At 41.2% G+C, this 143,733-nt stretch overlaps 7 protein-coding genes across 20 annotated transcripts in view; 5 read left to right on the top strand and 2 right to left on the bottom strand.

Annotated features, from left to right (window-relative positions):
• Positions 1–9,633, top strand: part of LOC114546866 (nardilysin) — a 22,993-nt gene extending 13,360 nt beyond the window's left edge. For both annotated transcript variants that reach the window (XM_028565986.1, XM_028565987.1), the window contains exons 14-32: positions 108–166; positions 688–742; positions 843–947; positions 1,450–1,573; positions 1,878–1,964; positions 3,017–3,136; positions 3,268–3,319; positions 3,810–3,960; positions 4,770–4,897; positions 5,112–5,274; positions 5,472–5,503; positions 5,757–5,895; positions 6,014–6,061; positions 6,145–6,197; positions 6,539–6,622; positions 6,862–6,952; positions 7,284–7,400; positions 8,503–8,592; positions 8,722–9,633. In XM_028565986.1, the coding sequence (XP_028421787.1) occupies positions 108–166; positions 688–742; positions 843–947; positions 1,450–1,573; positions 1,878–1,964; positions 3,017–3,136; positions 3,268–3,319; positions 3,810–3,960; positions 4,770–4,897; positions 5,112–5,274; positions 5,472–5,503; positions 5,757–5,895; positions 6,014–6,061; positions 6,145–6,197; positions 6,539–6,622; positions 6,862–6,952; positions 7,284–7,400; positions 8,503–8,592; positions 8,722–8,940 (1,917 nt within the window). In that variant the 3' untranslated portion in view covers positions 8,941–9,633. The remainder of the gene's footprint in view (positions 1–107; positions 167–687; positions 743–842; positions 948–1,449; positions 1,574–1,877; positions 1,965–3,016; positions 3,137–3,267; positions 3,320–3,809; positions 3,961–4,769; positions 4,898–5,111; positions 5,275–5,471; positions 5,504–5,756; positions 5,896–6,013; positions 6,062–6,144; positions 6,198–6,538; positions 6,623–6,861; positions 6,953–7,283; positions 7,401–8,502; positions 8,593–8,721) is intronic.
• A 22,274-nt stretch (positions 9,634–31,907) lies between these two features.
• On the top strand, positions 31,908–39,953 carry LOC114546975 (rab GTPase-activating protein 1-like). Of its 4 annotated transcripts, none has more exons than XM_028566178.1 (10): positions 31,908–31,968; positions 32,060–32,572; positions 36,280–36,422; positions 37,139–37,216; positions 37,334–37,444; positions 37,935–38,039; positions 38,123–38,206; positions 38,382–38,453; positions 38,664–38,930; positions 39,464–39,953. In XM_028566178.1, the coding sequence occupies exons 3-10, from the start codon at positions 36,312–36,314 to the stop codon at positions 39,686–39,688; spliced, it is 1,053 nt and encodes a 350-aa protein (XP_028421979.1). In that variant the 5' UTR covers positions 31,908–31,968; positions 32,060–32,572; positions 36,280–36,311; the 3' UTR covers positions 39,689–39,953. The 4 variants fall into 4 exon arrangements, with proteins under 4 accessions (XP_028421979.1, XP_028421981.1, XP_028421978.1 ...); XM_028566180.1 differs by having other exon boundaries at positions 31,909–31,968; positions 32,403–32,572; XM_028566177.1 differs by lacking the exon at positions 31,908–31,968 and having other exon boundaries at positions 32,033–32,572.
• A 264-nt stretch (positions 39,954–40,217) lies between these two features.
• On the top strand, positions 40,218–44,968 carry ebi3 (Epstein-Barr virus induced 3). Its single transcript, XM_028566669.1, has 7 exons — positions 40,218–40,551; positions 41,006–41,120; positions 41,244–41,343; positions 42,319–42,436; positions 42,587–42,750; positions 43,854–44,065; positions 44,531–44,968. Exons 1-6 carry the CDS (start codon positions 40,449–40,451, stop codon positions 44,007–44,009), a joined length of 756 nt encoding a protein of 251 aa, XP_028422470.1. The 5' UTR covers positions 40,218–40,448; the 3' UTR covers positions 44,010–44,065; positions 44,531–44,968.
• A 19-nt stretch (positions 44,969–44,987) lies between these two features.
• On the bottom strand, positions 44,988–47,747 carry odf3l2a (outer dense fiber of sperm tails 3-like 2a). The gene is made up of 5 exons (XM_028566371.1): positions 47,699–47,747; positions 47,228–47,338; positions 46,645–46,770; positions 45,763–45,904; positions 44,988–45,333 (listed from the first exon to the last, which is right to left on the bottom strand). Exons 1-5 carry the CDS (start codon positions 47,745–47,747, stop codon positions 44,988–44,990), a joined length of 774 nt encoding a protein of 257 aa, XP_028422172.1.
• A 3,127-nt stretch (positions 47,748–50,874) lies between these two features.
• Positions 50,875–67,704, bottom strand: crlf1a (cytokine receptor-like factor 1a). Of its 4 annotated transcripts, none has more exons than XR_003691111.1 (10): positions 67,133–67,704; positions 62,774–63,052; positions 61,293–61,422; positions 60,354–60,523; positions 54,495–54,652; positions 53,265–53,339; positions 53,071–53,164; positions 51,829–52,017; positions 51,613–51,679; positions 50,875–51,406 (listed from the first exon to the last, which is right to left on the bottom strand). XR_003691111.1 is itself a non-coding variant. In XM_028566342.1 (10 exons), exons 1-9 carry the CDS (start codon positions 67,203–67,205, stop codon positions 51,656–51,658), a joined length of 1,188 nt encoding a protein of 395 aa, XP_028422143.1. In that variant the 5' UTR covers positions 67,206–67,704; the 3' UTR covers positions 50,875–51,406; positions 51,613–51,655. The 4 variants fall into 4 exon arrangements, 3 of the variants coding, with proteins under 3 accessions (XP_028422143.1, XP_028422144.1, XP_028422142.1); XM_028566342.1 differs by having other exon boundaries at positions 51,833–52,017; XM_028566343.1 differs by having other exon boundaries at positions 50,875–51,679.
• A 14,138-nt stretch (positions 67,705–81,842) lies between these two features.
• Positions 81,843–103,392, top strand: keap1a (kelch-like ECH-associated protein 1a). 6 transcript variants are annotated; one of them, XM_028565999.1, is made up of 12 exons: positions 81,843–82,307; positions 89,445–90,313; positions 90,905–91,104; positions 91,307–91,463; positions 95,151–95,243; positions 95,793–95,939; positions 96,068–96,174; positions 96,990–97,119; positions 97,798–97,994; positions 100,039–100,244; positions 100,533–100,709; positions 102,440–103,392. In XM_028565999.1, exons 2-12 carry the CDS (start codon positions 90,101–90,103, stop codon positions 102,616–102,618), a joined length of 1,806 nt encoding a protein of 601 aa, XP_028421800.1. In that variant the 5' UTR covers positions 81,843–82,307; positions 89,445–90,100; the 3' UTR covers positions 102,619–103,392. The 6 variants fall into 6 exon arrangements, with proteins under 6 accessions (XP_028421800.1, XP_028421802.1, XP_028421806.1 ...); XM_028566001.1 differs by lacking the exon at positions 81,843–82,307 and adding an exon at positions 85,057–85,192; XM_028566005.1 differs by lacking the exon at positions 81,843–82,307 and adding an exon at positions 87,431–87,451.
• A 22,977-nt stretch (positions 103,393–126,369) lies between these two features.
• The window catches only part of zgc:110158 (single-stranded DNA-binding protein 3), a 45,346-nt gene continuing 27,982 nt past the window's right edge, over positions 126,370–143,733 (top strand). For both annotated transcript variants that reach the window (XM_028566121.1, XM_028566120.1), the window contains exons 1-4: positions 126,370–126,578; positions 136,032–136,104; positions 136,789–136,850; positions 139,899–139,983. In XM_028566121.1, the coding sequence (XP_028421922.1) occupies positions 126,523–126,578; positions 136,032–136,104; positions 136,789–136,850; positions 139,899–139,983 (276 nt within the window). In that variant the 5' untranslated portion in view covers positions 126,370–126,522. The remainder of the gene's footprint in view (positions 126,579–136,031; positions 136,105–136,788; positions 136,851–139,898; positions 139,984–143,733) is intronic.

Genomic DNA, 143,733 nt, shown 5'->3' with positions numbered 1-143,733 from the left:
AAGAGGAATTTCACCATAATTGTACCAACAAAATGAACATGGTGATGATTCGTTAAAGCTGAAGGACTTCTGACATCTAATTTCTGTGTGTCTGTGGTCTTTCACAGGTGACTCACCTGGTGTTCCAGTACCTGAAGATGCTGCAGACACTCGGACCACAGCAAAGGCACTGTGACTCACACACACAGTCTCAGACAGTCTCAGACAGTCTCACACAGTCTCACACAGTCTCAGACAGTCTCACACAGTCTCAGACAGTCTCAGACAGTCTCACACAGTCTCAGACAGTCTCAGACAGTCTCACACAGTCTCAGTCTCACACATTCTCACACAGTAAGTCTCACACATTCTCACATAGTCTCACACATTCTCACACAGTCTCACACAGTCTCTCACAGTCTCACACAGTCTCACAAAACAACACAACAGAGACATACTTGTACAGAACAGAACTTTGATATTCTGGCTTGTTAGTACATTGTATTGTAGTTAATATTGCATTATATCGGACAGGTTTATGTGCTGGGTGTGCTTGGTTGTTTGCTTGCTCATTTATACATTTATAGCTTTATTATTTTTGTTTTTTGTTATGTTCCTCACTTAGTCTGTGTTAAGGAAGATTGATGTTGTGACATGTGAGCTTCTGACTGGGATGCATAAAAGTAATAGGTCTGTTCATTCATTCAGAATATATGAAGAGATTCAGAAGATTGAAGCCAACGAGTTTCACTATCAGGAGCAGGTAAGAATCCAAATATTCATATGCTGCTGTATTTGATGCAATGATGTGTTGTTTTTTTTTGTCATTTTTGTACCAATGAGAACGATTTCATCTTTGTCAGATTGACCCTATAGAGTACGCCGAGGACATTTGTGAAAACATGCAGCTGTTCCCTAAAGAAGACTTCCTAACAGGAGATCAGTTGATGTTTGAGTTTGACCCAGAAGTAAGTAGTTCAGTAGTTTGGGGAGTAAACCACTTCAGGGTTTTATTCTAAAATCCTATATTTCCTTTGTGTAGATGAAGATGTTAATGAAGCAGGTCACTCAAACCTGGAAAAATATAGTGATTTTTTATGTCCGTTATGTTAATGATTTTATAGCTAATACATTAATAGGCCAGAAATACTGTATATAGTTGTTGGTGTTGTTTTTGTTTGGCGGGTATTATTTTGCATGATACGTTAGTCTAATTGTGGCTTCTGTAATAACAGTATAATTCAATGCTCTGCTTCATATTGTGATTGACAGCTAAATAGTTTTCACATAAACAAGTCATTTAAAACGAAGGGAAAAACCAACTTTACTCTCTTTGCTGAAAAGGTGTGTGTGTGTGTGTGTGTGTGTGTGTGTGTGTGTGTGTGTGTGTGTGTGTGTGTGTGTGTGTGTGTGTGTGTGTGTGTGTGTGTGTGTGTGTGTGTGTGTGTGTGTGTGTGTGTGTGTGTGTAGGTGATCAATGGAGCTTTGTCCCTCCTCACCCCTGAGAAAGCCAACCTGATGCTGTTGTCACCAGAACATGAGGGCCAGTGTCCCCTCAGGGAGAAGTGGTTTGGCACACAATACAGCGTGGAGGGTGTGTTTCTGTGTTTGTTTCTGTAACAGCTCCCTCCCACAATGTAGGCATTCAGTGGATACGTTGTCTTTTCCCCCTTGTGTGGTGATATTCAGGCTGATAAAATGCAGAAATGCCAGCATTTGTCTCTGTCTTTTAGATGGTGAGCAATAGTGTTGGAACAGCATTTAAATATTTGTTTCTTTTACAAAAACAAATATTACATTTTAGTTGGAATAACCTCTTTAGGTTACTCAATTCCAAACATGAATCTAAACTGCCAATGTCTTTCTTGTGTGCTAATAGATGTTTTCCCTTCACACAGACACCCAGCAGGAATGGATGGAGCGGTGGACCGGAAACTTGGAGCCCAACAGTGAGCTCACCCTTCCTGCTGAAAACAAGTTCATCGGTGGGTAATCTTTATAAACAGATATCTGCATATGAATGCAGAATCTGTAAGAAACGGGAAAGGATTTTGGTATTGTTTGTAATCTGAGTGGTATTGACCAATCACGTTTGAGCGGGCTTTGGTTGCATGCAAGGAAACCGTCTGTGTCGAGAGCAAAAGAGGCAGAACATATTGGCCGAAATGCAATCTCGCAACCCATTGGCTATTGTCTGACAGTGATTTAGATTTGTATTGGCTTTTTTATTCATTCATCCGCATTCATGCAGATATATGTTTATAGAGACGTCGTCTCTCAACTCCAACTCCATTCTCGTCTCGAAGTTGTTAGTCTTGGCCCGGAGATCGGCTGCCTACACTGGATACTGGAAATCCCTAAATATTGACCTTTGCCCTCAGAGGCAAAATCGTCAGCAGACTGATAGCCGGTGGGTTCCGAGATTGAATAAACTTTGTGCATTACAGGCAATATGGTGGGTTGTTGTGGCCCAAAACAGCTGCAAGTATCTGGAAAATGGCCAGTAAGATGATCATAAACAAGACTTGTTCTTTCAGTTTGTACTTCTGCTCTCCATTCATCAATTCAACAAATACAGTAATCACAGATATTGACCAAACTTGGAGGAACTTTGCATTTTGGTCAATGTATTCTGTCACTGTGACCTCGCTGGTCCTCCTGTAATTTATGTCCCGTCTGGAGAAACACTTTGCATTTTAATGGTCAAGATTTTAACTTAAACAGGCACCTCTGGTCTAATTTTGACCAAACCTTTGAGGGATTATGCATTTTGGCATTGTGCTGTGTTTATACATTTAGGAAGGCCACAGCAACATATTGACAATTCTGATAAAATGTGGAGAAATAATACGTCTTAACTTATTGGCCCAAGGGTAACTGAATCATTTATTGGGGGAATGGACATGTTTTACAGTTTTGACAATCGCTGCATGTTTATCTCAGACTGGACATATTGATTTGTTGAAACTCGCACATTATTTATGAGATTGCACCAAGGAGAATTATGATGTCTTATTGTTTATGTGCATTTGTTCAGCCACTGACTTCACCCTGAAGCCGTCTGACTGCCCAGACACTGAGTTTCCTGTCCGGATAGCCGAAAGCGACAGGGGCTGCCTGTGGTACAAGAAGGACAACAAATTCAAAATCCCTAAAGGTGAAATGTGTATGTGTGAGCGTGTGTGTGCCTGTACTGTGTGCCTCATTTAGCATGCAAGATGTTTCCACCAAGGCTCTTGCTGTCATTAAAAAGGTGTTGACACTCGTTTGTCCTTTTTCCTGCTGCAGCCTACATCAGATTCCACCTAATCTCTCCTGTAATCCAGCAATCTGCTAAGAAGTAAGTTCAGGCTCAAATATGGCCTCGTGAAAATAGTGTTTGGTTTGTTGCTGTCACACTAATTAACATCTCTTTTTTTTTTTTCTGCCATCCCCTGTTACTCTCTCTCTGCTCCTACAATTACATTCCCTTGCCCTTTTCATCACTTCAATCCTTTTGTTTTTACTTCCGTCTCCCCTCGGTCCTTCCCTGCTTATTTTTCTTCTATTACCTTGCTTTTATCCTTTCCCTTTCCTTCCTCCATCCCTACTCCTCACTCTTTTGTTGCCTGTCTCGATTCTTTCTCTTCATCCCGCCTCTTTCCCTGCATCTCACCCTTCTCACCTACTTTCCTCTACCTTCCTCTGCTTTATTTCGCTTTCATCCTTTCTTGTCTTTTCACCCTTCTCCTTATTCTCTCTCTCTCTCTCTCTCTCTCTCTCTCTCTCTCTCTCTCTCTCTCTCTCTCTCTCTCTCTCTCTATCCTTACCCCTGTCCTCCCTCCCTCCAGTGTGGTCTTGTTTGACCTGCTGGTCAACATCCTATGCCACAACCTTGCCGAGCCGGCCTACGAGGCTGAGGTGGCCCAGCTGGAGTATAAACTGGTGGCCGGTGAACACGGCCTGGTCATAAAGGTTAAAGGATTCAACCACAAGCTGCCTGTGAGTCAATGCATCTGGAGAAAGAGCGCGCACACACACAAACCGATATAGATACGATTACATGCATAAAACCTGGGAATAGTGTACGGCTTAGTTGTACATTATGCAATAAATATACTATTTCACAGTAGTACATATCTTTATTGTGCACTAGATAACTCCATATACTTTAAGATGAATCATTATTTTGTCATATGCTCCCTAGCCCATAAAATCTAGACTTTTCTTTCTGTGTAATTGTTGGCTGCATGTATATAACTTATTTTAGACTATAATGAATATTTGATACCACTTTCTAATAAAGCATTATTTACCTTAGTCTGTAAGTGGTAAATTACATCTTTATCAATGGTAATGAATCATTAATTTAAGCTTTACAGGTCAGCATAATGGACATAGACAATCATAATTTGCCTTTAATAAGAAAAGACTAGGCATTTTTGGGTGGAGGATTTTCTCCCTCTGATATTTGTCACATCTTGCCACCAAATACTTGGTCTTATTATTGGCTTTATAGTGATCAATAAACCATTAAAGAAATGGTTCCACATTTTTAGAAATACACTTGACTTTCTTGCTGAGAGTTATATTAGAAGATTGATACCACTCTCATTTCTGATCAATCTTCTCTTTTTAAATCTTGGCAAGAAAGCAAATAAGTGTATTTCCAAAAATGTCGGAACTATTCCTTGAAACCGCTTTTAAACACGGTCAGCATGCCCACACAGATGTGCTTGTGTGGTTTTCATCCATGTTAATCATAATCATCTTGCCTGCCTGTCTGTCTTTCTGTCCATATCTCTCTTCAGCTGCTGTTCCACCTGATCATTGACCACCTGGCTGATTTCTCTGCCTCCCCTGATGTCTTCAGCATGTTCGCAGAGCAGCTCAAGAAAACCTACTTCAACATCCTCATTAAACCTGAGAAACTCGGCAAGTGAGTTGTTTACCTCCTGTCTCCAGACATTTCCAGCTTACTTTCTGGTTTATCTTGAAGTCTATGATGCCTTCTAGTGGTGGAAATGTGTGACGGCCGTGAATAGAAAAACAACTCCTGCTCTTGTTGTCCTGTTTTTCTCTCTCTCTCTCTCTCTCTCTCTCTCTCTCTCTCCCCCTCTCTTTCTCTCTCTCCCCCTCTCTCTCTCTCTCAGGGATGTGCGTTTGCTGATCTTGGAGCACTCTCGCTGGTCCATGGTGGAGAAGTATCAGGCTCTGACAGCCGGTCTGACCAGCAATGAGCTGATGGACTTCAGCCGCAATTTAAAGGCCGAGCTGTACGCAGAGGGACTGGTGCAAGGCAACTTCAACAGCGCTGTGAGTAGATGGCAGAAAAGTACATTGATTAACAATAGGATTAGCTGATTAGCTAATGAATCAGTTAATGTTCATGCCTGCACTTACATCAATTGATTCTGAGTGTACTTGACATTTATCTCATGTTTTGCTGATTTCCTCTCCTCACTCTTTTATCTCTACCCATTCATTATCCTTTTATTGTCTGTTCTCCACAGGAGTCAGAGCAGTTCCTGCAGTATGTCACAGAGTAAGTCAGCTATTACACTGAATGCACTCCCTAATGAGAACACCAATACTATACAATCAAATGGATTTGTTTTCCGCCATACACAGTAATTTGCATTCGCTCCACTTGTTCACTCCATGATTCCCCTTTCACCTTCTCTTCTCACTTGTGCTTTTTCCATTCTTCTTTATTCCTCTTCTTCTCACCTCCTTACCTATGTTGTCCTCTCTGTCACCTTTCCTTCATCCTCCCTTCCTCTCGTTTTGTCTGGCAGAAAGTTGCAGTTTTCCAAGCTGCCAGCAGAGGTGCCGGTGATTTTCAGAGTGGTGGAGCTCCCTCTGAAGCACCACATCTGTAAGGTCAAATCACTCAATAAGGGAGACGCCAACTCTGAGGTCACTGTTTACTACCAGGTACAAGCACATCTGCGGTGTCAAATCGTTCATATCGTTCACATTTTGACTTAAACATATTCCAAGATAGCGTAGCTAATTTTATGCACTTTTTTATTTCTCTCTTTTTTTTATCTAGTCTGGCCTCAAGCTCTTGAGGGAACACACACTGATGGAACTGTTGGTGGTGCGTTTATTTCTTTTATTGCCCATTCATTGTGCCATTCCTCCATGCTTGACTGATTTGTAGCTGTTATTGTTGTCTTTCAGATGCACATGGAGGAACCCTGCTTTGATTTCCTCCGGACCAAAGAGACTCTTGGGTGAGTGTAGTTGTGTTTTCAATTAAATGTTTGCTTTAAAAAAAAAAAAAAAAAGGAAATGTATGACATTTTAGGAAAAATATAAAATGAATCAGTATTTAAGCTTGTACTTTTACATTTATCCGCAGTTCAAATTTTCTCTTCTGTTAGTTACTACATTTAAATTTCCAATTTCCTGCTTTCCAGACTTCTTGTTGTTATTATAGTGTGAAAAGTAGAGAAAGCCAGGACAAGTGGGACACGTAACGCACTTTCTCATCAAGTTATTTTGATCCGTCTCTGTTTATGTGCTTGTCAACTTCTCTCATCCTAGCTGTGCTCTTTCATGTCCCCCTCTGCAGGTACCATGTCTACCCCACCTGCAGAAACACCTCAGGCGTTCTGGGTTTCTCTGTCACCGTGGAAACACAGGCTACAAAGTTCAAGTGAGTCTGCAGCACAATCGTAACCTTTCATTTGCTCAAAAAGAGATACAATTTATCTTAACCGCTTTCCCCAAAACCAAGGTATAATTTATCTTACTGTTCACCCAAACCCAAGCTACACTTTATCTATTCGGCCCTGGAAAGAGAGAAGCGGGTGGAACTGATAAATGACTAAGGAATCAAATACACCCCATAGCCTGAAATATATGTCTTACCTCTCATGACCTTTTTTCTCACAGTACCGAGCTGGTGGAGTTAAAGATTGAAGAGTTTTTGGCTTCATTTGGGGAGATGCTCAATTCGCTGACTAAAGAGGCCTTTAATACTCAGGTCTGTGTGTGTATTACTTTGTGTATCTGTGAGTTTCCTGCATTGTTATACAGAAGCAGAAAAGTTAAAGCAAACGAAACAAAAAGTTTTACAAATGTCAACGGTTTCTTTTCAAGTTACTTTGGTGGATAACTAACACATTTCCTAACCATGTAAGACCCAGCTGCACAGTCAGATCTGCCGTTGCACTTCAAGTGTGTGTGTGTGTGTGTGTGTGTGTGTGTGTGTGTGTGTGTGTGTGTGTGTGTGTGTGTGTGTGTGTGTGTGTGTGTGTGTGTGTGTGTGTGTGTGTGTGTGTGTGTGTGTGTGTGTGTGTGTGTGTGTTTTACAGGTGACTGCTTTAGTGAAGCTGAAGGAGTGTGAGGACACACACCTCGGGGAGGAGGTGGATCGGAACTGGGCCGAGGTGCTTACACAGCAGTTTGTATTTGACAGGCTCAACAGAGAGGTGAGGACAACATACGCACATCTTCAGACAAATAAATGCAAATGCTTTTGGGGATCATGTATTAACTCTTAAATCATTTAATTACTTCCAATCCTAACCTTAATCTTTACCACTGACCCCAACCACATTGAAGTGAACAAAAACTGCATTCTCTGGCAACTGAATCCATTAGTAGTTGGTCATATCTGACTTGCTCTTTACAACTTGCCCCAAACTTTGTCATATCATTTTGTACTCTTGTGTCTTTTACGCGCCTGGCGAGATGTCCCTCCCCATTCCGCTATGTCCTCCATCTGTTCTGTAAGGTCCCAGTTGCTGCATTCTGGGCTTAGCGCTGCCCAGGATGGTTGTGATTGATTTAAAGAAATACTAACTAGCCAGGATGTTTTTTCCTCTATCCCAGAATAGATAAGCGGTATAGCCAGAACACACTCCAGTGCTGACACAGCGCTGTGGAGAGAAGTTTGGCAATGCGAGACTATATCATATCAACACACAAAACAAACCTGAATCACAGTTCCAAGTGCTGTAAAAATTGGTTGTACATACCACCTTCCTGACAACATTTTATGCCAAATCGTACTCCTAATATTGCCAGATTAAGTATGCTAACTCGCCATTAATTACATTTTTTCCACTAGGGGGCAAAAGAACACATACACAACATTAATATGTTTTCAATATGTACTGACAATGTGGTAGTTAACAACTGCTAATTTACACACATGCAGTAGACACAAAGCAGCGTTGCCATCCCACCTTATGAATGTAAATCCAATATTTACTCTCCCTCTAACTGTGGTTTGGTCTCGCCCAACTCACTGAGGGAAATATCTGGCTCTTTATCTGCTAGATGCTCGATTTTCTCCACCAGCTACAAATTCTGTCCATCGACCATTTGCTGCTGCACAGTGGGTTTATCTGAGATTTTTTTTTAGCTGAAAACTGCTGCCTGCTGCTGCAATCTGGTTTGATAAAAGTAGTGGGATTGAACCATCCACCAAATGAGCAATTAAACCAAACCAATCATCTAAAAGAACTGAAGGGCACGTGTCAGTCAGCCCTCCCAGTATTCTTACCATCTGTGCTTTTGTGTGTTTAGATCGAGGCTCTGAAGCAGATGACCAGGGCTGAGCTGGTCTCCTGGTTCAAAGAACATCGAGGACAGAACAGCCGCAAACTCAGCGTGCATGTAAGCAGGCCCTTTTATGTTCGTACGAGAGCATGTTTTACAGAGAAAGAGAAGTGTTTTTTTTTTTTTTTTTACCTTTACTTTCGTGTGCATGCAGCAACGCATTAAATGTATCCCTGTCTCTTAAAGGTGGTGGGATTTGGTCCTGAAGAGAATGATGAGGATGGTAAGAAACAAGAAGGAGAAGAGGGCAAAGCGGAGGATATAAGTGGCTCTACCTATGGCGAAGTGTCTAAGCTCACCTTCCTTTCTGCCTCACCCAAGATGGCGGGTGCCGTAGCCATAATGGACATCCCTGCTTTCACTGAAGGCCTGCCCCTCTTCCCTTACCACAAGATACTGGAATAAACTCAGACTGCGAGACAGACAGATGGCGGTGCTTTGCCTCTCACTGAGCCACGTTCAGGGACTCTGCCTCATTAGAGATGCAAGCACTTAATATGTGGAGGTGAAGGAAGGTTGAAACGCTTTGGCTCCTCTCTGGACCTGGATTCTGCCTTTTGGGCCCAGCTGTAGTTTTTACCCACACTGCATGCAAAGGCAAAAAGCCTGAAAGTGATGATAGAGTTCTTTTAACTAAGTGATAATCTATTCTGCTTTCTCGTACTCAATTATTTTATATCCTTAGACATCGGGAGTGTGGGAGCGCTCTATCTATTTCTCGATCCCACACTGACTGAAAATCTACTGAATCCAATTTTAATTTCTTTGCTTATCTGAGCTCTGCTGCTATTACAGCCCCAAACTAAGTTTAGTACCATTTTTTTTTTTAAAGTCAACTGTGAAAACTGCAGAAATGCTGAGTCAATTGAACTCCAGATGTGTGTATTTGAGTGATTGTGTGCTGGATTTCAACCTGTGCACTACTCTTATTAGCTGACCTGGATCATGCCATGGTATGAGACTGCAAAGAGAATAAATTAATGATTGACGAGTGTGCTGACTACAGAAAACACACTTGAAATCTATTCAGGAGAAAAAGTACACTCAAACGTGTGAAATGTTAACCATTTTTCTCATACTAAAGGTGGTAGAAATTTACACTGTTTTGGTGTTTTGTACATTTGTCTTCTCGAATCTTCTGCTCACAAGACACCTGCAATTTTCATACAAATACAATTCACATTAATCAACACAAAACCACAGATGAAGAGTCTATCTAGAATGGTGTGACAGACAGCAAGCCATGGAGCAAGCACATCATTCTAAAGTCAGAAGTGTTTGGGTGATGGTGACTCAGGCTGTTTAATTGACACAGGTTTAATCTACGTGTAAATCGTACACTACTCACATACTCTTGACCTTCTTATCCCTGAGGAAAAGGTTGTTGCAAGCGATATTGTGTTGGGCTTGTGGCTGGTGACACTGCTCTCTTGAATGTAATTAAAAACTAATCCGGAGCCCAGCACAGCAGAGCGTGTTAACAGAATTGACTAAAATACCCACAGGGAGCCTCATACTGTAACAAAGTCTTCACCTCACATATAATGATAACTGTGCTACCTGTACGACGGGTAGAAACCATTCATGTATCAGGCCTTTACAAATGACCTCACAAATTTGTGCACAGTGGGATTAAATCATGGATGTATTTTAAGAATTAGGATTAATTGAGGAAAAAAGAGGGCAACATTTTAATCACACTTGGCTAAAATATTGTCAGCAGCGTCAATATTTCCTTTAAACCTGCAACATTTTTTTCTTTTTTTTTGGGGGGGGGGGTGGGGCTTCTAGCCCTGCACCTGACTGTAGGGAATTATTTTAGGTTAATAATGCACAGTAAAATAAATAAAAAGAACTTGACTTTTAATGTGCTATTCGGCATTAAACAATACAAAATTAAGTGTTAAATGTGTTAGTTATCCACCAACATTTAAGGGAGCCTAGCTAAAAAGAAGTAAAGATCTACCTGTGGAATAGATGGTGTTTCTCCTTAATGATACAATGTGGAATTCACTTGACAAGTTCTGGGTATATGGTAGCAATGTGCAGTACTGTACAGTCCCACAGAGCTTTCTTGGTGATGGCAAACCGATTAAATGAGCTTTCAGTTTATGTGATGTGAGCTCTGCCTTCCTGGTCAATCAGCTGCCGTAATCTCCTCTGTGGAGAATAGTTGATATTAAGGATAGGACTCTCGGCCTATAGTACACCGAGCCATGATTAGGTAAAGATACTGCAGCTTTGATAGACAAAATGAATTCTGCGAATATGAAGGAATAAAGACCCATTTTAGCTTTAGGGAAAGCTTCGGTCCTCCTTGCAGTGCCTGTACGCTGATATGTGTGTAATATGATCCTAAAAACATCCTTAAGGAGGAAAAGTTCTTGCTGTTCTGTGGTACTTTGAAAGCTGAAGAAGTTGTTGTCACACTCTGCTCTCCATGATTTACCATAAAGGTTTAGTGATGTTTCAATCTGGTGAGCTCAGGGGCCATAGAAGGCACTCAGCGGTTTTGGTTTTGAAGTATTTTTGAAGACTATTTGGCCTTTTGAAAGAGTTGTGACTGTTAAACACTTTTAAACCTGCCACTATTTGGCACTCGCATCTTCAATTTAGTTACTTCAGAGTTCAAGCCTTTTTTATGGGATGTATTCTTCTTCTGGACAGGTGCTGCTTGTAAGAAAGGGTTTATTGAGAAATAAATCAGCTTGTGTTTAGACTAGTATAACAAGATTTACTGTAGCTATATTCTCTTTGTCGCCGTGCCTCACTGGATTGCAGAAGACAATTTTGCCTGTCGCTGGCGATAAAATATTTCATTGTTCAAAGTAGCTTGCAGTGAGACATTTTGACCACCTTCTCTTTTCAAAAATACTTCCACATCCAGCTTTTTAGTAAATGGGTTTCCTTTATAAAACTGGAGCCACGAATAATGTATTATTTGCACATTACATTTTATTGCAATTTCTGCGTTTACAAAGTAACAAGTTGGCCATGCTAGCGGCTCTGTGAGGCTGTACTCAGGTACTGCAGTGATGTAAACAAAAGGCTCCAGTCAGTATGCTAACATGCTCACAATCACAATAATAACATGCTGACGTTTACTATTGGTAGCTGGTCTTATTACGTAAGGGATAATGTCTTATTACGTAAGGGATAATGTAGGCTGATTCAAGACCCCTCCGCTTCGCGTCGGGGTCCTGATCACCCTGTCGGGGTTGTATTCGCTATAACAACCGCCTCGCTCTACTTTATCCCGCTTATTACATGGCTACTTACAAAATAAATCAATAATTTGACTAATAACTTGACAAAATATTGATTTAAATTGAAGTTTTTTGATTTAAATACGATTGTATTGCTTCCACTAGAGAAAATAGTCCGTTCCGTCTCTACGGTTGGAATCCTGCGTCCATAGCAACGTAAAAACTCTGTAATGCAATCCTTCGTCTATTAACTACTCAACACCACCTTATATTTTATGGGGTGCTGCCGTGGTGCACAAATGACCCAGCTGCTGTTTTAATCACTGCAGGAATTGACACATTAGCTGATGCGTTGTAGTGAGCTAGCGGGCTATCGGCTGCTCTAATTTACATTAAACTGAACATTTCTCCGTGAACCATCACCTTATCGTGGTGGAGAGGTTTGTGTGTCTCTGTGAACCTGAGGGCTGTGTTGTCTGGAGCTTTATGCTCCTGGTAGGGTCTCCCAAGGCAAAGTGGTCTCAGGTGAGGGGCCAGACAAAGAATGGTTCAAAAACCCTATGGAAAAACAAGGTAGAGATGGAGTGACCCTGCCCGGAGGAAGCCCGGGGCCCCTGTCTGGAGCCAGGCCCAGACGGCGGGCTCGTCGGCGAGCGCCTGGTGGCCGGGTTTGCCACGGGCCCACCACCTGTGGTAGGAACCGCTGGGGTCGGGTGCGCTACCACCTGTGGGAGGAACCGCTGGGGTCGGGTGCGCTGTCACATGGGTGGCAGTGAAGGTCAGGGGCCTCGACGGACCAGACCCGGGCAGCAGACGCTGGCTCTGGGGACATGGAACGTCACCTCTCTGTGGGGGAAGGAGCCGGAACTGGTGCGGGAGGTGGGCGCTACCGGTTAGATCTGGTGGGGCTTACCCCCCCGGCTCTCGGTTCTGGAACCGTAATCCTGGATAGGGGTTGGACTCTTTTCTTCTCCAGAGTTGCCCAGGGTGTGGGCCCGGGCGGGTGTGGGGACCCGGGCTGGCGCCGCCACGTTGGGAGGGTGGACGCCTCCCTGCGGGTTGTGGGGGAAAACTGACTGTTGTTTGTGCATATGCACCAAACAGGAGTTCGGAGTATTCGGCCTTCTGGAGACCTTGAGTGGAGTCCTGCATGGGGCGCCAGTGGGGGACTCCATTATTCTGCTGGGGGACTTCAACGCACACATGGGCAATGATGGAGACACCTGGAGAGGCGTGATTGGGAGGAACGGCCTCCCTGATCTAAACAAGAGTGGTTGTTTGTTGTTGGACTTCTGTGCTAGTCATGGATTGTCTATAACGAACACCATGTTCGAACATAGGGATGTTCAAAAGTGTACCTGGTACCAGAGCACCCTAGGCCGAAGGTCAATGATCGATTTCATAATCGTTTCATCTGATCTGAGGCCGTATGTTTTGGACACTCGGGTGAAGAGAGGGGCAGAGCTGTCAACCGATCACCATCTGGTGGTGAGTTGGGTCAGGGGGTGGGGGAAGACTCTGGACAGACCTGGTAAGCCCAAACGTGTAGTGCGGGTAAATCGGGAACGTCTGGAGGAGGCCCCTGTCCGACAGACTTTCAACTCACGCCTCCGGCGGAGCTTTTCGTGCATCCCTGTGGAGGCTGGGGGCATTGAACCTGAGTGGACAATGTTCAAAGTTTCCATTGCTGAAGCTGCGGCGAGGAGCTGTGGTCTTAGGGTCTTAGGTGCCTCAAGGGGCGGTAACCCACGAACACCGTGGTGGACACCGGTGGTCAGGGAAGCCGTCCGACTGAAGGAGTCTTTCCGGGATATGTTATCCCGGAGGACTCCGGAGGCAGTTGCAGGGTACCGAAGGGCCCGAAGGGCTGCAGCCTCTGCCGTGAAAGAGGCAAAGCAGCGGGTGTGGGAGAAGTTTGGAGAAGACATGGAGAAGGACTTTCGGTCGGCACCAAAGTGCTTCTGGAAAACTGTTCACCACCTCAGGAGGGGGAAGCGGGGAACCATCCAAGCTGTGTACAGTAAGAATGGGACACTGTTGACCTCAACTGAGGAGGTAATAGGGCGGTGGAAGGAGCACTTTGAGGAACTCCTGAATCCGACTAATACGCCCTCTATGTTAGAGGCAGAGCTGGAGGATAACGGGGGATTGTCGTCGATTTCCCAGGCGGAAGTCACTGATGTAGTCAAACAACTCCACAGTGGCAAAGCCCCGGGGATTGATGAGATCCATCCAGAAATGCTCAAGGCTCTGGGTGTGGAGGGGCTGTCCTGGTTGACACGCCTCTTCAACATTGCGTGGAAGTCTGGGACGGTGCCAAAGGAGTGGCAGACTGGGGTGGTGGTTCCCTTTTTTTAAAGGGGGACCAGAGGGTGTGTGCCAATTACAGGGGTATCACACTTCTCAGCCTCCCTGGTAAAGTCTACTCCAAGGTGCTAGAAAGGAGGGTTCGGCCGATAGTCGAACCTCGGGTTGAGGAGGAACAATGCGGATTCCGTCCTGGTCGTGGAACAACGGACCAGCTCTTCACTCTTGAAAGGATCCTGGAGGGAGCCTGGGAGTATGCCCAACCGGTCTACATGTGTTTTGTGGATTTGGAGAAGGCGTATGACCGGGTCCCCCGGGAGATACTGTGGGAGGTGCTGCGGGAGTATAGGGTGAGGGGGTCTCTACTCAGGGCCATCCAATCTCTGTACGACCAAAGTGAGAGCTGTGTCCGGGTTCTCGGCAGTAAGTCGGACTCGTTTCAGGTGAGGGTTGGCCTCCGCCAGGGCTGCACTTTGTCACCAATCCTGTTTGTAATATTTATGGACAGGATATCGAGGCGTAGTCGGGGTGGGGAGGGGTTGCAGTTTGGTGGGCTGGGGATCTCATTGCTGCTCTTTGCAGATGATGTGGTCCTGATGGCATCATCGGCCTGTGACCTTCAGCACTCACTGGATCGGTTCGCAACCGAGTGTGAAGCGGTTGGGATGAGGATCAGCACCTCTAAATCGGAGGCCATGGTTCTCAGCAGGAAACCGATGGAATACCTTCTCCAGGTAGGGAATGAGTCCTTACCCCAAGTGAAGGAGTTCAAGTACCTTGGGGTTTTGTTCGCGAGTGAGGGGACAATGGAGCGGGAGATTGGTCAGAGAATCGGGCGCAGCGGGTGCGGTATTACATTCAATCTATCGCACCGTTGTGGACGAAAAGAGAGCTGAGCCAGAAGGCAAAGCTCTCGATCTACCGGTCAGTTTTCGTTCCTACCCCTCACCTATGGTCATGAAGGCTGGGTCATGACCGAAAGAACGAGATCCAGGGTACAAGCGGCCGAAATGAGTTTCCTCAGGAGGGTGGCTGGCGTCTCCCTTAGAGATAGGGTGAGAAGCTCAGTCATCCGTGAGGAGCTCGGAGTAGAGCCGCTGCTCCTTTGCGTCGAAAGGAGCCAATTGAGGTGGTTCGGGCATCTGGTAAGGATGCCCACTGGGCGCCTCCCTAGGGAGGTGTTCCAGGCACGTCCAGCTGGGAGGAGGCCTCGGGGAAGACCCAGGACTAGGTGGAGGGATTATATCTCCAACCTGGCCTGGGAACGCCTCGGGATCCCCCAGTTGGAGCTGGTTAATGTTGCTCGGGAAAGGGAAGTTTGGGGTCCCCTGCTGGAGCTGCTCCCCCCGCGACCCGACACCGGATAAGCGGACGAAGATGGATGGATGGATGGATGAACATTTCTGTTGACGGTGAAGTGAGACACAGTGAATGGCTTCTTTGGGAATATTTATGCGGACGTTTATGTCCTCATTCATCTCGTTTCCTTTTTGCAGAGCCGCTGCATGTTGACACACATGTAAGTTAACGTTAAACAAGTTGCAATGTAAACTAACTAATTAGCGTTGTTGTCCCTACGGCTGTTACTGTGGTATATTAGCGATAGACGCTCATCAGATCTGCTGTCATTGCTTGGAGGACAGAAGTTGCTCCACGTTTCCCCACTTTTTGCCACAGCTGATAGGCTAAATTATCCGGACTTCTTTCAGCGGATTGATTGATAGCTGTCCTCCAGAGTGAACAGAACTGCGTCCATTGCAACGCTCTGCTTTTGCATGGCAACGGTGTGTTATCCTTAGCAGCGGTCTGTTATCAAGAAATAACAGACCGCATTCTACATTAGAATTCAACCAAGCCATGTAATAATACTAAATATTTGCTCATTAGTTTTGCAAGTATTTGGTCAAAAACGTAAAAGGAAAAGCATCGGACAAATTAAAATTTTAAACTGATGACTGACAAAAAGTTAAGGGATAACTGAGCCATTTCACTTAAACCACACACCTCAACTTATTGTGCCTTTAGAGGAAGTCAGGGGATCATCGTCAGGATTCATCCTCTTGGGATCATGAATATCTGTACAAAATTCCATTGCAATCGATCCAATACTTGATGAGATATTTCAGTCTGCATGATAGAAAAATGAATCCTCCCCTCCCCACCATAAAAAACTAGTAAAAACAATGCACAGTTAAAAGAAAGCACAGACAGCTAATCCATACATCCCCTGCTGTTATCTGTGCTTTTGAGGAAAATGAGAATTTGCCTCCCCATATTGTCTGCCTGTGTAACAGAGAGCAGCTGTGTCTCAGCACTTCTTTGGATCAGGAAGTCATAATTCAGCCTTTGGAGTATGTAACTGTGTCACAAGTAGTATTGCCAGTAAATGAGCTCAGCCTGTGCTGTCAACATTAACTGGTGGTTCTGCTAAGAAAGGCTTTGTGACTTTGTCCCAGAGAGTTGTGCTTATGCTGTGTTCTACTGTCAGAAGCCATTCTTTCTTTCTTTTTTCATCTCTGTCTCCACCTCTTAGACTGAGTACATACGCAAAGAGAAAGTGTATCACGAATGCATGCAGACATGCTTGCCCATGAATCAGAGAAGATTAGATTTGTTTGGCTCACACACACACCACACACAAGCTCTCAACTTCACCCTGTGTAAACTTTCCACTGCTACTCTGTGTCATTCCTGTTGTCATTCTAATTTCATCTGAGGAACCCTGCCAAGGCAATAATGAACTCAAGGTGTGTGTGTGTGTGTGTGTGTGTGTGTGTGTGTGTGTGTGTGTGTGTGTGTGTGTGTGTGTGTGTGTGTGTGTGTAGTGTAAAGGAGCTGGCCAGGTTTACCCGGTTTGTGTGTGTGCATGTGTGCCGTGTATAACGTTATGCTGGTTTTAAATGAACCAGTGCAGTGGGGTGTATCATCTAAGCCGCTGTAATGTGTCGACTCCTTTATTCAATTTGAGCAGTAATCTTAGAACTCCCCACTGGCCTGTCATCATCAGCCCCCGCCCCCCCCCCCCAACCCCCCCCACAACGCTAGCTTAGCCAGAGACACACAGAGGCACAGAATTGCTAAACAGATGAGCCATTTCCTTTCTTTTTTTCTGGCTCAAGATTATACTTAAACAAATGCAGCCAGGCTAAATCTACTCATTATATGGGTATTATTGTCAAGATGGATCTTGTTTGCAGGAGCAGTTTGAGATGGTTGGCTCCAGCTGCTTTAAGGAACTACAAAGAGCAAGGTTTATAAAGATAATCCTTTAGTTCCATGTGTCTGAGGTCAAGAGATGATGGCCCTCGTGTTTGCCCTTTTGTCATAGTGGTCTTCAGCACCATGGACAGCTGCTTTCACTTACTCATGTCTTTTTTTGTGTTACTAAAGCCTTTCCAAATGTTCTTTTCCTAAACTCAACCTTTTTTTTTTTACAGACGCCACGTGTATGTTTACATCCACTGTATACAGTGTAGACATACACGTGGAATGCTCAAAATGCATACAGATAACACGCCATTTGGCTTTAGGAAAGCGGCATGTATGTTTACGCAAAGTCATGATGCCATGTTGACTTTTGAGACTTTAGTGTCAAGACCTATCACCTAAATCAATCGATTTTCTTCATAGTACCGCTTTCTCCCATAAAAGTTATCATAAAATGTAACTAATGGCTTAACAAATTATTAATAACTAATTTACTTATGCTTTATAGATCTGTTATCCACCTAGCTTATTCACCGTATCCCCCACAGTTAGACAAGTCCATACATACCCTTCTCATCTCCGTGCGTGTCGTAACTCTATCTGATGCTCCAACCGCTAGCCTAGCTTAGCACAGATCCTGGAGGTAATGGGCTCCATCTAGCCTACTGCTCCCAATAAGTGACAAAATAACGCCAACATGTTCCTGTTTACATGTTGTGATTTGTATAGTCACAGCGTGTACAAATAACAAGGTCACATGAGACACAGCCGTCTTCTAACCATATACATACTGGGAACTATATTCTCAGAAGGCGAAGCACTGCTACTTGGGCGGAGTGATTAGGGCAACACCTGAAAAGCACCTTGTTACTCTCTGCTCCTCACCACAGCACTTCTCAGGTGCTGCGAGCAAATCACTCCGCCCAAGTAGCAGAAGTAGCACTGCTTCGCCTTCTGAGAATATAGTTCCCAGTATGCTTGCAGCAGGGTATGTATGGACTTATCTAACTCTGGGGGATACGGTGAATAAGACAAGTCCCAATAAGTCAGTGTGTTCCTTCAATGAGATACATTTTTTGGTTGCCAGGTGTCCGTCATTAATAAACCATTAATACATGCCCATAAGTTTCTTGCTTTCTAAGCATACTGTAAATAGCTATATAAAAATAATCATAACTTTTATCAGCAAAAGTCATCTATGGTTTTAAATATTAAAAAAGTCATTGATTGGCTTTAACATTAATTAAAGTCTGCAGTTGTAGATATTAATGCAAATATCCCGCAGCTCTTTTTCCGGAAGGTCAGAGGTCAAATGGAGCATTGGAGCTGTCTTCCTGGTTAGTGTGGCGAAAAGAAGTAAAAAGATGAAAAACATCTGCAAGAGAGATTTTGCAAAGGTTTCTTTAAAACGTGGCTGAAAATGGTTCTATAATGCATCAACAAACAATGTATTAACCATTAATAAAGCTATACATTAACTTATAAACCATTATAAAGGGTATTATATATTAATGCCTCTACTAAAGTAGGCTGTATATGTGCATTTCTCCTCAAGGTTAAACGTAACTAAGTACACCTTGTTACTGCAGCAGTTTTGTGTAGCCTATGCCACTTGGCGTATTTTGTGGTCAGTAACTGGACCCCCAACCGCTCCAGTAAAGCTGCTCAGTGGCCAGCAGGTCAGAGCGTGGCTGGTTGTACTGGGCAGCTTCAGGTGTAAAGAATCTGTAGAAGTGTATGAGTGAGAGGAGGGCATTCCTGCAAAATAGAGCCTGGTTCTCATAGCTCTATCTTTGCTTTGCGTTTTTCATAAGCCGAACTTTTAATTACTATGTAATATCACATACACATTGTGGTTTCTTATCTAAAATTAACTTCTTTGAAAAAAGCACGTTTTACTTTTTTAAAGTAGCCTCTATTCCCTACTACTACCTTTACTTGAGAATAGTTTTTTTCTTTTCCTTTACCGAAGATCCTCGGTAAAGGAGGATTTTTTTTTTTGTCAAGATATCTCAAAAACGCATGAAATTATTTGCATGGAATTTGGGCAGCTTGTGAGATTTGCCACAATTCTTTCAGCCTTATGAAACTTGCTGACACAGGTGCCTTGTTGCAAGTTACACGTAAGGATTGCAGACATGTTTTACTTTGAAGAGAGATCAAGGCTTTGGATGTACATTTGGAAATTGACATCCAACAAAGGCAGCGTGAACCTCCACCAGTGACTGTGCGCTATTCCACCAGCTTTACGCTTTCATCTCAGGATGGTGACGACCCCCTGTCCACACCACCAGCACCCCTCTCCCATGCTCCCGGTAAAGTGATATCACGCGGTGTAAAGCTGACACTGTTGCACCCACCGCTGCTCTTCTTACCCCGCCCCACTGGGACCGGCGGCAGCGGGTGCCAAACCGCCCCCAGGGAGCCGCGCTGAGGACGCAGCCATGCCCAGCGATGACACTCAGCGGCCGGACTGCCGCCTCGTCTCATCCCTCTCCGGTGCTGCACAGAGAACGAGGATGCCATGAGATTTCCCACAGGCCCTCACTGCATGGCACCTGGCTGTAAGTGAACCGGTGGGAAGGAGGGGATAACGGACGGCGGATAATGACGTGATGGTTCCGGTTGTAGAACGAGCGCAAGGGGGCTCCGAGTGTCTTTATTGACCGGTACCGGAGAGGATATCACCGGACTTATTGTGTGTGTAACCGTTTACGATACTGGACAGAACGCACTTGTAGAAGAAAAAAGAAAAGAAACTGTCTGTCAAACAGGTTGCTGAGATTTCCTTCAATCTGAAAGGTAAGGCTTTACAATCATCCGCGCGCCACTTAACGGCTCTGCGTATCAATTTATCCGCTTAATTAGGTAGAAATTAGTCTTATCGGTGATGTAACAACTGATAAATTGACCTCTAGTCTCCTTTTCAGTTAAAACAGTAGCCTAGCTATGTTTATGTCAGTAAAGTATTCATTGACGTCGTTATCTTGCTAAGAGGTCACACTTACAATGATGGGTATGCTGAAGTAGGCTATAGTAACATAATCTGGACAGGTGAGTAAATCGATTTAAAGTGCATTTATCTACCATCTTTTTCCTGTTTTATGACAACTCAATACACAGTAGGCTGTTTGCATGATAGGCTAATAAAGAGAAACAGAAAGATAAGGTATCATATGCAACATTAATTTCTAGTTTTCTGGGCATTAATGACCATAAAATATTTGCTTTATCCTGCACGGTTATGGCCACTTTAATACAGATTTGATGAAACATGATATATATTTTCTTTATGTTAGATTTAATACATGCTACAACATACATCTACTAACTACAATATGTAATAACCTATGAGCACTGACTAAAAGTGAATGTGAGACTGAGGCGGTGGATAAATGCAGCAGTGATAAATGATATGAGAGAGATTTAATGAATGAAATTATTACGTGAATGAAGACAGAGCCATCCGACCCCCGTTGAAACAAACAAAAAGGCTCAGTTACTATCTGCAGTGCTGACCACCTCACTGCTGGGGCCCGAGGCGTCTCCTGGCATCACTTATAACTGATATCACATCTATTTTTTTTGCTTTCCCAGGGGGCTTTGCAGCACAGTCGAGGATGCTATCCCCCTGATGGTGACTTCTACAGGTAAGGGGTGTGTTTGCTTATTCGCATTATCTCTCTGTATACACAAGCTGTTTGCCAGACAGGTTGTTTGTGTGGTGTCTCTGATCTGTGCTCTGCACCTCAAGGATCTTGATCTTGTGTTTCAGCTCTTCATATCTTCAACTGCAATCTCTACAGCTCGTTTAGATTGCAGTGGTTTCTCTCTTTTTGCTTTATCTGCACTGAATTTAACCCTCCACAAATCCAGTTTCTAATGTTTTCGACCATAAATGATCCAAAATAAAGCAGCCACACACCAAAAACACAAACGGAGACCAGAGTGAGTATGTGCGTTGTCAGTCATATGGAGAAAAAAAAACAACAGATGACTGAATTCCGTTTAGACTATTTGAAAAATGAAATAATCCACTTTACCTCCACCCTTTTTTTTCTCCCAGTCCTTGCTGTCTTTGTTCCCTCCTGCTCTAGCAGTGGGTGTCTCTGTCCTAGATGTGGATGTGTTCCTCTCCTCACACGCTGAGATGAGTGCTTTCAGAGGCAGACGAGGCAGAAAAGTCCTGATTTTACTACCTGGCTAAATTGCCCTGTGATGGAAAAATATTGTTAAAGGAATGATAGTTGAATAATTAAAGCCCAAGGGCTTTAAAATTGCAGGGACTCGCTGTGATTTCCAGCACAAAGTTAGAGGCCACCTCAACGAAATATTCATATCATTATTTAAGAATGGATATGTCAAGGAACCGCTCAGGTACTGCCACCCTCTCGCTCTGTCTCGCTCTCCCTCACTCTGTGTAGGCTCTCTATTTCCCATCTGTAAACTCATCTCCCAGCTTCTGTTTCTTCCAGTTGAAATGGATTAAAACGCATCCACATAATGACTCTCTGTCTCTAGCCAATGTCTTCTAGGATCTTAAAATGAGTTTCAGTTTTCAAAATGACTTTTTAAATACCTATAATATACTGCCGCTCTCACACTGTTATTTATTTTCTATTTATCTGCAATGACAGGATGAGACTTAAAAAAATGTATTGATTATGGCGCTAAGCCAGAGTGAGTTCTAAGGAGATGTTCTAAAGGATGTATAAAATAAAATAGAATGTAATGTAATGTTCTAAAGGATGTATAAAATAAAATAGAATGTAATGGGAATAAAAACGGGCTGCAAGGATTATTGTTTAACTGATTGACAGAAAATGAATCGATTCATTGTCTTTATTAATCAAATATGCCAAACATTTGTTGGTTCCAGGTTCTCGAAATATGAGGATTTGTTGATCATCTTTGTTTTATATCGTTGTTAATGGTTTGTTCATGAAAAACTGTTGGTTGGACAAAACAAAACATTTAAGATGGAACTTTGAGCTCGGCTAACTCCTGATGGGCATTTTTCACTATTTTCTGAAATTTTTTATCTGGCATGAGGAGACAGTTAGCTTAGCATAAAGACTGAAAACTGGACTCTTAAATTAAGAACATCTGGTGTTAAAGTGTCGGATAATTTGTTTTTCCGGGCTTTTAGTGAGCCACTTCCTCCAGTCTCCGCTGATTGCTAATGCTGCGTTCCAGGCAACCCGTAACTCGTGTTTTCACAACCTTCTACCCGTGAAAGTGCCCTGGAATGGCAGTCAAACCGTAACTTACTACTTGTGAACTCGTACCAGATCGTTGTACTCCCAGTTACAGTTTTAGACGTCACTCACATAAACAACAATGGCGAACCCTGTTGATGCTGTACAGACGCCGGGGATTAATGGTGAGAAATAGAAATAAATAGACGTAAATAGGCAACGTAAAGTAATTCTGCACATTGTAATCAAAACACTACACATACAATTGTCGTGACTTTGCCTGGAACGCTACCAAGTCGCGAGTCGACTACCTCAGAGTGACGACAAGACTCCAGGACAGTAGTCGGCAACCTTTTTAATATGAAGTGCCATTTTAAAACGTTCTTGTTAATCAGTGTTCCATATCAGCATTAAGCCTGCCATCATTTACAAGCCCGCTCAGGCAGTGTAATTTTTTTTTCCATTTGCGTCGCATTCTGTAAAGAAGGCAACGAGTACAAGCCAATCAGAGGTAGAGAAGGGCGGGTCTGCGCAGAATGTGGATGGGGAAAACATCAATCAAACTACCGTAAAAATAACTGGCTGTGCTCCAGCCAATGGCTGTGAAAGAGGTAATTTGGAATGCAGATGAGACACTTATTACACAGTGTGCCATTGGTTAGGCTACCCTAAGGTTGCTGACCCCTGCTCCAGGAAGTCAATGCTCCTGGCTAAGAAATAGTTCATAACCTAACGCCACATGAAACCACAATGTGTCCTTTTTACTTTTCTCTTTGCATTTTGTACGGCTCAAAAGAATGATATATAACGTCAGAATTAGTGAGCTTTAGAGGTGCAGTAAGTGGTGATTTACCGTTGGGCAGAGCCAGGCTAGCTCTTTCCCCTTGCTTCCAGTCTTTATGCTAAGCTAAGCTAACCATGTGCTGGCTCCAGCTTTATATTGAACAGATAGATGTAAGAGGGATAGCAATCTTCTCATCAAACTCGCAAGAAGAAAGCAAATAAGCATTTCCCAGAAATGCCGAACTATTCCTTTAACTTGTAGATAAAGTTTTTTTTGTAATTACATTTTCCTTTCAAAGCTTCTCTATTTTTCCTGATTCACTCAGGCATCACATGGGAGAAAAAAGCCCTTAATTTCAAAACACGAAATCATCACCACATCATCCCACGTGAATCTTCAGAGGGAAGCTTTTTTTCCTCTCCAACTTTCGATTAGGGATATGTTCGGTGATGGATGAGTGTGTGCTGAATGTGAGTGTGTGTGTATGAGCTGATTGTTCACCCACGCACGTGTTTCTGTGCGTTTTGCATATTAGCTGACTGCTAGGATCGTTTCATTTCCCACAGAGAAAACAAATTAAAATATGACACCTCTCTCAGCTGCCTCTCATCTCCTGCTTTTCACTGTCGAGAGACGACAGAACTGCTAAGTATAGTTCTGCAAGTGGAGTGTGAAACCTCTCCACCTCTCTCAACATCAATTCCAGCATTATGAAGGTCGAAACTAGATGATGTGGTAGCTTGAACAAAGGTATAATCATCCCCAATCAACTGATTCTGAGCATGTTCTGTGTATGAAAGAGAGAGTGGAAGGGCTAGAAAAAAAGCACTCTTCTTGATCTAAATGGTATGTTTGGGTTACATAGTTAGAATCAAAATCACAATATTAATAAGAATACTTTCTATTCGTGATCAAAAAATCACAAGAAGCCATCTCAAATGAATGTTCTGTGCAATGAACTGTGTTTCAATGCTGTTATCACACGTGAAACAAAGCCTTCAGTCACTCTTTTGGTTAAATCAGTTGCGAAGCAGCAGGAGCCACTGGTTTTAGAAGTCCTTTTTTTTATCACTTTGCAGTATATTCTCATTTCAAAGTTTTTTTTTTCCCCCAATTCTACAATTAATGTTCCTCAAGATGGATACACAAGAGTCTCCTGCATAATACTGCAGGTTTATGTTATGGCCACGGATTTTAATTATTTCCAAGAAGACCATTTCGTCCGTCAGTTTGGCATGGCAAGTAGCTCTAAATACTATGATTAAGGGCCTCAACTATTGGTTTATTCAGACACATTCAGATTGCTTCTTCTAAACAGTACAAACCTTTAAGGTATTCAATTTACAACTATCATTCACGACAAAAAACAGCATCAAAGACTCACATTTGAGAAGCTGGAACCAGAGAATATTCAGCATTTCGAACAAAAACACAATGATTAAAATAAAACGATTTATTATCCAATGAATTTTCTGTTGATGAATCAATTAATTGACTAATCATTTCAGCTCTACTGTGATACCCTTTAGCTTCAGCTAGCATTGCTATGGAAAAGACTGATGACATCTCATGTGCATATATTCCCTGGAAGTGCTCCAACTGCAGTTCACCTAACACTGGCAGGACTTTTACTTCTGGAACAGTGGATGCCAACTAACCACCCACTGAGCCTCTCTCTCTCTCTCTCTCTCTCTCTCTCACACTCACACGCACACTCACACACACACACACACACACACACACTGAGCATTACTTTTGTGCTTCAGTAAAAATCCCTGCAAATCTCAGGGATACACATTTCCTTTAGCCTTTCTCTTGTACAGTGAAGAACTGGATCCTTTACTCACTGTCACTAAAGCTCATTTGACAGACGCACACTGTCTAACCAGAGTCTACTGTTCACCTGGGAGTCGTACTGTACACACAAATCAGATGCCTGTTGGCTCCTCTGAGACTTGTCTCATCCTCCTTCATCCCTGTCACTTTTTCAATTCAGCAACTGACAGGGATTTATGGCAGATCCTCTAACTCCTTTCAGGCCACAGGGTTGTTTTGTGATCTAAGGGGTTGTGTTAATGTGTGGGTTTGCTCGGATTTGTGTTGGCGTGCGTTTCCCAGTTGAATCTGACAGCTGTGAACCCTCTGAGAGTCGTATATGAGCTGCGCTGGTTAAGATACTCTGACACTGTTAGAGTTGAGTCTCCCAACCTCTGTCACTTGGCGTCATTGTCTCTCCAGTCTGTTGGAAACTCTCCAATCTGAGGCTTTACCTCAACGCTCCCTTTCTAGCATAATTTGGTTGCATGTTAGTCAAAATCACTTATTTTTTGTCCTAGAAAGATTCCTTTGCTTTGTCCGTGTTGAAATACATCATTGTTTCTGCATAAATGTGCTGTACTAGCGTCAGCAGTCTCGTCATGCCATGAAAAATCAAGGCAATTGAAAGGATAGACCAGGAGGCGAATTATGTACAGGGGGGGTGAAAGAGCAGGATATGGCTAAAAGAGTGACTAGAAGATTAGAAGAGTAAAGCAGAGATGAGATGCAAAAGGAGGACTGAAGAGACATAAGGTAGTGAGCAAGAGGGGAGGGATAGAGAGATGGAGAAATGGGGAGCAAGAGAGACTTCGCTTTTAACGACATTATCGTGGCCCGTGGTGTATATAATTTAGTACGATGACGCAATGGAAGATACTGCACAGAGTGAGCTGTCTGGGAGCGAGGCTCATATGCTCATTTCTACACACACACACACACACGCATACATACGCACATACATGCATGCATGCATGCACACACACACACACACACACACACACACACATTACCCTCTGTGATTGTGTTATATTTGTCAGAGATTCATGTGCGTTCAGTGTTAAATGTTAAGATTTATGATCCTATCTAATTACAATTTTAAGGGGCACACCCCACTAACCTTGCATTTTCAGACAGTTGAAAAGCAAAAGCGGCACACAGAGAAGAAACCTCTGGCTGGATTTGACTTTAATCAACGTGGGGAACATGTGGCTCCACAGTCAGGCAGCAGACCAAACCACTCAAGTCTTAAACTAGCATTTGTTTGAACTTTCTGGCTGACATTTTCCAGTTACGTCAACACAGCAAGTGCCAGAATGTTTAAACGATTTGATTAGGCAATAAGTCTAAAATTCACTGCAAATTACAGCCTTGGGAGCCTCATGGCTTTTAGAAAATTACATTGATACACCACTAATGAGAAAGAAGCTCCTCGTTTTTTTTAATCAATTTAATTGGGATAATTAAATGTTGTTCTTCCGTTGAGAAATATGTGGATGTTTTAATTAATCAACTTGAACAGTAGATAAACAAAGTTGTCTGGTGTCGTAATTACTATAATGGCAGTTCTTAAAATGAACAATTCTGCCTGAACTCATCCATATAAATTGGTTTAAATGAATGTCAAACATGCATTTTATATACTGATATAAAAAGTAATCCTATTTTAATGCATTCATATTTGGATTGTGTGTTTATTTGGTGGTATTCTAATCTGAATGCCAGTAAAAACAAATTAAGACATTCATACATATATTCAGTCACACAGCTGATTTATTGCTTTCTGTCAGATAGACCTGTTTATAAGGTCTATTTGAGGCCAGACTTGCTTACTTTGCTATTTGCTGAGTGCAGTGGAGATAATTATATGTGCAGTCTCTTGATTTCTTTTCATTCACACAATTCCGGCTCCTGTGTGACTCTGCCAATCAGAGCTATTTGTTTAGTATCAACCTGCAATGCAGAGCAAACGCTGAAAGAATTTTGAAACACTTTGCTGTAATTGGGCAGTGTATTCTTGTACATGCATTTATATTTTTTCTTGACTTTGAGTATCTAACCTATGTCTGTCAGATATCTTTTGTCTCTTATGTTCTTACTAGTTCTCATCAAAACATTAAGTTGCATGTATGTTTTGGGTGTTGTAGTAAATACGTCTTTGCTGTGTTGTTGTATTGCTATATATAAGTATTTAAATTAAGGACATTGCATGCAATCGGTAATCAGTCATAGTCAACCACTACTGACAGGAGATGCACATATGAATCAGATTTAGTATGCTGAAACAGTGCTGCACATATGCATAAAACGTACTGGCCATATGGCAAGTGTGCACAGTAGGTGCTGTTGCATTCAGCATGCTAATCCATCTAGTGTCTGTTTGCCATCCAAAGTAGTCTGTTGGATTCATCCACACTTTGCAATTGTTGCTTTTAAGATTTTTGTCTAACTATGTATATTTGATGTCTATATTCATGGATCTTATTGCGAGCCCAGATTCCATGCATTATGAAACAGTGGATGTGATAGATACTCTAGTGCTGAAACAACTAGTTAATTAATCTGACATGTGTGATAATAAGTTAAAGGCAAGGTTGAAGAGCTAGTAAGATTTGAAAGTAGCATCTCCTCAGGGCTCCGTCTAACCCCTTCCCCCTACTCTCGGCGCTTTTTCAGAGCACTTAAATTATTTATTGCTTTCGGGGATTAAAGACAATTTCAATATATAACAATATATATTAAAAAGTGTATATTGGAAATAGTTACCAACACTTCCTTTAATAGGCTAATTCCAGTTTCTTCAATGTGAGGATTGTGCTTTGCTGCATCTCATATCATTGTAAATTGAATACTTCTGGGGTTTTTGGACCGTTGCTCAAACTACATAAGCAGTTTGAAATACATCACTTATCCGGTAACTTGTAACAGTATTCAGTATTTTTTTTTTTGGCATCTTATAGGTTAAACAATTAGCTTTTTTATACGACGAAATAAAAAGAAAAGCAAGACCGAACAAAATAAAATACAGTATCTGTATTTGACAGAAGCCTCTTTCTCTTCCCACAGGAGTTCCAGTGAGAGGAGGTTTTGAGAGTAACACTCCATAGGCCGGTCATGGTTTCCTACCTTCACACACTCCTCCATCTCTGCATCTCTCGCTGTCTTCTAATGTAAGTGTCCATCTCTTCTATTAAAGATCAGATGTTACTGCTTTGTCAGTAGGTAAAATAACTTTTCCACTTAGCTAATAACAACGGAAAACAACATATTGTTAGCCACAGGAGGGTGACAAACGGTACAGTATTTTAGAAAATGTACCCGGTTGTTGATCAGCAAAAATGCAGATTAACAGCCCATTTAAACAGTTGTGTATAAATGATACATGAAAAGTACTGAGCTTTAGAGGTGTTGGTAGACATATTTTTCTGTTTCCCCCTCCTTTTAGTCTTTCTGCAAAGCTATGCCTATTGCCTCTTGACTCAAGCTCCGTAATTATGCTGCATTCATTCTTCTTTGGGAAATTTTTCAGCAATGTGTAAAACAGCTCTGTCTGCCATTTAACATCTTGGGATAACATGGTCAATGTTATCCCGCAGGTATTTCTATGTCCATTATCCATTAATAAATCATATCTTATTATACTACCATCATAAAAACACCAAATTAGAGATGAGTGGTGTAGAGTTTTACAGAATTGAAGAATCTATGTCAATGAGTACTGAAGCTGTTCTGCATGTTCATGGTGTTTTTTTTTTTTTTTTTTTTTTTGCCTTTCATTTATCGTCCATATGTTTCTATGAGGCCTGAAACATCCCCAGCTGTCTGATAACAGCTGCATGGTAACCAACTACTTACAACATGTTTCATCAGTTACATCGGTTACATCATGGTGTCACATGAATATACTAATTCAGCCTACATTGGTTATCTTTGCAGGCATTATAGAAACCTTTGTTGGACGTAAGTATGCTGAATATGTCGCATTTAGTTTAAGTTTAATCTCTACCGGCGCTAGCGGAATCCAGATGTCTAATGAGCTCATTCACGTACTTTTTTTCTTCTTCTCTGTCTTTAAACTTCCATCTCTTTCTCTTGCTTTCATCTCCCTCTGAAGGGTTTGATGGAGAGCTGGTCGAATGTCAGCAGGAACTATTGTTATATCCGGAGGAATTCTCGCCGGAGTGATACTGCTGTGCATTGTAGCAGTGCTCTGTTACTGTAGACTCCAGGTATCACTGTGTCATTGTGTGTGCATGAATGGGAATTTGCTTCAATCATTTGAAGGAAAAGGGGGGGAAAAAAAACATTTTCAATATAAACTTTTATCTAGATCTAGACGTTCTCAACCTGGGGGAAATCATTTCTGGAGGTCGCCAGATGGTTGGCGAGAAAAAAATGAAATGACAATATTCTAAACTGGGGAATGTTTTTTACATTACTGTGTGAGTTTGCTACACATTTCCCGTGTTGTATTCAGAGCTTCATTTGTGTAAATCAGGAGGTCCTGGAACACAGAAAGGGGTCTGAAGGTGGGTCAGGGGGAGAGAAAAAGTTACAAATGCATTATTAATCAAAGCCTGAAACACATTGGACAAGGCTGGGTGCTAGCTGCTAAAACTAAAACTAAACTAAACTGTCATGAAAGCAAAGCATTGTTTGTTTACTTGTATTAATCACAGGATTCACAAAAATGACTCAAAATCAGCAGGGGGAGTCATGTAGAAACAGCTGTTTACACTGGTTTGCAGTTCTCGTTGTGGAGGGGGAGGGTGGGGGGGTCGCGAACACACACCTCATTATTCTGGGGGGAGTGGGGTTGCGACTCAGAAAGGTTGAGAACCACTGATCTAAATGACCTATAAAAGAAAATTGAGCTCAGCGATATGTGAATGTCCTGAGAAATTTGTTGTAGTCTGGAAGCAGAGTTGGAATTTCTGGCATAACTTCACCTACTTCCTTGTTTACCCTCTGCAGTATTACTGCTGTAAGAAGAATGATTCTGAGGTGGACATGGGCTCCGTGGTGGGAGAGGACCCTCTCTCTCACTTTCCCTGCAATGCCTGCAACGCCCTCGCCATGGACGGCGCGGCTATCACACCCGTCTCTCTGGATCAGCTGGACACGGGTTCTCACCACAACCACTGCCCCACCTGTTCACCGTACTCCCTCCGCTCTGGACTCACAGACGACATGCGCAACGGAGGGGCGCGGCTGGGCTTCCACACCTACTACGAGAACCCGTCTGTCTCTCTCCCGCTGTCTGCCCACCCGCAGGGCTCCTCCCCTCTGAGTTACTGCAGTCACACGGACATGTTTCCTCCCCCACCACGCCCCTACAGCACCCAGGTCTGAACTCTGCTGCACCATAAAGACACACACTCACACATCTAGAAAACCTTTCAGACACCTGACAACTATCACATGCCCTGTTGTTTGGGACTACATTCAGGTGATGGATTTCGATACTGCACAATTACACACATGCCCACATTACTGTACAAGCTCACTTCTGCCACACATTCCAGACTCATTCATCATGGGGGTGACCCATAAACTGAGCCCACTGACAAAGTCTCTGTGTGGGCAACATGTCCTCGGAGCAAACCATGGAGGGCTCTAGGCGGCAGCATAAACCAGTGTTAGATCTGCAGGGAAGTGGTAAATATTATAACTCTAGTATAACCTCATTTTGTTTAGCATGAGGCCAAGTCACATGCATGAAATGTGACTAAATTTAGGTGTGAACGCACCTCAATTGATGCATCAGTCAAAACACTTTTGCAGGTTGTCAAGTATGTGACCATGCATGTAATATAGTGTGAACACAAAAGGGTCCCAAGGCACACTGAAAGACAGTCAATTTTGTTGTGTAAGTGCAAGGGATGCAAATTTTAAGTAATTCCAATAAGACACATTAATGACTTATGATTATCCATGAACCATTAAAATCTTATGAAATACACATTGCATCTTTTCCCCCAAAAAAGCTACATTTAAAGAGCCAATGTGCATTTTTTTGCACCATATGGTTGGAGCCGTGAATTAAATAAATAACTTCCTAAATAATTTCCTTTGACATTTTCTGGACGTGACTATGTAATTGTGTACTAATCACAGGAAACATAGTCATTTCATTGAATGAAAAACCAGGCCAGGTAATAATTAATTGACTATTAATTTATTATTGGCAACTTTATTTTCCATACGCAGTATGTTGAATTGTATGTTGCCTGTTTAAATTTTTTGCATGTTCAGCTGATCTGCTAAAAAAAAAAGCTCTAGGTTACGCTAGTAAGTAATTAGAATAAATGAATTGATGTAAAAAGTTTAATTAAATACAGTCACTGTTTTCCCTAATATTAGCACCAAATTACAAAATGTAAAGATCCATGTAATTCATGTAATGTATTAGGAAATTATTATTATGGACCCTTATTATTATTGATCCTGCTCCAATTGCTGTTATTCACTAATGACACTACCAAAATTATAAAGTCACAGAACCTCAATTAGATTAGTTGTTGTAGTACCAGTGTGTAGGATTTAGTAGCATCTAGTGGTGAAGTTGCAGATTTCAACCAACTAAATATCCCTCACCCCTCCTCCCAGTGGCAAAATTACGAATCCCGCTATGGCCACGCCAAGACCCGCCCTACGAAGCAGCTCGATTGGTTGGGGTTAGGCATTTGACCTCGAGTGGTTAAGGTTAGGGTTAGGGGATTGGTCAGGGGATAGGACCTGTACGTGTAAGTGTGGACGCCTGGCCAATAGCAGTGTGTGAATGCTATTGAAGGGCAGGTCTTGGCGTGGCCATAGTGGGGAAAAAAATATCGCCACCCAGTGCTTAATTTGTAAAGTGGGAGGTCGCGGAGCGCAGAGCGGGGGTGGATCCGGCGACTCAAAATGGGGGTTGGAGGTAACGAAAAAAAAAAAAAAAAAAAAAAAAGATTACACTGCCTACGTAGCTTCTCTGACTAACATCAGGGCAATGTTTATTTTAATTTCAGAACATGCACTGCAATGTCTCCACATTCTTGATCGGAAGAAACGATTTTTGCTTGTTTGGGATCTGACTGGCCTGCGTATTTGAAAAAGTTAAGCAAACTTTGTTGTCTTTTTGAGATTTTTCCCCTGAGTGAAACGAGGCTAACAGCAATCTCAACCAGCACAAGCGCATGTGTCACTTAAAGTGCCTCCCCCCTCTCCGTCCCTCTCCCCCCTCTTTCTCCTCAAACCGCATCGAAAATGCAAACACAAGATTTTTGTGGAATTTCACTGGTGAATAAAGACTAACAAGACAGATAACAACATTGAACACTACACAAACAGTAATTTATTTTTCTCATTTAGGTTGATTAATTTTTCATAGTGACACAGGAGGTGCCGGATCCATTAAAAAAGGTTCAGGATCCACCGTCGGAGGTGCCGTAACATGTTCCGGCGTATTCCAGCTCAAATTAAGAACTGCCCTCACCCCTCCATTTCCAAGCGTGTAGTAGAAGATCGACGGTGGCCTTCAGGTAATGTAAACCTAGAAGGGTCCTCTCTAGAGCCAGTGTTTGGTTTGTCCGTTCTAGGCTACTGTAGAAACACGATGGTGAAACATGGCGGGTTCCATGGAAGAGGACCCGCTCTCTACAGTATGTAGATATGAAAGGATCATTGTAACGAAAACACAATGATTCTTTATTTAAGGTAATTATTCTCTCATAAAAAACATAATTACAAATATTATTCCATTTCTGCCAATAGATATCCCTAAATCCTGCACACTGGTCCTTTAAAAACAAAGTTCAGCCCATTCTCTGTCAAAAGGCCGAAGCCTACAAATATCTATCAAGTAAAAACATAGAATAGTCTAGCCTGTTCTCCTGACCACAAACTGACGTTTCAATCATTGATTGATTATTGACAAACTTCCCCTTACACTGATGGATAATTTGTCTTTTTAAAACACCTTAGATAAAAAACAATTAAGTCCATAGCCATGGTGGCTTAGTTGGAATAGCCACGGAAATCCTCTTCTCTGCTTGTATGGCCGCGGACATATCTGTTTTTTTGTTTAACTCCAGTCATAGTTTTAAAGTGCTCATATTATGCTTTTTGGCTTTTCCCTGTCCCTTTATTGTGTTATATATCTTTTTTTTGTGCACATTATACGCAAGTTTAAAAAGTGAAAAAGCCCAAAGACCACCCCAAAGGGACTTACCATCTCCAACAGAAAACACTGTTCACAAACTGCTCCAAACAGCTCTATTGTAGTCAAGCCTTTACTTCAGAGACAAACGTGCATCACTTTATAACACGTTATAATGCTCGCCTAGCCGCTAGCGTGGCACGCCCTCATACTCTGCTTCTGACTGGCTGGTTGTCCTTACCTAGGTAATGTGCGACTCCCAACAAAGATGGAAAAGAAGTGGGATGCCTCACTCTGTAGCTAAAACAGAGAGCTCAACACACAGGGTGAAAAGAGGATCTGCAGTACAACAAAAATATGGTGTTTTTTGAAAATGAAACCATGTAAACCTATTCTGATACAACCTCTAAATACAATTATGAACCTGAAAATGAGCATAATATGAGCACTTTAAAATAAATGAGAGCTGGGAGGTGATGTGGAGAATTATTGTGATGGCAGGTGTTGTAGTATAGTCTTTCCAGTCTGACTATATGTGGTTACATGTTCTCGGAGTCTGAGTCTGAAAAGGACCACCTCCTCGTTATGCCGTTTTGCACTTCAGTTTCTGGTTTCTGTTATTCTCTCCTGCACTGTTCCCCCTCTCTGCCTGTGCTGGTGTTAAATGAAAAGGGTCAATGCTAGCCTGAGAAACCCCCTCCCCCCAGCTTACTATACATGAGGGCTAACAGTTTTTCTATTAGGTGTTGTTGTTTGCCATCTACAGAAACTCCTAATGGAGCTTAAGTGTTTTTCTCCAGAGGAAAATACCATGAAGAGTGAAAGAGAAGCAACAAGTTTTAAGTGTTTCTGTGCATCTTGCAATTAATTGAAGGAGTCTGGTTTTAGTCTGCAAGAAACAAAAGTATGCTAGAAAAGTATGAATTTAGTTTGCTTGTGTTTTCACTTCTGGTCAATTGTAATGAAACTAGACCATGGAGGTTGATTCTGCAGTGTCTTCCATATAAGTCGATGTATTTAACTTTTTCATGTATGGATGAAAAGAAAGAAATCATGCTCAGATTTTAGAGGTGTTGTAGACGGAAAGGAGACCCTAGGATCATGTACCATACTTGAAGTTGTGTATCTTTTAAGCCATTACAGTACAGTAACAAGATGCAGTGCTATTCCACAGTATATGCCTGAAACTATATATTTTTAAGGAGTGTTGTAGTTTTTGTGTGGGATGTCAGGGTTTAAGCGTGTTTTGGTGAGTTTGTACCAAATGTGAGTTTTTCATACTCTTCAGTTATTCTTCTGTCTTGATTTTTCTCTGTATTTCTGCCAGTTATAATACAGCAGAGGAAAACAACGAGAAGAGAATGGAAATGTACATTTGGAACAGAAAATTAATTTTAAAATTGTCCTTAATCTAAAATAAAATAAAGTAAAATATACAGTAATATTTAGCATAACCGATTTAATATTAATTAAAAGACATAGTATATATGTATTTTCTCACACCACATTGTTTCCACTGAGCTTTATTGTCACATCTCCTAACTTTCCTCAACTCACTAATAATATACGTAAAAATTTTTTTTTTGTTGTCCATTTAGACGTCCACTCAGCACTGGTGTTCACTGCCACATAGCCAATATACTCACTCAACAAATGTGGTCCCATAGTTTGGTAAAAGGAGTTTAGTTTTTGTGATGACCAGTTTGTTGCACCACAAAGAGCACCATTGTGGTATCAGAACTGAACTGTTCTTTTTAGGTTCCTTTTTTTTCTGACTGTTGAAAATTGTATTTTTCAGATTTTTCTGTATGAAGCTAGAATAAGTTTTGGTATACCCTGATACAGTGTGAAAATCCACCACGTTTCACAAAATGTTCCTTTTTTTGAGGTGAAATAAATGTTTATATCTGCCTGGACTTTTTTTTTTTTTTTTGGTCTGTCACAGTGACTCAGACCGTAAATGCACAGGATGTTGAAAACAAAGTTTCGGATTTGGGAAATAAAAAGTGGAAGGGACACAAAAAAAAAATTAAAAGACAGAAGTGAAAAATAGGTACATGTTGAAGCTCAAAGAAGGGGAAATGAAACTGATCTGTCATCAGGGAAATTAAGATAAAAAAATTAAGGGAGAATTGAAGAGAAACTGCACCTGAGATTAGGAAGCAAGACTGAGAATATAAGTTACGGTGGGGGTTCTGAATCCTCTTGTTATTCTGCATTCATGCTTCCATCACTTTACCTGCTGGACCCGTTTGCTCTCCTGTCAGGTTGCTCAGCCCATAATAATAACAGGCCGTCGGCTTGTGTCACGCCAACACCCTGGAGTGAAATATCACAAATACCACACCATTTACTCCGTCCTGAGACATCAGCAGTGTTTAGCTGGCAGTCTGGCAGCTTGTATAAGAGTGTGAACAACAGGAATAGATTAAAAATGGATTTTAATTAAAGTGTACGACAAAAAAGGTAATGCGAGAGCTCATTGTCACCAAATAAATCAGAATCATGCATGTGACGTGATTTATTTGAGAGGTGGGCATCATAAGCTGGTGCTGTTTGTGTGTGAGAGAGAGAAGACAGGTGAGTGGGTGTGTCTAAGGCTGTTATTCTTTCTTTCACACACGCACACACACACACTCTCAGGTCTTATATAAACCCTGCTGAACCGGTTACTGCACATTACCTGTAACACACACTCCTTCACCTGACACTGTGTAAGTGGCTCTGGCGGCTACATATTAGTTGTAAGTGTGTTTAAAGTGTAGCTACACTTTACCTGCGGGAGTATCTCTCTCTCCGTTATTCACCTTTGGACCAAAAAAGTTTATGTGTGTCGGGACGACTTGGACTTTATCCTGATTATTTCCTGTTCATGCTCGTACGCTGGATCGACTTCCCGCCTGCATAATTTCAAAGAAAAACAAGACTGCTTCATCTTTTTGAACTACTTTACATCTCCGATTCATTCAGGAGATACTATCATTCTGACCTGACAAAGTCAAAACGCTCCTGGTGGATTTTGTTGATTTTCTCTAAATTGGAATTGGAAGCGTTACCTACAAAGTTTGTATTTATTTGTGTGAGTGTTAGCAGCTCCTGGGGCGGCTGCATATTAGGGCAAGATGATGGAGGATGTGTCCATGATGATGGCGTATGATGCCCATGTTATGGACCAGATGAGCGAAGAAGAGATCCTGGCCTGTCTGGTGGAAGAAATAGGACCTACGTTTACAGTAAGACTCACTTTTAGATCACCACGACTAATATCAACAGCTGAACCACAATGATAGACTAACCATTAATAAAACCACATGGCTCTAGTAATACTGTAGTAACGTTACTGTTTTCTAAAATTCAATCGTGGATTTGCTTGAATACACAAAAAATTACTAATTTTGTCTTTTACATTAATGCAATCCACCTACAAACTTGCAGATACTGATAAAGATAAAGCTTTTTTTTGCATGTTAACTTATAAAGTATTGCTAAAGTCACTATGAGAGTTAAACTGATCAAAAAAAAAAAAAAAAAAAAAATGCTACTTTAGCATCCTCTGTGTATAATTCTTCCTACAGATACAATTCAGACCACACACTGTAACACAAAACACATTCCTCTGCATGACAGATATGTGATTCCAGATAGAAAGAAATTAATTCTGATCCTTTTAGATATTTGAGATATGGGAATTGTCAATTCAGGCTTCAAATAAGTCCTCCCATTCACTATTATTCCTTTATGTTTCCTAAATGATCTGTTAAATGATCCCCCATGTGCTCAGCTCTGTCTTATCTACTTATCCCTATCTTGATCTCTTTTCGGGGGCCTGTTCTTGATTTGTCGCGCTCATAAAGCATCCGGCCGCATATCTGTTTGGAGGAGATAGCTTTCTTCAAGTCAAAGATGACATTACTGTATCACATGATCCTTGACTCTCTCCCCTCCTCAGGTCCCAACAAACAAATCTGAACTGAGGGAAAGCCGGCTTCAAATAATGGATGAAGAAGAGTCTTTGAACAAATACCTGGTTCGAAATCTTTCACCTTTTTCTAGAAACCGATACATTTAAGTCACTCCACTGATCAGCAAGTCTGTCTCTCAACCTTTAACTCGATCCCTGATAGATATGTCTGTGTTTTTGCAGAATGAGAACCGTCGGCTGCAGCAGGCCAGCCTCCGTCTGGAGCAGGAGAACGACAGCCTTGCCCACAGACTGATCACCAGCAAGGTGGCCCTGAGGAACGCTCTGGACAAGGTACGGTTATCTACTGACCTTCAGAAAAGGGGTAAAAGTGTTTATTTCAAAAATGAATAATCACCTCCCAAAGGTTATCACTTAGTCTCTTGGGACACAGCTAAACTATAACCTTAATAAAACCTTTATTAGCGTTAGAGTAGCAATTCAGTCTGCAGTTGTACATGAGCTCAAAATGTCAACTAGTCTCCAATAAACAGGCCAGCTGTACTATGCATGCTTCCATTTTATCTAAACAAATGTAAACCATTCACTATGATTTATGTTGAAATGGCTCGACAAAACCCTGAAATATTCTGGTGTAAAGATGATCAAATGGTGGAGTGGTTGTTTCATTTTCATGTGTTTAAGTTTCCTAACTTTGTCACAAAAGCCTGGAGAAAAAAAGATAAGATGGACTAAAACCAATTCACTATGTATTCATATTATACAATTATATTAATTTCAACTGAGAGTATTTGCTGCTGACCAGAATAATGTGCATTTGCAGGTGGAGGACAGAGTGGATGAACTCACCAAAGACCTTTTTCAGACCAGACATCGACTGCTGGCTACAGAAGAGGAGAAGAGAGGGAAAGAGGAGGAAGCTGCAGTGGTATGATTCTTTACCTCACGGTCATTATAGTTTGGATGTAAAGGTTGACATGGTTGAGTAAAGAATTTCTTCTCTTCTTACAGTCGAAGGAAGTGTTTCGGAGAGAGCTGGAGAAGGCCGAGCAGGAAGTCAGAAGATCGTCGGGTATCATTGTGGACTACAAACAGGTAGAGAGGATGATGATGATGAAAATGATGATGATGATGATGATGATGATGATGATGATGATGAATGATTGGAGACTGTTTGGAATTAGGAAATACTGTCTACTACATTAGAGGATCTATTAATAAAGAATGCCATGTGCTGCCTAATGATGTTGATGCTCTTTCTTCTGGTCAGATCTGCTCTCAGCTGACAAACCGTCTGGAGAGGCAGCAGGCTGCCCACAGAGAAGAGTTAGATTCACTCAAGGTGAGAATAGCTCTTATCTTGTGGAGCTCTGTTGTCATCCTGCCTACTTATCTTTATCTCTCTTTAAATCGTTTTTCCAACCCTTTCTAAACATCTGCTTTACTTTCTCATTTGGGTTAATTTTACAGCAGATGTCAGTGGTTTTTCAAAGCTGGATGTCATATTTTCTCTTCACAATCTGCCTATTATTCTCATTCTCCACCTTTGCAGAGTGCAGTGAAGGCTTGCTCACGCTGTCGACACGTCGTAGAATCAGATGAACCATCCGCCACAGCTGAGAAATCTCCAACATCCGCAGAGATAGAAGGCCACGGGGAGGGCGAACCAGGCTGGGAAGAGGACAACGAAGGTCAAAAAAAGGCAGAGCAGAAGAGAGAAAACCAGGAGAAGGCGTCCCTCAAGGACCAGATCAGGGAGCTGGAGCAGGAGTTGGCCAAGACCAAACTCCAGATGGTGGAGGCCAAGTGCAAGATCCAGGTCAGAGCAGACCATCAAACCATCACACAGCCCATTTGATTATTCAAAAACTAAATTTGTCAATATAAGCATGCAACATCCAGGTCACATAGTCGCAGCTGATCATGCGTCATCCCTATAATATGCACAAGAATGTAAATGAAACTTCAAACGCATACACAGAGAACAAAATGTTTGTATTTGAATATATTCATTGCCTAACCTCTAAACAAAAAACCTAATTTAAAAAATACTGGCATTAGCATTGTTGTCAGAAAAGATAGTATTTCAACTGAGCATGTTTCCTTAATATCTGATGACACATTGGGGTCATTTTTGGATTTATTACAGTACATATATTGTAGATATACTATTATTTTTCTTTTAAGGAATTAATTTTTGTTTAAATCAATACAATATTACAAGGATTTTAAAAATACAAGAACATAAACAGTATTGTTGCACAGATAACCTATTGAAAGTAACTTGTGACAAAGTAAAGTTCACATCGTCCTGCTGCATTTCTCACATACGCCTGTTTCATCCTTGTACAGGAGCTGCAGCACCAGAAGGGAATCCTGGCCAACGATCTCCAGAAAGCAAAGAACAGTTGGATCAGCAAGGCCTTCACCTCCCTACGGACCTCCAGCGGAGAGGGACTTCATAGTATTAGCATACCCAGAGATGGATCTCCCACAGTGGGCTGGAACCTCCACAGCGGCTCCCTCTCTGGATGGAGCGCAAAGAAGCTGTTGCGGCCTATCGGAGACAATCGATAAAATGTCTGATAGCTCGGACTGTGAGTGGGCAGATCACTTAAAAGTGTACACATCGGAAGGATCATACCTCAGAGTATTAATTGACAATGTTATTATGTAGTCAATACTGTAGCTGCTATTTCTTGTTTCGGGCACTAGAGGACAGTCTAGAGTGCAAAACGATCAGAGGAGAGTACCTGAGAGCATACAGGTACTCTCTTTTCTGTTCACCACTTTCCAACTAGTGTATCCACTGATAAGGGTATTTTTATATTTGTAAACCAAATCCATGCGTCATGTGAGTGTTTTCTATTATATATTATATACTATACTCTTTGTACTTGTGCTGTACATCTTGTGTCATTGTTGGTAAACAATTTGAATACAATATTAAAGGAAGTATGGTAGGAAGTTTTTGTGTATGACATAAGGAAACCTGACTCATCAACAGAAACAAAGTGGTTTTTAAAAAAAATGCACCACATTTGCTGTTCCTCTTTCATTTTGATGATGGCGGCTTTTAAAGTGCTGAACAGCTGCTGCTCAAACGCACAGACAAGAGTCAGCAACAGGCTGTAACACAGACCGTTATCTCTGAACTCTGGCGTGCAGAATGGAGTAGACCAAAACAGAAAGAAACCGAGCAAAGAACAAAGAAGCAGTAGACAACAATAGAAAGTTGTATCTTTTTATCTTGCGCGAGTGAGGGTTCACTACACTATTTACAAAGCTATTTAGACAAACTAAACTCAGGTAATAATTTCTCCTGCCTGAAGTGCTGATGGCTGCGATAGTTGGCAGTGTGTGGGTCACTGCGACTCTCCTCATGTTTGTTCTTGGAGGCCACGCATTGAACCTGCTGAGAGTGACTGCAACATCAAGGAGTAAGTACCAATCTGAGTGATGCTGTTGTTTTTAAAGTGCCCATATTATGAAAAAATCACTTATCCTGGGATTTGGGGTGTTATTTTTTGTCTCTGGTGCTTCCACATGCATATAAACTTTGAAGAAAAAAAACCCATCCATGCGGTTTTGAGTGAGATACGGGTTTCTGAATGTGTCCTTCCTTCAGTTTCCGGGTGTGCTGCTCAAAATCTGCACGGCTTTCTACGTCACTAGCCGAAACGAGAGCCCTAGGCGGCTAACCATTAGCATGCTAGCTCGTTTACAATGGCAAAACACTGCTACAACACACAGATTTTTATGTTATTATAGATATTTAAACTTATATTTAATTGATTTTACGTTAACATAAAAGCAAACGCATAATTTTTTTAAATATTGTATGCTCTGCTCATGTTGATACGATATCTGACTAAGTGTAATTTCTTCCCTCAGATCCTCCCTCCACTCCCACAGTGCATTGCTGGTGTTCGAGCTACCCAAACTTGACTGTTTGCTCCTGGCCTGAACCCTCTCTATCCCCACCAACACACTACGTTGCCACCTGCAGGTAAATCTGACAAAGAAAACAGCTGTCCTCCTCCTGTGCTGACCCAAACCACTGACACCTTTTAGCAAAACAGACTCCAGTTGTCAAGGAGCTCATTTATCTATGTGTTAATGTGTTTGTCAGCGAGAGACACAGACAGAAGGTCACCCAGCAGTGCCATCTCATCCAACCCGGCTCTTCATCCTCTGATCTGATTTCAGCATCATCACCGTCATCTGAACGGGTACCAGCCTGATTTATCTTTGCAGCAGATAGACTGTATCTTTAGCGGAAGAGCATGGAGTACAGAAGCTGCCAAAATGAAAAAAATATATATAAATGACTCGATAAATAAATGAATATGCTATTAAATGTACCAAAACTAATATTACAAATAAATGTAGGCATGAATTAATAAAATAAAATAAAACATTTAAAAATTACTTAAAATGATATACAAAATAATTAAATACATTTAATAAATACGAACATTATAAAATCAATACAAATAAATACATTCATTAATTAATTAATGGAAAGGAAAAATAAATAAATAGGGGCATTAATACAAATGTAAATAATTGAAGAAGCAAATTAAAAGAGAAATATCATTTTATGTCACATTTCATCAATTAATTAAATTCTACATTTATTGTATTGTTTTCGGTACAGTTAATGGCATATTCATTTATTTATCGAGTCAGTAATGTTTTGGATTTTGCCATCTTCTGTCCCATATTAGAGTGGGGTTTCAGCCTAAATGAAACCAAGCACACATCAATGAGTATAGTGAAGGTTATGATATTGTTCGTTTTTTTATAATTCCCCCGTGGGTTATTAATAAAAGTACCTCTTCAAAAGATGTTACTGGAATGTTGTTTCAGACACTCTAACTCCATTTCCATACTGGTCACAGTGTATTGAATTTTGGAAAACCCCTTTTCATGTTTCTTGCTATACAGTAGCTGTAACAGAAACCACTTTCAAGTATGTCTTGTGAGTCTGAGGTGAAAAGTATATCAGTAAGATGAGAGAACTTAACAGTGGTGTGCTTGGTTGCTAGCAATTATGCATTTATTGTGGTGGGAATTCTCCTCAGCACCCATCCTCTTTAGCTAAGATCTACATTTAAATCTATCTAAATCTATATTTCATTGCATCTTTTAAATAATATATATTAGCTAGCATCCCATATAATCCAACATCTCTTTTTCTTTAGCTCTGGCACTGCCACCTGCCCAGCCTGAAGCTTCTCACTAGTTACATCATCAATGTCACAGCAGTTTCTTCTGGTGGAAGCAGCTCCCATCTATCAAGTTTCATGTTGGAGGATATAGGTGAAAATTGAAATGATAAATAACACAATCTAAAAGAGAATAGAGAAAGTGATGTGTGCATAGTGTGATTGATAGTAATATGTTGTGCATATTGTGAAGACATTTTTGTTTTTATTTAAAATCCCTGTCTTTGTCTCCTTCTCTTTGAAGTGAAACCAGATCCTCCCATAGACGTCCGGGTTTCCCCTCATGGTATAAGAAACTTGTTGGTAGAATGGTCTCCTCCCCCTAGTTGGGCTAACCTGGACATCTTCCCCCTAAAATACCAGATACTGTACCAGTACAAAAGCAGGGGCATCCCAAAGTCTGTCAGTGTAAGAATTACCTTCATCATCAGCCGTAACAACAGCAATGTGTTTTAAAAACTCTACATTATTACACATACACAGATATCACATGAGAAAGTTCAAAATTACCTAAACTTTAGAAAGTCCCTTCATCAAGGGAAATCCTTGTTATTTCAACTAAACTAAAGTGTAATCGTTTTTTTTGGTTGGATTTCTTTTCTTTCATCATCCAATGGTCTTTGTAAAAAAAAAAAAAAAAAGCCTTTTGGCTTGAAATTTTACATTTGCATTCGCATGAACTGTAGACGCTCCCTATTCAAGCGCCATCTTGAAATACGTTAGCCGGTAAGGGACATACAGGACATACTGCTCCGCCTTGCGTTTTCGCTGTCACATGATAAACTCACAGGGTGCTGCTAATGCTGCTAATGGGTATCGTAGCTTCCCGGCCCCGGCAAATTTGAAGAAGGAAACATGGAGGACCACATGTATTCAAAATCCGAATTTCAAGAACAGGAGTCTTCTTTTTCGCCCAGAAAAAGGATATTGAAAAGAGCAAGAGACCGGCTTTTTGAAGCGTGAAGGCTACCGTAGCTGTAATACGTACTTTGAACTGCGTGGCGCGAGAGAGTTGATTGCGATATATGATCTCAACGCTAGATGGGAGAAATTCCTACTCATTGGACCTTTAAAATGACAAATGTTGATTGGAACACCGTTTATCTCCTCATTTAAATGATACACTATGCTCCAGTGTTAACGGATTAGTTTAGACAGACATTTTTGGAAATACACTACAAATGAAATACACACAAATACATTGTTGTGTTAATTAGTGAGCTTCAGAGAGGCTGATTTTTTTTAACCTTTAAACAGAGCCAGGCTACATGTTTTCCCTTGTTTCCAGTCTTTGTGCTAAGCTAAGCTAGCCCGCTCTCCAAGCGGTAGCATCATATTGAAACGACAGTGGTATCAATATTTCAAAAAAAAAGTGAATAACTGCATTTCTCAAAATGTCAAACCATTCCTTTTTAACCAATGTGTTAAAATAAAGTCTTTGTGTATTGTGTATTTTGAAACTCCAGATGTGAAATCAATATGGATGACAAAAAAAATTTTCTCTTCTCCAGCTGGGTCCGTATGAGAACACCACGGTTGAACTGAAGGGGCTGACCCAAGGAGGGACCTACATGTTCCAGGTGTGTGCTAAGGAGCTGCTAGGTCTGGGCAAGTGCAGCGACTGGAGCTCACCTGTAGAGATCACCATACCGAGAACAAAATCATAAAGACTCCCCCTCACTTCCTGTTTTATTTAACCCTCTCATTTCAAGATAGCTTTAAAGTGATGGTTCAGAGCACCATGACCTCGAGCCAAACACCCCCCGAGAAGCTTTTTTTACCCGGGTCTAACATTGGGAGAGTTAGCGTAGAGTAGCGTTATCAGCTAAATAGCTTAGCGCAGGGGCTAATGGACCCACGTTTGTATCTGGTAAATGACCCCACTAATAATGCCCGAAATGATACCAAACGTCTACACTAGTACATATAGGTTATGTACTCATAAAACGATGGATTGGAAAGTTTGTAAGTACACCAGAAGTTTATGAACACTTGCCTGCTGGCTTCTGCTCTCTGCTGTTGTTGCTGCTGCCGGCAGTAAGACGAGTGCTTAGGGCTGTCTACAAATTACAACACTGAAAAGAGATGCAACAAAAATATTTTTTAATTTAATGATTAAATAAGGTAATGTCTCCAAACTTATCTTGAAAAACTTGAAAAAAGCTTCTGGGGGGGTGTTTGGCTCGAGGTCATGGTGCAAAGGACCCTAGGGTGAAATTACTCCGAACCATCACTTTAAGTAAAACTGAAAAACTGCTGATAGGTGGCATTGTTTAACTGCACAAGCAATGCAAGCAACATTTATTGATATTTTGTTTTATTTATGAAGGAATTAATGGATAGTATCTGTACAGTGTACAATCAGCATTTCCATTGAAAGTCGTATTATACTTTTTGTAATGCTGTTGGTTTGTGTTGGTTGAGTGGGTTGTCTTTGGAGTAGCTGATAATATAGAAACCATACTGTAAAACATTGTGATTATTGGTCAAGGTGTCTGATCAGCAGTTTATGACCCCCCCCCTTTGACCTCTCTAAAGACACAATTTACCATATTTGTATGTTGTACTATTCATTGTGTGGCAGCTCCACATTTGTGTGAAAATTTGAATAAAAACAAGTAATTTATATTGAATCTGCAGACCTGTCAGTCAACGACATTCACCACGAGTGGGGTGACAAACTCTGAGTGTCTGACACCCAGAGTGAAGGCCGGTGGTTTGGGGAGATGCACATGAAACTTCTCCGGACTGTACGTGCCAGGGCCGGGGATAGCAGAGGAATAACTAGGCCTCTTAGTCCGTCTCTGCATGGAGAAAGAGGGCTGGCGTTGGTGGTAAATGTCCGGGTTGGTGGTGTCGTATTTTGCTGGTCCAGGGCTCATGGAGAGGTCATTGGAGGGAGCTCCGATCTTCCTCCGGGCTGAGAAGCTGTAGCGGGCACTGGAGGGTTTATTGGGAACCTGGCAGCCCAGCAGATTAGGAAGACTGTAGCTGGAGGAAAAAAAAACACATGTATTAAAGCTGAGCCTCGGAGACTTTTAATTTCGGCAGCAGTATCTCTGACTTAAATGATAAGGCTGGCAATATTCTGTTTCTCAATACCTTCCAAAAGCCCTAGCTAAACTCATTCATTCCTACTTATCTTTAAAAACAACAAATATCACAAATACTTTCATTATTAAAGTGCTAAATGTTATCCTAAAAAAGAAAAGCTAGGCACTGTTAGCAGACGTTGCTCAAAAAGGAGTTAATAGTGCATTTGTTGGAAACTAATACACAAATATGAGCTTGGTTTACAAGGACCTTATATGTGGTATTGACTCGAAATAAACTACAGTACCCATGCATGTTCGTCCTAACGAGGAAACATGTCATCTCGTAGAGCTCTATCTTTTAATGTCTCTGTCCTGCTGTCTTCACCTGTTGGGTGCTGGTACAGCATCCACAGAGCGGTATCTAGTGCGAGAGCCCATGGTGTAGGATGGTGGTCTGTGGTGACCATTGAGAGGGGGAGCCTTCTCTGGGCTGTAGGACCCGGGCCCTGGAGTCTGGAACAGCACGTCTATGCACATGAATAGAAATTGGTTTGGAAAGTTTTCTTTTCTTTGTCTATATTACCTTTATTAATTTAAAGAAAAGAAATCTCTGCACGCTGGCATGTGTGAACAGGTGTGTCGGAAGGAAGCACAACTTGAAAGTGTTCTCTAATCCTCTTCTAATCTTTTGAGATATGCGTTTCCTTTTATTTTCATGACAATTTATATTGTAGATTCTCACTGAAGGCATCAAAACTATGAATGAACACATATGGAATTATGTACTTAACAAAAAAGTGTGAAATAACTGAAAACATGTCTTATATTTTAGATTCTTCAAAGTAGTCACCCTTTGCTTTTTTATTAATAAGGGGGGAAATTCCACTAATTAACCCTGACAAAGCACACCTGTGAAGTGAAAACTATTTCAGGTGACTACCTCATGAAGCTCATTGAGAGAACACCAAGGGTTTGCAGAGTTATCAAAAAAAGCAAAGGGTGGCTACTTTGAAGAATCTAAAATATAAGACATGTTTTCAGTTATTTCACACTTTTTTGTTAAGTACATAATTCCATGTGTTCATTCATAGTTTTGATGCCTTCAGTGAGAATCTACAATGTAAATAGTCATGAAAATAAAGAAACACATTGAATGAGAAGGTGTGTCCAAACTTTTGGCCTGTACTGTATACATGCCAATATACCAGATAAAGGTAGAGTAGACTGAAACAGCGTAAATAATGTGCAGGAGTTTTGTTTTTATCACCTTTGTTATTCCCTGTGCGCCTTCCTCTGCCCAAAATGGAGTACGAGGGGGTTTCCATCCGGCCAAACCGGGTGACTTTGGCGTCAATGTGGTACCTTGGTCCTGGGCTGGAGTCCACAGAGACCACTACGGAAAACAGGATGCACATACAATCATCCGAAGACACCTTAAGACCTCATAAAATTAAGTAAATCAATTTCTGCATTAAAAGAAAGAGACACTGAGAATCCATGTGAGTAAAAACAGGGTCACTGTAGACCAATATATCAGAAAAACGATTGTACACTATAGGCGTTGGAATTAATCATTGCATCGTGATGCGGACATGGACGATTCTGCATCGATGCAGTGACAGACCATAATCGATTATAGCCTATGGATGACTTTCCGCTTGCTGCTTTTTTTGTTTCTGCTTTTTTGTAACCATTTGTAGCAATATATAATAACATTGAGGAAGTGACGCATTGTGATGCATCGTGATATTGAATCGATTGGAATCGTTGACAGGGTAACCCTAATCGAATTGAATCGTGAGACCAGTGACAATTCACACCCCTATATACATTAATACATAGCAACTCACTTGCACTGCTCATGCGGCTGTGAAAGGAGTATGCAGGGCTGTTGGACTTGGTGAAGTCATGGTTGATGTATCCAACTGTAGGGGGCAGAGCGTAGCGTCCAGGGCCCGGGCCTGACGACGGGAGAGTAAGAGGAGGACGGTGATGAAAATGATGCAACAGATTCAACTCCGTGCAGCATAATGGCACACCCACTGCTCTTTGGCTCAGGCTGTATTGTCTCTGATGATTTCCATATGGAGCTCTTTCTCTTATTTTCTATGGTTATACATTTTAACATTCTTCCTATGCATGTTTGGCAATAGATTCTAAACAAAGTAGACACCTCAAACAAGTATGGAGCAACGGCTGTATAATGCTGCGAGAGATTTCTTAGCAAAAACCAGCTTAGCTATAATAAAGTCCATGTGGATACACACACACACACACACACACACACACACACACACAGGCCATAGTTTTCTTAAACTGACCTCTTTCTCTAGCAGAGATTATCGGCCGTTTCTTCGCCTCCTCCTGCATACTGTGCCGGCGTCTTTCTTCCTTCTTCTTCTTTGTCCCCTTCTCTTCCTCTTTGGGTCCTCTGTCACCTGAGACACATCCTTTTTGTGTGTGACTCTGTCCAGGTGATCCGCGATCGCCTGGGCTGAATTATCCATGACTGTGAGGGTAAAGAAAGCCTATCTTGACCCGAGGCCCTGGTTATGCCCCAACCTGCTCTCCACCTCCTTTTCCCCAAGGTCGCCTTAGGACAAAAGGTTTTTACCACCAGGGCCAAAACGTTGACTCTCTCAAGGCTAAAAAGAGGAGAAACAGTGATTGTCTAAGATACATCTTTCAAAGTAAAGAACATATAAATTCAGAGTTAAGGTGCTTTATTTAGTCTTAAAGCACTGCAACAATAACATGTCAGCAACACGTAATGTAATTAATTTGTCATCATATTCCGAGGCATTAGGTTACTTAAACTGACCCTCAATGTGTGTGGTGAATCCTCTCAACTGCACTATGTATGCTGTAACTAATAGCATCTCACTGCACATGCTATTAAAGTTGAAAGTTCCTGCACTGATCTTCTGTTGCATGTGGATATTTGACAAGCTCAACATTGCTGTAATGAAAACCATGGACCGGTGAGTATTAAGGTCTGGGCAGCATTTTGTTACTCAGTAAATATATTTTAGATCAGTTTTGAGTCGTTGCCTGCCAACTGGTAAATTTAGTAAGGTGATGTAACAGCGTGCCAAATGACTTCTTCCAGGAAGGAATATAAACAGAAAACACGGTTTTAAATATTGAAAAATCTCCAGGGATGTTTGTGCCTTTTCTCTTTTATTGGCTGGTAAATCAGTCACAGTTTAAAGCCAAAATGTATCTGCACTCAATAGTGGGAAGGAACTACTGCAAGTACTGTCGTTAAGTACAATTTCCAGGCACTTCATGTACTTTGTCTTTAATGCTACTTTACACTTCTAATCCACTACATTCAGGGGTGTCCCTCAAGACACATATGGAGACACATTCTACTGCCAGGTGAGAACACACATACTTAGAGCAGTCCACTTGCGATTGGATCACTAAGGACGGATGTTAAAACCAGACAAAAACAGCCTCAAATAGAGATTTACTCAAATGTTTTCATTTAAACAATTGTTCTAATCATGTAAGGGACTGTACAAAAATTACTGGGGTGGGGATACGGGGTAAATTTTATATTTAATTCTATAAAAAAGCAAGATCCTCTCCCCCATTGCCAATATTTTCTTTTAACCCTCCCTTTTTCTTCTATAAGATAAATGTTTAAAGAACTTCTATTTAATCCAGGAAAAGCTTAATGCATGTCCTTGAAAACAGAATAAAACAAGCTACCCAACTTCAATTCAAAAACCTTAATTTCTGGGATTGTGAGGATTTGGGGATCTAAAAATGGATTTGCAACCACAAAAGAAAAAAGGTTAAGGAATCATCAACATATTCCATAGTAGGCTACTTTGACTGCTGTCATAGCGCCCAGGCAGGCAGCATCTGAAAAGTGTCAACTGTGTCAGAAAGAAGCCCTGAGGAGAATTAACTTTTGGCAAATACAGAGATGTTTGCTTTCCAGAGTGAGAAACTTAGGTAGACATCTGCCCTCTTGCGCTCCCATTCCACTAATTATATCCCTGTACAGAGAGGTAACTAAGGACTTAAGAGCAGAGCCATGACCAAGTTAAACCCCACACTGGTTAAATATTAAGCACCAGTGACTCTGAGTGGCCACAGGCTCAGTAATAAGACTCCGCTGTGTCACCAGCAGGAGAGGAAACACAACCACTGTCTTAGGTTTCCCTGATAAACACTGAGACAAAGCATGGTTGTTGTGGGACTGGGTTGGAGATGCAGCCTGCATTCATTAGTGGAGGTATTTGTGAAAGTTGTCAGTTTTTTATGGCCATCTCCAAAGTTTTCATTCCTGCTTGCCTGTTGTTCCTGTAGTTAGCAGGAAAGCAATCACAGAGGTGAATAAAGATTGTTGGGAAGTTGGTTATGCACCAAGGAAGAACTAATTAGATTTAGAAAAGCAGATAGCTCCACCAAGTGGTCAGAGTTTATACATCTGTGCTCCTAAATGCTAAATTATGAACACCCATTTCTACCACTGAGAATGTTTTGCAAGACACTTTTTTTTTTTTTTTTTTTTTTGCCACTAGAAGAAATTTCAATAACAAACCCTTTTCCATTTTTCTGTGGTTGCTAAAGTATTGTAAGCGTGGCCATGATTCTTAAATACGTTTGGTAACCGTAACCACATTTAGCATGTGCAGGATGAGTGCAATTTGATCAAAATGTTATTAATCTGACTTTTCTCACTTGAAAAGTTGCACAATATATCCTTAAGCTGGGGTTTGGAATTTAAAATAAGTAAGTCAGGATTGATTGAAGACTACAAGCTGAAACACATTGATATCACAATGATGTTGTTCTTTACTTACTTTGACCTATTCTAGAGAATTGAACATGTTTTCCTATCACTATGTGCACTTTGAAGCAGATCTGGATCCAGCCGCAGCTTGGAAACTTCTAAGCATTTTGGAATATTAAACCACAAATTTAGGGGTGCCCCTGGGACTTGAGACGTTGACCGTGAGAAACAGCATCCACGGATGTAGAATCTCATATTAACTAGATAAAGAGTTAATAAAACACAGGGAAGGCAAAAATTGCATTTCATCTTTTCTTCTTTGAGGAGCAGCTGATAGTATCGCTCAAAGTCACGCAATTCATTGCATGCATTATGCCTATTTTGGTGGCAATATGATAAGGAAACCTAATTCTGTATTCATATTATGACATGTGTTATTTTTGTCCACGAAAATCACTTATTGGAAATATTTCAGTTCAGACAATCTGACCAAAATCCCTGCAGCAGGAAATGTGTTGACATACTCTACGGAGCAGTGGGAACATATGGATGTTAAAGCTATCCATAACAGGGGGCGCAGAGGTGTGTTTATCATTGTGTCTGTATTACTGTGCACACAACTCATTCCCAAACCCTGTGTTTCTGACAACATTTTTTATAGAACAGCATTAGAGATTGATAACAACTTCAGTCATTGATAGTTCTTTACTAACTAAACATAACTTAAGACATAAAACATAACTTTATACAGTTTTAAATATGCTGGTACAATTCAGTACAAAAATAAAGGCAGTGAAACGTCTACATACACAAACACCATCAGTCACATACTGTCGCTCAGAAACACGTGGATGCTGGGTGAACCAATTTGGCACTTATATAACAAATCATGACTTAGAAATACTGAATGACAATGTTGCTTTTTCTTTTTACATCAAGACCACAGTGAAAGCTTTGATGTGGAGTAGCCATGGATGCTGAACAGCCACTAGATGGTGCTTTGGATCCACAGGAGAAACAAAAACAAAACGTCACAGAATACTTTTAGATGCTCTGGCAACATTTCTAGTTTTTTTTAATCGGTTTTGATCACCTGTGTGCACATTTAGAGCATGTACACGGCAAACTTCTTTACTGATGCCCGAGTCGTTCATGCTACAACGTCCTTTGAGAAAGCAGAGTAGTCCACGTGGTCTCTTGCTAATGATGACTCCAGCATGTCGGTGGAAAGTCCACCTTTATCAGTTGCAACTTTTCAGATGAAAAGGGCTCATGCCGGCTGGAAAAGATGCAATAAAGAAGAAAATCCCACAGTTTCTTGTTAGATGTCCTCTCACTGCCACAGCTGGTATTCGCACAAAATGTCCGGAGCACAATGTCTTATAATTCCCATATACGAACACAATGTCTCTTTCTCTCTCTCTCACACACACACACACACACACACACACACACACATATAGACAAAAACACACACACACTCACGTTCTTTTCTTGACTTGTTTTTGGCTTGTAAACGCAGCGTGTGCTAGGATTTATCCCCTTGGAGAACCTAAATTAGAAGACAAAATCTGTTAGCTTTTATAAAAGAAAACTTATTTTGAGTGTGTATCTGTTTGTGCAGCACGTGTCTGCATGTCTGCATGCGTGTCTGTGATCAGATTTGAATACAACTGTGTCCCCTGCATTAGTGATGCTTACCTACCTGGTTGCGAGTTTTGTGCGATTTCTGCATCAGCACTCTCCACTGGTCGTATAGCTTCATGGACATGCTGCTGCAGCCGTAGGCGTGTTTCCGCACCCACCCGAAGAACTGCTTCAGCTCCCTGCGCAGGGTGGAGTTGGAGTCCCCGCTAGACTTTGAGTCACAGGAGCCCGACATCAAGCGCTCTGCATCAAGGGAAGAAAAGGAAGGGAAGAAGGGAAGAAAGGAAGAATGAGACGGGATTTAGACTGGCTTTGGCATTCTGTAATGAAACCTCTAACAGAGCAGCAGTGGTGGTATTTCGGTCAGTTATTGCAGGGTTAAAAGTATTTAGTTACCTTCCACCACTCCAGAGCAGAGTTATAGGAAAAGTAAAAAAAGACAGATAGGAGCGGCTGAGCAGTATTAAAGGGAAGAAAGCCAAGAACAAGAAGTGAGATATCACTCAAAATGTGTAGTGTACTGCCTGTGTGTGCCAATGTAACACACACTAAGAGCCATGAGTCCAGGCAATGAATGCACACAGTAACTGAGAGGACCTATCTTTCAATCTGGTACTTTTGCCAAAATTCATGGGAAGTTCTGAAAAGCCCTTAAAGGAAAACTTAAGTTTTTAACAACCCATGTTTGGTTTTCATAGTCATGGCCATTCTTCCTATCAGTTATAATAACATGTTACTCAGCAATTTCATTGTTAAATCTGTGGAGGCAACAACAGCGGCTACCTTCTGACAGCGTTATAGCATCCAGTGGGAAAAACAGCATGAGTTAAATTGTGTTGAGTGTTCCTTTATTCATCTTTTTATCATTTCTTTGAAACGGCCTTTGTGTTGCAACTAAAACGTTACATAATCAAAGTCTGGTTTAGCTTCGTAACATCTGGTTTGGAAATAATGTGATTTGGTTCGGCTATGATTTTTTATTTGATATGATATGATATGATTTGACCGATGCATCTGTCATAAATAAAACTGCCAATACAATACAAAACAGGCTGAAAGGAGTGTAAAACAGCACCATCGTCTTCTTCTATGAGGCTGCCAGTTTCCAGTAGTGGGAGAGAGCTGTTGGACATGCGGTGCACAGTGATATAAAGTAAATTTTTAAATTAATTAATTAATAAAATTTTATTTGCCTCAAAAAATGGGCCAAAAGGCTCTCAAAAACAGATCAAGAGCAATCCTGTGATTGTGTGTGTGTGTGTGTGTTTGTGTGTGTTTGTTTGAGCGTGTGCTCACCACTGTGGGGTGTGGATGCAGCAGTTGGATGGCTCCACTCGCTCCAGATCCCAGCTTTGCGAGAGCCGTAGATGCCCACAGGGTTACAGCGAACCTGGAGAAGATACAGCATTATGAACACGGACCAAATCTGAAGTACACGAACATACACTCCAACGCATGTACACACACGCACACACACACCCAGACCGTACCTGGACAAAATACACTGTTCCAGGCCTCAGTCCAGCCAATCTACAAGATGTCTGATTCCCAACGTCATCCATCACCTATATGAAAAAAAGACCCAAACACAGAAGAGTTGGAGGTCTGACCGCAGTATTAAATACCAATGTGCATAAACTAAAGCACGGGGCAGAGATGCCATGTAGAAAACACAACCACAAACCATGTACAGACCTAAGCATGCATGCACACCACATTGTTTAGTGACTCCTGATCAGCATGTTTATGAAAATGTTTTAATGTAATCGTGCCTGCTGGGTAAAAATCTGCTCTCTGTTATGTATTACAGAGCTGGATATGCTGAGAAACACACACAGGAGCCAGCACAGGTCCTCAACATATACAGTACAAGATATAGCAAAAATAATGACATGAACATAGATACAGCAGAGAGAAAGAAACGCCTACATACTGCAGTTATTAATCTTATCTAATAGTCCCCACTTTCTCTCTGGCATTCAGTCTGTAAACACTTGCTAAGAACGACTACAACAGAAAGCAGAACATGGAAATTACAGGCATCAGAGGGCTAATGATGTGACGCGGGGAAGCCAAATCGGCAGACGTTACCGCTGAGCGTCTTTACAGCCATATTGAAGGCATTAACAGCTGAGATGTATCCCTCCATTCCTTAGCATGACCTCATGATTAGGGCCGGTTCAGAGGGAAAACTGTGTTTTGTTTAAGGGTTTCGCCAAACCCTTAAAGCCACTTGGATTTAAATCTCCTCTCTCCTCCTTCGAACTGGTCTCATCCCTCTGCCGCGTCTCTCCACACCCCTTCTTTTCTTTTTCCACTTTGCGAGCAAAGACTTGCTTATATTACATCGGTGTAATTCCCCCTTAATTACTGGAGAATCTTCCCTCGTATCCGGAGGACTCATAGGAATCCTGGGAAGCACCATCTGCACAGCTGAAAGTTTTACACCGTATTTTTAATTCATTAAAAGTTTGAACGGAGGTATACACAGTGGCTCTGGCCTGTTTTTCTCCTGATCAAAACCTGCCTTCTAGATTTATGGCTGATGAAAGTTTCTGAACTGTTAACCCATCTGGCAGAGGAGGCCTCAATCAGACTAGATTAGGGGTGATTACAGCACTAGGATGAGAAACAGCTGGGACGGTGCTGCAGAGATATTGTGTGTAAGAGACAAAGAGAACAGATTTATGTTTTTATAACTGTGTGTCCTTGTCCTATACCTTCCAGTCTTGGCTGTCCTCCAGTCTGTAGCGGATCTGGTATTTGGCCTGAAACAGGAAGTCTTTGAGAGCGGGCGGGGCCTCCCAGCGAACACTCAGCTGGTCCTCTAACTGCCCAACACGACTGACAGTCACACCTGATGGAGGGTCCGTGGTCACTGGGGGAAGAAGAGACGGAGGAGGTTATTAAGTAAGAAGATCTCATCAAGAGCTGAAATTATTAAAAATCAATCAATCAATCAACTTTACCATGATAGAAAACTCAATATCTTTGGGTTTTTGACTGTTGGTCTGACAAAACAAACTGGGGCTCTAGGAAAATGTGCAGGGTATTTATTTTTTTATATTTTCAACCAAATTGTATAATATAATATTTGTCACTTCCTGTTGCTATCTTTGTATTCCTTTTAAGGAATACATTGAAACCTTGTGAAACCGTTAACAATGTACTTCATTCCAAAATGGCATATTTTTGCATGCAGAAAGGAAAGAGTGTATATATAAGAAGTATAACTTGCTTTTTGGCCACTTGAGGGCAGCAGAACAAGTTGAAAACACAGAGAAACAATATCATTCATCAGCAGTCGTGTCTCTGGCAACCAGTGTTGTAGTCAAGACTACCTAAACCGAGACCGAGTCATCACCAAGACCAGAGTGCATTGAGACCGAGACAAGACCAAGACTTTGAGGGGTTGAGACCGAGACCAGACCAGTGCCAGACAGCCAGAGCTTCCTCTCCTGTCTCCTGCATTCACTTTCGTGGGAGTGCGTGTTTAAGGAGTCGGGGAGAGGGGGTTAACAGTAACAAATTTTAAATTAGAAATGAGTCAAGTTATTGGTTGCATTTGAAGCAGGAAGTCGTTTGGTGCTGAGCAGGAGTGTACAGGTACAAAACAGTTAAGTTGTTGGCTGAAAAAAACAACAAATGAGTTGAAAAACTAAGACAATGAGCTGAACGACGCTAACGCTCGGTAGAGCTGAGAGGAACTGTTGAGTTGGGTTATAATTCTCTGTTGATTCGTCAATCGACTCCGTTCACATTACATTTAGTCATTTGATCCATGGTAAATATAGAAATATTGATAAGAGCAGCTTCATGGATTTAAGAAATGTCTTTAAAAAAGAGTGTGTGTATGTGTTACCAAACAACCTGTTGGTTTTTTGTTTATTTTTTAGAAAAACTGTGACTATAACGTCATGATCAGTGCAAAATCTCATATGAACAAACAATGATTTCATGAGAGGCGCAAAAACTGGGATACTTTTTAATTGATTACATCCATTAACAAGTATATTTCTATCCTAACAACTTAATGATTAACTTCTGGTGGACAGATGGCCCAGATTACAATTTTTAGCCAAAAAAAACATAGCTTAGGGGCTTCTTTCTACGTTTTTGGGTTATGTTTGCAGGGTCACGAAACCCACTCAATTCTAATTTAAAGCGGTAGGAGTGATGTCTTTATGTGTAACAGCTCATTGAAGGATTGTTCAGCGTTGGCGGAGGTTTGTGGTCTCCGAGTGCCTTATAGTTTCTGAAGAGTTGACTTGTGTGAGCTGGAAGAGACTTTTTCATCTGACAACGATTATCTTCTCGACAAACAAACATGTGCTGTCAGACCATTATTTTAACTTTCCTCGCGTTTTGTTTTGGGCTTTTGAGATCGTTGTAATATCAACTTTTTTTCCTTTTCATAATGTCATCCCTTACCAATAAACAAACAAGATGAACCCAGGGGAAAGAAGAAGATGGGAAAGGTTCAGTGGAGGCGAAAAAGTGGGAGTTGACACGAGAGTATCAGAGGATTTGTTTCCCCAGTGTTCGAAGAAACCGGAGACTCTCTGAACTAAAATGTGTAACTTCAGATGTGTCATTTTGTACTCATGGGTGATTTAAAAAGCGTAAACCCAATGGTGGTACACACAATCATCCATCTTAGAAAAAAAAATATTCTTAACATAGAAGCAGAGAGTTAAACTAAAGTTTTAAAGCTTTGGTAAGACATCTTAGTTCAGTGTATGCCCAAATCAATGACGTACCAACACGGTCTCGCGGCAGTTCGTGAAAAGGTCACATTATTTTGAATCTATTGATTCGTGTACACGGACACGTTTGTGTCGTTTTTTTGGGAAGCATATACGGAGGTTGGGTTTCGGAAAAGAACAACGGGGAAATGAAACGCCACACGCGGGCCACGATCCACAGTCTCTGGGGTGAAAGTCCTGTATTGTTTGACCCATCCACCACCCCAACCAACCTCCCTGCGCGGATTATCGGCAAAGTCACTTTTGATCACAAAAGATGCTTTGCGTTGAAATACGTTAGTTTAAATAACGTGCTGACCACCACAAAAATACCGACATAAACTCGATAGATTAAATAACATGACCATTTCACAAACTTCCGTGAGACTGGGTTGCATGTACAGGATGAAACAGAGTGAAGTTTAACCACAATTGATTTAAATAATGGATGCACGTGAATGTACTTTTCTTAGAGATTAACAATGTTAATACAGGGCTGAATATGGTTTTATATTAATTAAATTAATAATTTCCACTCTTCAGATTTTTTGTCCCTGCTACTTTTTCACTTTAGTTTGATTTACTCGCTAACATCTCTTTAAACTGTCTTTTTTGTTTCTTTCTACAGCCCGACCCTCTGATTGGTGGATGTTTGGACGAAGGCTTCTTAGGCTAAGAGCAGGACTGCCGGCAAAACTCAGGTTTGAAAAAATTAAAACCTTTTTTTCCCCACGTAAAAAAGAAATTACTGAATTAGCTGTGTTCAGAGTTGAGACAGTAAATGACAGTGCTCGTTGTAATAAAAATCTAATATACATTATTTCACATAAAGTATGAGATCCCATAGCATTTCTAATCTTTCTATTTGACTACCATTAAAATGGAAAGACTGATAGCAGGTTTCATAATAATGTTTTGTTTGCTCGATTGATGTAAATATGAATGGCATTCGGATATTTCTTTTGAGATGACAAAATATTCCATACTGCATTCTTGTTTTTTTAAGAACAATTCAGTTATCCCAAGAAAAGCCACGATATCTGAAGATAACAACATATTTAACTTATTTGTCCACAGATAAGAGGAAATGCGTTGTTCCTATACGTTATGTGCATTTGGCAATAGAGGTCAGTGGGACAAGGCAAATTACAGATGAATCACTGTTAGCATATGCTTTGTCATCCCTCAGCATAGCCTCATCTTAGAGTCAGACACCGATACATGTTGCCTCTAGTCTCTGAGTTCAGAGGGCATCCCGTGACTTAGGAATGCAGAGAAAACTGTAGGTGTTTCTGCCTCGCGTTCATAACTGATTGGACATGACCGTAGATGTGACTCACTGCAGCTCCACGCAGGTGTGGTTGCTGTGTTTTATGACTTACTACTGTTGTGGAAACTGCTTGCATGAAAAGAATGGCCAGGGCAACCTGAGCGAAACAACCCCCCCACACACACACACACACACACACACAAGTCCAGAAACCGCCTACACTCTGCCTCTCTCTGTTTCTATACTGTTACCAGGCCCTGCCCTGCCCTCGGGGTGTGTAAACAGGTGTGCGTGCGTGCATACATTAGGGAACGGAAAAGGGATTACAATTTGATGGACGCTTGTTTCCTCACCGGTGATGTGTTCACCTCTGAAACTCTATATGGTTTTCCTCTCGGTACGTTTTCCCCGACACCGTTAGGAGCGTGTTGAACCAGGTGAAGAGTTCCGAGCTAATCAGGTTGTATTATTTCAGGTCCAAGTCTTAAAGTTTCAAAGCCCAAACTCCTCAGGCCTCGGGGGTCTGCAGCCGGCTCGGAGACGGGATTAGGTTTGAGGATCAGTCTGGAACATTCCAACACTACATAAAAGAGGGTTAACGAGTGTTTTTTGTGCGTGTTTCTGTATGTGTGTCCAGTGAGCATGAGTAAAGAGAAAATGAGCTCATCAAAAAAGAGGGTGTTTCCATCACACACCAGGTGTGTGTGTGTGTGTGTGTGTGTGTGTGTGTGTGTGTGTGTGTGTGTGTGTGTGTGTGTGTGTGTGTGTGTGTGTTTTGGGGATAATGAGAGAAGATAAGAATTTTCATCTTATGGTCCATTTGCTTAAACTGCACTAAGCTAAGCAACGGACCACATACCAAAGCTGTAAAAGGGAATACCGCTCAGTTCCTATCAGTGTAAAGCTGGATGAGTACTTGTGAACAACTTTCTCCAAAAGCCAGAAAGCCACAGAACTCAAGCCAATGCCCTATCTGAAATAAAAGAGATGGATTTATAAATTGATACTCAACATTTCAAGGGCGCCAATTGGAGGCTAAAGCGTAAGTCATTAATGTTTCCCAACCTGTCGGCCACAAGAGAAATATGAGGGTTCATGATATGGTAAATAGGGAATGAACTTAACTTATAGTTGTCCACCTTATTAAGTAGTATTAAGGTTATTAAATCATTTGATTCTACGCATCCTTGGACCACTCTCAGTTACAACTGAGAAGGGTCTGGTGTCAACCAGGCCAGGAAGCTTTGGGATCCCTACTAGAAATAACTAAAAGAAAGCTCTATAGGTGTTGCTGTGCAGACTTGAAGTCACATACCAGCCAAGAAAATGTCTGGCACATAACCCCCTGTACAACCACAAATTATTGTTACTACACCAAAATGAGTCAAGTAATTTAACCAGCAAGATACAACGTGTTGATTAATAAGCTTTAGAGGTGCTGGAAGGTATATTTTATATAATTATTGTCTAGATCTTTACCCCTGCTTACAGTCTCAACGCTAAGCTAATCTAATCGCCCCCCCCTACTCTACCTGACCCTACATCTTAGCTAATGCTATTTTTACACACACTCTCAGGCGGTCCGGTGAAGACGCGAGTCCTTCCATTCATTTTCAATGACGGTAGTGCAGTTGAAAAGTTAAGACAGATTTAACTTTTGGAGAAACGCAACCTGACTTTACCCTGCAATGGCCAATCATGTAGGCCGATCAGACTTGTCAGTCCGTTTTGAGGCGTGTGTCAGAGTCCCATACAGGAAACAGTAAACCTCACTGCCTCTATCGCTGCCAGAAGGTTTTTTTAAAAACTATGAGGGTAAAAAAGACAACACAACCACTTAACTTCCCAGGCAACGATTCGCCGGATCGTTTGATCTGATCTGAACGTACCCTAACACAGAAACATGGCAGAAGTATCAATCCTCTCATCTAACTCTCGGCAAAAAAATTAACTATTCCTTTAAATCAACTAATACTACGATGAGCAAAACAGTCCTTCAACTGAGTTTAAAGAGTCAAGTTGAGTTAACATGATCATTTAAGCTGGCTACTGCAGACTTATTTTTTTTCTTAAAGATAATTTTTTGGGCATTTTAGGCCTTTAATTAGACAGGACAGCTGAAGATAGGAAAGGGCAGAGAGACGGGGTTGTGACAAGCAGCAAAGGGCCACAGGTCAGAATTGCCCCCAAGACAGACTTTTAAATCACTGTAAGTTTTTCTTTCAATTGTGAAATCACCTCAGTTATTTGCTGATATTCATGTTTGCTTCGTATTTCCTTTTCCTGTCCAGATTTTGTTTACTTTTATTACTTTTATTATATTACCACTATGAGGGCGGGGAGAGGGAAAATCACAATTGAACTGCTAACAAGTCGTACACATGTGTAACCTGTGATGAGGGGTCACAGGTAGAAATAGCTTTGTCTTTTTTTAAACATCACAAGCCTAAAAGCCTGGTATCCACTCTCCTTTATTATAGCCTGAGGACTCATTGACACTGGGATCTAAGCTCTATAACACAGTTAAAGAAAGAGGGTCAAAGGTTATGTTATCTCACACTCACCCACGTCTAGGATGTCGAGGGTGATGACATCGGAGGTAGCCCGGCCCAGCTGGTTGAAGGCCTCCACCCAGATCTCATAGGGCGTGAAGAGGTGCAGGTCCCGAGTGATGCTGCAGGAGTAAGGCTGCGTATGTGTGTAGTCCTCACACTCCTTCTCCTTACCATACCACCTGGGAGGAAAACAGAACAAAACTCAAAATAACTTTGGACTGCTTCAATATCCATTACTAATGCATTTGATGTAGAATGTATTGCATGAGATAATAGAACAGTTCAGAGTTTATATGTTACAAGTGGTTTTATTAAGTCCTTATTTACACTAACGTAACTTCAGAAAGAGATATGCAGTTGCCCCGCCTGCGGGCACTGCATGTAATTTCCCTTTTGGTGCTTTTAAATAGTTGATTTAACTTTTAAAAAATGTGAATAGAGCTTACAACTCATCTGAAACTCATTTTCGTTCCCAGATAAAAAACTGTTTTCCTAATTCTCATGATATTCTTTTTTACAGGCGAAGGGCGTATTTTTCTCAAAATAAGTTCTGCCAAAGAGATATGGTATTTTGTCCTGTTTCCAGCTCCACTTTAGCTTGTTTCCATGCTTTCTGAAGCATTTTTGCATTCTAAAAACTCTTCTGAAATATAATTTGGACTGGGAACATTTGCAAGAGGCTCACTAAGTTGGATGTTTAACCCTTTTGAACCCGACACTGGTTTTGCATGGTTCTCACCCCCTTCATTTACAGCCATATGTAATCACTTATTAGAAAGAGTATGTTGTCCTATTTAAAGCAGGTATGAGTGTATGATGTCTGTGTGCTCTGATTTAATTGAGCTATGACTCTGAGAAGAAGGGGCGTATGTTTTTGGCATCAATGGCGTTCAAAAAGTGAATCTTTAACTTCAAGAAGATAGTAAAACAGTGTGTGTGTTTATATACCTGAGTTTGTATTTGAGGATGTACTGTGTGCTAATGTTTGTCTCTCCTTTTCCTCCTGGAACCCAGCTGCAAGTCAGGTCTTTGGTGTTCCTGGACCAGCAGGTCAGATTGACCGGCTTCTCTGGAGGCACTGGGACAAAAAGAGGGACAAATGGAAAGATGGGGAGAAAGGGGGAAGAAAATAGAGTGAGAGATATGGGTGAAGACAAAGGAGAGTAGAGCAGAGAGAAAATGGAGATGTAGGGTCATTGAGGGTACAAAGTTACTTCCAGCCATTACTCCAGCCCCATCCTCCTGAGTGTAATTGACTCACTAGTGATGTTCTCTAGAAATTGGTGTTTTTTTTCTTAATTGGTGTGTGTGTGTGTGTGTGTGTGTGTGTGTGTGTGTGTGTGTGTGTGTGTGTGTGTGTGTGTGTGTGTCTGTGTGTCTGTGTGTCTGTGTGCTTGCGTGCGTTTGTGTGAGATGTTGTCAGACTCGGGATCCCTGCCAACATTCCTCGTCTCTCAGAACACAGGGTGCTCAACACCAGTGTCGCACAGAGATTAGGATCCCAACTGCATCTCATTGTGTGTGTGTGTGTGTGTGTGTGTGTGTGTGTGTGTGTGTGTGTGTGTGTGTGTGTGTGTGTGCACGCGCGCACTTGTTGCTTCATGAATACGTTTGTGTCATTTTTCATCTCATCACCTTTCATAGTCTTAGAAATGCCATGTACTTTTCTGTGTATGGGAACTGCAAGGAAATGAGTGTGTGTTGTGTGTGTGCTCATGTACTTCTATCTTTGAGAGCACCATTTTTAGAGTGAGGGTACTCCTTACTTCTTCAAAGGGCTGTTTGAGAGTTAAAGGATGTGTCCAGTTTATTACAACTTGCGCAGCTTCAGCCATTGATAATAACAAGTAACTCTCAGCAAGAAAGTGAATAAGCAATAAAATACGGTTCTTTTAGGTTATTACTGTAACAGGAACCACATTAACAAGATCACACAATAAAGTTCACTGTAAAAAAAAAAACAAAAAAACATTTAGGGGCTAGGTAATGCATTATGTAAATGCTGGTCCACATACGTATAGAAATACAAACATGTGTCTGTGTAAAATGGCCTATGCCCTGTGAGTGATTGTGCGAGTAATGGACCACACAGGTGGTCAAAGCGTCACACAGTGACACACTCATGAAGGCCTCTCACTGGCCTGAAGGCAGGAAAACTTAACATGAAATATAGCCACAGAGACACTAAAAATCTGCCCACTACTTCCTTCTACATTCCCATTTACTTTTCATTCCTCTCACTCCATTTCTACCCTTTATTTACCCCTTTTCCTTAACATTAAACAGTGAAGCAGAGACACATGCACACTTCGGGAGAAATGTTGGCCAAATGAGTATACTAATAAAATGACAAAATAAAAAACTATGGAACTCTACATAAATAAAACCAAGCTGAAAAATCATATAACCACTAACACACTTCAACTTACTCCCAACGTAGAGGCAGGAGCCAGCCAAGATGTGTCCCTTGTGGTTGTGACAGACCAGGTTGTCGCCGGACGTCTGTCTGGAGGCGTTGAGCCCGGCCAGTGTCACGCTGAGGTTGGTCGGGCTCAGCACTCTGTACAGGGAGCTGGGCAGCTGTTGACCATTGAGCGTCCAAAACAGAGAGCTGGCGTGGACGCCGAGGTCGGGGTGGACCCAGCAGCTGGCGGTCAGGGTGGACCCCATGCGAAGGACGGGGTCCTGGGGGTAGACCACTGCTACATCTGGAAGAGGGCAGGAAGAGATGGATGGTTAGAGGAAGACCGTTGATGAGCACTCCAGTCATTTTACACGTAAAGGTCCGTTTGCTCGTCTCTTCTACGCAGCATTTGGAAGCAGCTGTGTAATGTCTTCTATGGTTCTGGGTGGACCTTTCTAAAGGCTAATCATAACCCTGAGGATGTCATAGTGATGTCATTAGGGTTATGAGTTAGGGTTGAAACTTTAATATTGGACAGAAAGACTGCCTTACAAACTGGGGGTGAGGTATTTGAAGGATGCAGGAGTTTACACTACAAACGTATAGAGGGTCTAACAAAATATGCTGTACAGTTGCATTGCGGGATATGTTGGATCCAGTGTTTTTGGAGCTTGCCCCTACTAAAGACTAAAAGTCAGGATATATCTCGGCCTCTGCTGCTTTGAGTTGGATCATTCTTTTTTATGTATTCCTTCAACTTTATGGACGTGAATTACTAGAATATGCCTTTCAGAGACTTTAGACTTTGGAAAAGCCAACCTGAAGAGGGCGGATTAGCTGTCAGCTAGCATCCCAATTATTGCATCAATGAGCTAAAATATGTTGTTTGTTGTTTGTTTGTTGTGTTACAGTGAAGATGACCGGCACCTGACTTTGAAATCTCAGATGGTGCGTGGAACACAAAATGGTCCCTGCTTGATGTTACTGTGACAAAACTATGGAAAGAAATAAAGGTGAAGAAATATTCACTGTGATGCATTACCTATTTGAAGCAAGTGTTATGTTTCAGTAAGTTGATTTTCACACTGTACTACAGTAAAATATGTTTTAAAATGGAAAATACATATAAAAACCTAAGACGTGCCTGAGAAAATGGTTGTCAACAATGTAAAGCAAGCACTATTTTGGAGATAATACATGCGGAAACCTTTATTTTTAAACACTAGCTGTTTAAAGGAAGTTTTCAGTGTGTTACTTTCGTAATTTAGTTTTGACTGTTTTAATAGATTGATAATTACCTCTGCCAATGAGGTTATGTTTTTGGTTCAGTTTGTTGGATTGTTTGTTTGTCAGCAGGATTACAGAAAAACTACCGGCCCGATTTTCATGAAACTTGGTGGAAGGGTGTAGCACGGGCCAAGTACAAACCCATTAAATTAGGTAGCAGATCTGAATCATGAGGCGCATACATGGATTATTTTTCACTTTCATTAACATTAGCACTGTCTGGGTGCCCTTCTTTTCTGCTGTTTTTCTTGCCTGACTTTGTTTCGCTCACTTGGCTTACAGTACTTGGGTACTGCTGTTTGCTTATTGTCTGTGGTGTTGGATTTTTAATCCTGTAAAACAGTTGGTAAGCTATATAGGAAAGTTGCTACATAAATATTATTGCTGCTGCTTTTTTATCATTTGTTATCATATTTTACAGCTGAATGTTAAAATACAAATAAAGTGGTAAACTGCAAAGAACATACAGTTAGAGACACTATTTAACACTCTATAGTACTGAGAGATATTATTTATATATTGCTTAATACTATTTGTGATTTATTTTGTGATGTAATTTGTTCTCAGGTCTCTCTTGTAACAGCAGCACACAAGAGAAGACAAGATATTAGTTTATTTCTTTAGAATGGAGGATTTACAAAAAAATGTGTTGCCCACCTAAGTAGACAGGACTTTGAAAACAATGTTTTCTATGCAGAAATGACTGAGCAATGAGTGACTCAACACTTTGTTCAGACCATTACAAATCTGCACCCGGGGGCCACATCTATTCAGCTGCCAGCCTTCTTACGCTGACAGACATTGTGTGGTCCTTTATGGAGGACCCGCCTTTGAAGAAGTTAATTCAACTGTAACTCCACGCCAATATTAATATCACAAAGCCAACTCCAGCTTTGACACAACACTTCCACACATTTATGCAAACACATGGATACAAACAAACACATGATCAGAGGGGTGGTTGTCTTTGTCACCGGATACAGCGGATGTAAAGGGGGCCGTGATTAGCCAACAATATGCTGATCCAGCTGAATAACAATCAGTGTTTATGTATTCCAGGCACTGAGGAAGGGACATTGCCCCAGAGCGTGGTGTGAAGCCCCTTTAAAGCCCTTTCTTCACAGTTCAAACACTACAACGATAGACACAATTACTACAGTTTACAGTATTGTCTCTGCTTGACACACTCAATGGAGGAATTGGCTTGTTACATAGTATTTGTTTGGAGAGGCTGAGGGTGCTTGAAGCACAGCTCTGATCAGGGCAACGGGATGAGTTTAACCCTGTGATTGCGGCGGTCAGACATAGGCATAGGAGGCCTTCAATGACATTTATGGCCGATTTTAAGTCTTTAGTGGACTGAAAACACTTTCCTTTATGCTGTCAGTCTTCAAAGGGACACGACATCCTCTCCTCTTTCTAAAGAACTGTTTACTCTCCACTCATCCATGCAACACTTCAAAGAAGGCCTTTACTTTCCTCTGTCTGCTGTACAATAGACGTACATGTGGAACATTTTGAGGGGCCAGTGTAGACGAGCCAAGTGGAAGAAGTCACGAAACATTTATTGACAATGAGCCGTGTAACACCATCTGAAAAGAGACGGAGAAGACAGCAGCGGATGTTTTTTGTGTTTTTTGTTTTTTTTACACAGCTTGCATTTTAGGTATTTAACTGTTCATATCTGGAGAGAGGAGAGAGTATCTTGTGAAATCAACTTAGGCCAAATACAGGCAGGAGAAATTGGACATGTAGGATATGAGAAGTTCAATTCAGGTTAAAAAGCAGATTTTTCAGGGGGATTTAGTGTGTTTCAGAGTCAAATATTTGGTATTAAATAATCATATCCAACATAAATACTTCTGTATATGCTAACAAGACATATAAACTCAAACTTTATGGGATTATGAGCTGTATTAAAAACAAATTATATGTTGGTAAGAAAATTCCACATTTTAACTGTTTTATTTCAGTGGCATCTGTAAACCACATCACACTGAGTAAAAGGGACGCACCCTCCATTATTATAGTGAATAAAACAGTAATGACCAATTAGGCCCTATAATAAACAGCAGGGCAGTTTATGATCAGTGCCCATTGTCTTCTATAAGCCTCTGGAACTTTACTTTCTTTTATTAGCGCCTTTCAAACTGGATGAATAACAGGAGGTCGTCCCTGAGGAATCGCTCTTTGCCAGTGAGCTCACCATAAAAACTAATCCAGCCACTTAACAGAGGAAGCGGACGTAACTTTGATTTATTTACGTTACTGTGCATTAAGCTGCCGGTTAACATTCTCCAAAACCCGAGCAAATGATGTCACTGTTTTGTTGCGGTTCGTAAAGCCCCCATGCTCTCCATGTGTTAAACGAATTATGGCTTGAATTGTTGAAATGCAGCCTCCTGGGAGATGAGTTCTCTATGCAGGGGTACAACTGATATACTTCAGCAAGAGCACATCAATACGGTGTCAGGTGGACAGAGTGGCATTTGTCTTTTTTAATGTATCACCAGAGTGGATCCAAGCAAGTGAGCCCCTAATATGAAGAAGCTATTGAGTTATTTTTGCATTGGAAACATGTTTTAAATACAGTATTACCCATAAGATCACTGTGGATCTAATGTGATCATATATGGGATATTGTCTCCTCCTATGGAAACCCTACACATATGGTAGTGGAGTTAAAGTGACCTTTTACGGGCTTTATCCTCTTTAATATCACTATAATATTCCTATTGCCTAATGTAATTTTTTTTTGCAATGTTTACACTGACTTATATCCTTTTAAAATAGTAATTATATACCATATGATATCACTATATTGTAGTGTTTGCATTGACTAACACCCTTCTAAAATATTATACTTGTGTTGTACTATTGTGCAAATCCATTTTTTGCATCTGTTTTGTCTTTAAAATCATGCGTACCAGAGCAGGACAATGTCACACAGAGGTGTTTACAGTAATACCGTTGGGTGACACATGGATTAAACTAAGTCTTTGTGGACCAAAAAGTGCAGCCTGTACCCAAACCAAAACCCTTCCCCAGCAAGACCGTGACTTTGCGCATCGATGGACATCTGTGTGCAACAACTTACGTGTGGACAAGGACAGCACGCCGGGAGTGTGCAGCATGAGGAACATCAAGCAGATATCCAAGACGACTTTCATTTTCTCCCAGTTGGTTTTACCTCTGTCTTGATTCCTCGTCCTCGTGTTGTTGTGATGTCGCCTTTTCTCTCTCGATCCTGGATAGAAATTACGCACAGTGTATAGAGAGCAAAAACAGCACGGGTTCAAAAAGCTGAACGCTCCGAATTTTATTAACAAGACAACTCTCAGGAGTGAAGGAGCGCACTAGAGAAAGTGTGACCCGTTGGGAAAAGTCACCCTCTGAGAAGCCATAAGCCAATACGTCCTCAGTAAAGGCTAAAGGAGTGAGTATACCGCGTCCTGTGTGCAGTCTTTTCCCTTCGTAATGCTTCCTGCAGCTGAATCATACACAAGTTCATACTTTTTAAGCCCCTCCTCTCTCTCTTCCCACACAGTCGCCAGTCATTTTCCCCCTCTTTCCGTCCTTTCCCTGCTCTTTTTTTTTCAACCTCTCCCTCTTCAATGATGGGTAGGAGAGTCAGAGCCATTCACTTTCACTGAATCACTCTGTCCCTGTTACTTTCCATGCCTCAGGTCTCTGCTTCACTGGTTTCACCATAGGAGGCTGTTGAGTCACTGAGAGTTAAAGGAAAGAAAATTCCTTTTTTCTTCTTCTTTTTTTTTTTTTATAAATATCTTTGTCCTTGTAGAGTGTGTCACAAAAGCCTCTTTGCACCCACTTGAGTTATTATGTTTTCTCTTTCAATGGTCAGTTTTGACTCAGACATGAAATTCTTATGATGTGTTGAATAACATGGGAAAATGTAGGCTACTGTTATACAGTTACAATTTCTCTATGTACAATAATTATGTGTTGGATCGAAATAATCTGGCCCTCTGTTGGCGCTACATGTCACTTTTCTCCTCAGTTACCTGTGAGGATGGAAATAGCTTTTTTAAACAAATGAAATAATCAACAAGTGCCTTCTAATATCTTTTTATAAATCACCAAGGTTTAAGTGGGAGTCACTTCATAAGACGTTTAAAAAAAGACAATGTGACGTTTACTAGATGAAATTACACATTCCTTCTCTTATAAATTAAAAGGTGAATGCATGGGTAATTTATATGCATTCTTGCTCTATTTAATACACTCTGGAGCTTTGCAGCTACAGCCTTACTTGGTCTGGTATGACCAGTAGGTCATGGTGGCTAATGTTTTCTAATGTTTGTTCTGTACAGCTGTTTTGCGACCCATGGTTCTTAGTTATTTTAATTCCCCTGAACTATTTTAAGCAACTAAAAGGCTCCCTCTGACCAGGGACTTTTTGGGGGGTAAAAAATGTCCTTAGAAATAAATGTAGACCCTGGTCCTTGTGTTCGTAATGCAATGAGTTCCTCAGAAGGTTTCTAGTTCCAGGGGAAAGTCCCTTGGTCCAACCTTGTGCTGCTAATTACGCCACTTTTTAGCGTTATCTTGTAATTGTGACTTTAACTATGTCTAACCAGACTTCAGATAAACGTCTACATTCATATGTTGAACAAAGCTGTTCTGGACTATCCTAAGTAGGACTAATTTGCCATAAATTCTTAAATAATAAATAAAGACTTTTTTAAAACTAAAAAACATTGTTAATCGAGCAACAGCTTCGAGCTGCTCATCTCCTAGTCCAGCAGAAAATGTTTGCCTTCTGGAAGAATATAACAGCTACAAGGAAACTTCCTCACTGCTGTGTATTTCCAACAGGTTACTGCCCTCTCTAAAAACTCTTTCCTTTCTTCTTACTCGCAAAGCATAAATTAGGAGACATGTTTTCCTCTTTTTTTGTCTTTTGGTGCCACCGGTCCGCAGGAGTCAATGACTGTTACTATGGAAACATGGCTCTTAGTTCAGCCTGGGTGTCGTTTGGCCAACTTTGGTAAGTCTGTCTTTATTTTTGTGAAATTAACTTGCGTTAGACTACTCTGAAAGCAAAATGAAGACTGGCCCTATCACTACAGATCACTCTAAAACTTCTTTGTCAAACAAAATTTGGACACATAGCTCCACTGTTCAACAAAAAGTTGAAATTGGCTTTAGAGAAAGTTAGCTCCTTTACTATAATATTTCCCATCAAACATGACCCGGTGGTTTATTGTACGGGGGTGTATTTTCAGGAAATAAGAAACACTGGTTCCTCTTTCTTTGCCTGGTCGCCTTAACGTAAACATTTGTGTCAGAATTGCGGTGCTATTGTAGAGAAAATGGCACTATTGCTAAATAGACACTGACTAAGCATGAGTTAAAACATAAGAACACCAAAACACCCACAAACTGACTCACTTGCTGTTGATTTATTTCATATTTATTTAACATGACCTTTCAATCTAGATGACCTTCATCAAATATGTAAACAAGAATTCCAACAGTCCCATTTATACACAAAGATGCTCGAGTGATTACCCAACCGGAGAACCACAAAGTCAGATCAATAGGCCATTTTCACAGTAGACGTTTTGACTTGTCATAGCAGGAAAGGCACTGGTGTTACTAATAACATTAATGAGGACTCCGCTCTATTCTAGTGGCCCAGTAAGCCATGACAGTGGGACAGTGAGAGCCAGCATGCACAACCAGGACACTGGATCCGAAGCAACTAAATGGAACACCATTATTACTTTTATTATTTATACAAATCAAAATGTCTTCCATGCAAAAAGAGCTATTAGAGGTTTAAACATATTGAGGAAACTTGCAAATATTTGACCAGGTAGTTTGGACAAAAAGGCATCTTTTCCTTTAATCATCTATAAAACATCGCACTTCCAAAAGTTTTGAAAGCGAAAAGTGCTGTCCGGATAAATTAAATTGGGAAAAACCTTCCATGTTTTAAGCCTCTAGATTGATTGCGGAGTTATATGATTGCATGTGAAACAACCACGTTTTCCTCCAAAATATAAAAGATTAGATAATCTGTCAGCCAATCAGCATTGAGCATCTAGTAAATCTTAAGAAGACGAAGGCAGCTCTTTTTAAAACGAGGAGTTGCCCTCGGGCGTCAGCTGAGTGGAAGCCAGTCAGCATCTCAGCGGGAGTGCTCTGACGCAGGAAGTCTGTCACTATAGCATCTTTAACAGATTCTGGAGACAAGCGAAGAGCAGGGAGACAAAGCAGGAAGAGGAAATACAATCGCATCAGGTCACATTGGGATTGAGAAATCCACATTTGGGCCAAAGACTGTCTGGAGAACAGAAACTCTCTTCATGTCCATCACCTAAATGGGCGCTGTGACTAATATTTGACTAATGGTGGCCCAAGACATATACAGATTAGTCCCGGTTGTCCTCCTCCTGGTTGGACCAGCGGTGAATCAGCAGGAGTCCAGGCAGAGCGTGAGCCTAACAGCCATGATGACCTTTGGGTCCCCGGCCTACAATGTCCCCCTATTCTCCTCACTCAGAGGGGACTCTTGTTCGAGGGGCCGTTCCCGCTCGTGCCCTGTAGTTACTGTCCAGGAAATGTGAAAAGAATTTTGTGACACTGTTGCGGCTTGTCACTTTCCGGTCGTCTGGTATTCACAATGTCGTAGTTAGAATAGTTGAGTCATGACGGACAGCCGCCACTGTCTTCGCCCTGTCTGTGAAAATGTTGTGTCACTGTTTCAGCTTGTGTGTTTTATGCTGCTATTGTCCTCCATTTTTATGCGCACGCACACACACACACACACACACACACACACACACACACACACACACACACACACACACCTTTCACATTAACACATGTCATCTCTCAAACATGCATAAAAAGACCAACACATAGACTTGCACATGTGCCATACAGTCAAATACACTCCCCCCACACACACACACACAGTGTAATTTAAATACCACATCTTCCAACCAGACAGTCCTTAATCCAAAACACCACAGACAGAGAGAAGAGGACAACGTGTTGAGAGGTGTTGAGAGGCAGTGAAACACAATGAAGATGATGACAAAGGGTGAGAAGGGGAAAGTCAGAAAGATCAAGAGAGCCGTTACAGCGATGCTGAAGTTAGATAAGGAAGCCTGCTCTGTAATAATGCCAGTCATGTGAGGACAATAGGCTTTATATCTCTTGCTGGAACCACAACATGAGAACACAGGCTCGGTGTAAACCAATGGCACATGTTCGACAGGGTGGAGAGCTGATGAGGATCCATCTTTAATGCAGCTCTTTGCCATGCTAGCAGCGCGGCTCCAAGGTGGGCGATGTCATTCACTCAGTCGATCCACCGCCTTGGTCCACCCTGAAAAATTCTGCACAGACATTCATGGTTCCCAGGTTATAATTGTTAATGTCTTTGGTGATCACCGGGCTTTTCCTTGAGCACCACCATGAGGTTCATGGCTTTAAGTGAAATGTCTCAACAACTACTGGGTGGATTGCTGTGACATTTTGTTCACACATTCATGTTCCCCGTAGGATGAATTGTAATTATTTTGGTGATCCCTTGAATTTTCATCAAGTTGCACCATCAGGTAAAAATTTTCAATTTGTCCAATATTGTTGGTAAATGACCAAATACCTCACATCAACTGTGCTTTACGTTTAGTGCTTTTTTATAAAATGTTAGCATGCTTACACAATAAACTAAGGCAAACTTTGTAAACATTGCAGCCAAACAGCTGCTATCATGGCTGTAAATGTGCCACAACATAAATCTAAATGAAGGAAGCATCAATCTGATCCAGTGTGCCAACCACGCTTGAACCATTTTATGCAAGATCATGTCACTTTTTTAATAACCATGTAGAAACTATACTTTGAATGAAAAGAAAAGTTGTATTCAGAAAAGTAGGGATTGCTAAAGTCTTATTAATTTGACTCCACATTTAAAGAACGTGCTCTTAAAATATAAAAATGCACACACACAAAATTAAGAACTCATCCTTACAGACTTCTCCTAGATAACTACAATGTTTTAAGAGGTTTTCCTTCACTTGAATGCTATTTTAAATTACTATAATGATTAATTTGTTTCCTGTAATGCATGCCGTTCTTCATCTTCTAATGTAATCTGTAGAATAATTAGAATTGAAACAAAAGGTATCATAAACTTAACTTATAGTTTTTGGGAATTTTTGGATTTTCTGCATATTTCCTCTGCTAAACAAGATCTAAAAGAGAAAATGAAAATACAGCGAAAAATTCAAAACAAAAACCCCTTGACAATGTTGTTCCTGAAAGTCAGTCCCTATGTTAATTTACCTTAATAATCAAATGGAGTTTTAAAGAGTTATGTTACCCCTATCACACATGTCAATAATGCCATTTGTGAAAAATGAACACACATACAGTACAACTGAGAATCCTTAAAGTCTTGATTGAAAGGATTTGTTGAATTTCTGCTAACAAAGTCGATGAACAGCTCGTCACCAGGAGGCTGGAAAGCTCTGAACCGCAAACCGGAGAATAATCAGAGGGATGGATGCAGACTAGAAAGAAAATACAGTGAGTAGACAGACAGAGACGGGAAAGAAAAGTTCGAGATTGGGTTAGAGACAACAGGAGAGCCAGAAGCCACTGAGACGGAGATATTTGGAGAGAGAGAGTGGGGGCAGAAGGAGGGGGACACAGAGAGAGAGAGAGTTAGAGAAAGAAAGAGAGAGAGAGAGAGAGAGAGAGAGTAATCAAGGAAAATCAGGACGTTTCCTCTGTAATACCCACAGGCCTTAACTGAGCCCCAGCTCCACAATCCTCCATGATTGGACGGAAGGGTTTGTTTGAAGAGGAGGTCAAGACCATCAGTACCTTGTTAAGGAAAAGTTATGTCCAGAGGAATGAAGAAGGCTGACTCCTTCCTGAGGAATTCATAGGGGGATAGTGTGTGTGAGGAAGAAAGAGAGAAAGCACCCAATGTTTGAGAAAGACAATGTTTGTGTGTGTGTGTGTGTGTGTGTGTGTGTGTGTGTGTGTGTGTGTGTGTGTGTGTGTGTGTGTGTGTGTGTGTGCTGATATAGTCACTAAAAAGGAGCGGCGGAGAAGAGGAGGAGGAATCATATTGTGATTTAAGGAGGACCCCGTCAACCCCCTCCTCACATAGTTTCTAAAGCCAGAATAGCAGCACTGGCATTCGCTGCAATAATGCATGACAGATGTACATCAACCATGCTCTCTCTCTATCTCTGTGTCTGTCTGTCTCCGTCTCTCCCTCTCTCTCTCTCTCTCTCTCTCTCTCTCTCTCTCTCTCTCTCTCTCTCTCTCTCTCTCTCTCTCTTCCTTTCTGCCTCCTCCCATCTGGACCCAATGTGTTGTTGGTGATGGGCATCACGCATCAAGGCATAAACCACTATAAAACTGAGAAAGAGAGGATTACGGTCTCCTCTGAAGAATTCTCCCGTTCTGGTGGTTGAATAGTGACCCTACAGGCAGTGAATGTTTCTTAGAGTTAGCATGGTGTTGTTGTGGACTCCAGCGCTGTTTTCATCTTTTTTTTACTTACTGTGGATCATGATCATTTACAGGCATTGCCACCTGTACCGTATTTGACAGAGGCATAAACATTTACATTAGATTGCTGCAAAATGTAGAAAATTAGTGGAACTTTATTTAGTTTTCACATATTTTTGTGGATTATCGTTTCTCTGCATCTTGTCATATTGTAACATTTTTAATTATCTATTTAGCCATATTTTTTTGTACTTAGATTTCCTTTGAAAAAAGGATCTAAGTCGAACAGAACCTCTCTTTCTTTGTGCAAATGTTTAAAAAAATATTTAATGTAAAAAAGGCCACAGCCTATACATATATGTATATTACTCAAAGTAAGTAAGTAAAATCTTGTAAAATCTGCCTGTATGCACTAGTGTCAAAACCTTTTAAAGGATACTCAGTCTTAATGATGAATGATTCAATTTGTTAAAATATATTATGAATCCTCCTGTTCCTATGGTTGAGTTATATTAACGGAATTATTTAAGTCCAAGATGCTATATTTAATTCTTTTGCATTCTTGGCTAGAATTTGAAATCTATTTCTTTATGTCTGAGCAGTGCTTGTCTTCTTGTCTGTTCCTGGTAAAAATGTCAAGTCTCAAGTCCAAGCTGAGACATCTCCTTTCAGGCCCCCCACAAGACATTATACAACTATTTTCACTGGCTGTGTTGTACTCGGAGTACCCCTTTAACTACAGCTTTTTTTTTCCTTCAAATTTACGTGTGTTTCTGTGTTCAAACAGCAGAGGGCAGCACAGTCACAGTGCATGATGTCAGCTTTACTCCCCTCCCATTATCACAGTAACACAAAGGTCCATAAAACCCTGCGGTTCTTCCACCAAACACAACCAGCCTTGAATGAAACCGAGCAGCATTTTCACATCTTTCCCTTACTAATTTAAAAAGCGTGTTCCTAAACAAACTAGGGCTTTGTGTTGGAGTTAGACGAGCATGAGTTGTTTTATGTGGTGAAGTAAAATCTGACGCCAAGAACCATCTATGGTTTTCTCTCATTACTACTCTTGTGCTGTGTAAAGAGAGAAATAAGGGAATGAAGAAGTGAAGCAGAGGTTTGGTTGGAGCTGAGGAAAGGGGAAAGCAGCGGAGGTGGATGTAAGGAGAGAGGAGAGATCACTCTGACATAACAGAAATGTTGCCTGCATTGTGCTGTGTCACCGTGCTGTTTTACTTTGTTTTATTACTTCCTTGTAGCAGTAAATGGACTTCAGCAGAATGCCTAGTGCATGAGGCACGCACGCACACACACACACACACACACACATACATACACACACACACACACAGGTGCTCATCTTGAAAAAAGAAAAAGAAAATCTAGCTGAATAAAAGCATTTCATTACATCTTTTAAAACCATATCAAAGTAAAAGTCATCACTTTAAGTCATCACAGCTACTCAATTCTTCACTGTAGAAGCTTTTAGTCACAAAGATGTGTCTCTGTGTTTTGATTGATAAACGTTTGTACATGTAACCAAGTGCATTTACTCCAGTACTGATTAAGTATTTGCACTTTCTGTTTCCATTTTGTGCCATAGAATCATTCATCACTGCATTTATTATCATTATTTCCATTTCATGCCACTTTATACTTGTTCTCCAGTACAGTTCAGAGAGAAAATATGTACTTTTTACTCCAGTATGAATAAAGATTTAACAGACAAAACATATAATCAGTTCATCGAAGATGACGCATTGTTAATGATTAAACTACCTAACTGTATAGAACATTTGTATGAGAGAATACAACAGTAAACTAGTACAGTACAAACATATTAACCCCTGAAAAGTATTTCTCTGTAACATCAAATATTCCTGAGTAAATAAACAGCAGTCAAAATGATGTTCAGTGAAAACATCTTTAATCGGGACTGGGTCGGTGTGGTTTCATCTAGTTTAAACAAACCGTAACAATAGCACAGAAAATACATAAACATTAACAGTATGGGCACACACCTGTACATGTATTTACCACACCTTTAACTGCATGTTCTGTATTATAATGAATCTTCAGATGTGAATTTCCTTCCATGATTGGCAACAAAAGCATCTCCCTATGTAAATAAGTGGTGTCTTTTGTCCATAATTTAAGACATTCATATGTCTGTATGAATGTATTGACATTCTGTTGAAAATATCACAGATTCATGTCCCCAAGGTATTGATCCTGATAGCACTATACAAGTGGATGAATCTGAAAATGTTTTCTGCAGGATAACATGTAGTACTAGTATTATTCCAGTAACATGTAGTACTAGTACTATTCCAGTAACATGTAGTACTAGTTACTATTCCAATTATAATCAACAACAGACCATACAAAGTGGGGAAGCCCCTAAGTAATAAGAAGTTGACTGCAAACATAGTCAATTTAGCATCCAGTTCACGCCAGCCACAGCCTGTCCCAAAAGAAAATGAGTTGGTGTCTGTTCCTCGACTAAGATCAGTTAAATCAAAGGTAACCAAGAGAGGGGCAATACTTAACCTAATTGGAATTAAAACTACCACTGCAATGATAGAAAAGGATAGGAAAATTAGATGTGGATTACTAAATATCAGATCTCTGTCTTCTAAAGCAGTACTAGTAAATTAATTGATATTTGATAATCAAATTGATCTATTCTGTCTTACTGAAACCTGGCTAGGCCATGAAGAATATATTAGTCTAAATGAAACGACTCCTCCCAGTCATATTAATACTCAAATTCCTTGAGGCTCAGGCCGAGGAGGGGGCGTTGCAGCCATATTTGATTCAAGCCTGTTAATTAATCCTAAACCCAAACAAAATTATAACTCTTTTGAAAGCCTTGTTCTTAATCTTCAACATCCAACACGGAAATCAGTACAGCCAATTATATTTGTTGTTGTCTACCGAGCTCCAGGTCCGTATTCTGAATTTTTATCTGAATTCTCAGAGTTTTTACCATGTGTAGTCCTTAAATCAGACAAAGTACTTATTGTAGGGGATTTTAATATCCATGTGGACGTTGACAGCAATAGCCTTACTACTGCTTTCAACTCACTACTAGATTCTATTGGCTTCAGTCAGAGTGTGCGTGAGGCCACGCACTGTTTTAACCACACCCTCGACCTCGTGCTGGCATATGGTATCAAAATTGAAGATGTATTAGTATTCCCGCAAAATCCTTTATTATCAGACCACTTCTTAATTACTTTCGAATTCTTAATACCCGATTATACGAAATTTGATAAAACCTACTATACTAGATGCATATCTGAAAGTGCTAGAGCTAAATTTAAGGAAGACATTCCAACAGCACTAAACTCATTACCTTGTTTTAATACAACAGAGGACCTTTATGTAAACTTTAGTCCCTCTCAAATCGACAATTGTGTAGATGGTGTTACGGCCTGCCTACGGACTACTTTAGACTCTGTTGCTCCACTCAAAAAAAAGAAGATGAAGCAAAGGAAACTAGCACCTTGGTATAACTCCCAAACTCGTAAATTAAAGCAAAACTCGCGAAAACTTGAAAGTAAATGGCGATCCACCAAAATGGAAGAGTCTCGTTTGGACTGGCAAGACAGTCTGAAAACCTATAGGACGGCCCTCAGACATGCCAGATCAGACTATTACTCATCACTAATAGAAGAAAACAAGAACAACCCAAGGTTTCTTTTCAGCACTGTAGCCAGGCTGACAGATAGCCACAGCTCTACTGAGCCATCTATTCCTCTAGCTCTGAGTAGTGATGACTTCATGAGCTTCTTTAATGATAAAATTATAACAATTAGAGATAAAATTCATCACCTTTTGCCCTCAACTTCTAATGGTTCACCTTTCAACACAGGACTGCTAGAAAGAACAACTAGACCTGACATATACTTAGACTGTTTTTATCCTATAGACCTTCAACAACTAATGGTAAAGGTATCTTCAACAAAGCCATCTACCTGTCTCTTAGACCCCATCCCAACGAGGCTACTCAAAGAAGCATTACCCGTGGTTAACACCTCTCTACTAGATATGATCAATATGTCCTTATTAACAGGTCATGTACCGCAGTCATTTAAAGTAGCTGTGATAAAACCTCTTCTGAAAAAAACCACCCTCGATCCGGAGGTCTTAGCAAACTATAGACCTATATCTAACCTTCCCTTTCTCTCCAAGATCCTTGAGAAAGTAGTTGCTAATCAGTTATGTGATTTTCTCCATAGCAACAGCTTATTTGAAGACTTTCAATTAGGATTTAGAAAGAATCATAGCACAGAGACGGCACTGGTGAAAATTACTAACGACGTTCTAACTGCTGCAGACAAAGGGCTTGTCTCCATACTCCATACGTTTTATTAGATCTTAGTGCTGCTTTTGACACTATTGACCATACAATCCTGTTACAGAGATTAGAACACTTAGTCGGAATTAAAGGAATTGCACTAAGCTGGTTTAAGTCTTATTTCTCTGATCGATCTCAATTTGTTAATGTTAATGATAAATCCTCTAATTACGCAGAAGTTAAACATGGCGTTCCACAAGGCTCAGTGCTTGGACCAATTTTATTCTCCTTATATATGCTTCCTCTTGGTAATATCATTAGGAAACACTCAATTAACTATCACTGCTATGCGGACGACACCCAATTATACTTGTCAATCAAACCAGACGAAACAAGTCAGTTAGCTAAACTTCAAGCATGTATTAAAGATATAAAATCCTGGATGACCTATAATTTTCTGATGTTAAACTGTAACAAAACTGAAGTTATTGTGCTGGGCCCTAAACACCTCAGAACTTCATTATCTAAAGATATAGCTACTCTGGTTGGTATAGCCCTGGCCTCCAGCACTACTATCAGAAATCTAGGAGTTATTTTTGATCAGGATATATCCTTTAACGGCCATCTAAAACAATCATCGAGAACAGCCTTTTTTCATCTTCGTAACATTGCCAAAATTAGGAATATCCTGTCTCAAAACGATGCTGAAAAACTAGTCCATGCATTCGCATACTTCCAGGCTGGACTACTGTAATTCCCTACTGTCAGGTTGCTCAAATAAGTCCCTTAAGACTTTCCAGCTGATCCAGAATGCTGCAGCACGTGTTCTGACGACAACTATGAAAAGAGATCATATTTCTCCTGTATTGGCTTCTTTGCATTGGCTTCCTGTGAAATTCAGGATTGACTTTAAAGTCCTTCTCCTGACCTACAAAGCCCTAAATGGTCAAGCACCATCATATCTAGAACAGCTCTTAGTACCTTATTGTCCCACTAGAGCACTGCGCTCCCAGAATGCAGAGTTACTTGTGGTTCCTAGAGTCTCCAAAAGTATAATGGGAGCCAGAGCCTTCAGCTCCCAGGCTCCTTTCCTGTGGAACCAGCTCCCAGTCTGGGTTAGGGGGGCAGACACCATCACCTCATTTAAGAATAAACTGAAAACTCTCCTCTTTGATAAAGCTTATAGTTAAGAAGTGAGGAGTTGCAGCGTCCGCCTAACCCGGCCCACCTGCTTCTCTTCGTAGTCATCAGATTTATTGATGATATAATCAATAATAAAGTGAGAGTAGAGGGAGGCAGGCCAGTACAGCCTCTCATCAATGTTTTCATTTGTTTGCTTTTATATGCATCCTGTCCCAGAACTGCTTGTTACTAACCTAGCTCTGGGGAGTTTACTCCCCGGAGTCCTTATGTTTCTTCTTCAACGCCCGGCCGTGTCCTGCTGCGTCTGCTGCACCCACCCATGCTCTGCAGCGCCACGTTTTATCCCGCAAGTCCTGCTGTGACATAAATTACAACGACTACCTTCAAAGTCATTGTTCCACTATCTTTAATGCGACTATTATCGCCATCACACCCCCAACCGGCCCGTCAGACACCGCCTACCAAGAGTCTGGGTCTGCCAAGGTTTCTTCCTAAAAAGGAGTTTTTCCTTGCCACTGTCGCAATAGCCACTGCTAATGCTTGCTCTTGAGGGAATTACTGTAATTGTTGGGGCTTTGTAAATTATAGAGTGTGGTCTAGACCTACTCTATCTGTAAAGTGTCTCGAGATAACTCTGTTATGATTTGATACTATAAATAAAATTGAATTGAATTGAATGTGTATTGCGGCAGGAATAAGCTGAGGTTTGTGTTAGTTGAACAAGTTTTTGCAGATAAGATAACTTATAGAAAAAGAGACTAAACTAATGCCTTAGACATCTGACCCCAAAAAGTAAAAGATAAAAAAGTAAAAATGACAAATGACAGTGAAATAGCAGCTTTATTCATGGTTTTACACAGATCATCCTCGCCAGTATGACTACCAACATCTTTAACAGCATCATGGATTTGCTGTTGTGTTTTTTTATGAGTAACAGAAACAATCTGCAGACATTAAACTATGCAGACGATTTTCAGTGCGTTTGTTTTTATGTTCTTGGTTAGTGGGTGTGGTGTGCTATGTGTGGATAATTATGTTGCCTTACAAAAATACAGTATAAACTTTCTCAATGTCAGCTTAGTTGACACCTTTGAAAAAAACAGGTAATCTGCTGTGCAAAAATCACACCCATCTGTACTGAAACTGCCAGAGGGCTGATGACGAATGCTATAATTACAGGATGTGCAGATGAGAATTTGAAAAAAGTTTGAAAGCAATCATGTCCTGAAATAATTCAGCCCACTATATAGTATGTCAGGAAGATATTCACAAAAGATCAGGATTTCCGGCACTACAAAATAAAAGCTTAGTGAAGGATAAAGTGAAGTTTCCACCTGACTTGCAAAACTCTTATCATCTGCGCACTTTAATATTCATCATTAGAACTTGTTAAAATGGCTTTATGTGTCTGTGGTTATGATGTGCACATATAATGAATTTGTATTCCTGCTGAACAAGTCTACATGAGTTCTGAAGAAGTGGGGAAAGCTTGTGATTGTTGTTTCATGAGGTATTGTGGAGGAGGACCAGTTGATTGGTTGCTGTTGTAAGTCATTCATTCCCAGGATGTACAGAGCCGGAGCTGTGTTTGTTTTCTTCAGAATTAAGTTCAACATTTTCAGTGTGGCCATCTGCCAAGGGTGTGACTTGTCAGCCCTCCTGTTGTTTGACATGTCCATGGACAGAATATCAAGGTATATCTGAGGTCTGGCTGTGTACGATGTGGTCAGGATGAGCACTTACATGTCTGAGATTGTGGTCCCAAACTGCAAAAAAAGATACCAGGTGGTAGTGGGTGGACAGGGTAGTCACTCCAAGTGGAGGAGTTTATGTATTTTAGGGACAAAAAAACATACAGCGAGCACAATGGATATAAGCCCTTAAGCTTTTTTTCTTGTTCAGAATAATCTTTGGAAATTCATAGTTTTCGTAAGAGCGTTCTGTCTGTAGGTTGACTCTCAGGCTGTCAAACAAGCTCATTCTCTTAATAAGACAAGTCAAAAGTTAGGGGATTATGGATTTAGATTTTGCTGTAGACCATAAACAATTTATCTTGACGTCAATGTCCCGTGAAAACTTTGTATCTTCAAAACACAAACTTTTCATGCGGTAGGTTACTCTGTTTTCAACTGTGTGGCACTTTTTTCAGATAAAAAAAAACTTTAAAAAAGTTTATTTATCTTAAGGAGCAGGATCATTTTCCCGACCCTTAAAGGGACACAAGGCAAACACAGAATGTACTTTGACGCACGAGTTTTAAGCTAACGTGAACAGCAGGTACAAGCAGCCAACTGCATGACTAAGCAAACTCAACCCAAGACCAGAAAAACTAAGTAAGAGGACCTTGAGTAAATAATTACTTTTACCTTATAGTTTTTGATTTCCAATGATGGTATTATCTTGTGTTACATTATGGTCTTTTGAAAGCTTAATACAATAATAAAATGGGAAATAGCCTACTTCTTGTTGTTGTGCCACTCCAAAAACTGGCACTGAAAAGTAGGCTAATTCAACTGTGACTATATTATACTCAGTATTGTTGCTTGTTGTTTAAGTTTCCTACATGGGATATAGTTTAAGCAGTTGATAAAGTTCCCGTTACATAAATCCCTAAATTTCATTACAGGATTTACTATTTGTTGTATTGACATATCACCATCAGCCAAGAGATGATTCATCAGGGCAGAAATGAAATGGGCCGACCCAGAGACTGTTTTATTTAGTCTTCATGAATCATCATTCAAATGAACTGGTGTGGATTTCCTATGTGTGTGTGTGTGTATGTGTGTGTGTGTGTGAGAGAGAGAGAGAGAGAGAGAGAGAGAGAGAGAGAGAGAGAGAGATAGAGAGAGAGATCGTGCTGTATGTTTCAGCAGTGTAACTGTTACATAATAATTCTTGCATTTCTGGCAAAAGTTCAGTTTCCGTGTGAGGAATGCTGCCCCTGACTTGTTGCCATGTAGGTCTCTAACTTACTGCCCGACCGGTCGCAGTGTAGCCTACTCCAGATTTGCAAAGTCACGTTGATGCATATACATTCCTCCACCGCAGCCCTTTGGAAGTGTGCCCGCGGCGGCGGCGACGCAGAGCAGCAGCAGCAGCAGCAGCAGTAGCAGCAGACACTCACAGCTCCGCTCGTTTAGCCTTTTAATGTGAAGAGTGGCAGATCTGCTGCTTTTCCTGACGGGACGGAAAGCTTCAACCAGCGACCGGGGAAGACCTCCTGCAGTCGGACAAGTCGTGCGGGAACTCCCCGAAGTGATTCCTGTGTTGTTCTCATGTGATATGGCGTTTAACGGCTGCCATTGACGTGTTGCTTTAGGTGAGTACATCTGCGTTAAAATCAAAGTCAAAAGTGTCGGTTTCGTTTGCTGGGTGGACGCGCCCTTTATAAAAAATAATTTGAACGTTGTTGTTGTCGCGCGCACGCGTCTGTGTGTGTGTGTGTGTGTGTGTGTGTGTGTGTGTGTGTGTGTGTGTGTGTGTGTGTGTGTGTGTGTGTGTGTGTGTGTGTGTGTGTGTGTGTGTGTGTGAGTGTGAGTGAGTGAGTGAGTGACATTTGTTGTGTTTATGCTAAGTGGTCGCTTTAACATCAAAGATATCCGGTAGTTTATACTGTCAATTGTTGTCGACCTTTCAGTTTGTTTCCTCAGTAGTGCGCAGACTCGTAAAGGGGGAATTGAAACTTCAGCTCATTGTGTTTAGTTCACGGTCTGTCATTCATGTAGAGTCAAATAAACATCCTCGTGAAAAACCAACACTTTAAAGAGCTGAAACAACTAAATCACTAGGCGATAAAATAATCGATTAAAAGTATAAAATAATTATGTGGCCGGGTTTGTTTAGTTGGTAGAGAAGGCGCACGTTTACTCCTCGACGCAGCGGCCGCGGGTTCGATTCCAACCTGCGGCCCATTGCTGCATGACATTCCCCCCTCTCTCTTCCCTTTCATGCCTTCATCTGTCCTGTGGAAATAAAGGCCTAAAAATATACATACATAGGCTACATACATACATACATACATACATACATACATACATACATACATACATGTAGCCTATGTATGTTTCACATGCAGCAGTTTTTTTTTTCTTCCCTTATATCATTCCAAATTACGTTTTGGGCTTTTTTAATGTTGGAAACAAAAGGAGCAACTTTTGCTTTGGGAAACTGCAAAATGAAAAGCAAATAATCAATTAGGCTAACTAGGCCTATTTCAATAATCAAATAATTGTTTCAGCTCTAGATATAATACAACTACTCCCTGCTGAAAAATAAAAACATAATTTATCATCAAGGAAGAGGATACAATTATACTTTACAAAGAAACTGGAGCTGAAACAATTAGTTTATTAATCAGTCAGTCAGTTTTAGGTTTTACAGTCTTTTTTTTTAAGAAAAAAGAAATTGACTGGTTCTTGCTTCTTCAATAATAATAATAATAATAATAATAATAACAAACCTCATGAGTTTTAGATTGTTAGTCTGACCAAACAAGTGTTGTAAGTATGTCAACTTGGTTATCGGAATTGTTTTTAGATTATATAGCTAGACCAAACAATTCATTGATTAATCAAAACGATAAGTGGCAGATTAATTAATGAAAATAATCATGAATACAAAACACAATGCAATAAGAACATTAGAAAAAAACAATGTGTTGCAATGCATGTGTCAATACATACACATATCTGGTCAGCTTGTTCTCAAACGTTTGTGTACTCGCACGTTTTCACGTTCCAGATAAGGAAGGAATTTTGTTTGGTTAGTGACTGTAGTGTTTCTGATGTGGTGAGTTTGTGGTCAGGAGGCAGCATTGTGCATTTTTAATTCTTCGATTTCAAGTTGTAATTTTAGGTTACAATGTTTAGTGTGCAGCACTTTGCTGAAGTTTCGACCATCAGATGTTTTCAGAGGAGGCTTTTTTAACTCTTTAATTCCCCAGATATCAACAGCTAGGCCTATATTATTTAATAATCCTACAATACGAAATACAAAAAAACCCACTTCTGTCATCAGAAAGCTTTGACCCCAGTCAGCTGTTAGGGCAGCTGAATGATGACAAGGCAGAAGAGCTGGCGTCGCTGCACCCTACGACGTTGCAAAAAACGTGTGGTCATTACAGCTCAACATTTTGTCAAAGGTTAAGCAGGAGTGTCTTCACTCCTTATACAAAGTCCTGTATGTGGTATGTTCAGGTCAAAGCTGACTACACAGGCTACCGTGTTCCCAAACGGCTGTGCTCTTCTGTCTACCATCTGCCAACAGAAACAGTCTGTAAATGGTTAACTCTCCCTCCCGCCGCCTCTCTTGTTTCTCTTATAAATTACGCGCTAAGCCAGGCCTGTGATTTATGAAAAACAAACAGTCATGATGCCAAAATCAATGAGTCACAATGATTTTCTTCTGTAATTCTGTTTTTCTGTTATTTTAAGTATCTCAAAAGCTGAATTGAATCAGATGCTTTTTTTGTTGTTGTTATTATTATTAATGACGCCCTATTAGTCTGCATGGTCTTACTCGTCTCACTTCTAAACAGCCATTTGAAAAATAAATTAGACAAAACCAAACAGTCCCACCACCTGTGGTGCCAACAGTCAGGATCTTGGTCAAACAAGCGTTGATAGCTGAAATCAATAAACTGGTCAGAACTTGTGTCACAGTGTTCTCACAGTGTTCCTGCAGGCTTGAGCAATGATTTATATCGTAGCCAAGCTCTGCACACTGTGTTTACACATTCACTGTTAACCCCCTTAAAGCCTGATCAGGAGAGTAGGACAGGCCGATATATACAAGCACAATGGCCCTTTATGGAAAACTGTGCTCTACTGTAATGACACTTGCTGCCTTTCTCTCCTTTCCTCCCTCGCCTTTTAAGATCTTCCTTCAGTTAAATCTAAGTTCATTTCACTCCTGCCCTCTCCCACTTTGTTTCTCCTCTCCCTTGCTCACTGTACATGTTGTCCTCATAATCTCTCTCCCTCTGCATCACTCTCCCGCTCTTTTCGTCTCACACTTTTGGTCATATGACCAGCAAACAGGCAGACTGACTAGAACAAGAGGTGACGGAACAGATTTGATTGTGCAACTCTGCAAAGCTGCACTCCCTCAGGCCAAACCAGCAATAACGTTCTTGTGTTCTGCTCAGTAAAACATCTGATAGTACGGAAAAGAAAGCAATGGTTATAAATGTAACACTAAACTGCTGTAAGTATAACTGTTTCTTTCTCAAACGGTCCAAGTATAGCTTTGTCTCTAGTAGGATCAGGGTTTGTCTCTCTACTGTTGGAAAAGGGTCTGCTATTATTGATTTGAATGCACTGCTAACAGGCTGTGTAGCAGAAGTCTTTCCTTGTTCTCCAACTCAGGAGCTGATTTGTTCTGCCTCGAGCAGTAGCAGCGAGTGACACTCTGGAATGCAGATATGTAATGTTTGCTGGACAAGCTCTGGGTTGGCTGTGTTATGCAAAGGGACAAGTTAAATGTGTTTAAACATCCTATATTTCCAGGAATTTTGTAGGTCAAGCATTGCAAATGTTAATTCAAAAATAGGTGTAAGAGAATTGAGGCTCTTTGTTAATCTTGAACACTCTAATCAGGAACCTGCAACAAAAAACATACTATGTTTTTTCATTTACAAATGATGCTAGCAACTGCCTGCTTTCAATGTATGATATTGTGTCTGACCACATTTCTAGATGCCTTTCAATAGTAGAATAGGTATTGATTTGTGGCTAAATGACATTGCATTACAGAATTGCCAAAGATACAGAATGTTTGTGCAATGTCTCTATTACAGAGCACTGACATTTGTGAACATGCTGTCACATTTGTTATAACCAATTCAGGCATCTTTAACAATAGTGTTTCTGTTAAAGGAACACGCCGACTTATTGGGAATTTAGCTTATTCACTGTAACCCCCAGAGTTAGACAAGTCGATACATACCCTTCTCATCTCTGTGTGTGCTGTAATCAGAGGTTTCAAAAGTATGCTGTGCTGGGCTAAGCTAATGCTGGAACCGTCAGGCAGCGTTACAGCACGCACAGAGATGAGAAGGGTATGTATCGACTTACTCTGGGGGTTATGGTGAATAAGCTAAATTCCCAATAAGTTGGCGTGTTCCTTTTTAAAGGAATAGTTCAGCATTTTGGGTAAAAATACATCTTTGCTTTCTTGCCGAGAGTTAGATGAGAAAATTGATAACACTATCATGTCTGTCCATTAAATATGAAGCTACATCATGGGGATGGTTAGCTTAGCTTAGCATAAAGACTGAAATCGGGGATTCAATGGTGTTTTAAGCCCCCAACGCCTCCTTCCAAGCAGCGCTGCAACCGTCAACTTCAAGGCACCTAACCCTAACCCTAACCATAACCATTGCCTAATCCTAGTGCCGAGACGTTGGGGGCTTAAAACACAGATAAACAAATCGGGGGGAAATGGCTATCCTAGTCTTAGCTGCCCGCAGCCAGTGTGGAACCTCTGCAATCTACGGTTACCCACAACACCATTCTCTGCATAGATTCAAAGAGACATTTTATGTGTAGCTTCAGAATACCAAAATTCCAGCTGCAGTTATTTCACCCCGCTTCTAGTCTTTATGCTAAGCTAACATAACCTTTCCTGACTGTGACTTTAATGTACACACATGAGAGTGGTGTTAATCTTCCATCTAACTCTCAGCAAGAAAGTGAACGAGCATGTTTCCCAAATTGTCTTAAAAAACAAAGGTCAGCTGATGTAGTGATAACAAATTTTTTGTTTCAATCCTAAAATCTATTCATACCGATCTCTAAAATCCAGTATCAGTCATTAGCTCTGGTAATTAGTTGACACTTGCCTATGTGTTAACTGCTGAGAGTGTTCTACTTGCACTTAGTAATTTTTTAATTGACAAGAATCCAGTGAGACTGGTTTTTTATTTATTTATTTTTGTTTTTTTTATACATGTTCTACTTTTAGGTAGCCTGACAAGCCAGACCCACATCAAGATGTTGGGTCTGGGAACTCAACATTTGCAAGGCTCAATCCGAGGGGCGCGATAAACGGTTGTCTTTCAAATTCCCTCTGCACGCAATAGGATAGCGCTACAAACAGGCCGAGCAACGCTAGTTGGTAGATTAAACTTTTGCCGTATCCGTTCGGCAAAACTCCGAACACATCTTCCTTTTTTAAGAATTTTCAGTGCCGTTCTTTGTTCTTTTCTCAAAGAAAAGCTGAACTCCAAGTCTTCAAGAGTCGCGGCCAAAGCCGATTCGAAAGACCGCTGTTTGCCAGCAGCAGCAGCCATCTTCTTTGTTTTCAAGTAGCAAGGAATTCACGCGGAACCGTCGCAACTCTGCCGTCATTATGTTAAGCCCGCCCACCGACTCTATACACAATGTGATTGGCCTGACTAGAGTTTGATTTTTCCGGCTCGCAAGTCAACGGAGCTGGCTGCAAATTACATTTGCTGCTGCTTGGGTGCGTCTAGATTTCTAGGCTAACTTTTAGGATTATCAACAATGAACGTAGAAATACGCCAGAGGCAGATCATTGTTATTTGCGTGTTCTTTTCTTGATACTTACTAAGTTGAGATAGATGGTCAAACAGGATCCTGCCAGCACGGAGATGACACAGCATGCTCTGACATAGGGGAGTGGTTTTGTTTCTTTACTTGTTTGTTTACTTGTTTTCGTTACTTCAGTAAAGAAGTAGGAACATAGAAGTGTGTGTGATTCAGGGAAACAGTGGAGCGGTTGGTCAGCGACAGCTTCTGGTGTCTGGTAGGAATTCATTCATACTTTGTGTTGCTTTAAATAGCGTGAATGTGTGTTCTGGATATGGTTATCAGCCGGCTGCTGTCTGCGGAGTCTCAGTCACTCCTCTGTGACTCACACACTCTGACTGTGATTATTAACAGTCTGATGTTAGGCATAGCTCTTTGAAGAAGTGAGGAGGGAAAAGTGAGTTTGAACTGGTCCTGGTCAGAGGTGTCAAGTAACGAAAAACAAATACTTTGTTACCTTACTTAAGTAGAAATTTTGGGTATCTACTTTTACTGGAGTAATTATTTTACTTCCGCTTGTTTTCATTCCGGCTTGTCATCGTTCCAAAAAGCACCAAAAAACCAAAAACCTATCCAGATATATCGCACCATCCGGATAGAGTGAATTTGATTGTGGTTGGATGAGAAGTATAAACATATACCATTCCGAAACCCTATTGGTTTGTACGTGATCAATCGCACCTGCACATGACACAAATCACAAATAGCAGACGTATGTAGCCTAGTACGAAGATGTCCGTGGCAGAGACTCAAGAGAACTTAAGTGAAATGTCCCAACCAAGTACCAGCGAAGAGGTTGGTAGGCAGGAAGACCAGCCAACCCTTCTACATCCTCCGTACCTGGAAGAAGTTTTTTCGAAATGGTTGGATGATAAAACAATTCCTTTCGAATGTGCTGCAAGCTCTGCGCACCCTACCACGAGCTAATTACAATACTTATTGGCAACTAGTCATCATATCTTCCACTCCATGAAACATGTTAATGCTCAGTAGTACACATATATGGTTCTTTAATGTATTTGCATTGTACTAAAACGCGTTCATTTTCAATGGGCATAAATGCGGCTGAAACGGGTGCCTCCCACAGTTTTCAACATTAACATTTTAATATAACATTATAGTCATTATGGCCTTTTAGAAAAATTTTGTTTTTGTGGAGGTGGAGTAGTGCACTATAGGCCCCTGTGGTGCGGCCTAAGCTTTTGTCCTTAATGGCATTACTTTTACTTTTATACTTTAAGTAGTTTTGAAACCAGTACTTTTACACTTTTACTTGAGTAAAAAACTTGAGTTGATACTTCAACTTCTACAGAAGTCTTTTTAAACCCTAGTATCTATACTTCTTCTTGAGTACTGAATGTGAATACTTTTGACACCTCTGGTCCTGGTCCAAATTATCAATTGAATGTTTAAAGGGCTGAACCAGCTCTTTGAGGTCCTGTGATCTAAAGCTGTAAATACTGATTTCTTTATTATTGATGAATCTGCGGACTGCAGTTTTTCTTGATTAAGCAATTTACCCGTTTGGTCTTTAGATTAATGAAAATTGGCCATCACATTGTCCTAGAGCAAAAGGTGACGTCATAAAATGTCTTGGTTTGTCCGACTAATGATTCCAAACCCCCAAATTATTCAATTTATAACGCAAAAAAAGGAGGAAATTCTAACATTTGAGAGCCTGGTACTATCAAATAAATGGTTATTCGGTTATCAAAATAGTTGTGATTTTCTTGTCTGTTAAAGTTGCAAGGAAGTGAAACCCTGAGTTTATGACTCTCACACACATTCATACATGAGGGAAAAAACTCCTACACATGAGATTTTGATTCCATTAGCTTCTTTTTAAACCACTAAAAGTCTCTCATCTGTCTTAACTTAAGCTGTTTTTTTGTGTGTGTTTTTTGCAGGATAAGCATCACACGGAGTTATAAAGAAATCCCTGCCAGGCTATACATCCAATTGCCAACCACTTCCCTTTTTTTTTCTGTGGAACACTAAATTGTGGAGGACTTTGTGAAATGTCAGAGTGGATCACTTTCAAAACTCTGAAACCTGTCAAATCTGGACCAACAGCGATTTAATGATCATGGTTTGACTCGTGCTTTGTCTGATCCTGATTCAAAGGCTGTCAGTCATGTTGGAGCTTGGATCTGTGGACGAGGGAGTGTTATGTGGTTCACCATCAGTCTGCAAGTTTGTTTACCCGCCATATTTGTGCAGAGAAACATATGAGCTGAACGTGTTTTATGTGGCAACTGGCTTTATCACTGGACTGCTTGCACTGCCTGCTGGCTGTGGCCGGGATCACCAATGGATAGTACCATTACGCTGTTCACATTCCTAATTTCTTGGGAAATGTCTACTTACTGAATAGACTTGTGTGTTTGAATTTGAGGCAAAATGGAGGAACTAAGGGCATCTGCTCACCGGACCCTATGCAAAGTCCAAATCTATTTCCTCTGTTGAAAGTCTGACCCCAATGGGATAAGAACTAAAAACTCTGAACTGTGTAAGACTGAACAGGTAGTTACTCAAAGAAAATCTGGACTACCTCTCTCCCAGAATGAATTGTCCTTCAAGGAAGAAACGTCCCACACGCGACTCTGATTTCTCGGCTATCGCGGTTCCCTCGATGCATGGGTCCGGCTATCTCGACTACTCGGTCGAGACTCACGCTTCCAAATCCCTGGAGGTTATGGAGGAATTCAGACGGCAGGAGATGTTGTGTGACTTGGTGCTACATGTCACATACAAGGAAAGGACAGTGGACTTCAAGGTAAGACACCCTCAAAATTAGATATATCCGCGGGCCGATATTATCGGCCGATATTAGGCATTTTCCAAACTATCGGTATCGGCATTTATAATGGCCAATAAATTAATATTTAAAAAATAAAATAAAAACGGACGAAACACCCTTCAACCATGTTGAGTGTTGGCGTTGCATGGTTGGTTTGCCCACCATAGGGCACTCTACAACGTCTCTGTTGGCAACAGTTATTGTGTTTTTGTTCAAAGGACTTTTAAGTTTCATATCTTAAGTTTGTATTTTTATACATTTTTATTTCTCAGAACTTTAATATATTTTGATGTTCCTCTGTGACAATAAAACAAACACGTTTATTTTTTAAACTGCATTATCATATTATTTTAGTGAGGACTCATAAATAACTACAAATAACTAATGTTAGGGAAATCTGTTTTTTACACGTTTCTGGAATTTCTTTTTTTTTAAATATATATCAGCCGATATATCGGATTTTTAAATCACCAAATATTTGTATCGATTTCGGCCTTAAAAATCCTATATCGGTCAGGCTGAGCGCAGTGTTTCTGTATAACCAAATGCATGTTTGTTTCTTTTCAGGTGCACAAGGTGGTGCTGGCCTCCTGTAGCCCCTACTTCAGAGCCATGTTCACCAGCAGTTTCAAAGAGTGCCGCGCCTCGGAGGTCACCCTGCGCGATGTCTGCCCGCAGGTGGTGGGAAGACTTATTGACTTTGCCTACACTTCCCACATCACAGTGGGAGAGAAGTGTGTGTTGCACGTTCTCATGGCTGCTATGAGGTACACAAACAGTATTTAAACAGAAACACACCGCCTTGATTTATTCATTCTTACACTCCTTTTTATTTATTTTTTATTTTTTTTTTACCTTTTAGGATTTACCAATTAAATGCATCAAAATCGCATTCGAATAATACTTTAAGGTGGAGAATATACAATATTTAATTCAGTTTTTCCTCCTTTTTCTGTTCTCCTCTACAAGGTATCAGATGGAGGACGTGGCCAAGGCATGCTGCGATTTCCTCACTAAGCACCTGGAGCCTGCTAATGTCATCGGCATCGCCCGCTTCGCCGAGGAGATCGGCTGCACAGAGCTGCACCAGCGCAGTCGAGAGTATGTCAATACACACTTCAATGAGGTGAGGTGCAAACACAGGAAATGCAGACAGAAGTTATCCTTTTGAAATATAGTCAAGTCAGGTTTTTATAGAAGCTTATTTTATTGTCATATGTGCTTTACTTATGTTAAGCCAACATGTGACATGCAGTATTTTTTTTGGAGCGAAACTGAGGTGCTTTTCATTGAGGAACATGCAACCTCTAACACACTCCTCCCATGCTCTCACATGGGAAAAAGAAGGAAACCGCTGAAAATGTTGAAGTGCTGTTCACCAAAATCAGTGAGACCGTACCGTGCAGGAAGACGCATGTACACTACATCGCCCTGAGAGAGCTCCAGAACTACTCCGTTGGAAACATGCTCAGTGTCCTCCCAGTGATTCCAGGCATTATTTAGAAGCACTCTTTGGTTGTTCTTGTACAACGCTGCGCCCATGACGCTGCCTTTCCAACTATCCATAGCATTAAACCTGAAGAAGTAGACGCCGCTGATGGGGGCTGTAAAGAAACCTGCATTGTGGTGCAAAGAAACAGACACAGAGCTTAGTTATAATTTGCCAGCTGTCATAGTCTCATAGTAATCAGAATAATCTCTTTTTCTCTTTTCTCTCCTTCATGTCTGATACCCCATTCACACCCAGGGCTCAACCGGGGTTAACCCTCATTGATTGACACGGCTTTGCAACCCAGGTTGCGGGGTGGGTTAGATCAGGTTAGGAGAAGGGTCAATTTCAATGTTTCGATTAACTGCCTGGGCGGGGCGAATTATGTGATTGGTTGGAAATGAGAGCGGGGCAGTCATCACAGTTTGTCTCACATTTGAAAAAATAAAAAAAAAACAACAACATAGATTTTGTCTCACTGTGCTTATGCTGGGTTTTCACAGGCAGCTTCAACAACAGCAGAGCAGAGCAATTCAATTAATTCCCTATGGAGAACAGTCCACTGACAGTGTGCCCAGACATCTGCCCGTCCCAAAAGTTAACTCCGCGAGTCAACTTTTGCAGAGCGGTAGTGGAGTGTTGCATAACTGCCTGTAAAAACCCAGCGTTGGAACGTAAATGTATGAAAATAAGTTTAAATCGCTCAGCACCGCCCCTCTCACTCCCTTCTCTCGCTCGAGACACAGGTCTTCAGCCTGCAGTTCAGTTCGGCTGCCGGGTAGCGCAAATCTCTCCCTTTTTCATCAAGCTGACAGCAAAGCCCAACTTTAATGATATCAAACAAAGATAAATGTTCTCCCCTCGTCTTAAAATGGTCGGACATCGATACTAGAGCATCCTACTTCCTTGTCCAGTTGCTGCAATGAAATGCAGAGGAGGAAAAATCAGTCTGCACAAAATCATCTGTTAAGTGTTAAAATTATTTATGTGTATTTAGAACGTACTTACTCTGAAACAAACAATAGGGGTGTGCAAAAAATCGATTCACATTCGTATCGTGATTCAAGCTCTACCGATTCCAAATTGATTCATAGAATTCAAAAAATCATATTTTTTTTTATTAATTCTTTTATTAAATTGTATGTCTACTGCAATCACATGGGAAAAGTAACTACATTTACATACTGTGAAAAATTTTTTTTGAATCGAGAATCGTTTTTGAATTGAAAATCGATTTAGAATTGAATCTTGAGCCTAAAAATCGATATTGAATCGAATTGTGACATTTTCTGAATCATGCACCGCTAACAAACAATAACCTTTATTTCTCTCTCTACTGTACAATGACGAATTTAAGTAGCTACAAAACATTAGCTCTTGTGGTATGCAGCTGGACTGGAGTTTGGGATGTTCACTGAATATGATGTGTAAAGCCCCGCCCATTTCTAGCACATACGGTAATTGTGCATTATGCATTGCTCCCTGGTTGTGACCCAGGAGATCTCTGAATTGTCATGACCAGGGTTATACCCATGTTGACTGGGTTGGTTTGAATTTCCAAAAGGAGGGTTGAACCCTGATCAGATAACCAGGGCCCAACCCTGGCCATTGGTGGCAAAGAAGTAATAGAGAAATAACATTGCATTAAATAAAACACATTCTAACAAAGGCATACCTGTGTGGGCGTTGTAAGCATTGCCGATGTTCGTGATGATTTTTGGGTAGATAATTGTAGTTTCAACCCTGAAGGGTCCCACGAGTTCAGTCAAAGCCACAGAGAAGGCCACTTTGGATCCATCTGTGAAAATAGGGCATGAAAAGTACAGGTGCTATGTTTATCATTTGTTCGAGTTTGCTCACACCAGGTGATAGTTGTAGATTGTTTGGTCAGGAGAAGGAGAATCGACTGCAACTTTATGACCCCAAAATAATAAAATGTTCAACCATTCAAGTTAAAAATGACCCAACGACCCATTTTTCCTCCAAAAGATTGGTGATCATTTTTGTCATTGTGTAATTTCATATTATATTTACCAAGCTTTTTTTGCATCTTCTCTGCCTGCTCTTTGTAGTGAAGTAACTCCGTCTTAGTCACATCCAGCTCTGCTCTAAGTTCCTTCACTGTGTTCACCTGAGCTTGCACATTGCTTTCACATCGCTGCTCCATCAACCTCAGCTCCTCCACCGAGGCTCTCAGTGCTCCCAGCTCAGCACTGATGTCGGACTGTGAGGCCGTCTCTGCCTGAACCAAAGCCCGTGACAGGCATAGGGTCAGCAGCAAAGCTGTAGCACTTTTCATCCTGTCTTTAGATCTTGAAGATGTTGATTAACTGTACTTAGACTGCAGATAGCAGGCAGTAAATCACAATAGAAGCTACAGAACACTTACAGTTTAAATGCCTTTTTTTATGCATAGCTAATTAGACATCGCCTTATCATCAGCACATCCCATTGGTGCTTTATATCTTGCTGTGCTTATAACTGTGTGAACAGTACAGCTACAGTCAACAATAGTTACCTGAATCAAGGTCAGGTAATTTGGCACCTTCATTGCAAAACAGCACCAGTACTTTATGCCTACTTTTTGCCAGTACATTGCCAATGTTCTCTCTTAGCTATCTTTCTGTCTCTTTTTCTTTTACACATCTACCCTGTAAGCGTGTGAATGCTCCCTCTGTGTCTGTGTATCTTCTCTATAGTTCCTGGCTCTAACACCTACCTAGCAGCTCACATTTATCACAAAATCAAGGGTCTTTAATGTTTTTTAAGCCAAGGTCCCCTTAACTGAAAAAGAGATGGAGTAGGGCCCCCCTACTACAAATATTGTCTAAAATGAAATTGCATATTAAACTGAGCCTACAATAATGTGTAGGGTGGCCCAAAGCCTCTATACATACCTCTTTTTTTGGCATAGAATACTAAACTATTACATTAAAATAGCCTAATAATTGTTGGCATTATTTTTATAAATCATGTTTTAATGATACACATACATGTATGATTAACTGTATCTGTGGATGGCTATCTATAGTGACCACCTTACCTATAGGCCAGTAAGCAGTGGGGATTTGTATTTGCTAATGATATGTTCAATTCATGTTAAGATTTTTTTAATTTTTGAAAAAACTGTAAAAAATGAACAATTATATGGAGGCACCCCTGCATTGACTCTGAGGACCGGCTAGGGGTCCCGGACCTCCTGTTGAAGATCCCTGCACTAAATAATACTCCTCCATAAGAAAACGAAATTTGAAAAAAAGCACTAAAATGTGCATATTGAATAGTCAGACGCCTTTTATCTGACCATCCTTCTCTCCGTCTTAGGTGACTAAAGAAGATGAGTTCTTCAGCCTCTCGCACTGCCAGCTGCTGGAGCTCATCAGTCAGGACAGTCTCAAGGTGCTCTGTGAGTCTGAGGTGTGTGGCATTAAAATAACTAATAAAATAATTGACTGACTGAATCGTGGTATGTTCCAACTTTTTGAAAACCCTGTTTAGAACTCATATCTCGTGTTTGTTCTTGTTTGTTTTTTTTGCAATTGGTTGTTGAATTGCATTAGTAAATTGCAAGCATGATTTGGGTCAAAGTACAAAAATAGTACTGTTATTGTAAGATGTTTTTTTTTTTTTTATTGTGCATGCCTATTGGAAAAACCAACAGTTAAACCATAAATTTATTAGAGACACAAGTCTTGTTATTTTTATTTTTTTTTTAACAACCTGAAGTTTTACTACAGACACAGAAAAGGTAAAAGTAAACATACAGTAATTGAAATTCATGGTCTGTAAAGTTAAGAGTCTTGATTTTTTTATGTGTATTATTTTCACACAACAGTCACACAACAGTCAGCTCATGCTAAAAAGGCTAGACATAGCACAAATCCCATTAATCAATGCTCTGACAAAAGTCTATCTAGATGTACATAACACACCCCATATTAACATGTCTAAATAAATCCATGTCAGGTGTATAAAGCTTGCACAGACTGGGTCCGCTGGGATATGGAGGGTAGAGCCCCATACCTGCATGCCCTCCTGAATGCGGTTCATATCTACGCCCTGCCTCCTAAGTTCCTAAAGAACCAGCTCCAGTCCTGCCCCATCCTCAGCAAGGTAAACTACTGCCTTGCTTTGTTTTCTTGTTATGGAAATGAACGCATAGATAAGAAAGACATGTCTGTTTTCCAATAGTTACCTTTGCCTTACTTCATTTAATTGTCCACACTTTCTTTTAACTCCAGGCCAATTCCTGTAAGGACTTCCTGTCTAAAATCTTCCAGGATATGACTTTAAGGAAGCTGGCTCCTGCACCTAACCGTGGAACTCAACTCATCTATGTGGCCGGCGGGTACTTATCTCATGTACTGTAGTTCTCTCAACAGCAAGAATTTGTTCTGCAATTCATTACCAGTTGTGAACTTATTTCAAGACACTGTGGGACATAACAAAATATTTTGGGACATATTCCTCTTATATTGATCATCAGAAACTGCACTTGTGCTAGTGACTTCAATGCTCACATACTTTCTGTAAATGAGTGAGCTGCGTTCACGGCACACATGTCCACATAAAAGCACCTCATGGAGGCAGAACGTGTCTCAGTCTGCCACCCAGAGGCTGTTAGAGGTCACATCCACTCTCTTCTTCACAGAGAGCCCTGCTTTCTGGGTTCAGGTATGCACCCTCCTCTTTTGTAAGCCCTTTATTTATAGTGGCATACTGCATGTTGACCTATTTTCCTCTATCATAAAGCAGGTGGGTTAGCAAACTTCAAACTACCATTAGGATTTTACCTCCAATTTATACACTTCTTTGAGTGCAATCCTTTGACTAGCGAACATTTGGTTTGTGCTGCTTAAGCTATTTTGAGTTTCTAGATTGTAATGTTATTCAGTTTTTCTTTTAGGTTTTTGGGGGGGGGTAATTTGTTATATGGCTGGTATAAAAGCACAGATACAAACAGGGTGTGCAATTTGTTTTTGACTGGCATACCACTATATTTCCAACCCCACCAAGCATGCATACATGTATTAGCAAATTAAGCCATTGGCCTTTTCTTGTGGGTCTTTCTGTACTGTTTACTTGTATGTACTTTTTCAAAGAATGCATCTAAAATCAAGAGAACATTTAGAGTAAACTTAACATTTCCTTGTCTCTGTTCAGATACCGGCAGCATTCCCTGGCCTCCATGGAGGCTTATGATCCCAGGAGGAATGTGTGGCTAAAGCTGGCTGACATGGGCTCCGCATGCAGTGGTCTGGGGGCCTGTGCGCTGTTTGGATTGCTCTACACTGTAAGTTGCACCAGTTGTGTCATACCACCAATGAAATGTAATTATAAACAGATCACAGAGAGTTTGAAATTCAAAATGACACTAAAAGACATATTTTATGATGCAATATGATATAAGAGAGATCATATTGTATCATAGTAAAGACTAAATTCAAAACACTGGTTTAGTTTTTTTGCCACTGTGCACTTTGAACATTTTAATTATTTTACTTTTACTTTCCTTTTTCTCGCTCTTCTTCTTCCACCTGTCAGGCCTACAGGGATTAGTGTTTGTTTTGACAAGTTTAAAGCTTTAGTGTGTAACGTTTTGATATTAATGAACGTCCGTTACGTTCAAGCCATTGCCAAATTAGTTGCTACAAAGCTAATTAAGACTATCAGCTCCACACAACTCTCTCCGTATTTCTCAGTCTGGCTGTGTTCAGAAAATTTTGTCGTCCGGCGACTTTCCCGCGCAGAAACTCAAGTGAAGATAATGACCTCTTCTGAAGAGTCCATGTTTTTTTAATCCTCTGTGTCCTCCTTGGCTACTAGCAAGGGGTGGGGTTAGTGCGCGATCACGGAATGCTTGTATCATGTGGCTGCTCCGACAGTGTTGTTGTCATTACTTAGAATTCCTCATGGGGGCGACTGAAACTACGCACTATAGCTTTAACAGATCAATATAATCTCTGTTCAGGTTGGAGGCAGGAACTTGTCGCTTCAAAACAACACAGAGTCCAGCGCCCTCTGCTGCTACAACCCGATGACCAACCAGTGGAGCCAGCGAGCCTCTCTCAACATCCCCAGGAACAGGGTCGGGGTGGGCGTGGTGGACGGCTGCATCTATGCTGTCGGAGGCTCCCAGGGCTCCACGCATCACAACACGGTGGAGAGGTGAGACGTGTGTGGGGATTTATTTATACAACTAGGCCCTTGAGAAGTAATTTGATTTTAATGACATCTTATTTACTAGAATGGATGTAATGAGCCTGGATTTCCTCCCCTTATGCACACATCCTAGATTAAGTGCATTTACCTCAGTCTAAGTATAGATAATGGCATGAGAGAGGAAATGAATAGCTGCCATTCAACCTAAAGAGCAGTCAAGAAGTTTGCAGGTATTCCTCCTAGCCTAATTAGACAACAACACGGGCTCTTTCAAAACATGTTGAGACAGACTTCTCAGGAATGTCGATCTGGCCAGGAATGCTTTACATCTTTGTTGCCGCCGCCGCCGAGCAGGGAGGAGTTTCAATGCTGTTATTAATCAGTTTCAATCAATTGAGAACAAAACTCAAGACAAGCCAAATGATGATGATGATCCTTTTGAAACTATTAGCTTTTCTGAAGCGTGTTTCAAACAAAACCTCAATCCCTTTTTATATTGTATTGTATAGATTTCTAAAAGATGCTGGCCACAGGAGAATTAAGAACTTATCAGACGCCACTTGGATGTCTTTTCATGTGAAGAAGCTGTTAAATATAATAAAAGCTGATTAAACTGAATTGAAATGAAAATTCAATGTGAAACGCATCAAAGGAGATTAGACCATTTATAGTAACAATGGTTGGCAACAAAAGGCTCTGCTCTTGAGGATGCCTCCCAAATGAATCCAAGCAACATGTAAGAGATTCAACAGGGAGCCATACCAACTTGTTCAAGTGTGCTAAATTGACATGATGTATTGTTATTTATCATTGGAATTTGCCTTGCTGCATGTAGTAATTTCAGGGTTTAGAGCACAGGGTCAGTGTCAGTACATTGACTTAAGAAGTGACGTGCATTTAGTGCTTTTCAAGGGCACTTTGAAGGCAGGTGATGATGTAATATCAGCCACCCTCCTATCAGCACTTTCCAGCTGAAATACACCCAGTGCCGAGAACTGATTCAATCATTAACCAGTGAGCATGCAGTCCAACCGGCCTCATCATGATTCATGTCTTTGTTGTTGTTATACCTCGCATTATTTGCATTCACGTTTCTAGGATTAAAGTAATGGTTTGAACAAGATTACAGGAACAGTTTGGGAGACACCCTTATTTGCTTTCTTGCCAAGAGTTAGATAAGAGGATTAATTAATTAAAAACTGTATCTGTATCCTATATCTGTCCATTAAATATGAAACTAAGAGGGGGTTAGTTTATCTTAGCATAAAGACCAAAGCCAAAACAGCTAGCCTGGCTCTGTCCAAATGTAACAAAAATGCACCTGCCAGCACTTTGTATTTTGTTTATTTAATCTGCGTTAAAGCGTTAATAAAACTTGAAAACACTTTGTGGTTTCACAGCGGGTCAGTCACTGCATCCTGCCAAGAAATACTCTGGCACATAACCCCCCATAAAACCAGAACTTATTATTATTTTTTTATATTTTAGTTTTTGTAGGGATTAAATATACAACATACATGCATTATATGCTGGTAGGCAGATTTCTTTTTACCTTTGTACAGAGCAAAGCTAGCTGTTTCCCTCTACCTCCAGTGAGTCTTTATGCTAAGCTAACCGTCTCCTGACTGTATTGTATAATGGACAGATATGAGTGTGCTATTGTGACCTTTAAACCCCTTTTTTTCCCATAACACCATGGACATGAAAACGTGACTAGTATTTAGAGACGTCTGTTGGACTACAGAATCATGTGGACCTTCTTGTCTCTGTGTGCTCTCAGTGGTGTTACAACCTCTTTAGCTTCAAATAAAGCTTGTCAATACTTACCAAACATGGTTGCCAGTTTAACCTAATCCACTTAAAGTTGACCTGCTCGTGTAGATTGGGAAGGTTGCCTCACACAGCCACTGAGCTCTCAGTCATTCTAAGTTTTGCAGCACTAATACACTTATTTGATTATTTTAATTGACTAATGTGTAACGACATTAGGAATTGTCAACAGATTATCACACTGACTGAATGCACTGCACAACTGCTGTTTGGTTTGCAGGTGGGATCCAGAGTTGAATCGCTGGTCCTTAGTTTGCCCGATGTCGGTGGCTCGTCTGGGTGCTGGAGTGGCGGCGTGTGGGGGGGCTCTGTATGTGGTCGGGGGATATGATGGGCAGAACCGCTGGAACACTGCTGAGAAATACCAGTCTGACACCAACACCTGGCACCAGCTGGCACCCATGAGCACTAATCGCAGTGGACTGGGTGAGTGTGTGTGTGTGTGTGTGTGTGTGTGTGTGTGCATGTGCGTGCGTGTGCACGCACTCCTGTCTTAATGAGAGCCAATCTGATTAAACTAATGAGATACTATGTATTGATTATGGAGAGCAAGGCTAGCTGTTCCACTCCCTACCTCCAGTCTTTATGCTAAGCTAACATCTCCTGATTGTAGCTGTGAATCTTCTCATCTAACTCTCAGAAAGAAGGCAAATAAGAAATGTTGCCTAAATGTCGAACTACTCCTTTAAGTTCCCTCTCTGTCTGTCTGTGCAGGATTGGTGTGTGTGAACTCTTACCTGTATGCAATAGGGGGGTATGATGGACGGAGCCAGCTGTGTTCTGTGGAGCGTTACAATATAGCCAGGAACCAATGGGAGCCCAGGGCCTCCATGCAGTACTGCCGCAGTGCACACGGAGTCACAGTCCACCAGGGACGCATCTTTGTCCTCGGTCAGTTACATCACTAATCGAAATATAACATGAGTTAAAGTGCTCATATTATGCTTTTTGGCTTTTCCCCTTTCCTTGATTGTGCTATATATCTTTTTGTGCTAGTTATAGGTTTACAAAGTGAAAAAGCCCAAACTCCACCCCAAAGGCACTTACCATCTCCAACAGAAAACACTGTTCACAAACTGCTCCAAACAGCTCTATTGTAGTCCAGACTTTACTTCAGACACCAACATGTCACTTTGTAACACACGTTATAATGCTCGCCTAGCTGCTAGCGTGGTACGCCCTCATACTCTGCTACTGACTAGCTAGCAGTACTTACTGTGCATGTGCAACTCCCAACAAAGATGGTACAGAAGTGCGATGCCTCACTCTGTAGCTAAAACAGAGAGCTCAACACACAAGGTGAAAAGAGGAGTTGCAGCAATGTGCAGTACAACAAATATATGGTGTTTTCTGATAATTAAACCACGTAAACCTGTTCTAGTACAACCTCTAAATACATTTATGAACCTGAAAATGAGCATTATATGAGCACTTTAAATGAAAAAGACGGAGTGGGTTTGCACAGTGCATGTAATGCAGAGCTAGAGGTGCTCACAACTGTAAGACAATGACAAAAAGGGTGGTAGTGATTGCACACTAACAAAATATATGATCAATGATCTTTTATTAACACTAATTAATGTGTTTCACTTCATTGGGCTCCTCACGTGCTGTTTTTTCAATGTATTTTTTAGTATATTTATATATTTTTTTATTGTTTTTCAGATTTGTTTTCTTTTTCCTTTTTATCAGATTTTTCTTTATGTAATTTAATTGCATCAAATTTCTTCATTTATTAAACTATTTTATCTGTTTTTCCTATTTATTTCTCGTGTGTGTCGCTCCCGGGTATTTTAGTATGCCGTTTTTGATTAAGTTTGTATTGATTACTATTGATTGCCTGAAGTTTGGCCTGTTTTATGTGCCATCCCTAATTAGTGCATGTTTCATGTCTTTAAGCTCATTGTACCTTCTCATTGAGTGTGCAGTCACTACCACAAACACTTTAATTCTTATGAGTTAAAAGAAGATTATTTGTTAATCAGTCTCTACTAGATAAACCTTTAACATCTCTGGTATATGTTTTGAGACTTGCAGTTTTGATGCTGGTGAGCCCAAGAACAAATGTCATTTTATATGAAATGTATGCATGTAGAAGCAATAATAATACACACTTGTTAAGTAATTAGATAATTCCCATTAATTGATAGACAGTTAGGTCAGCAGGCTCAATGTGGCTTAATGTCTCAGTGTTGTTTAATTAAATAGAGTAAAGCATGGTTCAAATGTTAAGACTAAACAGATCAGCAGCAGGTAAAAGAAATGTTGATCGGGATGAAATAACAAACCGCATTAAAATCAATTGAAAATTGAAAAATGAAAACTTCCCTTTTTAAAATCATGCACTAAATTCATTAATTGACAAATAAATAGCTTAACGATGAACTGAACAGTTCCCTAATTGGTTTATTAATGGCTCAATAATTGTGTGTGTGTGTGTGTGTGTGTGTGTGTGTGTGTGTGTGTGTGTGTGTGTGTGTGTGTGTGTGTGTGTGTGTGTGTGTGTGTGTGTGTGTGTGTGTGTGTGTGTGTGTGTGTGTGTGTGTGTGTGTGTGTGTGTGTGTGTGTGTGTGTGTGTGTGTGTGTGTGTGTGTGTGTGTGTGTGTGTGTCATCCATCCAGGAGGCTTCAACCAGCTTGGCTTCCTGACCAGTGTAGAGTGTTACTGTCCAGAGAGAAATGAATGGATGTGCGTCACCGACATGCCCGTTGGACGCAGCGGCATGGGCGTCGCTGTTACCATGGAGCCCTGTCCCGGCAGCCTGCCAGAACAAGAGGAGGATGAGGATGGAGCCACATGAGGATGAGGACCAGATCTGTTGAAGTCTCAAGTGTTGCATACGGATCTAAGTGGTGCTGCTTTTCAAGACAGGGTTAAGTGCATTCAATAAAAAAAAACATTCCAATAAGAATACTCTTCATACATCCCTGCTGTCATGGATCCATTTGTATTGCCCTATGCAGTACTGCAGGAATAGTTTGTATGGAAACGTTGAAGAAGAAGAAGAATAATATTTCTACATCTACTAGGTGGACTAGTGATACAGAAAAACAAGTAGCATGACAGTGAGGTCACCACAAACAAGGTGACAGCTTTAATCCCTGTCGGTTCGATCCCTGGCTCCTCCTGTCCGCGTGTCGAAGTGCAAAACACTGAACGTCAAGTTGTTGTTGTTGGTCAGGCCAGCGCCTTGCATTGGCAGCTCCGCCACCATCGGTGTATGAATGGGTGTGTGAATGAGAGGCAAATTGTAAAGCGCTTTGTCCAGTAAGGTAGAAAGGCGCTATATAAATGCTTTCCATTCACCATTTTACCATTAACGGATATAATTTCAAATGATGGTACTATTTAATTAAGTAGTGTTATTCCTCAGATGAGTTTAATCTTTTAGTGTTACATTGTATTTGTAAATCTATAAAGTGAAGTTATAATTTCTAATTCCTCACTGTGTTGTATCTCTACCTCTGTCTGTGTGTGTGTGTGTGTGTGTGTGTGTGTGTGTGTGTGCGCGCACGTTCACTGTCTTTTGTTTTGTGTTCCTGAAAATAAAGCAATTCAGATGTGTATTTCTGCACCATATGTTCATTGTCATTATCATTGTAATCTACATTTTCTCATATGCACTGATGTTAGTGAAGACAAATGAGTTTTTACTGACCTCTTGTGATCTCAATTATTAGGAAGCATCTACACAAGTGTGTGTAGCCCCAATATGTAACAGCATATGCACTACCACTAGATGGTGAGATGAGTCCAAAAACAGCTGCACACTGCAACATAAAAATGTTGTTTTCTGTTTTGCCATGTAAAAGCGCCCTAAAAGAACTCCCATCTTAAAAATAACAAAGCAATAGAATAAGGACCATAAATCTATTCACATCTAGACAATAACGCATTATTATTATTATTATAAGTATGGAAATTTGAACACCGAGCAGTGATGTCCTGTTTGGATAAAGAATACTTGTCCATGTTTTATGGCTCAGAGAGAATATTTAGAGCTTCACAGAAACCTTTATTCCAGTAGACCATGAAGAAAGACCGAGGGTACAGGAGTCACTACAGTGTTAGTCATCAACCACAGACGTCACTTGTGTGTGTGTGTGTGTGTGTGTGTGTGTGTGTTTACTTCTCTTTTCTGAACTGCTGCTCTGTATCTCCTCCATGTCTCACCTGCAATTATCCCAGCAGCCCAACAAAATATGGCAATTCTGGACAGAGCAATTATTCAAATACATGTTGAGATTACTGACAGAGAAGAGTGAAGGAGAAGGGGGAAAAAAATCTTCATGTACGTTTTATTGCTTTACTGGAATAATAGATAGGCAGGTGTTTGTGGTCATGTTTGTCTCCATTTGAATGCATCTCCGATTTCAAACGTATGGACATACAGTGCATTGTGAGCATCCATTATTGACAGAGCAACCTGTTGGGCGACGAGCAGAGATGAAGCAGTGGCAGAGGAGGAAGCAGCGGCAGCAGCAGCAGAGCTCTGGTTGTGTGTTCGGGGCCCCGGAGAGTGAGAGCGGAGACAGACGAGGGAGTAGAGGGCTCTTACTCACTACTTAAAGCCCTACACAAGAGCGACTCACATGGTGAACGCATGACGCAGGCATCTCACACACATGCACACATGGATACACAAATCCGTCCGTACACAAACACATTTTGTTCTGTATTTGTCACACACGCATATGTGTGTGTGTGTGTGTGTGTGTGTGTGTGTGTGTGTGTGTGTGTGTGCAAAACAAAGCTGCTGTCTCTTATTCACAAGCTGTAGAAACAGATTTGCCTCAATGCTTTCTTTGTCTCGTGAGGGGAGAGGAATACAGAAAGAGATGAAGCACTGTACAGCAGGGAGGTTTGCCTTCCGCAGAGAATCAGCGGAGGAAAATGAGTACACATACAGATGTAGCTGTTGTTGTACGAGTCCATCTTTTGCATGCTCGCTGCACTAATGCTGAGCAGTTGCACAACCCCAAGAGGAACTGTTGGAAAAAAAGAATCCTTCTCTCGTAGAGCAGACGAGATGGAGGGACTGAGAAAGGCTGATGCCAATCTAAAAGAACTGTAGTAACTATTTTGGCCTAATCCCTCATGTTTATTATGTGAACAAAGTCCTTTACTTTGGTGCATAGTACGCCAGCTGATTGACAGATACAAAATGTGGGGAGACCTGAAAGTGCTTTATGAGCTCAGCCTCTTCTTGCATACTTTATTTCTTGGATGCCATATTCAAATATGTGAACACAGGAAGTGCTAGAATCAAATAGATCTGATCATCAATCATTGCATAACGCAGCATGCTGAAATGTGCGTGTGGGGATTAAAAAGTCTATAGGAGCTTAGAAATACTAGTGACGTACAGTATGTTGTCATGCACTGATGTCCGGACGTTTTTAAGTCTTCTCAGGGTGAAGGAAGCCTGAAAGGGCCGAAGCAGCCCGAGTGTTACAATAAGGCTTATCCTGTTAGATATAGCTTATTCTGCCTTATTTAGATCTGCACGGTGGCAGGAGGTAGAGTCAAGCCTCTATAAGATCTGAAGAGATCCCTGTGTGTGTGTGTGTGTGTGTGTGTGTGTGTGTGTGTGTGTGTGTGTGTGTGTGTGTACCTATAGCTGGGTTTGTGTAGGTGTGACCTTGGGAAGTGATGACCTCATCAACATCCCTGGCTGCAAAGCTAATCTGTTACATTCTGAAGGATGCTCCTACGATGGAGCCACCCATGAAGGTGACATTGGCGAGTGTGGCTGGTGGCGTGGAAACCCAGCCCTCGACGACGAGGCACGCGCAAACACATTCAAATGAGGATGCATGTGAGTACTGTACATGCATGCAAATACTGTACCCGTATTAGTCGTCTGACACAAAGATTCATGTACAGCGTCGTGATGAAGCACTGTAGGCCTACATGACACTTTATGTAAAACCCCTTTTTGGTTTCCATCAGCTGATCACCAGGATGCCAGCAACAGGTGTTGCAGCATGATGGTGGTGAAAAGGTCTAATCTGACCCTAAATAATGCCGGATTTCTGCTCTGTAGCCAACACATGAAACACATTTTCTAGCTTTATTTTTCCAGGAAATGTTGGACATAACTTTTTCATTCATATACAGTTGTTTTACTCATACATGCTGCACAGCAGCCAGCAGGTAAGGTTTATAGGCCTTACTCAAGAGTTTTTCCACTCTCAGATCTGTTGCTGCCCGTGATTAACTGTGAGTTACCAGTGGATCTGATCAGTGAAGAGCAACAGAAGTGACCGGTGAGCAAAATGAGTGGGAAGCAGAGCATATGTGCACATGTGCTCAGCCCATGTCCCGTTGCATGAGTTTTAGTAGCAGATGTGCACACAGGACAAACATTTATGTGACATTGGCTGAGTTTAGACCATTGATTCCTGATTTATTCAATTATCTGTTTTGTTCTATATGTTTACTTTGCTAAATGAAAAAAAAAGAATGAAGTTGAATTTGAATATGGGACCTTTATGGCGAATGCACGCACACGTGCACGCGCTTACGCACTTTACACGCGCGGAACTGCTGAAGCCCTGATCTTGAGCATCACATTATGAGTCGCTTCTGCCTGATGAAGGCTGAAGTATCATCTGCCTTCATAACATCTGCATTCTGCAAGAGCTAAAACAGTACATGGACAAATAACAAACCCTGACAAATAAATTATTCATAATTATGGATCATTTAAAATGGCATACGTTGGGGATATTTGAGGACAGCACAAACGCAGAAACTAGTTATAGAAATGTATTTTGATGTGTTTATTTGGCCATTTACAATGTATCTGTGGCACTCTATAGTGAGTTCATAGTGACCTTATACTTTTAAAGATTAGCATCGTTGTGAAATCCCTCCATCACTCCTAAAGTGACATATTTTGTCTGAGATCTTTGCATTGTGTTTCGTAGAGAATTACTATAATTATATGCAGAGACTGCTGTTGTTTTGCGTTAATGATCGGAGCCTGCCTGTTGTGAGCATGTAGTGCGGCCGACTGGTCTGTGTGTTCACTTCAACTGTGTTTCTCTCAGACTCGGAGGAAAGCATGAGTGGACAGTTTCAAGCTCCCCTCTCGCTGAATTGATTCTACTATGGGTCCTCCAGAAACACGGCGCTGAAACACGGGTGAGCTGAACTTTTAACTATTTCTTAAGTGTACCCTTTTTGACACTTTAATCAAAACACGTTCAAAGAATGTGAGTGTAAAATGTTGGCATACAATTTGCGATGCCGCTAAAACGTACCCATTTGCTGGTAACACCTACTTTAGCGGAAATGCACGTTTCTAGCGCCCCTCTGTACCCAAAGATGGTATATTCCACAATTTATTCCAGGGAAAGACTGACAGTTTTTTGGGTCATGAAGCAGCTGTTCAAGTCAGTGGTTCGCCCTCCCTCCGCAAGAATAAGGAATTAGTACATTTCAAATTAGATAACGACAAACGTTGGTGCAAGAAGAGAAAAAAAGTATGACATTGTGTCCGTGGCACAAAATAAAGCATTTAAACATGACCAAAAAATATTTCCTAATGCTAAACAAAAACCTTAAATGATCACAGTTCATTTTCAACACATTAATATGAAGAATGTTATGTGTGTTGTTTATATATTTTTTGCAGTTGTGTTAGTGCAGCGGAGTGAACAAGTAGAGCAAATTCCTTTTAAAATTCTGGTTATATTAAAGATTGAGAGCTTAGATCACCCTCACACGCACACACACACACACACATACACATACAGTACACATACTGTACACATACACACATACACACACTGTAGCAGACCTACGTAGAAAGTGGAGTTGAACAATGGTGGAATTACAGTTGACCCCTCTTCAATAAATCCAGTCAACGTTAGGTTGTGCCTCTGCAATCCATCAGCCTTCTATATAGGTTTAAATTAGAGTTTTCATTCTGGCTCTGCGATAAAGGAAGACAATTCAAAGATCTGACCGGACTTGGCTACTCAACCTGGTTGTTGTAAATTTCATGATCAATTTACATATCAGACCACCTTTTAGATTTGTGCATAGATTAATGTAAACGCATCCATCCATTTGTGCATTCACCTTAATACTGCAGTGTGTTTATGAGGAGTGACCGAATTTGTGCATAGTGCTTAATGCGTGTACTCCTGATTGTTTTTGTGCATGTGTGTGCGCATGCAACGTGGGTCAAGCCCCTTGGAAACAGCAGCAGAGGTCCTCTGCTTTTAAGTGGATTAAAACTCCAGCACAATCCCCAGGGCCAGCAGGCATTGGACAGACTGGGTGTAGTTTAGATGAGGATTTAAGACTGATTATCTCTCATGCTGCCTTTGTTTTTGCTGCTACTGTTGCATATATGGGTAATACTGTACACTGTATGGACATTTCTGTCCTGTATATATTAGCACTTAGACAGGTATTAATGAGTGCGGTTGTAGTTTTACCATCTGTGTTGAATTTTTTGCTTAGTATCAGCCCAGCTCCACTTTGAACATCAGATTTGACCAACTTTGTCGTGCTGCCGCAGTGGAAAGATTCCTCAGCTCTGAATGTATACCTGCAGAGTGTTTATGTTTAGTCTGCTGTCATGCAGCCTGTCTTATCTACGCTATAATATGTGAGCTCCTGTTATGGTTTCCCCAAACCCTAGCGTGTTACTCCCATACTTCTTGCAATGTGTCAGCACCAATTAACCAGGTCAATATTTCTGTGCTCCAGTTGTTGCAACTCTGACTCTGACACTGATTCCACTTCTGATTTTGAAGTCTCATTTTACAAAGATCTTTTGGTGCCTAACTGTATATGAGCCTGTGTGCTTCTGTCTTTAACTGCTTAATGTCTTGTATAAATCAAAAGGTTTTACTCATTCATTTTCTGATTTAAAGCCAAGAGATCAGAGCTCATTATTTAATATCTTAAATATATGGGTTAGCGCACCATAATGAGGATTAAGGGCCACTTTTCCTAAATGTAATGCTGTATATCTCACATTTAATGTTTGTGTTGAGTAATATCTTGTTGTGAATTCAGTGGTTGTTTTTCTTTTTGTGACCCCACATGATCTTCATAACCTCCTATAATCTTCTTAGGATTTATGAGGCTTGGAACCAATGAAACAAATTAAATTAAACTTTTTTTTCCTTCCACACATGTCGGGACAGAGGGATGCTGTTGTTATATTAAGTGAGCATCACTAGGTTTTCAAAGGTAATGACAATAACAGTATATAAGAGAAGTCACATACTCCATAGACTTAATGCTTTGGGTGTGGATCTGGCTTCTAACAACACATTATCTGCTCTGTCTCTCACCCTCCCTCCCTGTTACTGCCCACTGTATACAACCCAATGAAGCAGATATGCTATAAAATTAATGTTTAAGGAAGTAATGACAGTCAAACAGCGGTGCTCCCAGCCAACAAGATACTGTATGTATTTGGCATACAGAAGGTGTTGTCTCTATACTTTGTTTTCCACTGAATTTTGTTTTAGACACTAATGCATTTGTTGCGTTTGTTTCTTTCTAGCAGAAAAAGTGTGACATTTGTGTGACGTCCTGTTGTGTTCTCTAACCCCCCCAAATGTAACACAAGCATAGACTGTATATTAATGCAGTGGTTCCCAACCTTTTTTCCTTGGCGCCACCCCTACTCATGTCTAAGAAAAGCTGACCCCCCCACCCCGAAACCAAAGTTGAGGTAACTCTCGAGATAGAGCCTTACTTTCTTTTGATACAGAGCAGTTATCAGCACTTTGACGTTTCTCCGCCATGTTTCATTCATAAAATAGTCATGCCGTGGCGGCAGGAAAAACGAGGATGCAGCTAGCAGCTATAGCCAGCAGCTAGCAGCTAGCAGCTGACCTGATGACAGCAAGGGTCACAAGTTAAGAGGTCCCGGAGGTTTGGCCTACTAAGTAGTCTGCCTACAATTTTAAGCGAGAACAAAAATATATAGTTTTCATACAGACTTTTGTACACATTATATATTCTAGTGTAGTATGATAATTTGTTTAACATGTGCAAATATTCTTTTTTTACCTCAACCTCAAACCAGATAAAACCTCGTGCCCCCCCCTGTGATTTTTGCCGCCCCCCTTAGGGGTACACGGACCCCAGGTTGGGAACCACTGTATTAATGGACAACGTATCCGGTTCGGCGAAGTGCTGCAAATGCAGAAGTGCCCTAAACCTGCATTCTATCTGAATTCCAGCAGGGGGCGACACGTGCAGTTGCAAAAGGAGGTCTATGAGAAAGTCTATGAGAAGTCTATGAGAAAGTGACCCACTTCTCACTTGATTTATTACTTCAGTAAACATTTCATAATGAGTTTATGGTCTCAATCGCTAGATTGAAGTCTTCTGCAATACAGAATGATGTTAATTTTTTTTGTTGATTTTAAAGGTCCCATGGCATGAAAATTTCACTTTATGAGGTTTTTTAATATTAATATGAGTTCGCCCAGCCTGCCTATGGTCCCCCAGTGGCTAGAAATGGCGATAGGTGTAAACCGAGCCCTGGGTATCCTGCTCTGCCTTTGAGAAAATGAAAGCTCAGATGGGCCAATCTGGAATCTTCTTCCTTATGAGGTCATAAGGAGCAAGGTTACCTCCCCTTTCTCTGCTTTGCCCGCCCAGAGAATTTGGCCCACCCATGAGAGAGAGACATCATGGCTTTCAAACGAGAAAAGTGGCAGTTGGTCAAAGCCACACCCCCACCCTCCACTTGCCCCCCCCCTCTCTCTCCTCCTCAATAGCTAAAGACACGGAAATGGCACATCCTAAGGAAAGCTCATTGTGGGACTGGCTCTAGTGGCTATAATTCTGCACCAAGGCTGAATTTCGGGAAACAGACTTCAGATACAGTATTAGGGGACCACTGAGGCCTATATAAAAGCATCCAAAGAGCACCATGTCATGGGACCTTTAAAATCAGCGATAAAGCAGGGGGTGTTTTAGGGCGTGGCTATAATGTGATTGCCAGTGAAAGTGTGTAATGTAACGTAGAGTGTAAGGGCTCCTCACTCACTCCTCCCTCTTGTCTAAAATCGTCACATCCTCAACCAGGATGGCTGCACCCGTAACGGCAAACTCGACAACTCATAGCAGATCTCCACAAACCAATGGGTGACATCACACACGCTCTGTCCATTAATATACAGTCTATGAACACAAGTAGTCTTTATATTTCACAACTACTGTGTTCCCCCGGATCGTTTAATAGATCTCGACATTTCCGACCGCACATGAAGGCAGCTTCATTTCATGGAGAAAGAGAGAAAGAAAAGAGACGAGCGAGACGGATTGACTGTGCTTTGTTGTTTGGCAAACATTCAGCTGTCACACAAACTCATGGACGGTTCAGTGTGTGTGTCTCGTGTTTTAAAACTTTCTTGTGGCAGCAATAGAGGCAGTGATGTTTCCTGTTTCCTGTACGGGTCTCTAACACCGCCTCAAAAAACACTGACGAGTCTGATCGACGCTTACATGATTGGCCACCGCAGACGTCAGTTTGCGTTTCTCCAAAAGTTGAGTCGGTCTATATTTTTCGTCGAAGGCCCGCTGTGTTTTTAAGCGTGTCCCCCCTGCGGCAAACCCCACCGCAGCCTAAGCGCACTACCCCCATTCAAAATGAATGGAGACCATCTGCACCGTCTGACGGCAGATGCAGGCTGTGTGAATGCCGACGTCAGGCACTGCCAAGTGGCAACAGCCGGAGCCATTGGGAGCCGCTTACTTTAGAACCTTTGGGTGATGTCATGGAGACTGTGTCCATATTTGATACAGTCTATGGGAGGAACTAGCCTTGTGAGACCGTCCTGATCTCGCGAGCTCCAGTTTTCCACTCGCAGATCAGTCTGGCATCTTGAGGCAGAGAAGATTTGGAGCCGTTAGCCAAACGACCGGGCCAATCAGCGTTGGTTTTGAGGTGGGTTAGGTGGTGATAGACAGATGGTTTATCCAATCAGCTAACCAGTATTTTCAGACAGCGGTAGCCCTAATTCTGTTAGCCGCTCGCTAATGCTTTTTTTTCTCTTGGATCCTTCTTTTGGAATATGGTCCGGGAACCTGAAATGGTGCCTTTTATTCCTAAATTCTCGTTACACAAACGGCAAATCTCCTTTACCGACATGTTGCTTGCATGCTGAGCTTACGAGCTATGCTTTGCCTGCAGCAGCAGGGGCGGGCTTGTGGTTGTATTTTCATACGCTTCGTGGATCTGATTGGTTGATTTGGCCCGTCTATCACCAACATAGGTGATAGACAGATGGTTCATCCAATCAGCTAACCAGTATTTCCGCCCCTTCCCAAAAGTTCTCCAACGGAAAGTTCCCAGATGGATATGCCGAGCAAATGCGAAGCAATCCATCTGGCGGAGTCAGGTTAGGGAGGAACGTGTACTGTCAAAATAAAACATAGATGTGGAATGTGTGTTTGCATGAAGATTTTGCCAGTCAGCTTGACTAGCTGCTGCCAACTTGTACAGAAAAAGCACCTTAAGCATCAATTGCGACAAATGTTGGATAAGTAAGTTTAGTCAGGTTTTGGATACGCTTTATTGTTCTCTTCAGATTGGGATAAAAAGTAAGATGTTTTCCAGTTGTTGTTGACCGTATTGTAGTGTAGCGTAGAATTAGAATCGTTGCACAATGCAGCTTATGTACATAATACAATTATAATTGCAGCAATCCATAAAGCTATTTCCCCCACACTTACAATCTGATAAAGCATCACTTTATATCCACAGCAGTTGTTACCTTGTGACGCCCCCAAAGAAGCTGATTGGACAGACCCTAAACCTGACCCTCACCCCAAATATGACGATTAATTTCTCTTTCAGCTATTGCCACACCTCAACCATTCAAGTGCAATCAACGCCATTTACTTGTTGTATTATTTCTCTGGTTGGCTAAAAAAACAAATTACAGTTGTTATATTGTAACCTAAAGAACAATGTGTACCATTTATCTGAGGTAGTTGGTGGCAACATTGTCTCAAACATGACTGCTGCTACATTCAATCACTTTATCTGCTAGTCTATGTCTGACCACAGAATTGAGCAAATAGAAATTCTCTCCATTGTTATTTCTGTGCCCACTTGTTGACTTTTTTGTAGTCCTTTGTGAATGATTTATTCCATTGTTCTAGATTTGTCCATCTTCTTCCACATTTTGGCTTGGCACATCAAGCTTGTCTTTGCAAACTTTTCAGCCTTTTCAAGAATTATGTTGCCAGTAAAGCATGGGCCTCCTCAGACGATCATTTTGACCAAACTCTCCTTCTTGCTCACAACACATCTGGTTTCTTAGGACACTTGTGGTTGCCTAGGAATGATGTTGGATTTTACTTGGTGATGACATCACCCTACCCCCGAACATCAGGGCTGCCACGGCTCTAGAAAAGCAGGTTTAAGTGGCCGGAACAGGGTCAATTTAAATGTCTGACTGCAAACCAGTTTTCTGCGATGAAAATGTAAAAAATTTTGTTCAGAAACCAGTTCCAACGCCGGTCCCTAGTCGGTGGAAAAGCCTCAGGGGTGAAATGGGATCAGGCCCCACAGAACCCCACTGTGTGTGTGTGTGTGTGTGTGTGTGTGTGTGTGTGTGGTAGATGCATGTATACTTGCATGTACATGTGTGCATGTCTGCATGAGAGTGTGTATGTCGGTGATGAAAGTGCATCTGTAGTGCGTGTGCAGTGTGTGTGTGTGTGTGTGTGTGTGTGTGTGTATGTGTGTCTACTCCCGCCAGCCTCTAATGGGGATCATGTGTGGAGTCAGCACCGCAGACACACAAAAACATGCTAACCCCCACCCCCCATGCACGGTCCGCATTAACACACATTTGCACACACGCACGCACACACACACTGCACACACACACTGCACACGCACTTTCATCCACACCCACACACACATCCATGCACACAGACATGCACACAAATACACACACAGAGCGTGCCTCAGTCAGCGAGTTAAGAACTCCTAGGGGAGGTAAAGCACCATTTTGTGTGTGCGTGTGTGCGTGTGTGTGTGTGTGTGTGTGTGTGTGTGTGTGTGTGCGTAGCAGAACACACACTCTGTTTCAGAAGGATGGGGGTTTGGGGTGAGGGAGGGGGGGGTGTAAGGAAGGCAGAGGGGGAGGGGAGGGAACGAGAAGAAGGAGGGGGGGTGAAGAGAGAAAGGAGAAAGATATGGGCAGTGAGCACAGGCAAAAGGATGGAAGGTGTGTGTGTGTGTGTGTGTGTGTGTGTGTGTGTGTGTGTGTGTGTGTGTGTGTGTGTGTGTGTGTGTGTGCCTGCCTGCGCAGACAAGCGGGGAAAGAGAAGGAAAGCGAGAAGAGAGGGAGAGAAAGCAGAAGATCGACATGGAGGATAGAGTGAATGGCTGAGAATGAGAGAAAGAGAGAAAGAAGTTAAGGGGCCTTGCACAGGGGGGAGAGGAGGCCCTGTAGTTTTAGCCTAGGGGCGAGACAGTCAACAACACATGTATCCAAACGTTCAGACAAACCTCTTCATCCAGGACAATAGGAGAGAGCTACAGCAGTGAAGCTCGCAAACCTGCTCTGCATGTTTGTAACTGCCACAGCTTTATCCTTTTGTTGTTTGTTGCTGTTCATTTCTGATGTTGAATGAACGTGTTGCGTGTTGACCCCTGGAAGAATCAGTGTTGCCCTTGTGATACCTGATGGGGATCTAAATCAGGGGTTTGTTCAATGCACACTTTCTGAAGACAGAAAACGATGGTGGTCCAGATCAAATCAATGTTCAAAACAGTGTAGAAAGACAGAAGAACAATCTCTAAGTATTGATCAAGCAAGGTATGAACACTGAACTGCAAACACAGCTTTATTAATCCAAAAGTCTCGAACACTTCACTTTTTTTTGTTGGCTTTAACTTTTTTTCAATTATTTCTACATCATCAGTTCGGTGAGCTCCCTATTAATGTAGTATGTAGTAGTATGTTACCATTTAGATTTTAGCTTTAGATTTGAGTTCATTGATTTAAAAGATTACTGCACCAATTTAGCATTGCATTTCTATTGTAAGTCTTACAATGGACAGTGTTTTTCTTTTTAAATGATTAAAATCAATCTCGCAGAACCAGAGATATCTTCTTTTTTATGCCATGCATTGTTCTTCCTTGTCAAAATCTACATTGCCTAAATTACCCACAATGCAACTCCACTTCAGTCTGGTAAACTCACTTCTTTCTAACTCCCAATCCATCAGAATATTTTCATTTTCAGACTTGTAGTCTCCATCCCCAACTGACACTGCCTCAAGTGACATCAGTTGAGGCAATTTATCAGATTTCTTTTTTCACATAGGCAGTAGTACTCCTCAACACCTGTAAACAGGCTTTGTGTGAAATTGGTGGAGTCTCTCTAAGCTTTACATTTAGCAGCACTAATCTGTTTTTGTCCACAACAAGCTGATCTTCGCATACATTTCACATAACGGCCTTGTAAAGCTGAAACAGTTGCCTATCTACACATCTAGCAGACATGGAGCTAAATTATTAGCATGTAGCATCAGCATGTAGCATTAATTTAGAGTAGTGTTCCTGTCCACTGGACTGGACAATCTCATTTTAGCTCTGCTTTGGTCTCCACCAACTCTTGAGGAAAATATCTGGCTTTTTAGTGGCTACATCTTCCATTATGTTCACCTGCTATTCGCTGACTTTGTCTGCAGTTTGCTGCTGGGCAGGTAGCATAGGCCATCAGAACGGTTTGTCAGAACGTTTTTGCTGAAAACAGCTGCCTGCTGCTGCTGTAAAAAAAACACTGATGCTGTGAGTAAGAACCAAAACTGTAAAAACAAAACAATGAGGTAAAAAACGCTTCATCTAGCTAAGGGGAACTGCACTGTCAGGTGATTAGAAACATTGAAACTTGATCAAATATTCAAGTTGGTTCACTTTCAGATTCTGGTTCCATTTTTGAAAAATTCTACAACTAGGTGTGGTGTGTGTTCTCAAATCCAATCAAGGACGCATTTTGAATTACAACTCGTTTCCTGTCATAGCAACAGCAGCTGAGGCTCATGGGTATTGTAGTGTTTATAGCTATATTAAACATGACTTCTTCGAACTGATGGCCATAAGATAAACCTACTGTCGAGTCTTTCGAACACGGAGGATGTCATGTTGCAGATGGAAATGTTGCAGTGAGGAAAAATACTTCCATAGCCAAGAGCCCTTCCCAATTTGTAACTTTGTTATTGTCTATTAGGTGAATAGATATTCTTAAGTTATGACAACACAAAGCATTCAAAAAATAGCAACAAACCCTTCGACACACTTTTACAGTAGCAGTTGTAGAAATACTAAGAGCTGGACTGTGAACAGCAACATGGCCATGGTCACTTGAGAACACACCGTTCTCTGTCTCAGAAGGTGACAGAAAAACAGCATCTGAAATTACTCTACTAGTTGAAAGAAAATAACATCTGTAGACTGTCTGCGCAGCCAATTATACCACTGTACAGTCATGTTTGTGTCTCTGATAAAAAATAGAAAAAAAAAGGTCTTGTAACTGTTCAAACGTTTCCAAGAGGACACGCAATCTGGATCCAATTTGACATCCAAGTCAACATATGTTTCTGTCTCAAGCTTTCAGGTCAAATGTAAATAAAAAAACTGTGAGCACATTAATGTTGTGAATTCTTCACACAAAAGTTGTATATGTATTAAGAGAAAACACTAGCTTTGTTTTCAACCAAATTTTCATCTACAGCATAGAAATAAGCTACATTTAAAAGAATATAAAAATCCTCATGTCAACACTGTTACTGTTAGAAATTCCAGTCCTTTGTTGGCATAAAGTAGCTAAACATGATCAGATTACGATAAACACTTTATTTTGGCATGTAAACATTCCAGTCCTTTCACTTTTCGTTTTGGTTGTGTCAGTTGGACACCGACACATTTTTTCATTCGGACAGCTACGGCATAAATCGAGCAGAGATTGTATTGAAATCTGAACGGTTGAAGTGAATAGGGGAGAGCCCACAGGAAACAACAGAATCACGAAAATAAAAGGCACAAACAACAGAGACTATACATGTCAAAAGCAGTTTTTCCAACTGAACTTTATAGCTTTTTATCCAGCGCAGCAGGGTACATAAGGTGCATGTTAACAACTTAACTCCCCATTTATGAGGTACGGGCACAAGATCAAGATTACATTATTCCTGGTGGTGTCAGCACACCGTCACTGCAGTTGGTGATATGAGGACATTATTACGTCCCATTTCAGAAGCCAATCATTTTTACATTTCGATCGAACAAGGTACAACATTTTATTTTTTAGTGAGCTTACGAGATGCAGGTAGGCAAGCCAGGATAGCTGTGTCCCCCTGCTTCCTCTCTTTATGTTAAGCTAAGCTAATTGCCTGCAGGCTCTAGCTCCATACTTGACACACAGACGTGAGAAGGGTAACAATTTTTCAATCTTCTCTTCTAACACTCTTCAAGAGTGCAAATAAGCATATTTCCCGAAAATAGTAGGAAGTAAACATAAACAGAGGTAAATGGCCTTGGTTTTCAAAACTCAGATGAGTTTATAAAAAGGCCCTGAACAAGGTGTAAGGTCATGAACTCACATATTACTATGTCAGATGCTTAGTGTGTGTGTGTGTTTATATGTGTCAGTCCCTAAAGGCATGTCGCTGTCAACCCTGGGAACTTGTGTGTCTGACTGTAAGTCCACAGTCCTGCCCTGTCAGAAATAGGCCGTGTTAGGTTAGAAAATGTTTCATAAGCTCAGACTGACCTCTTTCCTCTCTGCTTCTCCCTCTCTGCCCCCCCTTTCTCTTGGTGTCGCTGTCTCCCTCTCACTTAAACATTAAAACAGTCGATACACAAATAGTATCCTATACTTTTACCTGAAAAGTCTACTTTTCATACTGTTTTCTCTATGCTGTGCCATATCCCAACTTCTTCCACAACTCCCTCTTTCTTCATGTTTAATCTCTCAGAAAAGTCTCCGTTCTCATTAATATTTCCTGCATTCTGCTTTCTGATAGCTTTGTGTTCCAAGAGTAATATCCTCCCTGCTAAACTGACTGAGGGAGGTGACTGAAATACTTGAACGTATATGACACCACCGTGTGTATTTGTAAAAAATGAATGTGCACGTCTGTATGTGCAGGTGTGTGCACAAAAGTGTCTGAGTCTCTGTCCATGCGTGCAGTTGCCGGTATGCATGTGCTTGCGCGTGTGTGAGCATGTAATTGCATGCATGTGTCTCCGTGTTTGTCTCCGTCTACCATTTGACTGCCATCTGAATCTGTGGCACGTACAGCAGGGCTACGAAACAGCCGATCGACAGACAGGAGGGAGAAAAAAAAAGGAACAGGAGGGGTGAAGAAGTAGAGAAGAGAACAAGTGAGGTGGTGGAGGAGGAAGAGGAGGAGGAGGAAGAGGGAGCAGGGGGGAGTGATGAGGACAGAGAGCAGAGGAAGAAAGACAGGCAGAGAGAGAGACGGTGAGCATGAGAGAGTTAGACAAATAGAGATACAGAAAGAGAGAGACAGGCTAGGAGAAGGGAGGGGGGGCATCAGCATACAGAGGCAGTCTGTGGTCCTCCAAGCAGCAGCAGCAGCAGCAGTAAAAATAGGGGAGAAGAAAAACAACGATGGCTTGAAAGATTAAATTCCTGTTGGAATAGGAAGTGCAGAGAGAGGGAAGGGCAGAGACTGGGGGAGGCAATGGGAGCACTGGGTGCTGCCTGGGTAAAGGTGCTGGGTGTAGTACTTATTGTTTAAAGGGAAAGTCCATACTTAAATGCTCAGACACCGTCAAGAAGAACAATTGGACAGTAGCATGGGTATCAAAGCTACTATGGACCTTGGAAACAGAAAGAAAAATACTTAAAGGGTCAGTTCACCCAAATTAAAAAAAAAAAGAACAACATGTTTCTCTCTATATTTGGATGACTCTAGCTATGAGTCATCCAAATCAACCAATAGGTAGCTTCTGTCAGTGATCAATGTTTTGCACCAATATTCAAGACGTCCATTGTAGAAGTTGCAGGAATATTTTTAGCAGAACATAATTACATTTTTAGTAAGGGGCACACCTTGACTGGAAAAACTTGCTTTGTTTCTCTCATTTTGAGACTACTGCTCTCTTCACATTGTACTGAATTTGGCAAGTTCCGGCACATTATCCACATTTAGCAAGTTCAACCAATGAGAGATTTTTTTCTTCTTAAATCTTTAGAATAATTGTAGAGGCCTGAAAAGAGTCAAACTTATCCAGTAATTTGCAAAAAAATAAGAAGAAAAGATTAGAGTACAGAAGGATTCCTTCTCGGTTGCTCTTCTGAGGTTCCTTCCATTTTTTCCCCCATTAAAGGTGTATTTTGGGTGTGTGGGGGGGAGAGTTTTCCCCATAGACAGTATATAGAGATGGCTGACGCATCTCCACTTCCTCCCTCTGTGCAAAAATGATGCCAAAATATCCTGGATACGGGTGCTGCCATTTTGCGCTGGTGACGTTATTTGGAGCCAGAGGCGACACAGTAGTGATCGGGGTTGGATATCGAGGTCCCGCCCATACACCCGCCGGACAGCTGTCAATCATGACGTTACATATAGCATCAAAAAACTAATTAAAACCAAACTTATCTGAAAAATGAACACTTGAACATACAGTACATTAGTAAGAACCTACAATGACAGAAACCATCTTTGGGATAAATGTGGAACGACCTCTAGCTCACCCACTAAGAGCGCCCCATGTTGGCTGAGTCCTGCAGCGGCGCGGGGTTCGAATCCGACCTGCTGCCCTTTGCTGCGCGTCATCCCCCATCTCTCTCCCACTTTTATGTCTATCCACTTTGAAAATAAAGGGAAAAGCCCCAAAATATAATCTTAAAAAAAATAATTTTCGGCTTCACTTTTGGGAAGTTGTCATGTCGTCCATCTTTATATACAGTATTTTTTTTTTCTTCTCATTTTCCGTAACAATGGTTTGGAATTTTGATTTACATTGATATGACACAAAGAAAATCTTTATACTTTAATTTATTACCCCCCTAACTCACCAGGAGACAGACTTTTTTTTTTCTTTTTCTTTTTTTTTTTTTTACAAAGAATACAGATGGGGAGAAGGAAGGAAGTGATTGCTAAGTGCTGGAACAGGTCCCACATCTCTCTAGAAGCCAATGAGCTCTGATAGAGAAATTCCAACAAACTGACTGATTGGCGCTGCAAAAGATGCCATTCAATTAGAGATGAACATGTGAATGGAATGCTTCTGAGAGGGATCTGGAGTGATGAAAAATACAGGTTTGGCAGGATTGAGCTCAAACCTGTTTGGGGATTGCTCATGTGTGCCTTTGTGTAAATTGTGTATATATATGTGTGTGTGTGTGTGTGTGTGTGTGTGTGTGTGTGTGTGTGTGTGTGCACTCTCCCTGATAGGATAGGGGCTTCGTTAGGGTAATTACAGCTTTGCTATGTAAATAAGCCTGTCATAGAGGAGAGAGACACACCCACCTCTTTTTCAGACCCAATTAACCTAACTCCCCTGGAATTTACATACCTAACAATCTACAGCACACACACACACACACACACACACACACACACACACACACACACACACACACACACACACACACACACACACACACACACACACACACACACACACACTATTGCATGCACACTTGTATACACTTTATTAAAGTGCAAATATGCTTTTCCATGCCCCAAACTTTCTCTTTCTAAACACCAGGCAGCGCAGTGTGGATGTGTGTGAAACTTGAGTCCTTTTGTGCGTATTCAATCCAGGTTGAGATGGTAGATACAGCTAGCCAGGTGATATCTGAATGCATAAGGCATCACCCCGGGCTAACTGGCTGCTGGAGTTGTGGTGAGCAGCATCTATCATCTGAGGCCGCTGATGAATGTCTGTCCTGAGTGGCTCTGTGGCATAGTGAGGGGAAATGAGTCATGGTGGAAGGAGAAGGGAGGAGGAGTAGGGGGGAAGATGAAGGAGAGGGGCGCAAGGGAGATGATAAAGTAAAGAGGTAGAGGATGAGAGAGAAGAGAAGAGAGTTGGAGAGAGGCTGAGAGAACATGAATTAAGAATATTCAGTAAGACTGTGTAAGAATGGAAGGATGGAGATCCATTTGGAAGAAAAGTAGAGGAAAAGTGAAGGTGCAGAAGGAGAGGAGGAGAAAGGTGAGAAGTCAGAAGAAGAAGAAGAAGAAGAAGAAGAAGAAGAAGAAGAAGAAAGAACAGAGGGAGGAGTGTGAGGGTGGAGAAGCATGAATATAATCAGGAGACAAGAAGAAGGAGAACGAAAATGGAAGAAGAAGTGAAAAGGGGGAGGAGAAAGAGAGAAAGAGACAGAGATGAAGGATGTGGGTGCATGGGGAAGAACAGAGGGAGATAGTGGCGAGAAGGCAGGAAAGTGGGTCAGAGGAGAGGACGACGATGTGGAAGAGAAGGAAGAAGAGAGTGATGAGGCGAGATGGAGAGAGCGATACCAGAGCGAGACGCAAGAGAAGGGTCATAATGGAAGTTAGGAGGGCAGCGTTGCCAGGGTGCCGAAAACCAAATAATAAACCAAATAAGTCTCCGGAGTTTGCAAAGAATATGAATCTGTGCCAAAGGTTTTCTCCATGGTTCAGGACACACTATTCGTGTAGCCAAATTGGTTACAGGTATAGAATTGTATTATAAACCATAGCTAAGAAAACAGCCTGACACCTAAACCACATGGAAGTTGTTGAGGTTGTGAGTATCTCAGGAGAAATGTGATTGCATTATTTATCCAGGCTCAGTTAATATAACTGTAATACATTATTGACAGAGTGCAATGTACATAGAATAATCAGGTTGCTTCTAAATCAGTTTCATGCGATTTCACTATTATGGGGGAAAAAACTGAAACTATAACCAGGTTTTCATAATGCAAATTTTAACCAAATTTCCAGACAATTGGCAAAAGAAAATGCAAACGAATGTGTGTTTATATATTAGGAATTGGTTCATTGAGATCAACATCTTGTGTCTCTTCATTTGGGTGCCATTAAACCATTGCAGAGCAAGAGGGCACGAGATTATGTTATTGAAAGAGCGACAAACCTCAAATGGTGGAAAACATGATGGATATATGGCATTCATGTTTGTTTTAATGTAGGCCTATTCATTTCATTCAGCAAATGCGCAAATTGAAGATACGAATAAAAACAGGCAGATTGGTCCGCCTGGGATGGTGATCTTACCAGGTTCGATCCCTGGTCTGGGCGGGTCCTTTCTGTGTGGATTTTGCATGTTCTCCCCTTGTTCGTGTGCAAAACATGTATGTTAGGACCAACTCCAGTCTTTTAGGGTTAGGGTAGACGTTCCACTTCCAGGATTACTCTGTTGCTGCCGGAAATTCTGCCAGATGCTCTTTTCAGCCGGATGTCCGTTACCTTCCGCTTCATTTGTGTTGGAATTTTAAACTCTGGTTGATTTATGAGGACTATGGTTAACTGCTCCTCAGATCTCTGCAGGGTAAATCCAGACAGCTAGCTAGACTATCTGTCCAATCTGAGCTTTCTGTTGGACAACTTTTGAACGTACATGTTTCACCAAAACAAGTTCCTTCCCTAGCCTATTTTGCAGCGGCACCGAGGCTCTATCCGGCGCCTAGCGCCGTCCTTGACGATTGTGATTGGTTTAAAGTAATGCCAATAAACCAGAGCATATTTTTCTCCCATCCCGGAATGCTGTGTGGACTAGCCAGACCCTCCTCCGCAGCACTGTGGAGGACGGGCTGGCAAAGTGAGACTAGGGTTATAGCCAGGACACACTTAGCCGATTATCGTCCGTTAGACAGTCTGGCGAGGTCAGTGACGTGAATCTGTTCAGTGTCCCGTGCCGTTGTCCGTCTGGGGGGCTGTCGGCGTTCATTTTGGCCGACCTGACATGTTCAGTCGCCGGCAGGGCAGTCGGGACTCACCCGGAAATGGGGAGCGGAATGAGGTGACTAGAGTCTCTCAAAATCTGACGAAAATCTTTTAAACTGACCTTTGTTGAGCTGTAATGAAGACAGATTCAGCAACTGCACGGCCTATTTCTTGCTTAAAATGTTCTCAGAAACATGTTTCAGTGAACTATTTTAGTACAATATGAGATCGTATTCTGAACGGCCGCCATGACAGTCTGGCTTTGAATTTCCGGAGAAAAAAAAACCCATGTGACGTGTTCGTCCAATCAGCTGCCGGTTTTCATTTCCTGGGCAACAATACAGATTAGTGCCGCCTGCTGTTATAGAGATGTATTACGTCTCGTCTCGTCTTTTTGGTCTGTTCTGTGGCACTTTTTGGACCAACAGGGGGAGACTGATCATCTCGACTGGCTTTTCTGTCAACGGTTGGCCGTTGGCTATATGTGTAAGCAGCTTTTGGGTAACCCTAACCCTTAAAGACTGGAGTTGGTTTCCGTGCTGCTCCCTGCTCCTCTGTAGGCCTATAGCATGGGTTAAATGCAGATGATGAATTTCATTTCTCTGTGAATGACAACAAAGGCACATTTAACGTTGTACAATTTTTTTGAATTATCTATCGTAGCTACATAGTACAAAGGGTTAAGTTATCATACAAATACAGTAATTACGTACAACTGGCAATAACACTGTTAGAAGGTGGTGTGCTTAGATAAGCCAGACCCACATCAAGATGCGTCTTGCGTCTAGATTTCTAGGCTAGTGCTTGGATGAAGGTAAGATGGAAACATGGATGGACAGGAATGAAGCACAATACAAAATACTAACAACCTTATCTACTCATCTGCATTTTATAAAACATAGAGAAGGAGAAAGTACACAGTGATGCTTCCTGTGTTTATTCTGTGCAAAGGAGGAAAAGCAGTGTTCCCGGGATCATTGGGTTCTTGGATCAATACTGGTGCTATGATGAGACAGTGATAGAGTTTGTGGTCTAGAGCTTAAAAGATACCTACACCATCACTTTCTTCCATTCTCCTTCTCTCTCTACTCTGTTCACACTATGCTGACATTTTTACACCCAAAAATGTAACTTGCTTGAAAGTAGTCTCCAGAGTGGATTCATCTGAAAATGCCAGCATCATATTTTAGAGTGGACAGGGGAAACAGAACTTTTAGGAAATAATGGCATAAACCTATTCTAACCCTCTAGCCCTCTCTGGGATCACTCATTTTGAATGTACATATTTTGTCAGACGACTTTGCCATCATTAAATTGTCATTTAATCAACAACCAGAGGCGCAAAATTCACTATTCACCTGGTTAACAGGTGGATTTTATTAGCCGCAATCAATTACTATTGTATGCTCATTCAGTTTTCTAAAAAAAATATGTTTTCTGCGGACAAAGAAGAGGAAATTTAACAATTTACATTTATTGTTTTGGGATTTCAGTGGGGATTGGAGGTCATTACAAAAACATTAACTATGAAAATGCTGATGTGGACGTGTGTTGTTTTCGCATGTAAAGAGCAGTCTAAATGTAGGCGGTTTAGTGTGGAAGTATAGTCTCAAACACAAATATTAAAAGATTAAAAAGCATTGCACAGCCTTACCAGTCATTACTGATTATTATCTAGTATATGTGTGTGCATAAGCATGTAATTCCACATGCAATAGCTATGACTGGAACAAAGAAAATGGCGGAAGGAAGAGAACATTTTATGTCTGTTTTTTTTTGTGTCTTGCTTTGCATTTGTGTGAGATTAAGAGTTTAAGTACAATTCAATGTTATGAACATATACAGTATCACTTGTAAAACAATATTAGTCTAACTATTTTGTATCTTTCAGTACATATTTGTTGCTATACATTATTATTTCACCAAGGTACATTCGTGCAATTTACTCTATTATTCCTCTATTCTTTTATATCGTATTGGCTCATCATGTTTGTATTCTCATGTTAAAAAAAACAAGTCCTACCACACACATTCAGAAATGTATTTTTTTCTCTCTCTCTCTCTCTCTCTCTCTCTATCTATCTCTCTCACACACACACACACACACACACACACACACACACACACACACACACACACACACACACACACAAATACATGTGCTTGTCTCCACACATACACACACCAGTGTGCGCACAAACACACATGCACACAGACAGTCAGCTGTGCCCTTCCCACAGCTATAGCACGAAAACAGAACACACTGCCTGTCCCTGCCTTACACACATATACACACACATGTGCACACACAAACTCTGCAACTGCCCTCTACACACTCTTAAAGGGACAGGACACAGACTTATACATCACTAACAAGAGCCAACCGCATACCTGAACACTAAGATAACATTTACAATAGCTGTAGCATACATTATAATGGTCTTAATTAAAATATTGTGTGACTGTGAACATAACGCTAGCAAACTATTTCAAAGGTAAACTAGAGCAAAGTGTCATTTGTTGGAATAGTTTGGGAGTGGCTGACATATTGTGTTCATTTTTAACTCTGAGGTAACAAAGCAAGAACATTCAATGTGATTGTATAAAAATGTAAGAATTTACTACAAGAAACGTTTAACTAATAGCAACAATTTGTGCATGATGATTTCTAAGTGTTACATATTGTATGCCTTCATCGTTATGTTTATCAAATGATCAGTTTGGGTGCTTACAGTTTGATTGAAATGAGTATACTAATGTACTACATTTTGAGAATGACTTACACATGACCATAAAGATACTGTAATGTAATTGACCAACAATCTGAAATAAATGTTTACATTTAAATTAGGTAAATGGTAGGACCTTAAAATGAGACAATGAATGCTGCTCTAAATCTGCTTTTCGGTAAAGATGGAACATTTTGGAGCCAAAAAGGAAAACTGGATGTGGCAGCCTTAACAGAAGTTCCAAATGTTTACAAGTCAATAAGGATGAAAAATATGGACAAACATAGAGGTATTTTTGTATTGCATTAAAAAAAAATGTTTTCCTATTTGCAGTAATATAATCAGGTAACTTGATAACCTCAGTCAGTGCTGTGCATGATCTGTAGGAGGGTCAGGGGTGAAAGAGGCACCTTTCATGTGTGTTGAGTAGGGGAAATGTTCAAATATGTCCTGAGGTCCTACTGTTGGACAGGTACTTGGGTTGAACACAGGGGCACTTCAGGGGGAATTTAGGCCAACCCAGGTGGGCATTTGGGCCAATCAAGTGCCCTTCTGGTGTGACATTAGGACAAATCATGGTACATACATATCATGGTTAAATTTCATGGTTAAGTTTCAAAATAGTAATAGCCATTAGTATTTGCATTTTGGTATTGTACATGAACACAATGCAATGTAAGGCCTGAACTTAAAGGCCTTCAGAAGAGACCTTGAACTTGAGCGAAGTCGACAAAATCTGAGACACTGTGGCTTTAAGAAGCCCCCACCCTCTCACAACAGGGGGGGCGTGAGCTGAATCCAGGAACAGCGATTGAAAAAAAAAAAAAAGCTCCACCAGTGGACTGTTTCAAGTTACCCCCGGCTGAAACCCTGCCTGATTTGTGGGCAATGTTGGGGATGTAGAAAAAAAGGAAACCGGTGCAAAGAGAGCGCAAGGGAGAGATAGGGAGACAACACTAACTGGGTAGCTATGGAGATAGTAGGTTTTCCTGGTAGCTTTCTTTGACAGGTGTCGAGTGGGATAAAATAAAGTATCAGAACATCCTCCAAGATGTACGGCAAGGGTAAAGGAGCTGTGGTCCCCTCCGATAGCCAAGCAAGAGAAAAGTAAGTAAATTATTGCACTGTCACAACAGAGATCCAGCCAAGAAGAGTGTGCTAGCTAAACTTGCTAACAGATGTGAGGCAGCTCAGTCACTTCAGCAGGAGCACGCATGTTCAGCAACGTCTTTTTTTTCAAATTAACATACAAGCTACAAAAGTGATGCTGTGATAGTTTGTTCGTTATGTTTTCCACTTTTTGTGTCGTGGTGCCTCTTGCATCTTCCAACTACACAGGCATGGCTGCTAAGTTAGCCCAGGCAGCTAGCCACACTGCCAGTTTCACTCGTGTCTTTCTTGTTTCTTTCAAATTCAAAACAAAGACTGGCTGTTTCAGCGACCAAAGTTGCACCACTTCTACAAGGAGGGAGTGTTGCTGCACATGTTCCCAGTAATAATGTACAATGTGCACTCGGGGCTGAATTGCCTATGAGGAACATTGATGGGGATCCCACTTTAGTACCATCTATTCCCTCGCCTCAGTGTGAGGAACAATGCATTTGGAGTGACGCTGTTCATTGTAGCTAGCTGGCTTTTGTGTCGCCCCGCGGAAGCAGCAGGTAAAAATAGAATACAGCTGTTTGGGGCTTTGTCACAAAATAGCACAGGAACGTGTTCTAGAATTGTTCCACAATGATACTCCGTCTCTGAACGCTGGCTACATTGTATCCGTGTGTGTGTGTGTGCGCTCAGCGGAGACCCGCCGCTACGATCTCCGAGCAAGGAGAGCTGCGCCTCATAACTTTTGTGGCCCGTACAGATTTCCTTCAGTCACCCCGAGTTGTGCGAATAAGTGCTGGAGATAAACTGCTTGTGATTTGCCGCCACCGCCTGCTGTAGGAGACCCAAACACAGGCGTTTCAGTGGCTGTTTTGTCAGGAAGCTTAGGTGGCGTTAGCTTGGGGAGCTGTAGCCCTCCAATCCCTTTGTCTGCACGCCACCGTCTCGATGTCTGTTGTTCGCTCACGAGATGGATACCTCACGTTTACCCCACAACTAAACAATCTGCAGGGGCTTCAACATACTCTGGGATATGAATTCAACACACTTCTATGCATCTATTCTGAAATAGAAGCCAGTATCTGCAGGGAACTTTCTTTGCTTAATAGTCACCGCAAACAAAGCCAACTAAGACCTGTACATGCTTTCATTAAACTTTGTTAGATGCAATTGTTTTAGAGCCATGTGCTGTGTTAATGGAAAATGGTAGTTTATATTACAATACAGCTGAAGAACCTAGAGTTATATAAGTGGTAGGAGCCCACAGGTGAATGCTTATGGCTTTATTCCTCACAGCGGATGGGTTGAACACTACAAATGCTCACTCTGGCTGGCTGGACCAGTCAGCAGATAAGGGAACTCGAGTGGGACAGAGTTGTCAGACTCGTGTATGTTTGGGTGAATACTGTATATGCCAGCAGGCATCCCATTACCTTTAAACTCACAACTTCTTTCGCTGTGTTGTGAACCCAAATTCTTTATTCTTTCTTTATGCATCGCTCTTCTAATGTCTTTATGCATCGCTCTTCTAATGTCTTTCTTCATCTGCCTCCCAACTCTCACTTCCCATCTTTTGCTGCTCCTCAAAGTCCTCATCCCTCGCTTCAGCGTTGAATTATTGAGACAGACTGAAGCAGCTGCTCTCAGCTTTGCGTCAGAGTTGAGAGAGACAGGAGAGAAAGAAAGAGACAGAAGAGAGGGAGATATGGTGGGCAGACTCATCCATGTTTAAAGAGGGGGTTTTGTCGTGAGCCTCAGGCAGGATGTCAGGTGTGCCAATGGTGTACATCAGGGAGTTTTCTCACTTTATGGGAGTAAGCGTATGCTGGCACTAATGTCCCATCTCAGAATGTAAGTGGGAATGGCGGGGAGGGAGGTCAGGAGGTCACCTTGCGTAGTGTGATGGAAGAAAATCTAGTTTCAGCTTGAGAGAGGATGGGGAAAATGCAGAAATCAAAAGCCAGTAGAGTGTGATTCCAGCAATATGGTGTAAAACGTTGGTGTCACCAGGTCATATAACCTCAAAAACTAGGCTGTAAGGGTTGCTGGAGCTACCATTCAGATTTTTTTTACCTTGCCTTATGAATATAATTTCACATTCTGGCTGTCAAAAACAACCACTGCTTTTCTTCTATTTTCCTCTCCATCCTGACTTGACTGTTCCTCTGATCCCTGTACCACCTATTGTTTCTTCTTCTATACAAATGGGTCATGCCCCCTCTTATATTCCAGTCAAAACTATTTTTTCTCCTCTGCCTTCACGCCACTATCCTACAGCTGCTCCCTCTTTTTACCCCCCCTCCTCCTCAAACTTCTCTTCCTTTTCTATGAGCTAGCTTCTGAGCTTTAATAATGCAGTAGGCCAGGTGCACGCACACGCAGCCCCTTTTGCAACCCACACAAAAACACACATACACACACCACACATAAAAATTTCATTGAAGGCCTCTTGGGGGGTGGTGGGGGGGGGGAAGATCTACAGTGTGATCCTCGTATCCCCAGACGTAAGACCGAGTCCTTAGCTATTTTCTTCTCGTCAAACTCTTTTAGAAAGCTGCACATATGTTAAGCAAGCCAGTAAACCTGCAGTGAACAGGGAGAAGCAAACAGTATCAATATTTGAAGCACATGCTGTGTCTTAACGCATCCTGTGAGCTTTTGCCAGGCATTTCAAAACTGTCAAAATCAGTATAGATGCAGGGGATCTACATGTGTTAAAGTGTGATCAGTAGACCGCAAAGTGCAGAGTTAAAATCTTTGTGTGTGTGTGGCTCAATACTAGACTGACTTGCAAGTGGCAGTGCCTTACACTCTACACCAGCGGTCACAAAGAGCTTTGTGACCTACAAATTGCTAGGAGCCTCAGAAAGTGGTCAGATTCCCCTGGCTAAAGTGGTGGTTTATGTGTGTTTAGCCTCATAAGAGCATCGGTCATTTGTACAACAACCAATCTGTCCCACTCTCTGTGTTGAATAAGTAAGTTGGTGCAGCCAGGATATTGTTGCTGTTAGATATTTGTACAGTATTGTAGATGCAATACATTAAATAATATTAACCAATTCCGGGAAGTTTAGAATTCAAGGCCGCTTTTGCTTTGTTTGTTTGTTCATCTGGATGTCTGCCTGCTCATGTATGTTTTCTTATCTTGGTGACAATCTGCAGGAGGGGAAGCTCAGCCATTTATTACCTTCCGTGCAGGATGGCCTGCTGTACACACACAGACACGCATACAGTGCCCATTGAAACTACTATCACTTTATACAGGAGGGGTCACTAAACGCATGTTCAACCTGCAGTTGACCCGTTCATAGTATAACACGTCACACTTTAATATGTGGTCAGAATCATTTGGCGAGACTCATGTCTGCGACTGTGGTCCCACGCGTGTTACAGATAAACTATAAAATTACAAAGTATTGAATTACATAAGTGCCAAGCAGAGTTTCAGTTTCTGTTCTCTCTGGCTGCTCTGTCTCTCTTGCACTCTAACTTTTTCTCTCATATATATATTTTGTCTTCAACAAGTGGTGGTATCACTTAAATGAAATTCAAATGTCAATAACTTTTAAAAGGAAATTCCTATGCTATCCATAATGTAAAGCCATTTTAAAAAAAAAAAAAAAAAAAAAAAAAAGGGTTGTCCATCCTATGCTCAGTAGGGTTGGGTATCGTTTGGGGGTTTTCCGATACCGGTGCTAAAACGATACTTTCAAAACAGTGCCAGTGCCTGAACCGAAGATCGCCAAATTACAGTCTGCGACATTTAAGAATGGCTTGTTTATTGCTAAGGCCATGTGGTCAAAATGTAATGATTTATTAAAAATGTAATAATATCTTATAACAATAACTTACTTCACCAGTAAATTGCTGTGTAAAATGACAAAAACAACCAGTAAATGGGTATTTTCCAATATATTTGAATGCACCACGAGGCTTACTAGTTTCAAGAAAACACACCGTCTGTGTTGTTTTTTCGACAACGGCAGCTGCACACTGTTACGTCCCGCTGTTGGAATCCTCTACAGTGAAATACAGTCACACTTTACAGCGTTTAGCTGTCAGCACTTTAACCGTGTTTAAGCCAGTTACTAGCTAACGGTAGGCTAACGTTACCTGCCAAGAGTAGTGTTAACGGGCGTCCCGTGCAGCGATGCTTCGGTTGCTTCTAACGTCCATTTCGGAGCATCAGAGAGAAGCGTGGGCATTTAAGTGGCACCGAAAATGAGGCACCGAAATAAGCGTTGCTATTCAGTCCGGTCAAAAAATGAAATTGCATTCCTTTAGTCATCTGTCTTGTACCTTTTTTCTCAAAAGGAAAAAAAAAAAAATTCCAAACATTTTGGTTTCTATTTTTTAACATGATCTATTTCTTGCATTTTACGGGTCGTTTTGGCACCGGTACCGTATTAGCACCGGGTTTAAGTACCCAACCCTAATGCTCAGCCCAGGTCCCGAGGACCCATTCAACCACTGAGTCAGTTAAGTCAGAAAAGGGGTTTATTGTATATGGACTAGGGCTGGGCGATATGGAGAAATTCAAATATCATGATATTTGATACTGCAACGATATTGTAGTGTTGACTATTGGTGCTTTCACAAAATATTTACACAATGAGATTTGTGATGAATAATCATCAGTATTGTTGATATAATGACTAAGTGGGTAAGGGCAAATAATAGAACAGTTACAACAGTCTGGTAAGTTCAGAAAATGACATCACTTTACTGTAATGCAGCCTTAAAACCCATCTGTGCCATATCACGATATCCAAAATCTAAGACGATATCGATATAATATCGATATATTGCCCAGCTCTAATATGGACTGCTGACGAGCCCTCGTAATGACCAGCAGTATGTAGTCCAGGCATGGCTGTTTCAGTGCCCATGTTATATAGACAAGGTTGGTGAGAAAGTAGGGCTGCTCGATTATGGGGAAAAAAATCTAATCACGATTATTCTGGTCAATATTGAAATCACGATAATTGAACACGATTACTCGTTGACTTCTGGAAAGATGTTGCAATTATTGAACTTAAAAAAAACTGGAAAAAGTTAAATTAACAGTTCACAACACGAGAAAATAAGAGTTTACTTGCAAAATGTAATGAGTTTAATAATTGTTTTTCTCGATTATTCTGTTTTTGTGATCATTGGAGCCGAAATCATAATCACGATTACATTGCGATTAATTGCACAGCCCTATGAGAAAGTAGAGGTAGGCTGACGTAAACACTTCCATCTATAGTTTTGTCTGAATTATTAGCATTGTCCTACTTTATCATACCAAATGCCATTTATTGTGTGTGCTCATTAGTATGTGGCGTGCAGATTGCTTTGACATCCAAGCAGAACTCATGTGTCACGCCTGAATAATAACTTTGTTGCTTTCGGATTTAGATCTTTTGCCATGTTTAAGAAAACACATGTAATTATAGAATTCTTAAGAAGCAAGCATTTAAATCTGCCAGCTGCCACCCCTCCTGTGATAACGTTTAGAAAATGTTGCATTGTGAAGGGCAAGGTGTGATCATTGGCGACCATTGGCTCCGTACTAAAGTTATTATACATTTGCCTATTCATATCTTTAAGGGATTACATATTTTGCATACTAACAATGCATGTTTTAAACATTTGCATATCATAGTAAGAACTGGTCTGGCACGGATTGTATCTCCATTATAACACATTACAGCAATTGTTGCCATTTCTTTTCCTCCAATGCTCCCATGTGCTCACCTCATCTGTAGCTTGATTCGAGGCATTTAGCAAAAATAATAACTAAATTAGTTAATTCTCGCCTTTACCCGTACACAAAAATGTGCAGGGCTTTACTATCCCCCATGTGGGCATTTACTTTGTTTATGGTTATTTTCATAGGGACACACTTAAGTGTAGACTATTAACTAAATAGACTAATGCCAATGCCATATATTATAGCATTTATAGCCTAAGATCATTTGCAACACTTGTTCCTAAATGGATATTCATAAAAAACTATATAAGCAATAACAGTGCGTGTGTGATCATAAAAAACATAAAACAATAAATAGAAAATACAAACTATAATGGAAGAACCATAAAAGTAGAGAAAATCCTCAGGAAAGACATCTGATCGATCATGCCTAGTTATTCTTCAGGGACTTTAAAATGATCCAAATTGTGATAGCGATTATTTTCATTATCAATTAATTTGATTTCAATTTCTTCTGTTTTAATCCTTTGGTCAATAAAACATCAGAAAAACGGTGACATCATTGAATACAATACAATATTCAGTTTGGTATATCGTAAGACCAAGAAAAATTCTCACACTTGTGATCCTGGAGTCGTCATTTGTTTTGGCATATTTTCTTGAAACATTGAGTGATTAATCGGTTACCAAAGTAGTTGACTGATTAATCAACCAATCCAGTTTGATTTCTGTGGTGTCACAAGTTCCTTATATTCACTCCAAAGCAGTCTGTTCAAAGGAGGCTTTTAGGAAAGAGGGTTTCACCTTTTATAGTGCGTTCCATTTGTACTTGGAGGTCGGAAAAGTTGGAAACATGCTCCCTGAACTCGGATTTCCGAGTTGGGAAATCGGGACAACCTCCTAGTACCTCGAGCTCAAAATTCAACATGGCTGCCCCGTGCATCAGCAGCAGTGAAAGCTGTTGTAACGTACAGTTATTAGCACTTCTGTCTAATCTGTGTCTCACAAATGGTGCTTACCCATTGCTAGTACCAGCTCTGCTCGGCTCGACTTGGCCTCGGTGCCCCGTCCTCCTTTTTCCATTGCAGATTTAGTACCGCCTCATGCGTGGGGCGAGCGTGGCTGGTCGTCATAGCGCCGCCGCAGGAAACTGCCGTGACCGAACGCGACACACGCAAACATCGAAGGTGTGTTGTTTTAGATTCTCGGCATGTGGCCGTTGCCGCAGCCAGAAGACAAATTTTGTTTCAAAACCGCTGGTTAAACTATTTAAAAATGGCGGGTTTGTTCAGGACACCCCCGTCTGTCGCTAGCGATGATGACGCAGTGATTGGTAACTATTTTCTCCGACCAGTCAGTAGTCTGCAGGTCCACGTCACCTTTTGGTATCGACTCAGCTCGCTTCGAACCTCGACAGAAGTGATACTTTAAGTACCTCCGCTAGTACCAGGTACTGTTTTTCCTAATGGAAAAACAAAAATGGCGAGTCGAGCAGGTACCGTGTAATGGATAAACGGCATAAATCAGCCATACACACAGTCCTGATCAACATCTATCTGTGGACATGTTAAGCTGTTTGTATGCACAACAAAACAGCGTAATGCATTGTTAACAACTGGTATTACTAACGGTGGCTAACCTGGCTAAAGCTACCCCACAATTAAAAATCAGACTTGTAAATGGAACGCATTTAACTCGGGTGTGACGTCATTCCCAGCTCCGAGGTAAATGGAACGCACTATTATCACTGAGTATCATAGGAGCATGGTGATGCAGAAATGTATAGATAAATTATGCTGTGGCAAATTCAGTACAGTTATTAAAACGTACCCTATGTATTGTCTTTAGAACACTGTGTTAAACGTGATACCTATCAGCTTCCTATCCCAAACTTTTCTTGTCCAACTACATATGTTACGAGGCTTAATGGCACTAAATGTGCTGAAATAAACATAATCTTCATCACACCATTTAACAACAAAAGCAAATGGGCTATGAGTGGTTAAAAATGAACTGCACAACAGCCGTATTATCTCAAAACCACGTTTCATTGATCAGTTCATTGACTAATGATGGGGACTATGACATTGAGCTACTGTCCTTCTCATTAGGACCTTATTGGCCTGTCAGAGGACTGTCTGCTCTGGCCACACAGGCCCCTGTCATATTCACGCTGCTGGTCGATTGATGGTCCATTAACAGCCTATTAAACACGACTAAGTGAAGGCGTTAGGAGTGCAATGTTGGGCCAGTGGGGTTTCCCACTCCACAGCGCGGTTCTGGTGTCTGTTAATAGACCCTGTTGGATTTCTGTTATCAAGTGTGGCTGGTTATAATGATTACAAAAAATTCCAGGCAAGAGCTTTTAAAATATAGTTGGAATTAGTGGGAATGCTTGTCGTGTGCAGCTATTCTTTCAGTATTTGGTGTTTTCATTCAGATCATAATATTTTTCATACAGGTCAGCAGGGTTTTTTTCAGCTTCTGCTGTGATTTGACGACTGGATGCTTAGGGTAGGTAAGATGCCCATGGACATTAGTGGCAGAACTATACAGGCCACTGTAAGTGCAGCTGAGAAGATGTGGCCCTGTTTTCAATTGCAAGACGTCCAGAAACCAAGGAACCTTTTGGGGAGATACTCTAGAAATTTACCTGCATTTCAACCACAGGAACCTAGAGACATTTTTAGTTATGGGGTCGTGGTTTCTACCCTCCCAAAAGTCCCTGCTCCTAAAGCAGTACTTTACGGCCGACTGGCAACTATCAAAGTGAAGGCAACAGTACTTAAGGTTGCTGACTGGTCAAACATAAGCCTCGAGGCAGCAACGACTTGTGTACATCATTCATTTATACTGCAAGCAAACACCGGATGTTGCTTGTGTTAATATTAGGATTCGGGATGGGAAGCTCTTAACGTCATTGATGTTTAAATTACAGTTATGCAGCCGACATGTCTATATATTCATCATATTCTTTATTCAGGACACACACAAAAAATGGTCCATAGCACAATACAAAACATAGCTAAACAGACAAATACAAGATAAAACACATAAGAAATGACTACAACAGTCAGACTTCCACAATGCACAAAGAGTGTTCAGATATTAGCATATAGACTAAAACGCCAATGGTTCCACAGTCTTGAAGTGAACCTAACTGCACTCAATGCAGGGTTCACTAGCATATTGAGCAACAAACGAGATAAAAGAAGTCAACAAGCAAGAAAAACAAAATGTAACCTTTCCCTTGTATCTGCTAATTGTTGGATATGTTATGTGCTTAACCAGAAAAGCACTCCCTCATCCTGCCTACTGGAGACGGGCATCTTGACTTGTCACTCCTGCCACCTCTGCATGTCTCTTTTCCAGCATCCATTCAAACATCATTGTCACACAACAGTAAATTTACAAGAACAGCGTGACTCTGTTATTTCAAGCAAATCCAAAGTTGTTCTGTTAATACCTAGTCTTTGTTTTTTTTCAGATGTGGTGCACAAAAGATGCAAACACAAAAAACTGAAATAACGTTTAGTCCCCGGAAAAGTTCTCGACTATTAGCTCAAGGGGCTTAGAGTTTATGGGACAGTTTGGTTGAAATTTGTTTTGTTGCTCTGCTTTTGGTTGTGAACGAAGTGGGCCGCCCGAATAAATCAAGTCTTAGTTGCAAAATAGGCAAGTTAGGAAGGAAGAGTCTGAGGCTGTCTCGCAAATAAAGGAGGCTGAATTTAGTCACTAACATTTTTTTTTTCTTTGCATTTCAGGTTAGCATTATATGTGTACGAATACCTGCTACATGTGGGAGCACAGAAGTCCGCACAGACCTTCCTGTCTGAGGTAAGATGACATCCATGACCGTAACTAGTTTATGTTATAGTTTTTATGTTATTTTGTGAAAATTGCTTATCTAGAGCTAGCGAGATGAGATAAAGAATTGATGAAAAATCTCCAGCCAGGAAATCAAACGCATGTCACATGGGCCTTGATGACTAATGAATGTGAACAAACAGCTTTCCTCATTATTCAAACTGTAGATACGATAACCCAGCCATAGTGGACTTGTGTTGTCAGTGCAAACATGCTAAACATGATTACAGAGCATGACGTGTATCAATTTTTCAAAAGGAAATCCTATAAAGTTACACCAGATCATGCTCCCTGTCATGGATAATCTTAGTGTAAGAACAACTGTCTGTGGACATTGTAGACATATGTAGGCATTGTAGTGTTTGTATACATTTCTTCCCAACAGCCCTTTTGGGTGTAGACAGGCTAGCGGTGAATGGGTATACGTCGTTCCTGGTACCAAAACACATTTCACATGTAAAAAAGGAACAGAGATATAATGGAAGGAAGAGAGTCGAGAAGACGGAGATCGACGGAGCCAGAAAGATGCCCGTGTTCATATCCGAGGCCATTGACAGTTTGAGACTAACTGATTATATGTTCTTAACCCCTGGACCTGCAGACATAATCCTCCTCTCTAGTGGCCGCAAGTGACTCTTCTCTCCTCTCCTCTAGATTCGATGGGAGAAGAATATTACATTAGGGGAGCCTCCCGGATTCCTCCATTCGTGGTGGTGGTAAGTGTCGATTACAGTTTTTTTTTTTTTTTTCTTCTTCCTTGTTTGATTTAATACAGTTAGCCTTTCCATGTTATTTGCTTGAGCGTGTAAACCGTTTTCACAGTACATGTCCTAAGCTGCCCCACAACCAAAACTCAAATTAGGCAAATCAATAATACGTTTTTCTTCTGTGCAATAAGCATGTGACCTGTTTTCACTCCGCCACTCAAAGATTCGGAGAAGAATCGTTAATAAGTGGAATCGATGAGCAGAATCAAAATCGTTAAAATCCAAACGATACCCAACCCTGTTGATGGGGCTCTGCTGTCCATCCCGACCCTACGTAATTCATTACTGTCATACGCACAAACGGTAGCTTCATTTGAGCTTCCACGGTCTGAAGGGTCATGGAAGAGCCATAATTAAATATTGAATATATTCAACTTTTTATATAAACATACAGATATTCATGTTACATGTTAATTAATGGTACTTGTCCCCCCCCAGTCATGATTTAAAAATGACTTCCATAGGTGGGAGGTCTAGAAGAGTCTCAGCCTTGGGGTTGACCAGACTCATCGAGGGCGTGACCCCCCTCCCTCCCCGTCTTCTCCCCTCTCCTCTCCTCCAGTTCTCCGTCCTTCACCCCCCCGTTCCTGAAACAATAGATCCAGATGGTTGGGAATGGACCCCCCCATATTCCCCTCCCCCTATTCACCCCCTCGTCACCCTTTGTGTGCCCCCCAACCTCCCACTTTTCTCCTTTGTTCATGTGGGAGAGGGATTCTTAGCAGATTAACCCTTTGCATTCCATCTTCCTTTGTGTCATCTCCCCCCTCCCCTCCTGTCATTTCTGCCCCTGGCTAAGATTTGACCCCTAGGGCTCAGCTTGAGCACCGATCGGCAGTTTCACTTGTTTTTGGACGGAGCTGTCACCCGTGGTTCACAGTCACTCAGTTTACAAGGAATCCGGATGAGGAAGTGAATTGCACCACATGTTTACAGGCAATTCAGTATATGTTTTTTAGGGCGTTTTCACACATACCTTGTTTGGTCCGGACTTTCGGACTTTTTAGTTTGATCCGAACCAAAATTACAGGTGTAAAACCTCCCCCGGACCGCGGTCCGGATCAAAAGACCAAATTTTGGTCCGATAAAAAGAGGTGGTCTCGGTCCGGACCAAACTGAACCATGGTCCGGTTCGTTTATAGTGTGAAAGCATTTTTTGGATGGTTCGGACTTTTGGACCAAATGCAAGAAGCTCTGGCAGGCTCTCCTTGTGTTACAAGACCGGGGAAGCTCCGACACAGAGAGAGGATATGAGAGGACGAGGAAGCCCTTCAACAAACCAATCAGTTAGAAGTATCTGGAGACGTAGCTCACGTATGTGATGACGGCAGGACGTAGGTTTGTCACGTAGAGATCTTTAGTGCGCTTGCAAAACTGCAGTGTGAAACCACAACTTACCGGATCAAATGTATACAATGTAACAAAAACATGAACCTTGGTCTGGACCTTGGTTCGGACTTTCATGTGTGAAAACTCCCTTAGTGTAAAACCCACGTTTACATGCAGCAGTCTTTTCACTTGCTCCTTCCTCAGGAAGATTAAAGCACCGCTACAAAAACGGTACCACTGGATTCACAATAGATTCACTGTGTTGCTGAAGGACACTGTACTGATATTAGAACTGTACATATTCCAAAGGAACAAATATTTGAGAACCTATGGATTTAGAATTACAGACTTGTAAATATATTCTTAAATGGTCTTTAAAAAGTTCAGCATCTAGTGTAACTTTTCACCTCAGGCGGTGGCTCTGCTGAGTCAGAAGAATGAACGGCAAGCTTATAGAGCACCATCAGCAATATGAGACCAAGGACATGTTTTAATAAAAAGAAAACGAAGCAACAGAATAATAATTTTGAAAGCATACAAGTCTGGATAAATCCATAGAATAGCTTTGTTTTCTTGTTCAGTGAAGGACTTCAATCTAGGTGTAGGTTATTTCTTTACAAATTATAATAAAATAAGTATAAAGTATAAAATGGATGTTGTCTTTTATCTGTGGCAAACCATTCTCCTCCTTTTCTTCCTATCTCCTTGTTTTAGGCTTGTAGTGAAAAAAGGAGATCATTTTTTTTTCGACTGGTTTCGAGGGATTAAGTCCAGTAGCCTCTAAGCATTTCTCCCTGTTGATGTCCTTGAGCAACACACTGACATCCTTTTCATCTCTAGCTCAACCCATGCACTCTGTCTTCTTGTGGAAGGAGGAAGTTCCAGGATACAACTTTTTTTTTTTTTTAGATAAAAATATTCCATAAATTCCTCTTTATACGCTCAAACAACTCTCACTGGAGCTCAAGAGGAGTACTGTAGTAAGCCTCCCAAATATGAAATATGAAGTGCAGAGGTGTATGAAAAAAAAGAATCCAGGGTGTGGGATTCAACATGTCTGTGTGCATCGCAGATTGTCAGGACATGTGAAGTGGCTGCCTGATTAGTCCTTTCGTTAGCCATGCTGCTGTTTCACTCTGTTTATAGCACTTTTACTAAATCAATGCGCAAAGACTGATTCAATTAAGGCCTCTTAGACAGGTAGCACACAAGCAGTTAGCGTTGTTAGGCGTGTGCGTTTGGTATTTTCCACTTACGGTGTTCTAATAAACTGAAACAAAAGCTGTTATGAAAACAGTTTATGTATATGTGTCTGCTCACGATGAGGCCATATACCAGTCGCTGCTGGTAAAAGAGGGTATTTTAGGGATTGAGTTTATCTGTAAATTTATGCTTAGTGTAACAGTTAAAGTTTAGGGTAAATACATGGATGCTGTCAATGAGAGGTCCATGTAAGTGTGTGTGTGTGTATTTTTGAGTGAGTGAGAGGTTGATTGAGGGGGCAACACTGGCATCATGTCCCTCTTATGCTCAAGTGTTTAAGAGGCAGTTTAAGAGCGCTAGGGAGATGGTGAGAGTGTGTGAATGGGTTATGAATAGCCGTTACACATTTGCTTGTATTGCTCTGTATGGTAACCTTTGACTCTCTCCTCCTCCTTCCCATTTCAGTGTATTCTGGGATTTGTATTGTGCAGCTCCAGACCGGAGGGAGACCTGCGAGCACTCCAGTGAGGCAAAGGCCTTCCATGACTATGTAAGTGAAAAACGTCTCTGCAGCCACCTTTTTTTTTCTTCTCGCAGTAAAACACTCACTCACTGTGGAATTTGTTCCTTTTATATGTCTGCTTGAGACACACATGCAAACACTGTAAATGTTTCTATAGCGACATCAAGTGTGTAAGGGGAATCTTGAAGTGGCACCTACAACAGCAGGTAGAGGATAGTGTGCACCTTAGGAAATTTGGACAGGAGATATAATCATTAGCTGTCCCGGAGATGTCTCTCTAACGACTAAGAAATACTAAGGGCTGCAACTGATGATTGTTTGTCTTTTCGATTATTATTTTTTGTCTCTAAATTGTAAGTAAGAAGTGAAAAATGCCAATCACAGTTTTCTAATACTGTATTCACACCGTCGTGTAAATTTTGTTTGTGTTACATCAAGTTACACATGCAAGTTTGATCGGTCGAGAAATATTTGAACTCGCGTGGATAAGAAAATGAAGAAAATGTTGCGTGTTTGCGTTGTGTACCTGAAGGTAAAGAGTTGAAAACAGTAATTCCTTCTTATTTAGAAACTGAAACAGGAATATTTCGTGTTTTTTTTTTTTTTTTTTTTTTTTTTTTTTTTTTTTAAAGCTGGAGTTCAAGTTTTTTTTACATATAAATGAACATGTATAGATGTCCGTTACATTTCAGCCCCTGTCAAACAAGTTCACACAATGCTGATTAAGCCTACCACTGTCGGGAGAAGCTCACTGTACTTCTCAGTAGACGGGAGTTGTGTGACAACATTCCAGTGCTGGCACACCAGAAGAGTTGCGTTTTACATCAACCAGCCTGAGCTGAAGGGGGAAGAAAGGGAGGAGACATATCTGAATGTACAAAGTACAAAAAAGCTACAGTTAAAACGTATAACCACTGTAAGCTTTCAAGATATTTAACTTTTCATTTATTTTTCCTTTTTTTTTTTTTTTTTACAACCTTTAGTTCCCCTGGCATGTTTATAATTCTAGATGTAAGTTGTAAGGTGTTGTAAACTTGTATAATTGTTTCAATAAAGTTGGCAAAAAAAATAGGGAGAGATCTGAGACACCATAGCGACGGAGAACCAGCTACAAGTATGGCAGAAAATCCTAAGAAGAGTAAGAAAAGCTACTGCAGTGGATGCTCCGGATAAAAAAAGAACCTTGAAGTTCAGAGGAGAAAAAAAGAGAAAGTAATCGACTGCGAGATGCTGAGAAATCACCTGCAGGCATGCGTCATCAGCACGCATCGACAGCGTTTGTGTAATTACTCTCACTGCTAGAGGGGGGGAGACAAAAGTTCGCACTCCAGCTTTAAAAAATAACTGACGATTAATCGACGAACTGTTTCAGTTACAGCAGGGAGATGTGTTGCGTCAAACCAGGCGCTCCTTGTTTCACAAGTTGCATCAATAAATGAGAAGATAGTTACAAATCAAACAGTGAGCGAGATGGAAGTAAAGTGAAAGTAAAAACGTTGGCGGATCGGCATAAACAAAGGACGTCATGAGTCTGAATTAAGGAAGAGGAAATAAAATGTGTCAAACCCGGCTGATGGATTTCATGTTGTACCATCGAATCACATTCTGTTGTGTTGAAGATCTGTTGATTCAGAGATGATGAGGACATAGAAAAGGACATATCGTAGCTCCTTAGCGTGCTTTTCTTTTCTCTTGTTGCACTGAACCGTATCACCACAACTTTATCCAACCTTCTGAAATGTTATCACAAAGTACAATATGATGAAGCTATCAAGCCCACATAAGCCTCTGTAAGGAGAGACTTCTACAGTTAATCATCATACCTGACAAGCTCTTATAGATGCAAGGGGGATTAGAAATAGTTATGAAATGGGAGGAGCCACTGGGGGTTTTCTCCACTCTGTAATCCCTTTTTTTGAATAGTTCTTTTATTGGTGTCTTTCATGTTAATTTAGACTCTCCTGGATGATGTAACAATCAATTAGGTTTTATATTTTGTATATACACTCACCTAAAGCATTTAGAGGTGGGGTCCAGGTCTAGACAATCTCCTGAACTCCAAACTGAATGTCGGAATGGGAAAGAAATGTGATCTAAGCAACTTTGAGCGTGGCATGGTTGTTGGTGCCAGATGGGCTTGTCTCAGTATTTCACAATCTGCTCAGTTACTGGGATTTCCACGAAAATGCCTTGCTGATGCTAGAGATCAGAGGAAAATGGGCCGACTGATTCAAGCTGATAGATCAACTTTGACTCAAATGACCACTCGTTACAACCGAGGTATGCAGCAAAGCATTTGTGAAGCCACAACACGCACAACCTTTAGGCGGATGGGCTACACTAAAAATAGGAAAATGAGGCTACAATTTGCACAAGTTCACCTAAATTGGACAGGTGAAGACTGGAAAAATGTTGCCTGGTCTGATGAGTCTCGATTTCTGTTGAGACATTCAGATGGTAGAGTCAGAATTTGGCGTAAACCGAATGAGAACATGGATCCGTCATGCCTTGTTACCACTGGGCAGGCTGGTGGTGGTGGTGTAATGGTGTGGGGGGATGCAGAAATGCCTTAAAGTGATGGTTCGGAGTAATTTCACCCTAGGGTCCAAATAGGTTATACACTCCTAAAATGATGGATTGGAAAGTTTGTAAGTACACCAGAAGTTTATAACACTTGCCTGCTGGCTTCTGCTCTCTGCTGTTGCTGCTGTGTTTGGCTCAAGGTCATGGTGCAAAGGACCCTAGGGTGAAATTACTTAACCATCACTTTAATTCTTTGTGTCATTGATTCAACAAGGTGCTGGAAGCATTCTTTAGAAATGTTGGCCCATACTGACAGGATAGAGTCAAACACAGTGTTAGTATGGTGTTCCTAATAATCCTTTAGGTGAGTGTATATACACATTACCCATGATCCTTGGCCCCTACAAATTCAATAACTCTTTGGCATTCCAGTTGGGAACAGAAAGTGGCGCCATATTTGCTGAATTTGTCCAGGAAAGACCCCGTATCTAAAAGTAAACCAATTTAAGCTGCAGATTGTGTTTTCAGTTTTCTCAACAGCATAATATTTAGCTTCCACCTGTGGTAAGAGGCTCACATAACAGAGTTGGATGTTTCTTACCAAAATGTCATAGTAGAAATAGTCATAGTTACCTACTCTCTTTTATGTACACAGGCTTGTACCTTTCGATTTATTATCAAAGAACCAGATATTTCTAAGCTTCTGAAGCGCTCTATTCAAAATTGTATGGAAAGGCAATGAATGGGACTCTGACTTCCAAAACAAGGGGTGCCAAAAATGGCACCCACCACTTTGTATCTACATAGTTTCTCTGGGAATCTTGAGAGAAAAATCATAAACTCAATTCCTGGACCCAGTGTCTAAGGACTGAGGGTGTTGTGTGCTGTACAGACTGCAAAGCCCCTTTAGGGACATTTGTGATTGAAATGACTTGAGTGAGATAATCATAATTCTTGTATTGTTCAGAATTGTAGCCTTAATAATAGCCTTAAGTTCTCTTCACACAGTTTTTTTTGCGTGTGTGTCCTTGAGGAATTATTTGATGCCTTTGGGTGCTTGAAAGAGGAATTCTTCTTCTCCCGTGTTTCTCTGCTTTTTGAGGTCAGAAGTCGGAGGTCTGGGTCAGCTATGATATAGCCTTTCTGGAGTTTGTAGGGATTCAGTGTCTTGCCCAAGGACACTTCGGTGGTGCTTGCTATCACAGATGCTCAGGTCCACGTCTCTTGCAGGACTGGAGTCACCCTAATAACTGC

The sequence above is a fragment of the Perca flavescens genome, chromosome 20, assembly GCF_004354835.1.
Source record: "Perca flavescens isolate YP-PL-M2 chromosome 20, PFLA_1.0, whole genome shotgun sequence".
Taxonomy (NCBI): domain Eukaryota; kingdom Metazoa; phylum Chordata; class Actinopteri; order Perciformes; family Percidae; genus Perca; species Perca flavescens.
The sequence above is the reverse complement of the archived record's forward strand: the minus strand, read 5'-3'. Positions and strand labels throughout refer to the sequence as shown.

Coding starts and splice junctions, on each gene's coding strand:
- crlf1a (XM_028566341.1), bottom strand. CDS start 67,205: ATGAAAGTCGTCTTGGATATCTGCTTGATGTTCCTCATGCTGCACACT. Junction 61,423..62,773: donor CTCCTGCCTCTACGTTGGGA/GTAAGTTGAAGT, acceptor TTTTTGTCCCAG/TGCCTCCAGAGAAGCCGGTC. Junction 53,165..53,264: donor GAACAGTGTATTTTGTCCAG/GTACGGTCTGGG, acceptor TATCTTCTCCAG/GTTCGCTGTAACCCTGTGGG.
- LOC114546975 (XM_028566178.1), top strand. CDS start 36,312: ATGATGGAGGATGTGTCCATGATGATGGCGTATGATGCCCATGTTATG. Junction 38,040..38,122: donor AAGAGGAGGAAGCTGCAGTG/GTATGATTCTTT, acceptor CTCTTCTTACAG/TCGAAGGAAGTGTTTCGGAG. Junction 38,931..39,463: donor AGGCCAAGTGCAAGATCCAG/GTCAGAGCAGAC, acceptor ATCCTTGTACAG/GAGCTGCAGCACCAGAAGGG.
- ebi3 (XM_028566669.1), top strand. CDS start 40,449: ATGGCTGCGATAGTTGGCAGTGTGTGGGTCACTGCGACTCTCCTCATG. Junction 41,344..42,318: donor CATCACCGTCATCTGAACGG/GTACCAGCCTGA, acceptor CTTTTTCTTTAG/CTCTGGCACTGCCACCTGCC. Junction 42,437..42,586: donor TTTCATGTTGGAGGATATAG/GTGAAAATTGAA, acceptor TTCTCTTTGAAG/TGAAACCAGATCCTCCCATA.
- odf3l2a (XM_028566371.1), bottom strand. CDS start 47,747: ATGCAGGAGGAGGCGAAGAAACGGCCGATAATCTCTGCTAGAGAAAGA. Junction 46,771..47,227: donor CAGCCGCATGAGCAGTGCAA/GTGAGTTGCTAT, acceptor TGTTTTCCGTAG/TGGTCTCTGTGGACTCCAGC. Junction 45,334..45,762: donor GCTGTACCAGCACCCAACAG/GTGAAGACAGCA, acceptor TTTTTCCTCCAG/CTACAGTCTTCCTAATCTGC.
- keap1a (XM_028565999.1), top strand. CDS start 90,101: ATGAATTGTCCTTCAAGGAAGAAACGTCCCACACGCGACTCTGATTTC. Junction 96,175..96,989: donor CTCATCTATGTGGCCGGCGG/GTACTTATCTCA, acceptor GTCTCTGTTCAG/ATACCGGCAGCATTCCCTGG. Junction 100,710..102,439: donor GGGACGCATCTTTGTCCTCG/GTCAGTTACATC, acceptor TCATCCATCCAG/GAGGCTTCAACCAGCTTGGC.